General features: G+C 42.0%; 1 long non-coding RNA gene across 1 annotated transcript; it reads left to right on the forward strand.

Moving 5' to 3' along the window:
* Positions 1-21,454: 21,454 nt before the first annotated feature.
* Positions 21,455-96,493, forward strand: LOC112457784. Its single transcript, XR_003041150.1, has 3 exons — positions 21,455-23,588; positions 51,057-51,108; positions 96,456-96,493. It is a non-coding gene; the product is annotated as an uncharacterized LOC112457784 (long non-coding RNA).
* The last annotated feature ends 13,873 nt before the right edge of the window (positions 96,494-110,366 follow it).

Here is a 110,366-nt window from a genome sequence, read left to right on the forward strand (position 1 = left end):
ATGGCTTTTCTAGGATTTCCATGAAAGTTTCGGTTTCGATTTCGGTTGGACTCTAGTTATGAAATATTAAATAATTTTAAAAGATAAAAAAAAAATTTCAGCAAAAGTTCAATAGTTCAAAGAGCACTTTATAGGACAATGATAAAATAACAATTTTTTTATTTTAATTTTTTTGTTTTGTTTTGTCACATAAGCCAATGCCACATCTCATCAGCACATTTTATTCTCCTTGGTCAGTTTATGCAACATTTATTTTCCTTCTTTCTAAATATTTCCATTTCGCAAAAACCATTTCGCGAAATTTAAACTTTATGTAAGCAATATGAAATAGTTTTTTAGTTTCTTACGCTTGGTTTTTTTTTTATTTAATGATAATAATTCCTTTCTTGGATACATGGCGTTTTACAGGGACGTACCCAACTCTTTACATATACTCGTAACCCATTGTTTTTACGCTTGTTCTTTTTAAGTTTAATTAATTTTTGCACTACAATTTTCAAAACTTTTTAGTCTGTGGAAAATCAACTAGTAGTCTAGATTAATCATTTTAAATCCGTAAAATCCATTAACTTTTTTTAAGAAGTTCTGAGTCTATTGTATTAAATTTCATAAATCTTGATTCTGGGTGACAAAAGATGAACGTTAGATATGTTTAATATGCATAGGCCGTTCTGGGTGACAAAAGATGAACGTCAGATATATTTAATACGAATAGGCCATTCAAAAGATCTTTCCACCAAAAGAACCAAAAGATATCTTAAAATATCTTTTAATGCCGACTTTGCCTAATAGCATTTTTGTGCGAATCCGCAAGGTGAACGACTTAAATGAAATGACACATTTTAGGGGAACGAATCTTTTCTATCTTTCAAAAGAAAGGAAAACGGCAAAGAAAAAAGAAACAAAAGCATAACAAACAATGAAAGACGGAACAGAGAGGACAGACGAAGAGCAGACGGAGAACGGACAGAAGACGTTAAGAAAAAAAAAAACAATAAAATATTATTAAAATAATACTTTATCTAGTTATATATATTTTATGAATAGTTACGCACTTCTCAAATTTGAGTCTCCTAGAGCTCATGCTGAAATCAGTTTAACAATCAAAGTACAATATGAATAACACGGCGCATTCATATACATGATGACACAACAAACATTTGTCTTTAAAATGTCATATTTCTTAGACTTAATTCTAAGACTATTTTTCCTTTCCAAAATTATCTGATGCTTAGTTTTTGAATTATAAAAGAAAATGGTTTACTTATCATGGGTCAAGTGCAAGAGATAGGCAAGAGCAACGCGACTCGCCAAACGTAGATAATTACATGGGACATCTGACGATTAGCTGATGGCATAGTCGAGTCGTACCCCTATGTCTAAGTTAAGTTAGCATGCCAACGTGAGCACAATCACATGAAATGTACGGAAGATTTAGTGCTTCTCTTGCCTACCTCTTATGTATTTGGTTTATGATAAGGGAACTAATTATTTTTATAATTCAAAAACTAAGCTTTAAACAAAATTTTAGAAAAGGAAAAATTATTTTATAATTAAATACAAAATATGACATTTCAAGGACAAATATTTGTTCTAAATCATCTTGGTTTTTTGTTTTTGTTTGGGAATAAACGAATTCAAAGAATGTCTCTTGGCGACTAAAAAAGGGCAGAAAGGTTACATTTCGTTCTTCTTTGAATAGATCTTAATTGTACTTTACATTTTGTCACCACTGATGGTTAGAATATATGTACCTAAAAGGGTAATTGCGTCCTTCTTCACTCTCCTGTGCGTGAAAAATGTGCCCAAGCTGTGTGCAACTTACATTCTTTTTCCAGATATATATGTTTTAAAAGCTAATATGTTTTAAACGATTTTGAAAGCATCCTCTGATGCGCAACACTGCGTGTTGCCACATGGCTTTTCAGATCAGGGATCATTATTTCCAACATTCCAATATCTGTTAAACTCTAACCAACCGTTAACTTTTCAGAATATTTAAAAGAAGTTGAGAAATATTTACATTAAAGATGAAAAAACAATAACCAAAGAAACAAGAAATTAATTCTTGAATGTTAAATGAAACGTTAATTTTATAAGTTGAATTGATTTCTTTTTCTCCTCGTGTCTTTCACTTATTTTCTTTTTAAAAGTTATAGCAGTTTAGATACAGAGCCTAATCTTTCCCCTTTTCCCGAAATTATGTTGTCTCTTCAGTTTCTTTATAAATCTATTTTCTTTATTATATTCGTATTTTTACATAAACGTGGATTTGACGATTTATCTTATGAGAAAGCGAGAGAAAGGGAGAGAGAAAGAGTTAAAAATCTGGAAGTCAGTAAAAGATATTTAGAACCAAAGACATTTTCGAAACTTACACGTATGTGACAGAAAATATAGATGTATCCAAATCTGTCATCTTATTCAAGTTGCTAACTTTCTCTGGTATGGGACAAAGCGGTCTTTATAAAAACAGAATGCTCCCAAATTCATTAATTTCTTTCTTTTTGCCTACATTGTTCTTGTTTAGCCACAGGAACTTTTTTATATTTCTAGAAATGTCTGCGAAACATAATGTAAAATAGATACATTATATGTTAGTGATAGTTTTTCCTTAATTGTGTCTCTAAATGTGTTATAAAAATCTGTATATCTTTAAAAGTGTCTCTCCGTTAGCTCTTTTCTGTTTTGTCTGTACATTTCGAATTTTTATTATTCTTTTTACGACAGACTTTAGATTCTGAGGAGGATCCAGTGTATCGCGGTAACAACTATCTAACCGAGGTATCGTCACGCCGAATCGTAAAGCGTCACGGTCGCCTTTAAAGTCGACACGCTGCGGATCTTGGACGCTTCTACGATCGCACGATCTTCACCTGCGGATCTCGTATTGGAAAGATTTGTGACGTGTGAAATTTACAGGCTTCAATGGCATTGAGAGTAGAAGGGCGTAAAAAAGATAGTGAAGAGAGAGAGGGGGAGGGGAAGAAGGTAGTTCGCATTCATTGTTATAGCATACTACTACAGTTTGTGTGGTTAGAGATCGAGAAAGGAAACTGAAGGAAAAAACAAGGAAGGGAAAAAAAAGAACAATATTGTCGGCGTTGGTAGATCTCCCCGTAACGCAAGGGTGAAAACAATGTGAACTAGCAAAATTGCCGTCGTCATCGAGCCGACAAAAGAACGTTATTATGTCATTCCTCAGACTAGAGATAGGCAACGATTTGGACCTTATGTCGGAACACGCATCGCAATTCTATATTGTACTCGTCAAGACTATAACCCCGGGCAGTAAAAGTCACTATGGAGTTGGTCCATTTTCTATCGGTCGACATGAGTTTCTGCACTGAGAGAAAGGTTTTGTTACTATGTGAACAACCAATATTTTTTGCTGCAAAAGCTAATTAATTTTGCAATAATAGCAAAACCTTTTGTTGCAATAGTAAAGTTCAGCAAAACTTTTATTACAATAACAAAGTTCAGCAAAACTCTGCTATTGCAACAAAAGGTTTTACTATTATTGCAAAATTAATTAGCTCTCGTGGCAAAAAATGTTGGTTGTTTACATAGTAACAAAACCTTTCTCTGAGTGTTGCACGAGTATCTTTCTAGTTTGAGACTGGGTCAGTCTCGTTACGCACTCTTCCTGCGATAACATCGAATTTATCTATTATAAGAATTGCAACATAAAGTTGATCATTATGTATTGATTTTAAACACACGACAGGTATGCAATAAGAAATATCTCATTAAAAAAAAAACTCGGGGAAATAATCTATAGAAATTTAATATTGCAGAATTTGATCTATTGTAGAAACATTTTATTTATTTATAATTTGTATAATTAAAATTGGAATAAAATTTCTAAATTTTTATATGAATATAAATATATCATTTTGGCTACTATATATATTTAAATCAATAATAATACACAAAACTAGAACAAAAATGATTTTATTTTAATATAAAGGAAAGAAGCTAATTTATTTCGTGTACCTTGGTAATTAAACATGATTTCCGATGAACTAACTTACGCAAAAGATGGAAGATTTACAAAAAATCTCGGTTAATTTTTACAAATGTTTTACCTTTTTTTTGTTATTTCTTCTTCTTTTTCTATGTTTCTTCGCCTATAACCCGTACGTAATCCAGGCCGATTTCTGCTCTTTGCTCTTCTTCATGTTTCGCTTTCTTTCTCCCACATCTTTCCTGCAGTCCTTTACAGAAGGATTTTGAACGATAAATACGCGTGGCGTATAACTCAATATCGGGCCACGAAAAAGAAGGCGGTGGGCAGAAATGTTCGTGGTTCGACCTCGAGGGCAGACCGAGCGGGGCATTAAAAGGGAGAGGACATTAAGAACCGCCACAGATCTTGTGTATAAGGATCCGCAGTTGCGAGAAGAGGGTGGAGGAGACGCTGTTGGTAGAGAGAGAGATAAAAGAAGGCTGAGTGAGAGAGGAGAAGGGGAAGAGGACGGTGGTGAGGAGGCAGAGGCAAGGATGCTCACGTATGAGGCAGGACCTCATAACTCCTTATAATGTCCTCTTCTGCGGATGCCTAGCATACACCCCCGTTCCCGTATGCCGTCTCGGGAACACCGTGAACACACCAATGGCCCTCTTCCTCCTCCTCTTGTGTCTTCTCTCTCTCATTCTCTCTTTTCTATCTTTCGTCTCTCTCTCTCTTACGTTCGTCCCTCTCGCGCTCGTTCTCGTCGTTGTCGTCGTCCAAGTGTGGGTGGTTTGTGTGTACGTGCCATAAGGCCTGCTTGCAACCTCTACCTCCCGGCCGTTCCACCTCCCGTCCTCCCTCGGGAGCCTGTGTACTTCTATATGCCCTTCTATACGAAAGCCATACCTTCGCCAAGGGAATAAGAGAGTTAATCTTGATATAATGGCCGCGACTGTCGCGGCCCACAAGACAATAGTCCAAGATATATCGTTAGCTTCGCCCTTTCGTGTCTCGGCGCCATTATACCGGCACGCTCGATTCTCCTTCCTCTTCTTCCTCTTCTTCTCTTCCTTCTTCTTCTTCTTCTTCGTCGTCGTTGTCGTCGTCGTCGCGCTTGTCTTTTTATTCGCGTTCTTATTCGGCTTCACGGGGTGTTACGATGCACGTGGAGTTTCGGCGCAACGATAATGCGATTCGCGCTCGATACGCCACCGATGCGAGCTTCAAGTTCGAAGGCGGGAACACAGGCTCGGATATTTCAGTACCGAAGCTGGTAGGCCGATTGGAATCGCAGATTATAGTCCAGGCTTGGCTTTTATTTTTTGTCGCTATTATTTTCATTTGCGCATATCGTAAAATCGTGACCATGGTATTATTGCATCGCGACCGTTTCTAGAAATGTACATATGAATTAAGTGTAACATCCTTTAATACAATTTGTATGATTAACTTATTGTTGAATGCATTAAAAATGTATAATTATCACAAATATTAGTAATTATTACTTATTATACAGCTGCAGAAATGATATTTGTCTAAATAATTTTGTTAGAAGTGCTAGGGTAATACTATAAGATTTACATAATATTTGCCTTGAGAATATAAAAAACTAACAATTTACTTTATGTATCACAATATTCCGTACTTTGTATTATCGAAAAAGTATTAACCCGTTGTTTAATTTCGTTCTTACTGAGCGTGAAAAACGTGGAATATCGAGCGAGGTAGAATGCAAGGATGATTCGCCTGTTCGAAAAATCCGTTCTCTTCGGATGCCGCAAAATTCGACGAGTTACCACGATCCCTCTAATCACGAAGAAGGAGAGAAGTGGATGAGAGAGAACGGCGAGCCCTCGACATCGAAACTCTTAAAGACCTCCACCAGCTTCTCTCCATCTCGTCGGCCGACTCCCCCGCAAAATCATAATCTGATCTCGTATTAAGGATCCGTTCTTGCGCTCCGCTCGTCCCCTCCTGCTCCCGGTGCTCCCCTATTTTTATGCAGATCAGAAGCGAGCGCCCTGAGGTGGGAAGCTACGCTATAAACGCTTTATAATCTCGGTTTCGCTCGCTCACTGTACGTGCCGTCCGTTTCGAAGGGCCAACGGGTATACTTCCACGCGTTCGTGACGGAAATCGATTAATCTCGAAGAGAAACCGAATCACGGAGTCTCGATCGAGATAATTGACGAATAAAATTTATCAAATAAACATGTATGCGTGCGAGACATCTGCAAAATTGCACGGACGAACATTCAAATTTTTATTTATAAATTTACGAATTGCAAGTGTTTTTTTTTAATGACATTATGTTTCACTGTCAATGTAGCGTATCTTTTCGGTTAAAGATAATAGAGAATGCAATTTAAAGAGATTAACTTCAAATATTCAAAGTTACGGGATTTTTTCATATAGAAGGTAACAGTCGGTTAGGCTTGTTCTACAATACGTCGGAACGCAATCGATGTGCCAATGAGGAGAGAACTCGTTTCGGAAAAGAAATTCTCTGTCATTGGACCATCGACTGCGTTCCAGCAGCGACATACTGTGGAACAAGCCTTAGAGTTAACAAACGTTGGAAAAAGTGGCCCATAGTAGAAGAAGAATGGCATCACAGCTCTGGGTGGGTTAAACTGACTTTGTTATTATCACAATTTGTATAAGAAGGAATTATATAAATTCCTTGCCTTATTTGCACTATGGAGAACAGGGTTTATTTTTAATATTTAGTTATTGCTATTATTTTTTATTGAAATTTCTATTTTTCAAGAACTGTTCTGTTTTGTAGGGTGTTTCGAGGAATTCTTGGGAAATTTGGAATACAATTGGAGAATCTGCGGAAAGAACAATAATCTAGTGAAAAATAAGTTTATTGAAAACTGCTACCAAATGCAGTGAAATTAGAAAGCTATATTAATTTTTTCGTTACAGATTTTTTACGCAAATGCTACAATACAAATAGTGAGTATATTTTCCAAGTATATCTAAAATTGAAATTGTTACGGTAGTAACCACTATTATAATTACAATGTTTATCGTTTAATTTAATTATACTTTTACTAATTGATTATGTTTATTACGATTTCTTGTAGGATTATACTCGATCCCGACGAAGCAACGTTAGCTATTCTGCATTTTATTTTTACGCAAATATCGTCTGGTCTTTGAGGCGTCGGAACGGAAAGACGAGGCCTCTAACGATGTCCATGGGATCACATTAAACGCATTCGGACGTTACTTGACAATGTATTAAGCACCCCTGAGCCCTGAGCCGGTGCGACACGAGGGGTGACCGACAGGACATGCGAGGATTCGGTTGCTCCTTCTTTCGCACAATGGTTTCCGGACTCATGGCACTGCCTCCCGAGGGGAGAAATTACCCATGAAATATTGACGGACTTTGCGAGCATTAACCCTCCATCCAATTGCATCGTGTATGCCGCATAACCGACACTTATAACGTTCACGTTGCCCGTACAGGTGTGCTAATCTTCGTCTCATCCTCGAATTCTGCGTCTACTCCTCTATCATCAACCTCGGTCCGCGCTACTTTTATTAGTAATTCAACAACTGCTGAAGAAACATTTTTCCCAATCGGTTGGTTAAACTCTTTAGAGCGATACCGGCGAACCATTAATTTCTACAATTTTAGCAACTCGTGAGGTGTTTGCATTTTAAAAATTGATTATCGTCGATAAAGGTATCGATTTAGTACCATGCGTAATTATTACACAGCTCTAACGTAATGTTAGTTGTACGAATAGGTAGGTCGAATGTTATATGCGTGAATTCTAAATTGGCAACCGAATAATATCTGCTTTTTCATCTATTGTAATTATTGTTTACGTTGACGCTCATTAGGAATGTAACATCGGTACGTTATTCTTTCCTCAGTTTCGTAATGCGCGAACGTAGAATGTGTCTTTTCGTGGAAGAGTATTTCGTGTGCGAGCACAGAGCTATCCGCTGACGGATAATCAAGAAAATAACCGAATGTGCCGTTGTGACCATACACGCAGCACGACGTATCCTAGTTTTTTCCCGGTGAGCGCAGCACTTTAATCATCTCGTACTTGGCCGAGTACGTCATGCTCTCGTCTCGCTTCTACAACCGCTATTGTTTTTACCGGCGAGAGGAAGAACTTGCCGAGCGGAAAATCGGCCCGATAGATTCGGGGATGTTGCACCCCGCTCCCAGCAAGGTTGATAATGCCGGTGGATTAGTATGTGTGTGTGCAACTGTATACGTCTCTCTTTCTGTTTGTAGGTGTATGTATATATGTGTGATAGACCGAGGGGATGGAAACGTCGATCGCCGTACAGTGCCTGATGCCGATGCTTATAAGAATCTACTTCTCGAATGGAAACGTATCCAAAAGGGCATCTCGGAGGGGTAGTTGGCGCGGCCATTAATTCATCTGCTCGTTGATTGCCTGACGGCCCCGCGCATCCCCGCGGCCTGCCGGTCTCTCCCCGCACTTTTCTAATTAATTTCTAACTCGAGGTTAGTCCTATCGGTCGGCCAACCGGCGCGGCCTGCCCTCCTCCGACGATTTCCTCCTCGCGTGGTAAGAGGGAATGGAACGTTTCCGTCGTCACTTTTATAGGCTGGTGTAATCGATGCCGACGACGGCGGAGTGACTTCTGCATGGATAGTCTGGACAGACCTACGCGCCGACTTGTGACTAACTTAGGGAAGAGAGTTTTAGTCTAGATTGATCATAGTATAACAAAACATGTACACATGTATTTATTTGTAATATATGAAATATTATATATACGTAAGCTGCAAGCAAATTTAGTTAATATTATTAGTAATTTCTTAAATATCTTTCTCTTTATTTTTTGTCGTTGTTGTTTGTATTTATTGTTTTGATTTTGTTGCTGTTAAATAATAGATTTAGATTTTCGAATTATGAACGATTATAAATATAAATAAGTTATATTTAATTTATTGTTATAAGTTATGCATATCTTTAAGCGTGACACAATTCGTGAATTATCACTCGTTCATAATTCGTTCGAAATAAGCTCTTCTTAGCTATAAGTAACGAAATATTCGTTATTTAAATCAAGGTAGATTTTTGCTTTAAAGAGACAACTTTAATTTCGGTATTATTAGATCAGAAATATAAGTAGGTTGTTATTTAAGGATTAGTATGTTACTTGGAAAATTACAGGATTCGTTGAATCGATTTTCAATAAATGATACAAACGAGTGGTCGATGCTGCGCGTAATTCTTATCTTGTCTTCATTAGATACGCCGCTTTTGGTCGCGTGATATTGACTCGTCGTGTTCTCATTTGTCCGAATCGGATCAACCGCGCACGACTAATCGTGTTAAATCGCGCCACCGAAATAGAAGAAAATGCTCGCAAGAATATTTCTCGCATATACCGCCATATCAGCTTTATTTGTTATGTATGTAATAAGGTGTTGGTTCTATTAGCGATTTCGAATTAATCTCGTCAGTCTTGTAAAAATGATAAGTGTATTTGGTTTCTAATTCGTTCTAAATATGCGCCACAAAAATTAACATATAGTTAAACGACACCGAAACATCATTACTCTGTATTATTAATTATCTATTCGATTACAATTTCGATCATTGTTACCGATAAGTCTTCTGTATTATTATTTATAGAGACTTGACTGTTAAAATATCAAATGTTTTCTAAACATATTAGTATTTAGTCTTAAGATTTTGGTTATCAATAATTTGTAAAAGTAAATAATAATCTTTATCTCACTTTTATAGAATTTCGATATCTTTATAGAAACACGTCGCTCTTTAACATTGACATATCACGTGACTCTCGCCGTATTACCGATTTCTTGCGTTACGTTGGCGCAAAACACAAATCACGACGTTCCAATCGCGTGATTAGGTCTTATTGTTATCGTGGCTCGCGGACTTGTCATTATTTCCAGTATTTTTAAAATTATCTTCATATATCAAAGCGATCATTATCCCGATACATTTGCGCAAAAACAGAACGCAGCCTTGGTAATTAACCGCAACACATTCACTTACGTAATTATAAGAATTTCAGCCTGCTAGAATGATGGAGTCATTGACGCAATGCGGACACGCGTTGGATAATGCTCGGCGATCAGAATAACCATAGCGTGACCGGACGTGTAATTTCTGAAAAACTGCAGCCCGCGCGCGCATATACTCGCTCGTCATGAAATTCCAGGGCTGCGGATAATATAGAGCGAGTTTCGTAATCTTGTTGCAATGCCTAATTAAAGTTTTAGTCTAGATGGAGTATCTCAATAGTCTCGATAATTGTCAATCAATTTACTCGCAGTAATTGGAAAGTTCTATTGATGGCTTATTTGCTCATGTGTATTAGTTTCTCACTTTGATAATCAAATTATTTAAAATTTGGATAATCAAATTGTTATTTTACTTGTGACTAATCGAATTAATCAGGCAGATAATCAAAGTTGGTATAAGTATATATAATAGTGAAGAATAAATGTATGTCAATAAGGATACACACATGTTCTTATACTGATAAAATTTATAACCTAATCTCTTGACTAATCGATGAACATATCTTGAGTCAGAAATTATTCTCGGTATTTAATGAAGACATGTATAAAATAAGAGATATTTCTGGAGAGATAGATCATAAAAGAATCTTATATAATCTATTGGTAGAATATGTTTATTTTCATACGCGTCAAAACTTCTTGATAAGTTTATATCTGAAATCGAAATTTTCTTAAAAGCGTAAGAGACGGACTTATATTATGTGGAAATTATCGGATGTTAATGTTATGATGCTAATGATACTTGATAATCTTCATAACTTTGATTTGCATTGATATAATAAATTTTATTTATATTTATGTTAATTAGATTTAAAAAAAATTGTGATTTCCGAGATTATTGATTTCCGTAAGAAATTCTTGATGCTGTAAACAGCCAAATATTATCTGAAAATAATAGCACATAATAAATCGTCGATATATCGTGTACAATGTAATTTATCAAATTTTACAATTTGAGGTTAATTAAGCGTGGATATCTTTATGCATCGTAAAAAGAAAGTTCTTTAAGGGATGCAGTAGAAAAACCGAAATCATCTATGGCCATTGTTTACATTCTAATATGCCCTTCTGCGTATCTCGACATTCGACATATGCAGAATGTTTAAACAATGGCTATAGATATGCGGTATACTTGAAGTTTAATAATGTCCGGAGCTACCCCCCGTTTCCCTATATTTGTTTATCAAAATCGCTTTTTTGCGATTAACATGTGAAAGGGCTCACTGGCTCATTACTCAACTTCCCCCATTAAAAATAAATTTTTTCCTGTTAAATCGAAACGAGCGAAACTTTTTTTTTTTTTTTTATGAATTTCGAGATTGCATACATAAATATAGGCTATCTAGGTAGATGCCAGTGTATTGTCTGTGAAAAACTCTTTTTTCACGCATCTCCTTTTTTTCCAGTAAATAGCGCGCTCACTAGGTTTGATTTTGGCCAATCACGAAGCCAAAATCGCAGGTAGAAACGATAGAAACGGCAACTTCATGCATAACTGCATAATTAAAGATGGCGGAAAGTGATTAAGGCAAGTGTTGCGAGGAAGGACGTACGTACTGCTGTGATCAATGTAATTAGTGAACTCCCGCAATTAACAATTCGTAAGTGAATCGCGGTAACAGACGCTTCCATACTTGAAGCAAGAATCGTTAAAGAAGAGACATTACATCGTGTGTATGCGTGTTTCGATATTGCTGGCGCGGGCACGGGGGCGGAGGCGGGGGTGCGGGCGACGATCCGGACTATCGATCGTTCAGTGCTACTTAGATTTATCTCGCGTCGCGTTTTACATTTTTCATCGAATCAAACATATTTCGTCTATTATATTTCCGGATGGGATTATTTACGTGTAATACTTTGAGGTACGAGGAAGCTAGAATATTTATCTTATTTCCTGACTAGTACACATTTATTAATAAGCATTTTCGGGACGAGATGCCATATTGGAATTTGGCGTTCGATTCGCGATGTAGAAAGCGTACGTGCGCGCGATCACTGCGATCAACTTATTATTTACATTCGAACGCGAGACGCGAGCCGACAAACGTCGTCGTACGCTAGGTTTAAGGTTATGTACGCCGTACGCCACGTAGTAATCTTTCGAGACGCAATTCGCTAGGCTAGAGCTGAGCTAGGCTCGAGGCTCGAGCGTGCGAAGGTAAAATTATTTCCTACAGTTATCGATGATCAACTACGGTGATTAATTATCGCGTCGCAAACTATCGCGATTGACGGTTTGTAAACTTTGTATCGGAGCGACTACTTGTTACATGCGCGATTTATTCATTTAAATTAGGAGATAGTAATTCGAACAGATTATTATCGCGACGTAATTAGCCAACTCGATTTGTTGCTTCGCACGGTATTAGTTTGAAATCTTTAAGAGGTTATAACGCGAAAAAATATCGTATTCTAGCTTTCTGCAATCGTTTCTCGCATTACTCCTTTCTGTTGATACGGAAGAGTCTGTGTACAATTGACATTGGGAGTGCTATATAAAGTGCCGCGCGATAGTAATTAACCATATTTTCGCGAAGTGAGTGTTATACGAGTGCAATGATGAGATCTAAGGACGAGAGGAAGAGGTCTCAGGAGCATCGAGCATCGGATCAACCACAAGGTGAGTAAAATTTTAATTATTTATTATTTTATATTTGTTACTTTCAAGAATATTTAATATGTGTGCCCAACAGTTATTTGCATAAATAACATATATTTTGGGCGCTGCTGCAATTGGGGTATATATGTATTTTTATATAAACACGTTGTTTGCAATGTAGCTTACAACTCTGCTATTGCATATCGCGTATCGATGACATATTTTCTTTTATTTTAACCTTGGATAATATGATGGATACAAGATATTCATGAAAATGCATAGACATTATGTCCCAAGTAATTAAGATTAAGACTAAAGGAATAGACATAAACATTTATAGATCCATTACCTTGAAATGTGCTAAATTCAATTAATAATAAACCTCAGTTAATAATAATATTACAAACTCAAGAAATTAATAAGAATGTAATAAAAATGCGACTTTATCTGCGTTTCAACATGCAAGATTTCGTCTCGAATAAATCTTGCGTCTCTTTTGAAACGAGATTTAAGCAACGATGATAAATACCGTGGTCAATTACTAATCAATAATAGATGGAAATAACATATGTACGTAATAGAGTACGTAATTCCACAAGAGATATTTCTTATTACTTAACTTGTTGCGTGTATAATCTGCGTTCAGTCACTTCTTATAGTTGCCGGCAGTTTTATTTCGGATATTCTTAACTGTCGGATGTCTTGAATGTTATTTTTACGCACACCTGCTACCGACACTTGCTACCTGCTCCTGCTCTACGATACTATTTAAGCATGACGAAAACTATTCGAGGATTTCCGAGTCCTTTTCGCTTTTAAAAGGTAAACAAAGGATGCTATTCAATCTTTGATCCGCGCCGAGCACGATATTTAGAAGTGAAAATTATTTTCTACAGGTCAAACGGTTTCGACGGTTCTACAAAAATTCTAAGCTTTAGAATAAATTTTAAAAAGAGTTCCAACCGTTCACAATTTTTAACAATTAAGTCCAGCACGACATCCAATCGAAGCAAAACATTTTTTCAATTTTATTTTTTTAATATGAGGAACTCTTTTTAATTTTTATCAGCAATTGTAAAACCACGAAAAGTGTTATTAGAGAATTTCTAGTATTTTTTGAAAATTCGCAGAATGCCAACTTCACAAATGCCTTTCGAAAGCTGCAACATTTTTCCTCGCGCTCCCGCTTTTCTATCTCGTTCTCTTCACCTCTTTTTCTCTCTCGACTAAGTGCCATTATATCGGCATAGACTACGCCCTGTACACACGTGTAATAAAGCGAGGAGAAACGTGCAGATCGGGCGACAGAGAGAAAGAGAGAACAGAATCGAGCGGACCGTGGCCTGCGCGGTGGGTAGACTTCGGTATTGTGATGCAAATGTGTCTAATCGGTCGAGCCAGTCGACCATATGTCCGTTTGTGCACGAGGAGCCCCGACGTTGCGTTGTACCGAGAAGTACACGCTAAACCTAACCATTAATCATTATTGCGCACTAATGATGATCGTGGACACGCTTACTTAATCGTACATTTTGTTCTCAACAACTTGGAGCGTCTCGATTCTACAGGAGCTGTCGTTAACCACGCGCGCACCGTCGTTCCTGTCAGTCTTTAATCCCTCTGTCAATGAACGGGTACCTATTTTAATTTTTTTATTATTGTAACCAAATATAAATAGTTCAGTAATTATAACAACTTCTCGACCATTCCTCCATCTGTGTTAAAACTTAACAATAAAAAATTAATTAATGAAAAAAGTATTAAATACTTTTAATTGCATAAAATATGTTTGTTTACATTCGCTACTTACTCAAACACTGCAATGAGAGCGCGCGTAGGCCATACCTGTTGAAAATAGTTTTCTCCGCCCAAAATAAAACATAAAGACCCTTTTTAAGTCGGAAAATCTCTAAAATCGATGCCCAGCAACTGTTGTAAAGAAGTTACCACAATCAATGCAATGTCGAAAGCATACAGTGCATGATACCCGGATACTCGTACTTTGATGGAAATGTGAAAAAGTGGGTTTTGTATTGAATTTGTTGTGTTAGGTTGTTGCATTTATCTTCTTCATTCATACCTATTTATTTTGAATGCTGACAGGCAATTACAACAGACTATGAGCTTTCCCGAAAATTGACTTTCTCTCTAAAGTTACGGTAAGTTTGGAGGCATTGTATACCAAACTAAGTTTCACGCGTAATGACAAGCGGGCCCAAATACAAGGTGTCAGATTTTATTTGCGCACTAATGATAATCGTGGACACGCTTATGCTCAATCGTACACATTTCAACAACTCAATTATACATCTCGGAGCGTCAATGCGACAAGTGCTGTCGTTACTCACGTACGCAACGTCGGTCCTGTCATTCTTTAAAGAGGGTTTTGTTGCGGTAGGTTGTGAATAATTGTCTTCTCCATTTATACCTACTTCTTTTTGAATACTGACAGGGCAATCACAACAGATTATGACCATTTCTTTTCTTTTCCGAGAACTTACCTCTCTATTGTTAGTAATTCAAGAAACATACCTACTTATTTTGAATAGTGACAGGCAATCACGACAGATCATGACCATTTTCTGGTCTTTTCCGAAAATTTACTTTTTCTCTAGTATTACCCTAACTCTGAAGACATTGTTGTGTCTCACACCAAGTTTTACGCGTAATAACAGGTGAATCACATACAAAGTCCTCGACAAAGTCCGAGTTTTAATGCACTTGAATATCTCAAGAACTAAATGAGATATTGAGATCCGGTTTTTTTTTAAATTGTATGGTTTCGAAAGGAGGTACATTTTGATAAACAATTTTTTATTTTGGGTGGGGAATCAACATGAAATAAAAATCCAATTTTATTATTCTTATTTGCAACTAATTTTTTAAACACTTACATTTGTAGCCTCTTTCTTACGATAAATTCAGTGATCGCACACCTAAGATCATTGCAGGTAAAGAAAATAATAGAGGCAGAGCTTACTATTATCATCTTCGATAATGTTTAAATTGACGTCCCTGGCCGCGTATGCAGAAAGTAATACGATGTTAAAAGAATCGCGGTACATTTTAAGATCTTTTGCAGGATATTGTATACGTGCTGCTCGAGCAAGCTGTTTTTCAGGTTAAAAAGAATCTATAATTATAATTAAAAGTTTTCTTATATCAAATATCAATTTATTATTTAAAAATGCATACATATATAATAGAAATACCGAGAAATACATTTGTCGTCTTTCCCGATTGATTGAAAAAAAATGTTGAAAGATATTCTGATTAAATTTACTTTCGCGTTAATTAATTCAGATTACAGAGATTACACCGTATTTGAAGATGTGATTTAAAAAGAGTCAGGTGTCCCGACATCTGCCTTCCGTCTCGTAGCTTAATTTCGAGTCGATCGCGGCGACGGTAATTCGTAATGCGCGTTTGTAACCCGATACAATTCCATCCCGGTCGTCGCTTCGTCATCCGGTTATCCGGCCTAACCGTGGCATCTATATGCTAATGACGGCCGATTCATTACGCAAAACGCACACGGCGGACCATTATCTTCTTTTTTTTTCTACGAGAGGCGCGGCGCGGGAGCGACGCAACGTCGGGGAAAAGCGCGCGGAAACAGAAACGCAGGAAAGGATGAGGGGAAAAAAGGAACGAAAAAGGAGAGGAAACGGGCGATCACTCGGTAGTAGCCGATTTCCATACGCGTTAACGGTTCGCGGACGGCAGTTGGTGCTCGAGGAGGAAGGAGAAAGAAAGAGAGAAATAGGCTTCGCAAGCGCATTACCGCGAGCTCCGACGTATATTTAGGCCCCGATTATTTATGATTACGATTATCCCGGACGGCTTTCGAGCGCTTTATTGAATGTTTAGCATGTGCCGGCTACGCTAATTCTGAGCGGTACGTTTATAGCGTATGGGTGGAGAGAGAGAGAGAGAGAGAGAAAGAGAGAGACAGGGAGGAAGTGGAGGGAGAATCATCTTCTCTCTTCTCTTACATGCGCTCCTTAGACGAGTTTTCGCTCTGTCGCTAATTCGACCCGTTCGATCAAATTACTCGCCGGCGAAACAGCTTCAACCCCCACAGCCTTTTCGCCCTCTCCCCCTATCGTTTCTTTTTACCCTTCCGCCCTACTCTTCCGCCGACTAATGATCATCGTTAATCGTCCTTTTTAAACCTTCCGATCCATCCGTCACGGGAAATATCTTGCTCTCGCGATTCTATATGATAATCATTTCCGCCATGATATAAGCGCGACCCGAATTGACGTCGGCTAAAGTGGGGTTCGTCTCAAGATCGCCCGTGGATGTCGTTAACTAATTATAGTTGAACCCGCCAAATAGTCGCCTATGCCGCGAGTACTAATGAACACTTGAGTAAACACATTTTACCGTTTTCCCTTCGCGTCTTGGAGTTATCTTGGAGACGGCAAGACGTCTCTAGCGGGAACTCGAATGTGCTAATGACATTAGGTGGGGGGAAAGGAGAGAAGTGAGCTCGTGGAATATCGAAGCCCGAAGAGTCAGCTTTCAATACTTTTAGATTCGAGATATTCCAGGTATTCTCACAATCAGTAAGGTTGTGTGTCTGTCGCTTTTTATTTTCGTGATACTTTGAAATCTTAGGAAATTAACGAAATATTAATTGTAATTCGGATAATTGTTGTCTCAGATTCGTTGAAGTGTCTTTACGAAAGAATTTCTTCGTTAGTGGCAACGTGTCCTGCACGTCGTAGCGACCTTGCAGTCTAAGAAAAACAATGAGAAGTGTAGCGTGTACCGGGGCGATACGTGTGCGGGCGTGTGCTATTTCGGGTCACAAATGTTCCGCGCTTCGACTGCGGCGCGAGTTGCGCGGATCGTTGCGCCTGCTGGCGTAGGTGGTGCACAATTTATCCAAAATAATTACTGCGGCGATACCGGAACGTGCGCGCGCGCGTATTTAGGACGCGGGTGTTCGGGGCTCTCTATTTCGAGGCGCGGATGTTTCGACTTTAATTAATCGGCCGCTTTTGTAATGTAGGTGCCCGGCGCCGTACGTTTGAAATAACCGCGTAAGACACGTAAGGCGCCCAATAGCCCAACCGGTTCTGCGATAAATCACGCCGCGCCGTGTGATGCTAATTGACAAGAAGCGATTGTTAAACTTTCGAGCATTTGCCAGTGTCGGAGCTCACCTCCGGTTTAGCTGTAGTCCTGCTATGTTTGGAAGCGTTAGTACGCGGAACGATTTCTCGCGAGATCTTTTATGATTGAAGCATCGCGCGCTGTATTCATCGTGTTGCAACTCTTATTAAAGTTCTACGCGACTTTTATCGAATCTACGTTTTTTCGAAAAGTGTGTTTTAGAAAGGCAGTATCGATATTTCACTTCTAGAGACTAATTATTTCTTCTTAATTTATAATGTTTAATATTTTAATATTTTATTATTACTTGTATTCGTTATAAGCCCGTCATATCCTTTATTTCATGCATTCATACATCAAACTGCACGTGCGATCTTATTACTGTTCATTCTTTCATAAATTCTTTAATATTTTACCTCTCGCCAGTATTAAGAGACAATTTGAAATCACGTTTCGCTGCGGTTTTGTGATTGTTTCTGAAATTCAGCGCGTCTTGGAAGAAAACGTCAGCTATTTTCGGATGGCAACTGCCCGCGTGTGGAGAAGCCGGTAGATAATTTCCTGTCGTAGCATATGGTTCACCATGAATCGCGAACAGCGCTTTTCTAATCCCGTATCTCGTCCGTATCTCGGTCGATCCACTTTAATCCTGAACTTACCGGCCACTTGTCCCGCTGAGAATACCTCACTTATTTAAACGATTATCCGCCAATTAAGTACAGATTGCGGCAGGTAGGCGGGTAATCCGCAATAATTATCGCGTCGACTCGCGTGGACTGCAAGCTTTAGCGCCGCGGGCACCGGATATTTCGAGCCGCGCACACGTTCCGCCTTTAGACGTGAACTCATTGATAATACTTTCCGGTGAAAGCGCGTTGTACCTGCATCCGACATAACGCTATACGAAAACCACGCTTACGATATCCGTTACGTATTATTATTATATTTAACGCGGTGTCAGCTCGCCTGGACGTCGAGTATGCTTACGTCACGTTAACGTAAGCTCCTATAAATGTCGGTTTTATGTTAGTTTGGCTGCCAAATTTGACTCGTTAAATTCGTTGAACATATCGATTATTTCAGTTTGAAAAGATTCTTGATGGCGATCGAAGCCAAGAATAAATTATCTTTTAAGAATATTAAATTATTGCTTTTCTGGTATAAATATCTTTATAATTTAAATAGATAGCTTCATGTAAACACTTCGCATATTTAAATATTAACATGCGTGCACGATGCTTCCAACTGAAAAATACAACGCAAATAAATGTTACCGCTGTCACAGCATATGTCATCTCTCGCTATAAAAATCGCTATAAAAATAATCTCTTGCATAAAAGATATCCTTCTTGGTACAATCGATCCTGTTGCATAAAGCACACGCGGATCGCATCAACACAGATAATCGAATTTGATCCATAAAGAAAGTCGTCTACAAAAGCCGAGGTTTCAGGCTGTGAGTGCACTTCGCGCTTACAAACGGATAGTAAGATAAGTTCAACGAGCGTGTGTCATGTGGTATCCGCGTGGCGAAGTTCACAAATTTGAGTGGATAAAGAAAGTGTCGTGTCCGGCTGGCAAAATCACGTTTCCACTCGCCGATTCTTCTCCGCGGCTATACGCTTGACAATAATAATATTATCCCTAATCGTGACCGAGAGAGAAAGAGAGAGAGAGAGAGAGGGACACTCGTCGTTAACATCTACATTCACGCGCTCCGAGGTCTAACTCGTTTCGATCCGCGCCGGACGTCAGTGCGTTTATTGAAAATAAATACACGACGCCGCCGCGCCTCTCATTACAAAACCTGAAGACGAAACCCCGAGTCTTAAGTGCCGGGACCTTTCGCCCCGGTGATTACCGCCGACGATGGTATCGCGTGAAAGGTGTCTTTGCACTCACGGCGTTTTCCACTGGTCGAACTCACGTGCTGAAGGGAGACGGACAAGCACGCGGTTCGACGGCGGGAAGGAAAAGAATACAGTCGCAGCTTGTACACCTCATCTTTAAATAGCGGTGGACGTCGCGAGCGCGGCAAAATCCATTTCCAAGTAGCTACGGACGTTTTAGACGGACCACCCACGACGACGACATCCTCTTCTCGACTCGTTCCTCGACTCGCGCCGCGATCGGTCGCTCCCCTGACGTTCTTCCGCGAATTAAAATTGCACTTCCTATCGCTAATGTCGCCCGTGCGTTTCCATAAGCGACGTGTACCGAGTCTCTTACGCGTTAGCAGCGGCGAAATTATCCACGCATTTCTCATTTCTTTACGCAATTTCTTTCGGTTGTAAGATTCTTAAAAGGCATTTACAGTTATCTAGAGAATGTTAAGATGATATAAGATCTTTTTGATGCTACGTTAATTAATCCCAGCGTACACGATCGTGTGATTAATGAATAAATATTTCAAGTTTAGGTTCTTTTGAGAATTTAACGCATTTTAACGTATTAGAAGAGATACGGAAGAAGATCGCGGAAATCTTAACAAAACGTACTGACCGCAATAACTCCGTCAAGGGATGTTTACTGACTACTCTTAGATTTCAAATATTTCTGGGACTCTTTTCTTGCTTCGGAAATTCGATTAATGTTTCACAGCGCGATAAAGTTCTTCCGTTTAACGAAAGATTCTAGAAATTGTGCGAACTACTTTGTTCTTTTACAGACTTTTACGCTTGATCTCAAGACGCATAAGCAATCAATGACCTTTCCTTCCACTTTGCTGGTTCACAGATGATCAATAGCGACTGTTACAAAGTTCTACTGTGTAACTATGTCAATTAGATTGTTTGCCTGTGTGAATTATGTCATACGGAACGGGATTCTTGACGTCACCGAAACGTTTGTTTTATAAGTGCATACGATTGCTGACACGATTATCTAGAGATAACTTTTTGACAAAGACTGTACGCTAATAATCGTAAACAGATAAGTGCGAAAGAAAAACACTGAGATGTTCAATGACAGGAGGAAAAGAGAAAATTACATCTATATGAGCAACACTCGAATAACACCGAGATTCCTCTACTAATTGCAAACCAGCATTTCTTCGTAGTTCTGTTGGAAACACTATGTTAGAACGGTGCTATATCACGAGGTGCTTTAATTCGATGTAATTTTACCCAAGACGGATGACGTGCCAAAAATAATAATCATCGAAGAAGAAAATCGAGACGTGTATGTAATTTGAGCAAAGATAACTTGTGTTAATTTTTGCATTGTCGCATAAAGTGTCACTTTAGTAATTTCTATCAGTATATTTAATAATTGACAAAACAGGGAGGAAACGTGCCTTGGAACTATCGCGGTGAGTCCGTTTTATTGCGTACGAAAAGGTTTCTACCGTCCACCTTCATATTTTCCTGGCGCGGATTCGTTAAATTTTCAAACCTAAGCTTCAGCTATCTATTCATCAATCATGATCGCGCATGCTGGGGATCAATTACGCAGCGAGAGGCGCGAACGGACGCCGTTTCTCTTTCTCTCTCCCGCGGATTTCGATAGTATCATTGCTCCTGACGTCACCGCAGCGTTTAATGAGCGGCTACCAGAGAGTAGTTCTCTCCCCACATCCTCCCTACCCGCGCGGGTGATCGCAACCAGAGGGAGACGGAGCGAATGGTGGCGACGGTGGAGGGGGCGTAGGGAGAGCGAGAAAGACAGAGAGGAAGGGGAGAGAGGTAGTATCGTGTCGGACGCTGGACGAGGCGCACGCTCGATGCGAGACAGCGCGTGCTTTCATGCGTGCGGAGATCGGAGGAAGCGGCACCAGGACTACGGTCAGTCCTGGACGTCCACGTCGTCCTGGTCGTCGTAGGCGTCACCGCGATCTGTCCCCGCGGCTGCCCGAGACCAGTTCAGAAAGTGGTTACGGACGTTGTGGTGCTCAGCCACCGCCGCCGCGGCCGCTGCCGATGCCGCCGACCACGCGGCACACGCACGCACGTACACACGCGTGATAAGCGCGTGAGTGCGACAGAGACGAACGGCTACCGAGAGCGACCGACCGCGGACGAGGACCCACGATCGTAGCTCGAGGCGTCCTGGCGCGCAGCCGATTGGTCGACTATCCGAGGAAGTGGTCACCGCCGACAGGGTTCAGACCGGGTCGCCACGTGAGTCGAGTGCAGCATCGCGAGACAGAATAGCGCGCGCGAAATCTCGATCTTTTGGAGGACTCGCGAGAATTCCTTCCACTTTGGGACAAAAAGACTGAAGATCGACCTCGGCAGTTGATGTTTCAGTGATCGAAGAGGGACGTCACGGGTCGCGGGAATCAACCGTGATCCGAAAGTGTCCTGGTGTGCGGTACCAAACGCGCGCGAACTTGGAGAACGCGATGAGATCGCTCGAAGAGACTTTCAGATTAGGAATAACGCGTTTTACAATTCGGACGGAAGGTCACGCTATTTCGGAGCAGTGTGGGTCTTCTACTTCCGACGATGTTCGTTGTAGAAGAGAGAAATCGTATTAACGAAGATCTCGCAACGTTTCCATTAAAACGGAATTAACAGAAATTGTGTGATCAAGAGAGGAACTTATGAACATATCGTCAAACTCACGTGACTTCGATTACTTGCCGAGTCACGTTCGTGATAGAGAGGCGGAGTTGTGTCTTTAAAGACTTTGATACGCCAACTAATCCTGAGGATTATGAAAAGTCGTTTCGAGCATTTGCACGTTTCGAGAGATCGAATCAGACTGTTCTCGTATTCTTTCCTGCTTTGCAGTACTAAAACTTAGCATATTTATATATTATTCGTGTACAGATAGTTAACAGCAAACGACCGATTTATCAATCGGCGTTTTCCCGAAAGTTTCAAGTTAGAACGAGGAACGCAAATGTAACGCTGATTGACGCTCCGACTTCGCCATCGATTTACTTAATTTTTGACACGGTCCAAGGAGACCGACACGTTGACGTTGCCGCGCTCGCCACGTGAGTGATCGATCGCGACCTAGGGCAACGCTGCGCACGCCGTTCCCCTTGTCGAGTTTGACATTTCGAGCGAAGCTCGAAGAAGCGCGTACGGCATCGCTCTTTGATTCAACCGGAAGCGAACTCGCACTACGAGTTTCCGGCGAAGATGGAAGATCAATTCGGCGAGAGTAATCGAGGATCGAAGAACGAGACTCGGGTCGATACGGTACGCGCGCTGTCTTCGTGAATGAGCCATTTGCTTCGAGTTAATTTCTATTTCGTGATCGCCGATACTTGTCGAGAGACGATATAATCGCGCGGTGCTGAAATAAACGCGCGCAAGAAACTTACCGCGGATTTCGCGAAGTTGGGACGACGAAGAACCCGCACGCCTCGCGTAAAGGTTGCACGGTGAAACTCAAAATGCGACGAATGATTATATCGTTAACTTGGATTATCAACGCGCGGTGAGCGTAGAAACGATTTACCGGGGTGATTATTGTCCGAGCGCGCACGGAACGAACATTTTGCAAGGATCTCGCAAGTGTCGCGAGATGTTGACACGAGTTCCGGTCCGCATGACAGCCGAGATCGCGAATCTTGAGAACGTTAGCAACTTCTCTAACGGGGGAAAAACCGCGGGAATTGCATCGCCAAATACGCGTTGTCCGCGATTAATCGAGACGATGATACGTCAAGGACCGCAGTGACACGGTGAACTCGTCGGTGAGAATCAGAGGGTGGAGGAGGAAAGTAAAAAGGTGGTGCGTGCTTCGAGGAAGTAACGAGAAACTCCGACCGCGAGAGAGGTGTAGCGGGCATTTAAAGACTGTCGCAACTTGGATCAAGTTGGATTCGTGTCTCTAGCATGTCGCCCTTTCCTCTTGGGATTTCGATATTTTCGCGATACTCTCCTTCTGAGGTGAGCAATGGAAAGACAAATACGATGTATCTATAAGTCGCCGATTTTTGCGGAGCGTTTAATAATCTGAATAATTAATGCACAAATCAAATACACAGAGTACAATACAATACGAAGATACACCTATGTACATGACTTTTCTACTTTTAGAAATATAGGTGAAGAGAGAAAAACGAATCACACAAACCTCGAAGCAAATCAGTTGAACCAAATCTTGAATTCAATTTTAGTTTTAAATCTAATTCTAGTCATTTTTTCGAGATACATCTTAATTGAATGAAAATAATGAAGAAATAAAATGATCAAGATAGCACTGAATGTGTATTATACATTGAGGTCACTCCACATTTAACCAACTAATCTAAGGAACCAGTAAAAACTAACCACGAGAATGACCGAAAAACATATTTTGCTCGAAAAAGTGCCCGATACTTTTTATTGATCGCAACACTATAATTAGGACAATTCGCGCAATGCACCATTCCTCCCTCGAAACGGAGGAATAAACAATTTAAGACGCAGCGGAGTTTTGTCGACGGTAAACGCTGCTGAAATTGGCATTTACATCGACGGTTATTAATGACTCGCAAAATGATGGGTGCAGCACTCATAAACCCGGTGACTATACGATTGAAACGAAAATAAATCGTTAAATACAGAAAAGATGTAATGTTTCATATTTTCAGGCAGTAAAAGGGAACTTCTTCTGCAGGCTAAATAAAAGTGTTATCGTAAAACGTATCTCTGTCCTTTATCCTTTCCGCTAAAAAAAAAATGCAATTTTTCTGGCAAAATCGTGTAAACAATAACGTTACTCAGGCAATGTAGAGACGCTCTTTTTTTCTACTGTCGCTGATTCTGCTTATCATTCTCGCTCTGAATGAACAGCGCGAATGCATTCCGTGCCAACGCGGTGTTGGCATTAGTGTCACTCAGTGGCTGCCAGAAACGTCCATAGTGCATTAACTACTGTAAAGACCGTCTAGAATAATTTGTGCATAATGTAGAAATAAACAACGCATAAAGTACCGCGTTGTACAATGGCAAATGAAAAATTACGTTGCCACTTATTCTTCTGACACTTTTCACATTAAGCATATTGTGTTATTTTTCATGAAATACAAGATTTATTAAAATTTAACGAATTGTAAAAAAAAGTTATCTCGTTGGAACTGTTGAAAACGTAAAGGGACCGTGATCGATAAAAGCAGACCACTATATTTGCTATCCAAAAGTTTTGCATGCGCAGATGACTCTCCAAGTTTCCTTAAATAATAATATCTACTCAAAATATTCTTATTTAAAAAAAATCGAATCTGGCAACATTGCGTGTTCTCGCGCGAACGTCGCGCTCTAATCGTCGTCGGCCGGTAAGCGAGCGAATTAATGACAGACCGGAAGCGGCGTTTAATTAAAGTACGCACGTCCGGCAGAGACGTTTTCACGAGGCTCGGTTGCTTGCCCGGCCGTTGCGCAATTTCGAAGGGAAGAACAATAAATTATCGCGCGGTATGCACTAATAAATCTGAATTTTTTAATACGCGTCGTCACTTAGCGAGTTGAGTCCCGTGGAATCGACTGCGTCATCGAACTACCGTGGCATTGTTGTAATGATTATGTAATAGGTGCTAATAGTGCACTCACGCGTTCATTTGTACAATAGTATAATTGCCGCGGATGCTTCTCAAAGCAGGATATAATCGTTATATACTATTATGTATAATTCTATAAAGCTGAAAAATGATGTCCGTCTCGACAGCGATAAATGTAGGCGGTCAATATAAAAAATCAGTACTTTTTATTTATTTTATATATTTTATATGTTAATTTCAATTTGCGTGATATATTTACGAACAATAATTTTAAATTTTAAACATCTCTAAATAAAAGTTTTATAATATTTTGGATATATTTAAGAAACGAAGGAAGGCAAAGGCGTTCAAAGAAATTTTATACGTTAAATTGTTGCGTACCTAAAAAGTTTTCGTTTTATGCCGAATATATAAATGTACATGTCACATGAATATGTTCGGCCTTTATGATTCACCAATATTCACGCTCAGAAATAGCGCAAGTCAAAATTGCCGCTTCGCTGACGATCGCGTCTAAAAACGACACAAATTTACTACTGAAAAATTAATCGCCGGTACTGCCAACGCGCGACTCATTTTGATCGCGTCGCCGTGAATAACGGGACCAGACTTTTTCATGGAGTGAAACATGAGCGATTGCTCACAGTGTTAATGACTTCTACGAATGCCGGTCGTGCTTAAGTTATTAGCAATTAGTTCACGGTGAATTCTGAGGTTGAGATTTCTTCACAAATTTGGTTACTTCACAAATTTGACGGACATCAACGTCAAACATATCGCGCAAAAAATAATACATTGATAAGTACGATCAGAGTTTTTCTCGTAATTACAATAATTACATACGTGCATATCTTGGTATTTGACTTATTGATTATACAAGATATTTTAAATGTGGTTCACGCGAATATTTTCAAAATTTGTCTTTCCGCGTTAAACGGACGAAGAAGATTCGTATAATTAATTAATTTGACATCACTCATTAAAATACTCCTTATAACTAAGTTCCGATGAGATATTTCTGTAACAGTTCGAAGTTTTGAATAACACACATATACACATGCGTCCATTCATCTTTACCACGTAGTCCGATAGAAACCCCGAAATAGCGACCTCATTTCTTTGAGAGACTGTTTTTTCTAGTGGCACTCGCGGAAGATCTCGACGCGAGAGGCGTAAGATCGAACGATTGAAAGTCACGAGAGCGATCGTTGTTTTGAAGAAACGTGATGCCAGGTGATCCGGCAAAAACCGATGAACTCGGTACGGCCGAAAGTCACGGCGGTGGAGGAGAGAGAAAGCGATTTCTACGGATCATAATAAACGGACGAGCCGGGCCGGTCGGGTGCAAATGATTTTATTGCTAAGTGTGTTACAGCGGGAATTAACGACCCAGCAATTATTCCGTCGTTTGGCTTTTTATGCGCGAGCGATTCCTGTGGGAAAGCAGGCGCGAACGGCGCGCGCGGAAGTGCACCGCGCCTCGCGATCGTTACAATGTAACAGATTCGTAGAAATCGTTGTCCAATTAGTGTCGACGGATCGCCGGACGTCGCGGAAGGGCAGTTTCACCCTTTTCAATTACTGAATTTTGGAAATTTTGTAATTCGTTTCCTTCGTTTTGTTCGTCCCTTCGCGTAGCTCGTATATTGTCGAAGCTATATATATTTTGTAATACGTATAAATACGAAGAATTTTTATAACGTTTAAAGTAATAAAACATTTTCGTTAGAGGTAAACCTATAAATTGTTCCTCATAAAACTCGATTTCAATACGACTACATCTTATATGATGAAATCTAAAAATTGTATACCATAAATACACTTCTTAATTTTCGCGAAAGTTGATTGCATGTATTTCGCAGATTGGAACACGCGCTTTTTTAGAATGTTATCCAACATCCCGTTAATTATCTCGGCGCGCGGCCGCTTATTACAACAAAAACTGGCGCGTTTAGTTAATAAAGTAAGCCTATATATCAGATATATAAAATTTTACCTCGAAGACATACACATTTATCTATATACATTGTGGAAATCAATGGAAATCAATGCGTGCAACACGACATATCGTTTTGCATTCGACGCAAATGGTCTTTGTAACACGCAAAGCATTAATTACACTCTTACGGACTATTTTGTATCTCGTAAGAACTAATTATACTCTTGTGCCCAGGTTTGTGTTGGTCGGCCGGCGCGATTGATAAACAGTTCCCACGTTCTCATTATGTCTCTCATTAATGTTTTGCCGATGTTGAATTGCTAAATAACACTTTCAACGAATGTTCATACAGTTTTGTCATTACGCGGATCTACCCGCACGCTTGGTTTGATTTTGTATAAGAATTATACATATGTAGATCGGTGCAGGGTATCAGGATTTCCTTCAATTATACGATAACATAACCAATTAGGAATGATAAATTACATTTCTTTAATCTTTTCTTGATCTCTAGAGAGCCTTTCACGTACGTCGCTTAGAAGTTTTTAATTATACGCTAAAGAGGACCTTGATGAACTGCTCGCAAGTGTTGTTTAGGATTAATCGACCATTGCCAGTTCTAAGCCAGCTATGGATCATTTTTATCATAGTAAAACACAGTAAATTTCCAACTTGTTGGCAACAAGTGTCCCGGCGTGTTATACAGCACGCACGGCTTAAGTTTCAGCCGCGGACGTACCGAATTTCCGCCGCACCTGTTGCAAAACGTTTCGAATTTGCCAACGAGCAGTACTTTCCACGCGCGGTACCGCAGTTCGGTTTAATTTCGGGAATTATATCCCTCGTGTGCGCGCGCGCGTGTCGCGCCGCGTCTCGCAGCTTCGTCGTCTCTATTTTTAAATATTATCGCCGCATTCTCGGCACATCCTCTCCTACCCTTGCCTCCACCGCCGATCTCGTATTCCAGTCCTCGCGATTTGCCTTGTTTCTTTTTCTTCGCTGATCGAAATTAATCGCGGTCTATGGATCGACGCTTTGCGGTGACCGCGCCAACCTTCTATTTTTACCTCGCGATTCTCTTTCTCTCTCTCCCTTTCCTTTCTCTCTTTCTACTTCTCGTCGGCTGAAATAAAATTCACGCGCGAATAAAACGACCGAGAGGCTAACGCTTTAGAAGATGGACTATTCGTCCGTTCGTTGTTTTAATCATCTTACGATAACGTTTGATAATGGATTTCGATCACAATGACGATCGACCATCGCGACTTTTACGAGTAATCAGATACGTGAATTGTGGACACGCGGGAGCCTTAGCGTTAACGGAGAACATAAAAATGTTTAGGAGGACGAAGTTAAAAAAGACGACGCGCAACCTTGAACTCACGCTGTGATCGTTCGCAAGCTAGTTTACTCTGTTCTAGTTTCGAACGATTTTTATGATTTTCGTGTGGATTTACAGCGGCGAGAATCACGATTTTCCATTGCGCTTCTCCCAGCGCGATGACCGCCGTCCTTCGTGCGATGCAGCCCAATGACGCATAATTATGACTGACGAAGCGTCTTATTCGCGCTACATGCCGTAATCGTCTCCCCGTCAATTAACACCGCGCCAAACCCGTGCCCGACTTCATTACGCCACCTTTGAATAATGCGCGCATATGAGACAGAAAGAGGAGAGAAAGAGAGAGAAAGCAGAATATCATGTCGCATTCGTTTGAGTAATGTTTTTTCTGGAATCGCTCTCCCGTCTCGCAGCCTCGGCCTCGCTCCAGATAATCCAGATAGTCCTCAAAACGTTCGACAGTCTTTAATTCCCATCGGTCGCGGCAGCGCGATCGTTTTTTTTTTCCAGGAATACCAAGAGCTCGATCGTCGGCCGGGACAGGAAAGATAATCGATTCGTTCAGTATACCAGGAAATCAATTGCAAGACGTTTAATTACTGCACGGAGGTCGCGTAATTGCGGGATCCTGGTCTTTGCGTTTCACTAATTATACGTACGTGATGTCATTTGGAAAAAGAGCGCGTTATGTCTTTCCATATGTAACTGCGTTAGATTGTTAAAGATGATATCAACATGCTGAAACAAATTTAATATACAAATATCATATTTTTCTTTTCCTTGGTTTGGAGATTTTTAGCAGACATGTTTTTTTAACGCTAGATAATCGATTCGACGTCGCGACGATCCAGCACTCGTGGACGCGGATTTTACGAGCGATATCCTCGGCCTCGTTAACTCTCATCCAGTCAGCTGGCAGCGTCCCCGAGAGCAGAGAGTTCTGGCAAAATGAGTTCTAAGTAACTCCGTGCCTGCCGTTTATTAATCGAACGTTTTAAGATGTTCACGAGGTCAAAATATTATCGACAAGAGAGAAAGAGATATTGATATCGGTTCCCATTATATTTCATCGCGTATTTTTTATCGACATGCTCGTTGATATTAATCCCTAAGTGCCCCCGGTGGATTTTCTGAACTCTGCAGGTGTGCTTCGCTGTCGATAAACTCAATTTAAATTTGACAGGGTGCTATCCGTTCTCCAAGCGCTTGAAAAAAGATAAATAGAAAAATGTGATGCAAAATTTAATTCATTCTTGGACACATCGTCCTGTATACCTATACGTAACCGTTTAAATATCTGTGAATTATATATTTTCTGCAATATGTATTAACTAATATTCCTTAGATACCGAGTCGCCTGCGGTAAATATTAAAAGACTGGAGAATCTGTTATACGTTCTCATATATGTAGGTTTGGAATAGAATATACGTTGCACTTTACATAGATCATGAATTTAAAAACCATTTTAAGAGCAAATTTGTAGAATGCGGCTCGAAATAGAATCTAGAACTCGCTAAACACGAGTTGATAGCTCTCACAGAGCGACACTAGTGACAGACGTTTATTTAATAATTTATCCCGTTTAAATAATTTATATACATATAAATTATTGTGGTCCATTATGGTTAAATATTGATGACAGCACTGAAGATATTATAAAACGTTTATACCTTTTTTTCATGAGTGAAAATATATTTGTTTCACACTTACATCATCTTATTGCTCCTATAAAATTATGGCAATGCACATAAATACATGCAATCGACAGACGGAAGTAGGAAGTGTAACGGATCATAATCGGAGCGGTGACTAGAAATGTATCACGCGGTTTGTTAACGAAAAATTTGATTGTCAGTTACGAGATAGCTGAGCGATAGCGACGCCGAGGGTGCTTAGGAACTGGCGAGAACGATGGTCGATTTTATAACGCGAAACGGCGCGCCACATCGACTGCCCAAGCGAAAATTGAACGCTATTAATACTTCAAATAATAGTCCGAATGCATTACGCAACCGAATAGAGAGCTATTAAATGCGGAATGCGTGGCAAAACGAGATAATGGCGAAACTATCAATCCGTCGTTAAAGATGAAAAATGTGACTCCAGTTAGGAAATGGCGGTCACAAATAATAGGATCGTAATAGTGTCCACGCGAAAAAGTTCGCTGCGAATAGACGATCGTTTCATGTCGCTCAAACGCGAAACGAATACACTTCGATGACAATAAAAAATTTACGTTCCCATTATTTCGTTATTACATTGTGTCCCGCTAGTCGATGTTATTGAGTTATTCAAACATCTGACACGCGAACGAATATTATGCTACAATTTTCGACAAATGCAACCAACAAAAGCAAGGAAGAACAGATACTTATAATTGGAATTGGCAAACGAGGATATGTCACCGTTGACATAACTTGTACTTCTCATTGAAGTTACATGGATACGTTACGTGAGAATAGCAATCATATTAACGTAGACTGCGAATTTTATTTTTGTACCAACGGTGATGCGCGAAACATAATTTTTAAATATTACGTCAAGTTATATTCCCCAAGAGCTTTGATTGTTTTTTCAAATTTGATTTCATCATAAACGGTTGATTTTAGCTTTTACGGATAATTTTAGTCCAACAATAACTATATTCGCAATATGTAATTTGAACGAAAAATAGGTTGCCAACTTTGCACTTATAAACCACGAATCGATAAATCGCATAACAATTAAACATTCATCGAGTATTTCATACTTTGCAAATTCTTTTATTCTTTTTCGAGAAACTGAAAATATTTTGTATCGGGCTCACATTCATAAGGATGTATTTGCTCGTTTAAGTCGTCTCAGAAATTAAATGCTGAAATATCGCTATATTCCCACGAATCACCCGGTATAACCCGCACGAGCTTGGCTTAATTATCGGTTTGGAGAGCGCAACAACTCGCGCGACACTCGTGGCCGGACAATTAACGGGCCGAGTGTTTACAATCTAGCGCTTAGCGACGGCAAGTGGCAATCAAGCCGGCCAATTAATCGGCGGTCTGGCCCAGCGGACGTTCTGCTGCTTAAATTCCTTAATTTGCGACGATTATGCGCGAACGGGGTAATTAAACTCGTGGCGCGGCGCGTCCTTACGATGCCGAAGGTGTCCCTACGGCGAAATATAGATCGGGCGGTCTCCTTATGCGCCGCAAGCGCGAGGATATCGCGATCGCGAGATATCACGCCGGGCCGGGCCCTTCTAATTGATGGGGGGAAGGGAGCTTAATTCGACGTGAACCAAACGATCGCGATGTAAACGGCCCGTTTACCTGTCCGCCCTTCTTTTTTATAATAACGACATCAGCAGGCCCGAAGATGCGTATAATGCCGTTTCGCGAAACACCGGTTCGTATAATATTTATTTAATATTAGAGGAATCGCATCTCTAAATATGCAAATTCTCGCGTTAATTTGCTTTGGCCGCATTGCGAGTAGCAGTTTATATCACGCTCTTTTTTGTGATAGCAGTTGTTAATGAATGCGCAAAAAATATTTTTATGTGACTATTTAAATCACATTGTTAACTATGCCTTATTGACATTCGAAATAACTTTTTCTTTTGCACGTGCTCTTTCATCTTGCTAGTGTCATCTCGAAATTCTGAGTTGTAACTGTCTACAAATTGTTCCTTTAATTTTCTATAATGATAGAGAGAGGCCTCAACACGCCCTTAGCGAGCATTCTTACGAAGCATACGTATACGTTGAATAAGATGGCAATAGCCGCGATAAATTATTCCTTAGCGATAGCGCGTTATAGTATCACTTTCGAGATCGTTTCTGTGTAGGTCGGGTCGGCCCGCAGTTATATAGGTTTTTAATCTACACCGTGTCTCGAGCAAGTCATCAGCCGATCGCATTAACCTTCGAGAGCGGAGGAGTCAAACATTACCGGGCTAAGAACACGTTCTTATCCTCATTGTTCCAGCGCCGTGGCTCAGAGCAACGGGGCAAGAGTAATTGAACATCAGATTCAACTGGCAAGTGTACGTCATTAATTGGTCGTTTTTGATCCGGCCTCCTATTATTATGGTTACGGCCATCGTAGATCACGTGCGAAGGGGATACGGTATCGGTGTGCGGCGCGCGAAGGAATACGTGCACCGCAAATTACGGAGTGCTCTCTCGCGAGAAAGTTTATCAACTTAGATTAAACCCTTCTCAATCCTGAAATCCGAGATTCGAGATTCCTCAGCTTTACATTCCGTTTCGCGATCCCTCTTAGATCCGTAAGTTCGGGAAATTCCTATATTGAGGACTCGCCAGACCTTGAGCGCCGTTAATTTTTAATTTTAAACAGCGTAACGCAATTATTAACTGTTTCTTATATACGTAAAAACAATTTAACGATTTAAATCTTTTTATACAAAAATCCTGTTTATTTTATTAAAATTCTATGTACAGATATTTAATATTGTGCATTTGCCTTATAAATACGTTTATATTCTTCGAAAGTAAATATCGATTCTTTAGATTTTATTTAGATTTCAGACTCGTTAGATTTTAGAATCTTTAGTTCTTGTATTATATAACAAGACATTTAAGATATTATCAGATTGAAAATTCTAAATAGTACGAATCCCTGAGAATTGTCTGTCTGATGTCCAGAAAAGGATTAAGAAAAAGATTAGAACAATTTAGAATAAAAGACCATGCGTGCTGCATGTTAAAGGAGAGAAAGAGAGAACGAAGTGTCGCTCGAGACAGCCGGATGCACGCTGCTCGTCCGGGCAATTAATAATTAATAGCCCATGGCATCGAGGGGAGGGGACGGGAGGGACATTCCTTTAATTAATCGAGGCTACGTGGCTGCGCGCGAACGCTAATTACAATTTATAATTAAGCAGCTTAACTTTGCGAGGCTCCGAACGGCGGCTGGACCCAGCTACGTGCAATTAATATGATTAATCGTTCCGCGAATTGTCGGGGCCTGGGCCCCCGACACCGGCTCTCTCGCCTCGGCACACATAGCATTCGCATTTAAAATCGCCCGTTGCGATCTCCAACTTCCCTCGACCGTGCCATGATATCAACTTTCGAAACGTCGCGGAAAAAAAAATCGTGGCAGGCAGCCTCCGAAACATTGTCGAGTTTTAGGAGCCTTAAACCTTTTTTACTGTTTCAGGTTTGTAATCTTTTTGACTACGTGCGAATATTTATTTATTTTCCATTTTTGGATATTTTATCGAAATAAATATTTTTTCTATTATTATTTAAAGTGTTAATTTCGATACATTTCTCACGATTTTCCATTTCACGAGTCGTCCATTTTACGAACAGGCCAATAACACGGACGTTACGTCACGATTGATTTCGCTGCGTCTCCCTCTTTGATTTAATATCGCATTCTTCGAGGGCCGCGAGTGCTCGATTTTTTTTCGTCGGGATATACAGGCGTCTCTGATTTAGGGAACTTTCTCCTCCACTTGTGCAACGAGGTGGAGCACCGACGCGCGTTTTATGACGCGAACTGGCGCGCGAGATTTACGATGTTTCCAGATACTTTATTATTTACTTTGAGAGATTCATTTACAGATTGCATTGAGACGTTTCCTGCGACGCGAGTTCCTTCATGGCATAACATATCATGGCGCGCGCGCGCGCGCGCGTGTTTGTCCACGATGTCGTCGATATTTTATGAGACGATCGCGAATAATTCCCGTCATGGAATAGATAAGCGTGACTTTAGATTAATGTTAACTATTGATATCGGACGGCAATTAAATTCTCTAGGAGAATATAGGTACGGGAATTGCGAACGTCATTGATAAAATTGCCTCGCGCAGTGGGTAATATTTTTCAAATATGAAAATGATATTTTACTCAGATATGCATAGAAAGACATCTTACGCGATACGAAGGATATATTGGCCGATAACGGCAACGGGAGAAACATCAATTATAGCAATCTGATACGTGAAAAATATCTGATCTCCGTACCTGGTTAATTAATCGCGGCAGCCGAATGATAGTATTAATTTCTTATAACGCCACACACTTGCAACTTGGCCGAATTACTCGCAACGTGCAAAAAAGTATCTTTATGTGCGATCATATTATACCATCAATTATCGCCTCGCGATCCACATCCGGTTGTGTCTGCGCGGATTCAAGCAGTCATGAATCTCATCCCCACAGTTAAAACAACATTATTTCACGAAGAACATAAACTTCTTCTTCGGCACCGGTAAGCACGCGCATTATCATATGTTAAGAAACATAGAACCGAAAGAGATTAAGGATGTCTGGAACGTTACCGTAAGTCGCAACGTTTCGGTATGTCGTTTTTCTATCTCATTGTGCTGCAAAATTGCTGATCCAACCTCTCGACGAACTAAGCATCAAACGATGAATCTACGAGGTATCGTGGAAAATAAGAAGGGACATTAGTGTGTAAATGAGGGGTTATACGAGGGAGAGAGAAAAATCGGGGTGGAAGGGTGGTCGGCGAAAAACAACCTTCGCTCGATATTAATAAGAAATCGTTCGTTTCTGCTGTCTAATGAAGGTACGTAGAGCAGAGGATGCGCGTGTGCGTGCGTGCGTGCTTGCGAAATAACGCACACGTACGCCTGTACACGCAGCCACAATAGTCTGACGGGAGTGGGTCTATAGCGCCGGAGGAAGAGGGTTCGGGGCTGATTGTGTTTCTCCGAATCAATATCATTAATGTAATACAGCAGAGTGTGCTTGATGAAGGCGCGACTACGCCGCTCGGGAAAATCCACAGCACTTCCCTAATCGGAGCTACCATCGATCGGGCGCATAGCAGAGATCCGCGTTCCGCTTCCGGTGTTCCGCTTCTGCCACGGGTGTTCTGTTTTCCGCGAGTTGTCGGGAGAATTCTCGGCAGTGGCAGGCGAAAGACGTGGGCGACTCACGCGAAGCGGAAATATTTGACAAAAGAAAAACGTTGTGTTCACTGTACTTTTTTATACTTTTCGACAAACGTCTACAAGCTTTCTATTTTGAGGGGGATTTATGAATATTAATTACTTTTTTGCTATCTTTATCAATACACTGCATATTAAATTAATTTTATTTTAATGAAAATATAATTTATACTTCCGGGATTTTTTTTTACAAATTATAATTGCCCTTAACGCCAATTTTCAATTTTGAATCCAAAGTAAGGTGAATTGAGTAATTCTATAACAGATATATCTTTCTTTTCTATTCAGGCGAATAGATTGTCGTAACAGTGGAAAATCTATATTGCACAGTGAAGGTACTTTTTGATCTTATAATAGTTCACGGTATAATGTATTATAATTTATTCGTAACAGGCATATGATGTTTTAGGTGTACCAGTTATTAATTATAGATCTGTACGATTACTGCTCGCAGTAATTACCGTTCTATCGTTTTTAGTCCGGTTACAACACCTTATAAATGAATCGGCTTTGTGATTAAGCCGTGACTCAGTATTCATAATCACGTTCTGTGTCGAATGCTTGACACACCGATAAGCCGGTTGTCAATGGCCGACAAAAAAGTTCGATTTTAGATAACTACGCGCTTTGTTCATCACGGTCGTGATTAGAGTGTAGATTAGAAGCGAGCGTATGCTAGTGGCGGCTTAATGTTGATACTCATAACGTATGTAAAACACGACGGCACGATGACAGCTACGTTGTCAATGACCTATGCAAAAGTCTTCATTTCAAATGTTATTGTGCTTATAGGAAATAAATGTGCACGTAGAAAACGCGGTTAAATATGCTTCTCACTTCTTTTAATGATTATGACAATAGTGATGGCTAATTTTGTAAAATGTTCTACGATTCTCTTTAATGCCATGTATAGAAAAGAAAAATATAAAGAAACACACTCTCCTTACTTATGGAATAAGCATATAACTAAACAACTTGTTTAATAATATAGGGATTTAGATAAAATATAGAGTATTGTATATGTGATATATTAATTATCTTTTATTAGCGACAAATGATACAGATGCCACATTTTCATTTATGGCTTCATTCACCCCCGCTCGTGATTAGAGTGCAAACGCATATTAGCGCGGTCACTTGTATCTGGTGTTCTCGTCACGCTTTATCGTGACGGAGGCGCGAGGACGTTTCTTAGGTATGTAATTCATGAAAAGAATATTCAATGGAATTGCTCGGGCATTGGCAATGGATATGTCCGACGTGCACCACATTGCAATTTACGGCGATCTAATCGCGGCTAAAGTTCAGGGTCGTGCAGCCTCGGGCTCTCGCAGCACGGATCATGCATTGATCAATATCAGAAAAAACTAAATTTTTATCTTCGCATCTTCCGGCTGCGATTCAGTTTCTCGCGGTCTCTGCGAAGATCATCTGCATAATACAATGTGGCAATGCTCCATCCTCCAAGCAATCGAATAGCGTTTGTTATTTTTGAGACTGCATTTTGCGATGATATAAAGAAACTGTAAGAGAGAAAATATTTTATTTTTTTATAATTATCTTTTTTAATAGAAAAATGATAGCATATTCTCCACAAATTTTGTTAAATAGTATAGATAAAAATTGTTTACATAGTTTTTAATTAATTTAAAAATTGGAAGTCTTTCGTATTTTTTTCTTTTTTTGCTGAAGGAAGGTATTTGCCTTGTTACTTTACTTGCATGTCATAGTGTTTATATCATCGATATATTAAATTGTGGAAAATATAATATCATGTCATTTGGACCTAGTTACAAAGCTATCGGATTACTTTCAAAACCAGTTCACACGTCTGACTATTCAATTTTTATTTCCTGAATCAAATGTTCGTGTCTCGTATCCTCGTATCTCGTATTCCATCGTAGAGCGACCGTCATGATAGATTCCGCTAGGTATACATAGCACAGAACACGAGCACGCTCTTCAGAATTGGCCGATCGGTAGCTCGTGCGTCTTTGGGGAAGAAGCGGCGACATATAAAGAACGAAAGATAAAAAGAAGTATATATTATCGTTGAATATTCGCGAAAGAACGTGACATCGCGTTTAAGGTCTTTCCAAAAAATGTGTTTGAACAGCTCTGAGTGAATCATAAGTTCATCGTATACGGAGTAACTTAGAATTTTCAATTTTAACTTTAACAAGTTTATTAATGAAATTTGCATCGATTTTTTCTTGAGTAACACCTTAAAGAAATGTTTTATTTTTATCAAATTCTTTTAACATTTAGATAATGAATTTTGATATATTCTGCATAAATTTTACGTTTCACTTGAGGAAAATTTTTTCTGAACGAAGGGAAAAATTGGCACGTAGAACTGCAGAATCAAAAGTAGAACCAGAACGATCTTTAGTTAACATAACTACGTTCAATAGGTCAAATCTCCTTTGAGAAAGATTAACTTTTCTCCGCGATATTAACTTCCGTTGAAGCTGTCGGCGCTACAGTGAAATTTTCCAGGGGATTATTAGCGGGGCTCGCGCTGCATCGACCGTGCGTAGAACGTCGCGGGTGCGACCTTCGTGATACCTCCGTCTCCTTTCTACGAGGGACAGTGTGGCACCTTCGGCCAGGTCGGTGTGAGTTAATTAGAGGCCACTGTGTATACGTACGTCGCTCCCGTCTCTTTCGTCCCCCTGTCGTCCACCTTTTTCAGCGTGGTAGTCCTCGGCAGAGCGTAGTACGAGAACGGAGGAACCCTCGTAAGGGCCTCGCCCTGGTGGGGGTGTCGCGGTAATATCCAGTACGTGCTACAGGTCGACCGCTTATTAAAAACATCGAGCCTCGACTAAGCGCGTCCCTTTCTACCCTTAGGGCACGAACACAATACGCGCGAGCTCACGAACGATCGCGAGCGCGCGCAGACACAAGCGTATACAACACGTGGACGCAACACACACGTACACGCGCGGCAAGTGTACTGTAACCCGAAAGAATGTTGCCACCACTCGCCCTTGCACACGGGCTAAACTCGCAGCTTATTACGTCCCTGGCAGCCAGGCACGGGGATTATTAACTTTCGCAATTTTACGCACGGGCCCCCGATATTGTAGACCCGCAATCCTTGTCTATTTAAATTTGCACGATCCTCCCGCCCGACGTTGCACGGAGCGGTTTCTCCGCGGAATTGTTGCGTCCTAGTGCAATCTCGCAGCCGGGGCTAATATGGGTATGTACGACGCCTCACGTGACTCGCATTGCTGGTATTTACTGGAAGTTATGAGAGTGGAGTTAATCCGCGAGTTATGACTTTTATATTTAATCAACCTTTACACATTGACAATATATATATTTCACAAGGATATTTATCGTTATCTTAGTTTTTAAATCTAAACTTGAGAAAAATATTCAATTTACAGCGTTAAGCCCTTACCTTAAAGTTAAATCTAATATTTATTAATTCGAGAATTGGGAATAACGAATAAATTCCTCTTGAAAAGTGTATCTGGAATATTGCTATTTCTAGAATATTGTAAAATATTTATACTTCCTTGGGATATAAATACTCAATCTGTTATAGATATCAGATTCCTGTAATTTTCAATCGAACATGTTATAAATCAACCAGTTTAATATTTATGCACCTATCAGTATGGAAGAGATGAGAGAGGGGAACGCGATAAATCGCTATAATGATCGCTGGGTCGAGTTTGATGTGTCGCGCAGTTACCCTTCTATTGCGGTAAATACCTGTACTGCAGGAAATTGTTGCAGTGTAGCATGTCACGGTTGCAGGTGCAATTACTGTTATCTGCGTTTGTAATCGTACGTACGCCGCACCGGCGCTTTTCACAGAACAATAGAAACGCGGCCGCGGGACTTATTTATCACGCACCACGCTGTAAATTTGCGCCTACTGAGATCAATTTGTTCGACGAAACGAACCTCTAACCGATTGCCTCCCTCGCATCCATTTCGCAGATTACTTTTGCCCCTTTCTTCGTCCGCAACGACGTTTCTGCCTAGCGCAAACAATCGGCTTCTCGGTATTACGTGGTAGACGCAAAATTACAGCGGACCTGTAATTGTGCCATTCGAGTTGATAATTGTCCGGCTTCGTACCGATTTCAGCGCCGGCAACAGCCTAGGCTTGATAGTTACGGTCGAGTAATGTTCTCGAAATACATAGTTTATGATCTGCAATAAAAAAAGTACATTTGTCAGTAATGCATGGTAGAATGTGTGTATAACGCGATATAATCAAGTGAAATGCGAACTAAGGAAAGACAGCGAAACTTAATTTTTTTTTTGTTTTTTTAATAAACACGTACGAGTCTTGTATTTTATTATTCATAAGTTTACAGGAAAACAATTTTACTTTTTTTTTATATTGACAATCCTCGATCTTCCAAATATTATTATAGGTGAAAAGTTAAATAAATTAAAATTAGAAATATAATAGTAAAATGCACAGTCGCATTAATACTTACATATTGGTAAAATTCTCGAGAAACAAGATTTTATAGCTCGTGTGCGTCGTATAGGGTTCGCTTCGAAGAGTAAAGAGTCTTGTTGAGTTTCGAGGAGTTACGAGCTTGGCGACGTTCGTTTCTCTGTCGTGACAACGCCTTCGGTAATGTCGCGTCTCCGCAGGGGGTTGGTAGAGTTAACGAGACGTCATAAGGGCCGGAGCATAATTGCGTCAAAGACGTATAACGGGAGTAATCGCACGCCGGCGTAGTCGACTGCAACGAGTCTCACGAGGAGCAGAACGAAGGAGCACAGACGTTTCGTCAGTAACGGGAGGGAGGGAGAGACGTAGGCCGAGACAAGAGTGCGTCTCCTAGGGGCATGAAACAGAATTAAGGAGAGAAATAGTGCGACGGGGGAAACTGGGGGAAACTGGCCCGTCACGGGGGCTCGCCCCGACGACGGTTACACACACACACACACACAACCACGCGACACGCGAAGGGAGAGCCGTGGTACACGCGTTGATGACCGAGACTCGTCCCTAATTGCGCCTGATGACACCGTGTCCTCGGGGGTGGAACCGCAGAGCACCCTCCAGGCTTCTTTCCCCGACCGCCGCGCCGTCGACGCTGACCCGACGACGAACCCTCCGCCACGACACGACCGGGGAAAAGTCTGTGCTCGGCCGGGACATGTGTCGTGCTCAAGCATCCGGAAAAGCACACCGGGTTATCTAGGATCCGGACCAAAATACACGGCACACACCGAAGGGCTCCTCGCGCTTCTCTTTCGCTCATCTTCTTCTCTTTTTTTCCCCTTTTTCCTCGATAGATTCGCGAAGGCGATGATCTCGTCGTCTTTACCTATAAGAACTCTTCTATTACACAGACCACGAAATTAAATCTTTTTATACACAAGAATTTTTGATTACTGAGAATTTACTCATCTTATATCATTATTCATTAATAATAAAATTTGATGATTCGAATTTACATATTTTATCCGTGCGATATGGAAGCTGATTATTTGCGAGTAAATGTGACATTATTTAAATGCAGTACTAAGACACAAGAGTTGGCGACATTAGGTTGATAAATGCAGAGTGCCTAATAAAAGATTCTGTTTGACGAGAACACGTGCTATACCTAACGACTGGCAGGTATCATTATTCTCTTCAAAGAGAAATATTATTGAAGAAGAATATTCAACTATTCTTAACGCTGCTAGCTTTGAACAAAAGCGAGTAAAAGGCTTGTGACATAATGGAAAATAATCGTAATTGAGGATATTTGCCGCGAATGGAAGGAAAAAGATTTCTATTAGACATGTATCTTTGTGAATTTTGCTTCGATCGCGTTTTTCACTGTAACTCAGGTAGGTACTTTGCAAGTAGGTACTGGCATAACGTCTATTTTATTCCCTTCATTTTTGTGAGATACGAGGAAAATATGTTTTTAAACTGAAATGTTACTTACCGATACTTTTTTCGATATCTAAATGTTAAATTGTTCCAATTTTCCTCTGAATACGACTACGATACGTAATAATTCGGCATCGATCGATTAACTGGCGGTCAGTCTTGGCATTGAATCGGGAATGAGAGTCTCGCGGAGGAGCGATGCACCGAAACGGAGATAGAACGTCGACCGGGCACGTTATGAATATATTATATCTCCGGCTCCAAGGGATGCTGGCACATGCGCCGACTAGGTGGCTCCACCCTGTCCCCCGCCGGGACACTGTCTTCCTCTCGCTTCACCCTTGGCCTCCCGGAATCCTCCCGCTTCTGCTTGCACTAATTATACATGCGCTAACCAACCCACCTCCAATGAGGCCCGACCTGTCGCCCTCTCTGCCGAGAGGGTTGAACCACTCCTGTCCTCCCCGCCCGGAGGCTGGGTGGAGCGTGGACCTGCTCTCGGTGTCTACCATGAGCCTCACTTTGCTTAATTACACGGAGGCGTTAACTAACTTTCGCCCACCCATGCTTTGCAACCCTTTGCTTCCCCAGGAAAGGGAACCGCCGCTCGTTGATTGGCTCCTACGTTCCAGTAACGCCAATTACATCGGAGAAACGTCTGTCCTGAATGATTAATTGTGCAAATTACCATGGCACTTGTACTTGAGGTGATTTGAATATCGCGGTACGCTTATCTTCACATGTCTAATCGTGATAGCACAACGTAATATGCAGTTGTATAAAAATATATTTTATAGAGAGTACCGCTTTTTTATTACATAGCTTTTAACATATAAAAATATAAGATAATTTATTTTCAAACATTAACATCAATATTATTTGTAAGATTGGCATTTACTACTTTATAACTGTAATGATTAAAGTCTCATTAATTCTTAGAACCATCAGAAGTAATTGCGCAAATTAAGTTTTCGTGGATCTCTTAAGCGATAAAGTTTTACTATTACTATTATTAACATCTCTTGCCATATGTATGACACATCATCATCTAGTTTCTACTTGAAATCGCTATTGTACTCGAATATCTTGCATCTGAAATCCATCTGCCAATTGGCTGCCTTCTCGACTAATTTCACGAAGTCTGTCTGGAAAAAGCGGACGCCGCTCTTATTATAATTTTAACTACTAGTTTACATTATTCTCGTCACGTTTGTCTCGTCACACCGACCTAATTCTTGACCACGAATGAGTTCCCGCAATTTCTACGAATCCGAGAGAAACTCGTAGGTTAATACTCAGAACATATGTAATCGTACTCAATTCGAAATGGTTAAATGTGGTTTATAGTCGTGGAATGATTAAAAAAAGCCAAAAATATGTATATGTAGATACAGCATTTTTAACATTTATATAATAGAAACAGGAAAAAAGAAATTTATATCTTTATTGAAAAAATGAATATGCGAGAAAACATGATAGAAGTGGAAATGAATTGTAATACCTAAAGTATTAAGTCACCGTATCTATAGGTTTTTAACATATTTTCTATTATCAATATCTTTTTAAAAGAGTAATATTTGTGCTGTGCAATTGTGCATGCATTAATTACCCTCAATCGCTTATTTCACTCGTATCACTTTTCACCTTTATCTCAATACTTATATTCGCGGGACAGATATCCGTCTCCGGAAATATTTTTAATAGACATTGCGCAAGAAGTAACGATCACGCAACATCCAATTTACGACAGTACCACGCGCGGGCTGCCGAGATAGAACATTTCCCCGCTCCAGCTTGCCTCTCGTTTCCATGGTGGAAATGACCGAGACGTAGCTGCGCAACGTCGGGGCAACGGGATAAATAAAAAGCGGGTGAAGACGAGGAGAGCAAGCCGGCGTAAACACACGGCACGAGAAAGAAAGACAAAGGGAAACGCGATGACGGAGGAGGGGGGCGGGAAGACGGAGAACGTTGAAACGGAGGGTGACGGTAGAGCGGAGGGCGAGGGATCGAACCTCTTTTCCCTTCGCGGAAGAGGCCAGGAGAGTGCCGCGAAACGCGGATTCGACAAATCGAAGTGTGTGCCCCCTCGAAGTGTGCGCGGACGGGGAGGTAGCGAGGGGGATAGGCGACTAGCGGGGTAAAACGAGGGTTCGCGGGAGACACGACTGTGCGGGATGAAATAAGAGAGAGAAAGAGGGAGAGAAAGGGAGAGATAGCGTGGGTGGCGGTGTGTATGCCGCCTTCGACGCGCAGGCCCTATGCAAAATAGCGGGGCTGGTGGGGTGGCGGAGCCGTTGGAGACCCCCCGGAGCCGTGCGACGGGGCAAACAACCCCTTAGTTCTGCCGTAGTAGCGGTCGCAGACGCCCCCACCACGTGTGCGTGTCGCGCGAGACGCCTCTCGTCGTCGCCGTCGCCGTCGTCGTCGTCGCCGTCCTCGTTGTCGTCGTCGCCGCCGACCGTCGTCGACCGTCGTCGTATGTCGTCGTCGACGGTAGCGCCGCTTCCGACCAGAAGTCCGTTCGGACCCCCGATTTGTTTGCCTTTTTTTTTATGAGGAGATCCCCCCGCGTAGCGCCATTGGGCCTCATACCAGTCAATTATCGGAGCCCGCGGCTTTGAAATCTTAAGTGAAGACTAGTGTAAACGTGTGATACCGGAAGCGAGATCCCGCAATACGTGCGCGAACGAAGGGACATCCTTGACGAAGGATGTGCGGCGTTATGGGTAACCGGAGTCGCCGGCAGATTCGACTCTGAGCGAAAACGAGGTAAAATTAAAGTGAATTAAAAGAATTAAGCAAATCGCTGATCTTTCGATTCGAATTGGACATGAATTCAGTCTGCTCATGAATTCTCTCGCGGCTCGCTTGCTCGAGAATTGCGTTGGCGCGATTCAAGTTCATTGCAAGAATCAGATTGATCCGAAATCGATGATGTCGCGCCGAGTCGTCAAGTCAGTTCTTACCTTGCTTCGCGAAGCTAGAGAGTTATTTGTCGTGATGTGTTTCTGCGAATATTGCAACGTTTTGCACACATAAAGAGCTTCGAATTCGTGAGGAGTGTGAAGCGTTATACTGAGATTAGCGATAATCCAAACGACCGCTAGAGCGGCGATCTGAATTACTAGTTTGGTATCGCGGCGGTATCGCTGCAGGATTTCGCTAATCGAGCCAACGAGGAAAAATATCGTGAGGAACGCGCTTGATGCGCAACGCGAGCGAACTCAGGAGTCTTATAGCGCGTGCAATTTCCATTTTTTTTAATTGCTCGTAAACTGTGCGCACTCATGCATACTCACGCGATATACCCACGAAAGAAAAATAGAATCGCCGCGTCGTTCAGAACGGGCAATTAGCTACACGGCGTAATTAATACGCTCGACCGTGCTCATAAATTCTAATCGGAGACGTTATTATCGTCCTTCAATCCTTGAATCCTCGATGGTCTGTCCCGGGAGCCTCACAATTCGGCCTTATACAATTGGGCGACTGACGACAGCGAACTCGGAAACGAGTAGGTATCCGAGGCAGAGAGGATCCAAGGGACGAGAAGAAGCGAGTGAATGACGGGCACGCGCGGGAGGAGGATAAAAGTTTAAAAATAGGTAGAGACGTGGTTGATTAATCGCCGATCAATTAACAGCCCGCGAGGCTCGAAGGCGGCTGGCGTTACGTCATCCGACTCGCAGCTCGGCAAGGCTCTCTCATTAATTAGTTATTAACGGCGCGCCGCGGTAATTACAGATGCAAATTGGTCCCAGTCTACGATCTACGCCCGTTATTATTTCCACGGCGATTTCGCAATCCCGCCGCCGCGCCGCGCTATCCCGCCGCCCTCGCCCCGCCGCGCCACCCAACTCGGCGCGAGAACGCCGCCGCGCCGTAGCGTCGTGAAAAAGTGCACGAAGGTGGAAGGTCGAGGTAAAGACGAATCGTCTTGGGACGGATCGAACAAGTCGGAGTCGCGGATTCAAGCGCCGAGCGTCCCTTCGAGAGAAAGAGAGACAGCCGGTTTTCTCTCCCTCTCTCTCCATTTCTCCTTCTCTTTCTCTCTGACCATCTGGCGTAACGAGCGCGTGCGAACAATTCGGTGGACATTTCAGGAAATTATTTACGACGCGAGAATGTGCACGAGGTGAGACGTGCGTCGATAAAACCCGACGATCGTCTCTTTATCGCGCTTATGTAAACTATATACGGTAATACGCATATATCTTTCTCTCTTTCTCCCGGCATTTAATATTTTAGCGAAGTAAAGGAGAACCCTTCGATGTTTACTGCTGAATCTTCCACGAGGGACGGGGGAAGAAAGGTATAAATTAAATGGAAATTCCAGAATGGGAGAGAGACGAATCGCTTTCGCGCGACGACTTTGCCGTTTAACGCGAACTCGCGGCGAAGTCGCGCCTCGAAACGGTCGTTCGAGAAATTATTCGCTGCCCAGGATTATTTAAGACCCGCGCGCTTTCTTGAATAATGTGTAACTCGATGAGCCGAAACTGCGGCACGGTTCGAGGCGGGATCCATCTTACGCTTATTGGCGGAATGCCAAAAAACACGTGCGCGATGATGGGGTATACCGCGGTAAAAGATGTATCGCGTCCGCTCGTATCGAGGATCCACCGACGCGTTTATTTCGAGAGACGCGCCTTTTGTTCCCTCCGCGTAACACGCGCGATTGTTCGCATTTCGATAAAAACGACGGCCGGCCCTGCCTCCACTGGCCGACTGCCATGAAAAAATAATGGCGAATAGAAGGATTGAATTTAAGATGAATCGCCCCGGTGACAAACCGAGTGTTGACTTACGATTTAGCGCTTGACCTTTGGAAAACAAGATTCTCCCCTTAATGTCGTAATCACTTCTACAAACAACTCGTAGATTTATCTTGAGCTAACAGAGCTCTCTCTGTCTCTCTAGCTAATTATTTCTCTATTAATTACTTTAACGTATCGAAGATACCGATGCAGGCTTATATAATTCTATTTTAAACTTCACAAAAAATTAATGAGATTTAAACGAACGTTGTAATACATATTCTCACAACTTGTATACATTATTGTGCACAATTTGACATTTCTAAATCTGTCACGATACTCACGTTAGATCTTTACAGCAAACGCAGCAGGAATGTAAAGCTTACCCACTTCGCTTTCCATTCCTCCGTCGTTTCGTTCTCTCGATCGCGTTCGTCGATCATCTTCTTCACGATCTACGATCGGTCGCGGCGCCGCTGCCTGACGTGAACGAGTCGCGCGATAATTACGATAAAACCGACGACGGCGCTGATCGAAGTTAATTATTCAACGCCACGCGCGCGCGCGCCCACGTCGTGTCCCACAAAGGGAAATGCCTCGAGGCGATAGCCCTTCGACGGATGGAATTTCGATGAAATGCACGTCGACTAATAGAGAACGATGGTACACTAGCCGACGCGATCAGAGTTTCACGGAAAACGAGATCGATCTGGGTCGATATCGTCATCGTAGCTTTCGATGATCGAAAGAGAATTTGTTCTATAAATGGAAAGTTCAATCGCTATTCACTTAGTGCTAAAACCTTTCGTATTTCACCATAGTAGTATTGTTGCTTTTTTCTTTAAATTTAGTTTCACAGTGAGTCAGTATTTTTAATATGTCAAGGGTCACGATATTAAATTTGATAAATAACATATGCGTTGGCATTGCATTTACATTAATCTAGAATAATATTTTGTATTGTTATACATTAAAAAAATACGGTTCTTTTTTATTGACAAAAAATACAAGTTTTCTTCTTTTTATCAATACAACGTATTCAAAAAAGTCGACGATTTCTACTTTATTATGTGACAAGCCGTTCCGAAGTCAGTGAAAGAGAATTACTCCTCATACGCGATTTTAAAGGAAACTCGCGAAACTCTGGGCAGGCATACAGAGTTCGTTCCACTTTCCAAAAAATCGTTTGCGACTCAATAAAACCCACTCTCGACTCGCAGTTTTTTTATACCGCGCGCGGGAAAGAAATGTTCCCGCGTTTCCTGCCACGACCCGTCGCGGGTTTACGACGTTTTGCCAAAATCGAAGGACCATCACCGGGGCAAGAGATTGGTAACGATCATCGTCCTGTTGATTCGCGAGGGATTCAGGAGCCTCCGGCGGGGATCGCCGCGGGCGGTCCACCGATCGCTCGTGGATTCGAGGGTGGGCGCGGGGGGAGTGAAATCTCCCGTCGAGGAAAGGGGCAGGAAGCTGTCCTTTACCAACGGATCGACTACCAGCACGCTGAAATCAGCGGAACGGTCGGAGAAAGGGGCGGATGTAGGCGGTCATTCGTTGCTGTTTATTAATTCGAGGCGAGGCGAGATGCGTCCACTTTGTGCGGTTCGGTTGCTCGTTTCGCCCACGCGCTCGTCACTGTGTTTCCATCCGATATGCACACGCACGTGTGTGCGACGCTAATGCAGGACATCGCGAATAAAATACACCCCAGGAAGAAAGAGCTCTAGAGACAGAAAGAGAGAGGCAAGATCGAAATTGCCGAATGAAGATTTTTGAGAGGCGTCTAATAGCGTAGAGGGTGCACGAAACATGCGAAAGGGGTATCGTAAAGACGACGATAAAGGCGTCGCTACTAGACTGGCCGCTGCCACGACTTTTTCCTAAAGACGCGGGGCATCCACGTTACTTTATTGGCGACAGCCGTAATGAGGCATCTGTCCGCTAATCGTGCGACGGTTATGTCGGTTATTCCAGATCGTTAATAACAACGATTTTTCTGTGCGACGTAAATTATCGCTCATAAGAAAACACGATTAATGATGTTTGGTGGATGCATACATTATCCGGTGATATCATCCGTAAATGTAGGAAATTAATTTTGTCGAACGTATTACTGTGAAGGATAATATCTCGTCGGTATTCAGGCATTAAAAGTCACAAAGTTCGAAAGGCGCCAGGTTCGCATTAGCAAGTATTACGGTGACGCTAATTAAGAAACTCATTCTTTCTCGTGTACATAGAACGCATTAAATCCGACAAACATTGATCGCCGTACCTTAGGGGCCATAAATTTTTGCTAAGTTTATTCTACGTAGTCACGTAGATACAATTTGGGACGGCCAATAATTCGTTCATTATATCACTCGCAAAAATAGCAGACATGACAACTCCAGAGAGCTCTCGGTAGCATTTGTTAGGTGCCATACCTGACTTTTACAACGGCTGTAAAGCTATAATTACATTTGTGTCCCAAAATCGTGTTTTTAGACCTGTTAATGGATTCATGCCAGGACACCTACATGATGCTGATACAAAATTGTTCGAAGGATCAAGTATATAAAGAGATATATGTCACTCGTGTCTTATGACTCGAAGAACTATACTCTATTGATCTCTTTTACAAAACCGATAATGCGGATTGCTGCGGTTTTACAAATAAAAAAATTCATGCAATTTGTCTCGTTAGCATCTATAGCGGCTATGATGCATTTCTCTTCTCGGGCGCTATAGAGGACATTAAAAATAACTGTCTAAAGGCACTCGCGCGCTAAACCACCCACGACCCATCTCACGTTACGATCGCATATCTCTTTTAACAGAGCAAGAAATAACGAGGCCGATACTCGAACGTCGTTATACAAAGCTTTTTTTTCGGATTTCAAAAGCGTATCGTATCGTCGGAAATAGCCGCTCGCCTCGGTAACCGAAACAACTGGCAGCCGAGCAAATTCGCATTTATTACATGAAAAATAGATCACATTTCTTCGTCATCTAAAATTAAGACTGAGAGCTCCTAGCTTACAAATTACGTTGAGAATGTTTTTGCATAAGGTGTGTGCGTGTCATTTTTCTACTTTTTCTGGCTCTATGCCATACGTTCCTCTTATTGTCAATATAGTAGCGACATTAATTACTTTTTAAATTATTAGTCAGATCAGAGATCTGTTATTCTATAACATAATCGTAAAATAATAACGCTTTATGCAAAAAATTGTATACATATTGTAATTAATTTATTATAAAAAATTATGCAAATGGAGTACGATGGACAAAACTATATATTACATTCTAAAGAGTTTTAATAGCATGATCGGCGTAGTATTCTAGGAGAAAATTAATTCCATTCATAAATGATCAACCGGATGAATTCGCGACTAAAGTTTCCGCGTTGCTGAGACACCATTTATGAAATCTACACGTTGTTTCTCACGCTTAATTTATTTATTAAAAAAAATTGCGTGGAGAGTAAATAAGTTGCACACACATCTGGATTTTCACACAACTACGACTTTAAACCTCGACTCGGTAAACAAATCCCGGGGGGCTCGAGCGCGCACGTGGGCACCTGCATTATGGAAAGGGAGGTTCACGATTCTGTCCTAAAGGAGCGAGAATTACGGTCTGGGCCGTAAAGCTTAAAAAATATCTCGATCGAGACGCGCGGCGGATAACGAGGTCGGACCTCGGGGGCACCTTCCGCGCTCGGGGAGAGACATCGATGGTTATTATGGACAACACCATAGGGACCCGTGACATGGCCGTTGCGTTGCTGTAGGTCCGCAAACTCTGCTCTTTCTCCCTCTCTTTCTCTCCTTTTTCTCCATGCGTTCTCTTAACAGCTGTAAAAAATGATTCTCGCGGCGAAGGACATGTAAATTTATGAAGGCTTGGGGGCCTTACGGCCGGCCGCCATTCGCGCGCACATCCCCACGGCTGACCCGGCCGTATTGTTATGCTAACAATTAATTAATGTCGCTTTAATTGCGCCGAAAGCACGTCACGCTTCCTCTCTCCCTTCCGCGCTTGCGCTTCGTGCGTGTACTGTCTCTTCCTCTTGCAGCACCGGCAACGATATTCTCCTCTTCTTAACGCTTTCGGGAGACGGAAATTATGCTGATTAAGACGGGCCCATTGTTTCTGCTGCTCATTGTTGTATCTTCGGGTGTTTAAAGAACCGCTAAAGAGACTCAGCGCATTTTTCTTCCTGCGTGCATATAAGAGGACGATTAGAAACGGGGCTCGCTTCGCGTGTATTGTCTCGCGATGCGCATTGTGGATACTTCAAACGCGACGCCTTTGCGCAACGCAAAGCGCCCATTGTCGGTTTGATTAATTATTGTTTCATAATTAGACATTTTAGGATTTAGGACACACAAGCATACACATACAAATGCATACACATATTGAAATAGGTTTTAATGAAAATTTATCGAATCTATATTTCTTTTTCTTGCAATTTTATCTATTCTTAAATGCGCAACTTTTCGCGGTATTGTGATGATTTTTAAAATAAATAATGACTTCCAGGAAACCTAAAAAAATATTTAAAAAATTCTTTACTAATTTGAACCCTCCTGGGGAGGGGGGAGGCAGAAGGGTCTTCCTTCCCATTCAGAAGGGAAAAAGGGTCAGAAGGGTCAGAGAAAGCCCTTTACAGATGTGCAGAGCCGCGTGTTTTCAGTTCAATCTTCATAAGGAAGAATACACAAAGCATCGAAAGTCGCTGCATATGCAAAGCTGCGCATTTAAAGTTAGATTTAAGACCTTGAATAATAAAGACAATAATAAGAAATATAGATAAAAATAACAAGAAATAATGAAGATAACAACAAGAAATAATAAACCAATGTTCAAGGTACAACATCATTAGCCAAATGCGATAATTATCATATTGAATTGCGTATTGATAAACATTGATATGTATAATGTTGAGGTATGATTAATGCTGATGAACGTATTAGTCACTGTATATGTACTCATTGATATTTCTTCATTAAACTAATTTCACCCATCTTTTTTTTATTGCAGGGCGTAAGGAGGACCGAAGAAGTGTAGATGAGTTATACTATCGGCGTCCTCGGTAAGTTATAAAAGCGATGTGAATATAGAGATCGCGCTTCGCGTCGACAGAATCACGCGACATCGCGTAAAATGTGTCAGGCGCGAACGCAGGGGGTCCTTCTCGGTTCGCGTCCCCTTCTCACTTTTCTCTCGGGGGTCCGGCTAATTATACACGCAGCCCGTACTCGTAACTCCAGATACGACTACGCGATGCGTCACCGAAATGTTTAACAACTCGCCGCCCGCGCGAACGTTAACGACCGCGCCTTCAGATTCCGCACTACGGGCGTTTTATCGGTTTTGCATCCTTTGCTCCTCTAGGAGAACCGGTTCTATCTTTGGCAGCGTATACGCCATCGAGCGGAACGGATCTCGCGCTCTCGATGAAAGATTTAATTACAGTTGATTAAAAACACTGCAATCTAAAATCGCATAAATTATATTTATATTGTGATCGCGTTACGAACGTTTTAAATCAGAAGAAACAGACTTACGTAAACAATCATCTGTGTTTTTTACCTTCTAATGAAAATTCCTGTTATTAATTACATATATATTGTATATTATTGATTGTGTTCTATGATTTATTAATATTTAATATTATTATATATACTTGATATTTTTTAAAAAAAGTAAGGAGAAATAAAAAAATAGGTAGAGATCAGTAAAAACGATATTATGACTGAGCTGTATTTTCTTACTGCTGGGATGTAAAAATCACTCTAGGTGACTCCTGGGTTAAAAATTATGTTTTATCATTTTGATTGCAAATTAGTTTATCCGTTCTTACGAGAAGATTTTACTTCACCGTAAATATAATACACAATTACATATTCTTTACAATTAAAAAGGTATATTTGTATACTTTGTATACTTAACTGTAGAACTCTCGATCTTGATAATTAAATAAGTATATTTTTCCGAGATGACTCGTTATTCTTAGATAACGAGTCTATTTTGCATATTGACACAAGGGTAATCCGACACGTGGTCAAATGCAAAATGTTTTGCACTAATCTCAAAAAACTTGACGTTACAAAGCAACATGCGCATTTATTTGAAACTATCCCATGTCACCAGTTTCAAACAAACACATATAATTATTATGTAGCGTAAGACAGTCATATCGTCTTCGAGTCTTCGTAAATTACCGGTGCCCCGATTTAAATTTCCTGTTAATTATGCAAATATTAAAGTCGCTCTGAACTATGTATCTATAATCCGCTCAATGAATTTAAATTGACGAATTTATGACCCTCTGGCTCTCGTAAACTTCGGCGAGATCATAAAATTCCGACCGTACGATTACCGGTGGACTCGTTCACGCTTACCTTTTTTTCCTTCTCGCGCTATTAAGTCCGCATCTGCATTCGCGGTTCTAAAACTGAAACTGCATCACTATTCGCGTTCGCCTCGGCGTTCATGGAGAAAGTAGTACCAGATTGAGAAGTAATTAGCGATCAGGCAATCTGACGTATTCGTTTTGCGTGTCGACCCACTCGCACTCCGCTTTACGATATTATAACGACTAGCTGCCGCTAATATCAATCGATCGCGTGTGCGGCGCGCCGCGGCCGGCCCGATACCGATCGCGATTAAATGCAGATCGCACCGAGCAATGAGTTAATTGAACGACCGATCGTAACCCTCGCGCTTGAGTATCGACGCCGAACGAGGCTGGCGATTGACGCGTTGCGCAACTTGTGTTCGCGGAATTTGATTAATGAACCGCGCGCTGATTAATGAATGTAAATGGGCGCCCTAAGCGCGCCCTCGCGAGTGTATACGCGCGCAAAAATGTAAACCAGAGGTGTTTTTTCGTGCGACAAGCCCCCGAATCGATCAGTCGTTGAAGGCACGAGAGGGTCTGGCATGCAGCGCCGAGTCTTTTCGGACCTTTTCGATCGGTTCGCCAGTCGGTGGTTCCCCTTCGTTCTGCGCCACGATGAGAGCGTAGAGGTACGAGAGGCGGACGAAGAAGAAGGCGGAGAGGTAGGAAGGAGACTCGGCCGCGGCCGAGCCGGACTGCTGCCTCCTCTTCCCCATAAATACGGATTTAGTCGCGCGGTTTACGACCGAAAACGTGTCGAGCCTCGCGAGCAGAGCCGCGCCTAAATTATTAAAGTCGTAAACGATCGAAATCGTCGTTAAGCGCCGCGCGAAGAAACCCATCGGAGCTCGTTCCCTTCTCCGCGTACCTCCCCCGACAAGGATCGTTTTTCTCGAGATTTCATTGTTAGGCCGCGTTAGGCGGGATCCCGATAGCCCGAGCGGGCAGAGCGCGGGGGCCTCGACACGATCTGTCGTAGGCGACAGTAAACGGGCTGATCGCCGCGATATTCCGCGATGGACTTCTGCGAAGCGTCCGTGTAGATTAGGTTCGAAGACGCGGTAAGGAGACACTTACGATGGATAATCACACGGTGACTGCGCGTGCCGGTCGTGCTGGAAGATCGATCTTTTGCTAGTTTTATTTCAACGTGAAAAATGGTATTTTTCTTGTCTCTGTTACACACGTTCACACGTCGGACGCTCGTTGTAACAACTACTTGATCTTATACAGGAATTTAGGAAATATTACAGAAATTTAAGTGTGACAGAGTTTGTGTAACATTTTTTTGATATTTTTTTTATTATAGTTACAGTTTATATCATAATTATTATAAATATAATTAATCCACTTGTATGCTTTACAGTAGTCATTTATAAAAAGGATTGAAATACAAGAGACACATTTCCCGAATCTAGCTTGTAAAAATAGATTGCAATTGCAATAAATAATTGCAATAATTGCACGCCACGCAGTAGAAAAATAGTGTAATAATTAATGAATCAGAGATGAGTTGCGATAAATTTATGCGTTGTGATTTAAACGTTGCGTTAATGTCGGATATACGAACAAAGAAGTGCGAATATATAACATTAGCATATTTGCAATTATCCGGGTTTGCTCAAGGTGTTGATCGACCATAATCGTTACGAGATAATTACTAGACCGTCGTCATATTTATTTCTGTAGATGCGTCCGTTGTAAAAAGTCCGAAACAACGCGTCACGTTTCCTCGACGAAGTAGAGACGTTGTTGCGCGCGGCGCAAGAAGTGCGATTAAAATTTGTAATTAAAATCAGTTGTGGTGTATTACCTGCAGACAATGTAGCCGACGAATTGCAACGTGGTTAGCTTACGGCGGTGCGGGCAAAAGATTTAATTGCTACATAATTGCCCGTTATTATCCCGATGATTGACGCGACGTGTTTTATTGCCGTTGCATCGCCGCGATAAGCATTCAAATTGAAACGCGGTTACGTAACGCGGCCATATCGGCGGTGGTTCAGTAAGGAAACGCGCCGCTATGTCTTAAAATAAGGACTCGGCTCCGTTTAGCCACGGGATATAAAATATGAACCGCTAGCGCGCGCGCGATCGCTATAAATATCCTTCCCAAGATTTCCTTATAAATAGAATGGGGAATAATTTAGTTGCACCTTCGCGCACTGTTTTTCTCGCCAGGCGTTAAACGAGGTACACCCCGTAATGGCGCTTAAGGAGTCTTCCTTTGTCGGGCCTCGTTACTTTGTAATTTACTGCTTCCCTTTGAGCGTCGCATTAAGGATTTCCTCGCGGCACGGGCGAGAAAGAGAATGCGGGATCGCGTGTAACGATGATACATGCAAGCGTATCGCGTCGCCGTATCAAAACACGAGTGAAAAAAAAGGGCTAGAGGTCGCGAAAAGGGATACGTGTAAGTGTCGGAGGAACCGACCACCCGGTTTTTCGACGGCGATCCTGATTTCGCAGATATTCTTCGAGTCAGAGCACGTGTAACGAGTGCACTTTATTTCTAGTTTCCTTGTCTCCGTTTAGCAAACCGTTTCAAGCTATATTAATGGGAGCTACCTTGATATTGTAAAGCAGTACAAGGTTACTATCATAATTATGATTTATAATTAATAATTATAGTATCATTAATTAAATAGGTCGAAGTACTCATACTGATGAGGTTTGCAAATGTCGTTTTCTGCTGTGTCTTTATTTATAGATTATGTAGCAAATATAAAGCCAATTTTTCTTATTTTTAAGGGAAAATTCCATGCAGCCTTCTATTTTATAATTTTTTTGCACGTAACTTCTTTTTGTGACGTCTTTTTATAATTAAACAACCGTAAAATTCAAATTACTGGCTATTATGAAAATAGCAATTTTTATCGCCAACTGCAAATAATTTAACAAGAAGTTGCACAAATTTGCATGTTCGTTTGATACACGACAGATGTTAAATTATTTTTCCAATTTATTATGCAGTGGTGTATAAATCATTATTTAATGAACAAACAAGGTTATCTGCGAAAATACATTCGCATTGTATATGCAACAATGTATATGACAATCATTTATAATAATACTTTTTTATTAATCTTTTTTCTGTCAATATTTTATTAGAAGTATCTGCTTATAACGAGACAGACATCAAAGTAGGATCGAATAAATATGAACAAGCAAACCTGCTTAAACAAAGACATTATAAAGTGATGAGCCAGAATGAAAAACTTGATTAAAAAGAAAGAAGCAGACATGCAAAAAAATTATCTTTCCAAATTACGAATTATTTTTTCATCTTTCACACACACATTTTACTAGATCTATTAGTGTGAGAAAGAGAATCCCCTGCGGAGCATTCTTGTCTTCAAAGCGAAAAATTTCTTACATTGGATAATTACATTTTAACAGTAAACAGAGATTTACATCTTGATATTTCCTGAATTAATTAATTCTATGATTTTATGTAAATTTATGAGCCTCGCGTTTCTCAGATGCGAATATTAATCCCTCCGATGTGATTCGATGCAAAACCACGCGATGATCGATGATCTCTTCCCGCGTGCTCCTCGAGGATGAAATGTCGCCCGGATTCCCGGCACACCTGTCAGAACTCCGGCACGTTTGAGATTAGAACTAATTCCGGGAAGAGTGTTTGCGCCCAAGCTGCGGGCGGCGAGATGCATGTCGTGCTACCGCGTCACGTATCGGAGATAGGTGGTATACGCACTAGGTGGCTGACTACAAAGAAGCGAAATCAATTTGCAATTTAAATCCGTCGGCGTACGTGCCCGCGGGTCATCTGATTGCCGTGCCGCGTCCGCGGCGATGATTTCGCTGAACCTGGATAGGTTCGATAACAGCGAGCGGAGAGATCCGCGCGAGATCGAGAGTCGTTCGACTGCATTTCGTAAGCTCCTGACCCGAGAGCACTTCATAGACGACGGTATCCCCGCGGACGTGCCGCATCGAAGTGAGAATCTCTCGATCGATATCGCCGATTTTATCAATCAGCCATGTATATTCCCGCGTCGATTCTCGTTGCGTTGCGAGCGTGCCACACGCTCGGTTTGAATTGTTTCTTTTTTTGTAGAAAAGGCGATGTGGAATCTCGTGGCGAAGTATACGAAGATCTCTACACGTTAAAATAAACGCGAATTTTTCTATGTTTTAAAATAGATGATAGAATTTTAATAAGATCTTTTTTCACAATATCTTAGATTGATATTCCTTTAATAGCTTATTATCTGCGCCGCAGAAATATCACAAAAATGTTAAAAGTATTATTAGATACTTTTAACATTTAATAATACTTTTAACATTTTTGTAATATTTTTTTACGGCACAGATAATATGCTCTATTATTTTAATAACTGCAAGTAGAATAGCATTCGCGATAAATATATCGATCTATTCTTTATATTATATATCAAGAAAGATTACTTTTTATAAATAATGAAGATATAAAAATTAAAGTATTATTACTATGCTCTCATTAGTTTGTGTCTATAGATTTAAATTATGATTTACATCGAGCGTTTTGTCTTAGAAAGAAATTCGCGTAAAAACCGTACACAGCTTCTTATGGTGCTCTTGATCTTGACACGTTGAGCCTCGAATTAAGAGACTCTAGGGAATAGGTCTGAAGAAAGTTTGGCTTAAGATCTTTCAAGAACAGAATCTCTTTCTTTACCCTTGTCATTATCCTCTTGTTTCTTCAGTTTTTTTTGGTCAAGTCCAAGCTCGCATAATCGGTTTTTGTCATCAGATTGACTTCAATACTGTTGAAAACACTTCGGTTACGATAAACATCGAGTATTGTGAAGAAATGGTCCCACTACGGGTGTCCCGGTGACAAAAACTCGAGCGAAAACTTCTTTATCCGTATTGTTCATCGGGAAAACGATCGAGGTCAGTTACGCTTCGGTTTCACTTATTTCACCGCGCAATATGTCAAAGCTCGTTTATCTCTGGCATTAGACAAAAAGCTGCGAACAGTTTTAATTACGTGGTCCATTCGAGCAAGACAAATGCTCGCAACACACAAATTCGCACAGCTAAACTAACGCGCGACATTTTTCGTTTCTGTCCTCAGAAACGCAAGGAGCTTCCGTGCCGACGGAGACGGTTCAAACAAAGGAAGGGGCGGTCACCCCTCCAAGCTCGTCTTTTCTCGAGTAATGCCATCCCTTATGCATCCGTAACCCTCCTCCGACGCCCGTTGTCGCCGATGTCTTTCTTTACGCTGTCTCTCTCTTTTTTTCCCTCTTTGTGCTCCCTCGTATTCTTTATCTTTCTCAGGTGCCTTCTCCCTTGTCTGCCCCCCCTCCCTCTCGTCCTGCGTGTCTCTTCGCGACTCACCCCTATGTCGATATTTCCCTATCGATTGATCCGCAAGGAGGCATCCCTCCCGTCGCTCTGTACGGGCTTCTCCTTTATCTCTCTTTTCTTTCCATTCGATCCTTTCTTTATACGACGAGCCAACTCGCTTTCCCCTCTCCCCCGCTGCTCTACTCTTGCTGTTTCTCCACTTTCCATCCGAAGCCTCCAGCTCCTCTTGCTTATTCCATTTGATATAACCCGGCCCGTGCGGGTTATATATATATCGAAGCGTTCTATACCGTTTTTAAATCTGGATTAGGATTAGAGTGACTCACAGTTTGCTTTTTAGTTTTTAACCAATAACATATTAATGGAAATTTATGCAACTATGGGTGATTTTATATAAGAGATTATCTCCTTTTACCATGGTGAAATTTGGGTAATATACTCCAATAAATATATAAGTAGCATTATATAATGACATTTTTTGAACAAGTATTTATTCAATATAACAATACATATAAAGCATAATAATAAGTACAATAATTCACGCGTTAATTATTTTCTTATAATAAATAAGAAAAGATAAACATACATAGGATACGAGTATGCTATAAAGAAACAAAAATTTTAAAGTACATTAATGGACAAATAATCCTGTAAACGTTTAAACATGAATGATGCTTAAGTTGCGCGAACAATAATAGTACGATTAAATGTTCCTTCGTCAAATTTCTTCGCGTCCGTTGCCATTTCGAAGACAATTGCAGAAATCGGTTGGCAGGTGGCAACTGTTCGATTCATCCTAGATCCCTTGTCCCCGTTGAGGGGTAGGAATATCGAGTTCAGAAGGGTCCTTGGAAACGGTTCGATCGGTTCGATCAGGACCCCGGGCCCAGGGGCCTTGCCCCTTTACACAATGTTTCTCACGTCACACAGACAAAGAGACGCAAATTCCACGTGAAAATCTGCCCGATGCGTATTTCCGTATCGGCATGCGCGCGTTACAATGAGGCCCACATACTCATATGCATCACGTACTCTCGCGCACTCTCGCGCGTGCGTGCGTGTGTATTACGTGTGTACGTGCGTGCGAGAAGGCTGGCAGCCACGCCGTGAAATCAGTTACGAAATCACGGGGTCCCATTGCCGTAGCGGCCCCCTTGGCCCCCTTCGGCCTCCGCGGGGTCGATCATTAATTTGTAACGAACCGGCGCCGCCTGTTATTATCCTACGGTTACGCGATCACGTGATTACACGCGCACGCATCGGTGCCGTTGGTTCCTCTCGCGCCTGGTCCTACCCGAAACGCCAGATTTTCAAGATAGAACGCAGGATTTACGCAGTTTGTATAAGATTCTGGTGAGGTAAGCGTGCGCCCTGGCTTGAGGATAGCGCACTTCAAAAGCAGTGCGATAAATTAGCATTACAATAAATGTATGGTAAACCGTGATTTTAAAATCGAAACGTTTTGACAATAATTTAAACCCAGTGACGTATCTTATCTTTTCTTCGCAATGTCGACGAAGTCACTCGCTTTTCTTCTTTCCATTTCTATTTTAATACCTTGAGAAAGATGACGTCTTCAGTATTTAATAAATAATGATGCTTTCGTTATCATAACTATGATCTAGAGGCGCCGTTAAATCACTGCGCGTACTACTTCGTGCTATCTCGCAATTTTATTGGTTCGAAATCTACGCGGTTTCCTAAACAAACGACTTGAATTTGTGATCCATCGTTTTAATTGCGGTGATTATTTGGTCATAAATTTTCCCCGTTGATCAATTACCGTGGTTTCTCGGGAGAATCAATTAACTTCGAGAGGAGCCGGCTTGAGAACAGCCTGAGACAGGGAGGGAAGAAACTCTTGCCGGTGTATCCTCCTCGCGTAACGAGAAATGGTCAATGGAGAATGAGTCCGGGCGATTAGCGAATTCGATCGGCGTGCCCCAGGTCGAGCCGGGGAGAGACTATCGATCGGCTCTTCCCGGAAGGTAAGGGTCGCCATGTAATCCGTCGTCGTCCGCCCTGAAATGGAGTTATTTCGACTTGGGTTTCGATCGAAAAGTCTCTACTCGACACGGCATCGTCTCGCGTCGCGGCCTGCCCGCAATCGAAAAGTTAACCGTCGGAAACGCGCCCTAACGAAGACCTCAACCCCCGTCCTCCCGTCCCATCCCTTTTTCTTTTCCATCACAAAATTATGGCCTACTACGTCGATCTTGTTACTTGTGCGTCTCCGTTTTAGGGTTAAACGTGGAGCCGTTTGCTTGCAGGTGTCTTCGAAATGGTGCAGACTGCAGCGTAATGCGTGCTAAAAGATATCGCGAGAGATATTGCTAAGAGACTCGTATATTGGGTAATGGGCATACATTTTTCGTCCGACACCGCAAAATTTTGTATCGCGACAAGACGTCCATTTCAGCTATATAAATTGGAAATGAAATTATGATGGCAGAAATCGCTAAAAATGAAATAAACCTTTAAAAATTATGATCTTTAATGAATCTGGATTTATTTAAAATGTCTCAGATTTTATGTAGGTAGAAATTGCCATGGGTTGTTAGAAAATCAAAAGTTTCAGGGCGCATGCGTACGCATCAGTGTAATTAAGTGCTGACCCCTCGGTAATTTCATTATCGTTGCCATTGTACTCTGGCCGAGCCGCGGAAAATCCTATTAGTCGCGATCGACGCAACGTTACATTTTACGCCCATCGACGGCTAAAAACTCGGGTGAATTTGTAAGATTCGTGACGTTCATGTCCTCGCCGATCGATGATAAATACTTCGATAGCCTTTTGCTTCGATGCTTCCGGCTAATGATGAGATTCTTTTCGGAACTTCGTCTCTTTAAAGCCTCTCCTTCGGAGCAGTAATAATAAAAGTGGAGAATTTCAAACTTTTGAGAACCGATGTTTAAGAAATCTTTGCTATTTCTTTCGAAGTATTCTGCTGTAGGTCAAGATTTGAAAGAAAAAAGTTATTTAACTAACCAATTTCCTTTCTTAACGGGCACCTATCCTCCCGAACAAGGAGATTTTTTTTACGATCTGCTCACGATCATTTTTTACGAGTCTATCAACGTGGCTCCGTAGCATATACATCATCGTACGTAATCCTAACTATAGCGACGCTAGCCGAGCGCGCGTTAGTCAAGCAATGACGTGTATTAATAGAGTTTGGAAATCCTCGCGACACGTCGTCGGTCGTAAATTCCGCCTCGCGCGGCACCGATGTTATAATTAAAGCCTTCGATATCAATCAATACGCGCTCGGCCGTCGCAACGGGCGTGCGTCGGCGTGCTGGCATAAATTGCTGCACATCGAAACAACGGGGACGGCCGCGGCTCTCTCATGACGTATACATACATACATTTATATACACACATAAATATATGTGTACATATGCGCGCGCGCACCCCGAAAGTTTTATATTTATAGCGTACCATTAGCGGTGCGCGCAACGTGGCGAGAAAACGGCGTTTTCTTCCGCGCAAACAATGTGTACGTGGCAGTAAATTCGTTTCACGCGACAAACAGCGGGAACATTCCGGGAAACTAAGCCCGGCCGTAATAATTAACAGTCGGCGCGACGCGACGTTTAATTGCGGTAATTACGATAATTACTGGCGAGCGTAGCCCGCCGCGAGCATCGACGTCATTCGCCGCACGGAACGGCACGTTAACGGCAATTTGTTGCTAACATTTCGCTTCGTGTCATCGAGAGCGGCTCGCGTGATCGTCACGATCGATACTGGCTCAAGATAAGATCGTCGATCTCGCTTGCCGCGGCCGCGCGACGTTGGAGATTTCAATCGGCGTCGCACCTCGGAATTCGCTTATAAATCGCCCCCCTTTAATTAGCATTGGATTAACCAGGTTAATGATCGGAAATAAAAAAAGGCTCTTCGTGTCCCATTTTGCGCGTCAACCTTGTTCCAGGCGATAAAGTCACTTTTTAATTATCCAAGAAACGATGAAAGAGGCGTCTTTTCATGTAAATTAAAAAATTTTACGATCATGACGTGTTTTTATCGTTGGAACCATTTATACTATCTCTTGCTTACCATCTGAATTTTAGCAGTATGCAAATTTAGATCGCGGTGGACTCAAATGAGTGCATTCGCGCGCATAATTCTCCTCCGGAAGACGATAATAAATTATGTCACATCTGATTCTCAATTTTATACCCGGAAATCTCTCGTGTAGGATTCGGCGTCGATAAAGCGCGCACGTTTGCCTGCGCACGAGAAACGATTCTCCAAAAGGCGATGAAATGACAGGTTAACGCTGCGATTTGATTTCGGAAAAATCGCGGTCATCCGTCTCCTCTCACGACTAACGCGAAGTCGTGAAACGAGATGAGAAGGGCTCCGAGGGCCCGAGCGAGGAAAGGAAGGAACGGACCGGCATAAAACTCGCCCCACAGAATTTTTCGTTCGCACGGTTTCATTTCAATTAACGTTCCCTCGTCCCAGGAGGGTTGCCACCGCCGTCTGTATATATGTATGTATATATAGCCTATCTCGATGTCTCGCCGATAATTGCGCCTCGGTAACACGGCCGAGTTAGCGGCTCCTAAAGGGATGGATTTCCGAACCGGTTTTTGCGCATTATGCGCGATTCTCACCCCGAGGCACTCGTAAAACCTTAGGCAAGAATTCGCGCCGCGGGGGTGGGGCAGGGAGGGAGGGAGGGAGAGAAGTGGTTTTGAAGACCCTACGATCGATTCTCGGTGACTGTACGACTCTCGAATTCGCACCCGCGCCGCGATTCAATTTAGAAACCTCGTTGTGTCTCGTTGGGCTTTGTATTGCTTCTGTTTTCTTCGCGCCGCCGGTGTGAGTGGAATCTGTCTGCCGTATAAAAATAAGTTCCAGTTAAATAAATGCAGGATACGATAAATTAGCAGAATAGATTGAGATAAGCGTTTTGTATAAAATTAGATAATTTATTTTATTATCAGCAAGATGTTGTAAAACATTAGCTCTTATAAAGTAGTTATAAGTAGACATATTAAATTAAATTATGGAGAGTCGAGTGCTGAAGGAAATAACAAATATCTTGGAACGTAGCGAGAGAAAGACGGAGAGAATAGTTGCTACATGAATAAGAGTTAGATATGACAAAAATTTTGCTGCAACAATTCAGAGATCAAAACTATAAAGTCTTGTGAACCTACGCGAATCTATGCAATCTATCTGACAGATTGCAATTGTCTTGAGGCAAAACGTCGAAGAAGAACGCAATCGAGGAGTCGACACAATGGAATTTTAATGCAACAGAGGAGAGAGATGATCTTCCGATCGCGGAGCGGCAATCGAAGCTGCGAGTCTCTCTCGGCGGAAGTTACGATTTCGATTATTTGCACTGCACATCTGGCAACAAGTTGCAATCTATTCCTGCCCGGTACATCAACGTGGTAACCACGGCGATGCCTACCGACGCATGTGTTCACTCCCGCGCGTACATACACACACGCGGGCGCGCACGAAATCACGTACGTGGAGCGCCTGTAATATTCGGAATGATTTCTAATGTGTGAATCACATCAAACGAAGAGCGACTGGCACGGATTTAGATTTCGCGTTCATCAGGGGACTGTCTCTCCTTCCCGATAATGTGATTTATTCGCGCCGTTTTCATCCGCTGACCCGATTCCGCAACGCCGGATGTGACATACGTCTGCTGCACCGAGTCGACAACCTCCAACGCTCGTTTTTTACTTTTAACCAACACATTCCCGACCGCCATTCGATATGAAACTTGAATGTGATTCAGAGTTCCGGCGCGGCTATTACGCGATCCACCGCGCGAGTGTGATTGACTGTGCGCTCATTAGCGGAGTGACTAAAAACGAGAACTACTCAGATGTCCGTCGTTCATGATCTCGGATCAAGATGAATATTCTCTCTAAGATTTTAGCCTTTCCTTTATAAAGATATTTCGGAGCTCATTTTAATTATTAATCTTTTTTCAGAATTTGATCGTTTTAGACCTGTTTAATACCTGAAACGTGCTAAATATTACATTTAATAAAACGTTAAACTATTAACGTCGTTAATAGATTTTTTAAATAACGCTAGTCTGTTATTTATAAATATAATAGACATATTAAAATTAATCCAAACTTCAGAATTGAGAAATGCAACAAAAAGTCGTTGAAGAGTTTTGCTCAATTTTTATAACTAATTAATATAACTTACATTAATATATAACTTCATTTTTATAACTTTTATAAAGTATTTCTTTCTTCTCATAAATTCGATAAATATAGACTTAATACATAATGCGCAAAAATCTGTCCGATCTATTCTTGAATCAGCACCAAGTCAATAAAATGTTCTTTTATAAAGTGTATATTTTTTATGCTTAAACAGTAATTGACTAACTTTTTATTTTGCCTTTATTGATAGTCAGAACTTGATTTGAACGTTACGCTAGCTCGTTTATCGAACGAAACTGCGGTCGGCGGATCAAACTCGCGGTATTAGACCCATTAAAATCGACGCTGGGAAATAATTAAGTGACCTACCCCCTGACTTCACGGTACTCGCCCCTAGCGCGCATGGCGCCTTTTCTTGCCCTTTACCATCGGCCCCATTCCACCCGGCCTCTCTTCCTTGTTTATCTCCTTTCTTTTTTACTGCAGTGCACGTAGGCTAAGAAACACGACTTCGCCAGAGTCGCACGCGTTGCTCGGCGGTGTAATTATGCCGCGCAGTGATTGGCGTGGTTCGTGGAACAGAGGGTAGCGGCGTGGTCTAAGCACGAGGGTGGCGGTCGCGGCCGGGAGACGGGGCTAGGGGGGCACGGCGAGGGGAGGAGTGGTTTTTAGCTCGAATTCATTAGAAGTAAAAATCGATAGGCGACGCTCTCGCTGCCTCCGCCGGCGGCGTTTCGCTCGGTAAAAAGAATGCGAGAGCGCCTCGGCCGCCACGCCACGCCGCGCCGGAGAGGTTGCCTCTCTCATCCCTCCTTCCTTCTCTAACTTTCCTAGCCGCGCGAGCCGCGCGTCTTCCTCCGCTTCCTCAACTTTCCCCATCGCCACCATCCCGTTCCAGAAATCACCCCCCGACCCGGGCTATCCTTAGTCTCTCCGCGAGACGATATTCGGTGCTTGAGGAGGGATTCGCGGTTCAGGATTCAGCCGCCACTTCACTCGCTCGCTCTCTTTTTTTTTCTCCTGCGATGCTCCTATCATGCAGTTGTTGTCATATAAAAGTCTAAATTTTTTAACGAGCAAATGTCAGCGTCTTTGTTAATCCTGACATTGTGATTAGATCATTTATGTCGAAGCTACATAATAAAATCTAGTCAGAGGATTTTAATAGCTTTTCCAAAAATGTCCATATTTTTGCTGTATGTCTAGTATTAGATACGTAATCAGACGAATGATTTGATACATGATAACGCAAAATGCAATCTTCTATTGTTGGATAAACAAAACCTAGAATCGAGTAACCGAATCTATCTTTAGAGCCGCTATCTTTAAATTCACCTATCTGTAAGTGAATACGAGCTTTCGTTTTTCATCAGCGACGTGTCGAAACAGAAATGCAATGCATCCAAAGTATTGTTGAGATCGCATATTGTTAAGTCAATATACTTGTGTTTAAATATTCGTCCGCGAGACATCACGCCGCCAACAAGAGTCCTGTATCCGTATAAATAGCGCCGCAAGATGGATACAATCGCGTAATGGAAGCGACGTCTCGGAAGAAGAGAGAGATATCGTGGTTTTCTCGTTGGTGTCATATCTCGTTCTACAATATAGTCGCGCGAAGTGTAAATTCGTGACTACCCACTACGCGCTAGTCTCCACGTGCGAGCTGACTGGCTCGCCAATTGGATCTTCGATGATAATGCAGCCAACTAAGATGCTCGCGTATATAAATACACCGCTTCGGAAGCGAATGCCATTGGCCACCCTGGCACTCGCGTGTAAATTGCGGACGGACGGCCGTCCGGCTTTCCCATTGTGCTTTTCCCGTCGCGTATAAACTCGCTCGATATCGATTACATGGACGTATTTATGGCACGGGAGACAAGAATTAAGTTGTGCACGCGGTTTCTAGCGCGGCATAACACGGCAATAAAGTTCGTCCACCGACTAGAATGAAAGACCAAAACGCACTTTAAAACACTTTAAGCGCAGCGCGCTATGTTTATCAGGAACAGCGTATATTTCAAAATGTAAACATCTGTTCTCGGACATAACAGGACATAACGACAGGAAGCGTTCTATCTTTAGCAGGCTGTTAAAATTATGTGAATGACAGTGATGATAGAAAAGATATATTTTTTAAATATTAAATAATTACTATTGAACCAGTTGTAGTTTAAGTTTTAACATTTCTCATTAAAATAACAAATATAGATTTTTAAAAGATAATTAACATCGTTTTTATAGTATGTCATTTAACATTTATCGAAGTACTATTTATCTTTAATCCCTTTATAAAGTCATAAAGCTGCCAATCGATTCCTCCACAAGTTTATCGATTCTTCTTCGAAGATGATCGAGCTGGCGTTGTTTTTCTGGGTCACCTTATGAACACGATGAGGGGTCAGGGCGAGTGATGAAAGGAGAGAAGAGGAGGAGACGATAGGGAGACGATTGTACGGGGGAATGGTCGGGCTGGTCCAAATTAACGGTTACCACTTCGGCTCGGTCATTAGGGAAAAACTTCCTTTCCATTGGTGCCGACCAATCCCGTTTCCACAAGGATCTTGGGGACCCGAAAGAATTTTCAATCGAATCCTCGAAACGCTTTCGCCCTTGTTTTCGCGTAACGAGGAAGCCACTGTCATCCCTCTATTTCGTCTTCCTTCAGCAATCCCTCCGACCAAGCTGTCTCGTTTATTTCTTCCTGCATACGCGATTCCAATTCCGAATGAAATGCGAATGAGCCAAAAACGTATATCGAAGATATGAGAAACTACAACGAAATCTCTTTCTACATTAAGAGCGTGAAACTTTTTAATTAAATTAGACAAAGCATAGCGTGTAAATACATGTTGTATTCTTCAGTAATAATACGAATATATTGGTAAGGCCCTATTTGTTTATCTATTAAATTTTAGACGAGATTGGTAATTAACATATCTATATGTGCACAATTTATTTGTCTGACAGTATTCATGTTGAAATAATGTTGGACAATACATATTCAATTATGCTTATCTCGTGTTTTTTTTCTAAATTTATTATTGCTGTATGTCAGTGTATGTAAATCTCTGTTTTCATTTATCTAAAAAAAATTATGTGATTTTATAATCATAAATGAATATACGAAAACGCATACAGACCAGAATATTGATAACCAGAATTTTAATATAAATGTGTTTTACATAAGCATATGATCATCGATTAATAATTACTGCGCTAACAAATTATGATCCGTTCTCTCTCACATTTAGATTTTATAAAAATTTCATATTTTATGACATATCACTTCCAGCGGAATATTTGTAGAGATGTCTTATTATTTTTATTATTTTTAAAAAGAATCAATAACCCACTCTTAATTCTCGAAATTGCGATAAATGTGTGACAAATGTGTCGTAAAAAAAAAGTGGAGCAACGCGTCTGAACTCGGATACGATGCCCGTTAATAATCGACGTATCGTGGAGTGCATTGACCAGCCTGATTGTCACGCTGCCCACGTAGTTTTTATTTTTAATACGACATGACGTTTTGCTCGTGGCGCGACAAAAATATGAGTTTCTGCATAAATACGAATTCGTGCGATGAACCTTCAAAGTACGTACTCGATTATGAGTATCTTCATATCTGCACATGCGAATATTTCGGGACTATTCTACTTTACGTGTATGTACCACGATCGTGCCCCTTGTAAAAAAAACTCTTTCTTAATATCGTTCGTCCTTCGTATACGCACCATCTTTGCTCGGCACTTAATTACAACCCGGCGATGGCGAAAGAATGGCAAGGCTAGTGGCGGCTATTAACGTCCGGCGATCGAAGGTAAGAGCGTGCCGGAAAGGTAGAAAGGGAGAGAAAGAAAAAGACGGGAGAGACGGAAAAGAAGCGTAATAAAGTTGAAGCGAGAGGATGCTAGGTACTTTTATGTATTCTATACCCAACGTGTGTGGTTTCACCGATCGGTCGCGGCTACGACGCGGGAGTGTCCGAGGGGGGGGGGGGCGAAGAGGAGAGGAGGTGAGTGGGGAGGGTGCGGTGAAATCGACGAGGAGCTGGCGGGGATAATTAGGCGGCGAGAGCGAGAGGGAGACGTCGAGGAAAGCTGGAGGAAAAAGGAGGGAAAAAGGAGACTTCTGGGTAAAGCGGCGCCAGATAAGACTTAATATTTGATCGTGAGCCCACCCTTGGCTCGACCGCCGAGTCAACCCGCTTCCACTTGCCCACCTACCGCGTCTCTCTCTTTCTTTCTCTCTTCCTTCCTCTTCTCCCCTCACCCGATCGATCTCCGCTCCGTTACTTCCTCCGGACGAGGGACCTATCGGGGGCAAATCTGTTGACACTACTGTCCGGAACCTTGTTTCCGATTTCCGCGCAAACGTCCACGCGTGGGATCGACAAAACTGCTCGGTGTCGTCGTCTAATGTCTTTCTGACTTCACGCTCGATTGGCCGGCACGCGAGACGGGGGTCTTGTCTCGTCGGGAAAGTTTGATCAAACATTCTTTCTTTATCTACGACGGAAATATGCTTAACGTAAATGGTTTTCAAGAATTTTTAATTTTGTAACACCTTCAAATTATTGGCCAATAAACGGTTTATTATTTTATATTTTATTAACTTGAATTTTAAATAAGATTAGATTTTCTTTCGAATTAAATAATTATCCTGATTTTAACATTAAAAGACCATTCAGTAGAATAAATTATAGGCTGAATTAAGTTCGACAATATCCGATTTCAATTAATTGATTTGAACGCTGGAATATTTCAATTATATTATTATCAATTATTACAATATCTGTTCGAAGTTTGCGCTTTAATTGCGGACTATAATATTACTTGGAAAACGCGCTTGATGTCCATGGGGATTTCGTTGGTGTAACTTTAAGGGTTGCGCGCCGCCTTGTCTTCATTCCTTCGTGCTCCTGGCGAAGTCACGAAATTCGTTATGTACAATGTAAACGGCCTTCGTGACTTTAAAAGCGTTTGTTTCATTGCGCTTATTTTAATCGGGGACAGCGCGCCTCGTAAACCTCCGCAAAACTCGTAATGAGGTATTTAAAACCTGAGAATTCAAAGAAAGCGGATCGATTAACGCGGCGAAGCGCTAGTTTATTCTCGTAATCATAACGTTATTCTTGACAAAGAGACACTTTAAACATTTTTCGCTTGTTTTACTTGAGAAGTTTATTTCAAGGAATATCGGAAATTATTCAGCACACATTAGAGTATGCCATATCTTCAAAGATATTATTTTAAAAAAATGTGAAGAATATTACTCAATTTATTATATAGTTTATTATGTAATATAAATAAGATTTAATTTATTTTTACTTATATATTTTAATTTTTATCATATATTTCTGTTGAGGACAAAAAAGTGGTTTATTAATTATTAGAGGAGAATACCATGTAAACGTAATTTGTTATACATTTTTACACATGATCGTTTTACGGTATTTGCTTATAGTACAGATTATGGATATTATCCGAGGTTATACCTACGGTTAAGTGAGTTACTTGTATATATATTTCGCCTCGGGGATTAAAACTGGAAATACTTCGAGGCCGAAGGGAAAGATGATAAAATTGCGGGTATATGTTCAACATAGGGCGTTGTTAGCACGCAAATGAAGTTTAATTACGTCTTCCTGAAAACATCAGTGTGCCTCACTGGAGCCGTTTATATCGCCAACCTGTCAATTAACGGAACGGACCGGCTGATTGACATCCATCGCGCGAATACGAGATCACGAAATGTCCGGATGGAGCGTTAGGAGCGGCTAATCTGTACAAAACGAGTACGTCATCGTCGGATCATCGAACCTGCGGGTCGGTGGAGGTGGGGGCCGAGCGCGGGAACAAACGGACGAGGGGGTACATGGAAAGACGAGGTGAGGGACGTAGATGGGACGCGAGAGATGGTAGGTGTTGCAGAAGAAGGGTAGCCCTGCGGGCTCCTCGAAGAAATTTCCATGTCGAGGCGGCGAATCGATTAGACGCCGGTCAACTCCGACCCTGTCGAACCGCAGACTCGATAGTCCTCCATTCCTCTCGCCCTCTCTTCGTCTCGCTGTCTCTTTTTCTCTCTCTCTCTCTCTCTTTCTCTCTTTCTCTCTCTTTCTTTCCCCTCTTCCAAGACTCGGTTCGAGCGTATAATTATCGGAGGCACGCGAGCCCACGGACTCCTCAAGAGGGCCTCGACGAAGTCCTCTCTTCCTCCTCATCCCCGGCCTATTCTGCGCTTCTCCGACTGCCCTCCCGGGCCGACTCTCCTATTCTAGTCCCCCGGTTCGCTAATACTAGGAAGGAACCTAGACTTATGCCGTGGACTTACTGGTCTCCTACACCCGGGCTCGACCCCATGCTGGAGGAGCCACGCGGTTCCCCATTACCATACGATTTTCATGTTAGCGCCTCCGGGCCCCGAAAGCTGCACGACCGCGCATTATACTTCACCTAACCCAAGCTGCAACGCACGATGTACTCACACACGCGTGTATATGCATGCACAAGCGGGACGACCCGCGTAGCTACGTATATGCGTATGCACGTGTGTATCGCCCCTGCCAGGGCAAGTCGAGGCGTAGGTGTAGGTGTGGCAGGACCATGGAATCCCGGTCTAGGTAATTGTACAATACTGTAAACGTTTTACTTGAATCCAGCGGCGTAGGCGGTCGTGGACGCAGAATTCTTGAACTCTGTCGGAGACACAGAAAGTGGGAGAAGATCGACGAAAACGTAAAATAAATCCGAGAAGACCGTCACGTCCACACACATACATATGTCTAAGGAAATTTCTCCTCTCTTTCTCTCTCTTTTTCCTTGCTTCTCTCTCGAGGACAAGCGTCTCCACGCATCAATCAATACTTCCAAGCATTACATGCGATTGCCTGACGACGACGTGGGGACGACGCTTTTACTTGAGCAGGAAGAAAAAGGAAGCGATGGCGAGCGCGGCGTACGCTAATGCCGCCCGTTCCCACCGGGCGTACACATATCTGCTGCGCGAGAGTGGCGACCGCGCGTGATTATGCGTGGCTACAGAGTTATTTGCAACAGTCGCGGCTATGCACTGACAGGTAGCTTTATTTACCTAATTGCCGGATTTAACTGGGAAAAATGTGCGGCGAATGATAGGTCGGCCGACGCTCGGGTTAACTACATGCGCGCTACATGCGCGTTCCCTCGCATGCGTACGTGCGTGCTAAGTCGAGGAGAAGATTGAGGGCCTCCGCCGTTGTCGCCATTCCTTTCATCCACACCGCGCGAAACCTTCCCGTTTTGTCGGGATAACATCGCGCTCGTCGTCCCGCAATGACATAATAGAAACATACGTATAATTAGTTAGCAGATCGTTACGTCGCAAATTTGACACGAGACAGACACAAATTTAATTACCTCTCCTAGATGTACGTACGTACATGCAATTAAAAGTGGACAAAAAAAGGAAATGAAAAATCGATACGAAATACTCGGCAGAATGGATTGCGACTGCAACAAAAATATGGATGAAAGACCAAAATTTTTTTAACCGTTTAGCTCTTACGCCGATGTGACAAAACTTATCTCTGCCAGGCAGATAAATATCTCTGCGCCACGAGCAGTATCGCGGGAAACAACAAGAGATTCTCGTGTTTAGTATCCGTAAAGTTTCAAGAGGCCGTTCGCATGGTGCAAAACTGTAAACGGCGATCGCGGGAGTGGAGAGGCTTGCCGTTGTTAGACGATTACTTATTCCCCGAGAGAGTACCGACACCGACGCCGGCTACACGTCGCTCCCGCCGAAGTTTTAATTCACGAAACGCGAATGCTACGAGCCGGATTTCGCAATCGGGTCTGCGCCTTGGTGGTTATTTCGGATACGCCGTGAATCCAGATAGCGATCGCCCTGATGCAAATGCGACACGCTATGCGAGAGCAATGCGACGTAATCAGTCAACGTTGGTGTTGAACCGCGACTATCGCAAGAATATCTAAAGCCGATATGGAATCTTCAGATCGAGGTATCAATCAATCCTCTGACACACTTTCGAAATTAAAACGTTCTCGTTCGCGCAGCTTTTTTTATAGTATGCACTTTTCAAGATATTTGATCTATTTCGAAAACAAATTTTATATTTTATATAAATTCTGACATACGTACACACACATAAGTAACCTGGCGATTGAATCACACGGATTCAATTAATTATTTATTATTGTAAATTATTTTGCATAATAGATATTTTTGTAGGCCGCATATCGAGTTGCACATGCGGTGGGTAGAGAAGAACCTTCGTTGTCACAAATCGAAATAAATATGATCGTCACGACATAAAGCCTCGAAACAGAATTGGCAACGTAAAGCCTACGCTGTCTCTCGCTGCTCCGTTAAATAATACAACCGTAGGAAAAACGTCCGTCTCGCTCGGGCTTTGCGATCCGCCGCAACTTTTTCGCCAGGTGAACGTTTCGCGTTGTACTGCCGATTCCACGAGGCTTGATGCTACAAATGTTGCATTGTAGTCCGGCCAATAAAATCGCCTCGCTCGCCTACGCCGAGCCATCTTTCTCCCGTTCCCCTTAAAGTGGGGCGAGAGGACCTAGAAGTGCCTATCGTAGGTGCATGTTCCCATAAATGTATCCACTCTTCACAATATTTTTTCATTCCACTTAAGGTGCTTCGCGGCGAACGATAGCAAAATCGACTCCCGCGGTAACATCGACGAAACAAATTTATTAAAAATGAACCTATTAATAAATGCCGTTTTTCAATTATTAATTCCGATAACAGCATTTTAGGATTCGAAGGAATCGAAGATTTTTTAGGATTCCACGATAATCAATTTTATTTAAAAAAAAAAACTTGCACACTAATTTAATTACCATTACTTATATTTTATTGTGGACGATTATCTAAGTTTACATTTTATCAACTGCGGCATTTATACATATACGGTCTCCAAATATGACATGACTTCTAGCTTTATTAAAAAAGACTTGTAAAATGTAAATGAAAGTATTTCTGTAACGCGAAGCATTATACACAATATAAACGAATTTATACTATCGTAGGCAAAAAAATCAGCTTTTATCGCCATTTTAATATTCGCTCGTTTTAAAAAAGCGGGGATAGACAAAAATGGTTTTTTTTTATTGATTATATCGAGCTTCGCTGTGTGCTCGGTGATGGATATTTGATAAAACAGATTTACGGACTTATACGGACAGATATTTTCTAATAAATATTTATGAGGCGTGCCGCCGCGCACGATCGTAAACTAGAAACATAATTCGAAATTCGTCACGGACGCGCAGACCATTTGCATCGATTTCAACCGTCATCGTCGCCGTTCTCGTCGTCATCGTTGCCGTCGTTGATGTTGAAGGTCCACGTGTCGCCAAGTACATACGTGATATCTTTTCTTCCTATAGGGAGACCCCTGGATCGAAGATGTGAAAGCATTTCGTTTTTTATTAAGAAGATAATCGAACGATTCTCGATCGAGACACGGCGTCATTCCTAATTTTATTATCTCGCGCGACATAAAGCCCTCTGCCTTCCGCTTAAATCTGCGGCCGTCTTCAACGACACGCGACCATTCGGAATTTGAATATCGCTCGCGTTCTCTCGTGCCGGGTCGCGCCATGCCGATCGCATTTGCATCATTTTGATTTTTCACTCCCGGTCTGTTTTGCATGATCCTCTATGCTCGCGCCCTTCTGGCCGAGAGAGCCTATTTTCAAGCAGATGAAACCATAACAATCCATTATGCGCCGGCGTGGCGTGTCATGCAGATACAAACGTCGCGCGTCACGATTGTATACTTTTTTAAGGTGCTGCGGAACGCTAAACAAAAGTGCAACGCCACCGTTACGTTGAAATACATGTCAATCAAAAGTGTTAAATAATTTATTATAAATAATTAATTTTTGACACATTGCTTATTATATTTATACGCCTACATATACGACGAATTTTAAATTTCAATTATTTATTTACGTCTCCATGCAATGTGCGAATGCAAATAATATTATTTTATTGAGATAAAATAATGTTTATTTGCCTGAGATTTTTATATCCACCATTCGTAAATAAGGAGTCCTCATTCTTCCCGGAAGAAGATGACTGCGCATCACTGCTGCATATTCTCGTTTCTGTGCAACTGTCGTATTGTGTATAAAGTACAACGTGTCAGACGAGCGTCGCGGGTCGACACGCCTGTGTTGTAAAGCTAAAATCGTTATTGTCACCCACGAATCTCGCCGGGGCAGACGTACGGCCCTTTCTCAACAAAAATCGGCGAACGTAACCGGCGCGGCGGGCCCCTCAATAGCCGTTCAGCGACTCCATTCGGATGCAGGTACGGCCGTACAATTATTATCATTGTCACCCACAGGTTTCCATACTCGTCAGAAGACAGCCAGGTTGTGGTCCGGACCGCGCGCGGCCGTTAAGCGGATCTCGTGGAATATCGCGGAGGCGACCTCGAGGGGAACGCCGAACGGTCGATCGATCGGCCATACGTACGACAATTATTACTATCGTCATCCGGCGATCTTCTGTGCCGGTTGTAAAACGGCGCGGAAACTTCGTTAACGCGATAAAAATCGCCGCGCGGGAAAAAGATACGGGGAAAGAACGGGCTAGCCAAAGCGAGCAGGGGGACGGGCAGGGAAGCGAAATCGCGCGATCGATCGACAGTTATTGCTATCGATGAGTCTCCCGCGAAAAGGTGCGCTGCCCACAAAAGAGAGAAAGAGAAGGAGAGAGCGCGAAAGTCGAGATATTCACTGTTCGTAACTCGGCCCGTTGATCGCGTTAAATTTTTGTAGCGAGTGCTGTGGTGCCTCGCAAGCTGGCCGCGTTTTCTTTTTCTTCTTCTTTCCCATTCGCACGGAAATGAATTCCCGAGGGATGTCGACGGACGCGATTAAAATCGGAGGGAAGGGCCGAACATTTCGTTTACGACCTTCTACACTCTCTCGATAGTACGGGCGTGGATTTGAATCGAGACGTTTTACGACCTTATCGAGGTCCGCGGGAATATTCTAACGTGTTTTTTTTAATAAGATAGGTAATTAGCGATTTAATATTTTTGCTCGTTATATAAATAAATATATTTTAACCCATCCTTTGAATTACAGAAATATAGATAACATACAAACTTACATGGGTAATGATAGGTAAATTTATATGGAGGATTTATCGTCGAAGATCTGAAATGTCAACATACTTAAACGTAAATATAAAAAAGTGGTTTTTTTTTTAGGGAAGAGCACATTTTGGTTTTGATGTGGATCAATTAACAATTTCTCTAAATGGATATCTTCTTTCTTTGACGTTTTTTATCCCGTTCTTTGCATCAATACTCTCTTTCGACCCCTATATGTTATACAAATTTCCATTTTTTTTTCATGCTCGGGATGCAGGTACTTATGCAACATCCCTCCTGTATGCGCGGCAGATTCGAGATACGAATAGAAAGGACTCGTGCCTCTAAGAAGCGGGCAAATCATGCAAAGTAGCGCGCTGTATTCTAAGAGTGGAAATCAGAAACGATGCAAATCGCCGGTGGGCCCATGGCGGAATTCGAATGTGATTCAAATGCGGTCGCGTGTCCTCGGTTGTATCCTGGACGCGCGAGCGGGCGCGCGGCAGGACCGTGCCGCAGGATCGTGCGGCGTCAGGAGGAAGGAAGTATTCAAATCCGTCGCGCGCGGAGATTAGAATTAGAATCGACGTTTCGTCGGACACGTGTCTGCGCATCGAAAATCGCTACGCGAAGCGAGATGGAAGGTGCGCGACTCGCGTGGACGGAAAAAAAATATTCAAATTTCGACACGAGCCGGATATGACGAGAGCCGCCTTTGTCGTTTGAACGAATGATTTATTTACGGTGCACAGTGAATGCTTGAGCACTATAGATACGAGATGATTTAGACAAACATTTTACATAACTTACTTGTTTTACATGAGAAACACAATTTATCTAATTGCTTCCTAGATATTCGTTTCGTGACAATAGATTTCCAACAATTTATAAGTCAGAAATTATCGATGCCTCGACTTTTTAATGAAAAATCAAGAGACCAGTCGTTTTAAAAAATTTGCCATTCTTCAGAAATTATTTCAAATTTAGTGTATATTTTATGAAAGAAAATTATTTGCGGAATTAACCGCGGTTACTCAAGCAAAACGGCGATCTTTGAAGAATGCAGGAATCCTATCAAAGGTGCGAGCACACAAAAGTCACATCCTTCCTCGATCAGAATAACCGTCGTGCACGCGAGACAAAGCTCCTGCATCGGCGATCTAGGTCCTCGAGATTCAGCACACCGAAGCATGTTGCCGTTCACAAGGAGCGCTCCACTTCGTCATCCCCTTTCACGTGCTTGGCCGTATGCAAATTCCGAGATCCGTGACCGCACGCGACCGACCGCGATCGGGATTCAAATTCAAATTTCCCACTGCGAGGGTACCCGCGCCCAGGTCTTACCTTTCCGCGTCGCTCGCTAAGACCCGTACACTTGTCACCCCTTTCGGGCGGTGAGGATACCTGTTTTCCTTCGAGAGAGAGCGAGAGAGAGAGAGAGAGAGAGAGATACGAGAAAAAGCATAACAGACTATCCCGGGGCGGGAGGGAGCCCGTATCGAACCGCGGAAGCAGCCATCGGGAAATTCGAAATCGAAAATCAGACCGTGAAGGCCAACCGTCAACGAACCTATTGATTTCGCGAACCATGGGAAGATCACGATTCTCGCACGAGTTCTCCCACCCGTCCCTATTACTCGCATCCTCATTCCTGGTCCTTGTATTGCTCGAAATAACACAACCTGGTGGAAGTCTTTGCCGGCATTAACATGCATACCTGCGAGGATCAGACGCGCACACCACCTCTCTGTTTCATCCGCGATGTTCCCACACCCTTACACCACACGGACGCTCTTAATTCCGGGTATTGTTATACCCGGGGCCTGTCTAGCCCCAGACAGATATATCCCGCGGGAGCGAATTCTGTCACTTGGTGCCGTTCGGCGTAGTGGGGAGTGAATGCACTCGCGGATCGGTTCCTCTTCGCGATGCTGAATTAGGAGATGGGTAAGGGGGTCTCAGGAATCTACAGAGTAAGAAGGAGGGAAAAGGGGGGCGCCCCTTTTGAGACAATAATAGAAACAGTGCCCGCACCCCTCGCGACCCAAATACCTTAAAATACACGTGATACACGACGAGCCCCTCTCTCCCGTGAGCTCTCATCTCCGCTCTACCTTTTCGCCCCGCTGATACAATTAAAGTACGTTGCGGTCTTTAAAAGGTCGCACCGCACCTCCGTTTGTCCACCGATTTATGCACATGTGGCCCAAAAGGGTGAAAAGGAAAATCTGGGACAGTATCGTGAAGTTCTACCTGTTCCGGGATTCTACCTGGGTGCCCAATCGGATCGGATTCTCGCTTCCATCGCATAATAGCCAAATCTTCGGTGTACCCTCCTGCCCTCTTCCTCTCCAACCAATGAATCGAAAGGGCTTGGTCTGTGCATGGATTCTTTGATTTGTTGGATATAGAGGGGCCCCCGCTCGACAGTCTATGGGTTTTGTTATAGAAGGGACGCCCATCGGGCCCCGGAAGTCGCCTCTCTCACTCAAATAGCAACATTAGACGAGCCTCGTACTTTGCAGGCCATAAATTTCGACCGCCTGCGATAATGACGATTCAACCGTCAAAAATTAATATGGGATTTTTGTTCGTTTGCCTTTTTTTCATCAAAAGAAATCTATAATAAAAATAGGTATAAATATTCTAATAGAAAAAAGATATTTACGTATGAGAATAAACATATACCTAATGTTATATATTTAAATGTGAACAGAATTTATGCTATTAATTTATTTGTTCAACAGTCAAGAAGAATTTAAAAAGTTTTTAAATTAACAAAATGAAAAAAATTATATCATTAGTGTGCCGTTATTTTTCTGTTTTGTTCATATTGTATAATTATTACAATAATGTCGGTGAGAATTTTATATATTGCTTAACAAATAAAAAATGTAAACCATTTTTATTATATTGAAATATTTATTTCCGCAACGGAAAGATTGAAACTTGTACTTTACGCTATAAAAATATCGCAAGAGCTGCGGATTTTATTAACCAACGAAGTCACGTATTCCGCGCTATGCAACGACCATTTGGACGTTACATCCGGCGCAGATACAAGCAGTATTTTCAAATATTCGTTTATTTTATTGATAATCGAATATTGTTACGCCAATCCCCGTGCAGTTACCTCTGGGATAGATAATTGATGATAACTCTTTATTTTTACCGAGGCGTCGAGTTAGCCCGATCGAAGATCCGCGTACCATTTTCGTCACAAATAACAGAGCATACGATATTTACAGACGCGTTCGGCAGGGAGAGCCGGACCTAAAAGAAAGAAGATTGAGCGACTATTAACGAAAATTACATGCACACATGTCAGGAGTAGAAAGTTATTTTTTATTTAGGTGTCGATCGCGTAATCAACCGTGCTTACAACGTGCTAATTATGTTACGTAACGACAGGTATTAGGACGCTAATTGTGGACCGAGTTTTCTTGGAAAACCGATAGATTTTGTTGAAGTAACCGATAATAACGTTAGAAGTTACCAAAGACTGTTCACCTGTCGCATTAATCGCTGTCGTACTCTTACCAGAATACTCTCCTATTATCCCGCTATATCTCGTATATCGTGTCAACTGACGAACTATTCGCATGGCATTCATTACATTTTTACCCAGCAAATTAATTTACAGCAGTCGCTAATGCATCGAGTATTAGCAGTTTCCTGTCAGACATTCTTTTTTAAACCTTTTATTGCTGGAAAGTATTTTAAGCGTGCGTGATATTATCAAAGTGGGCATTGACTACTTTTTATTAATGACATTAAATTGTACGATTCTAAAAGAAATACGCTTGACAAATTCATACTATTAGAGAATTGTAACAATAAAAAATATTTTTATTAAAATGTCAATATCATCTCGTAAATTCTAATAGGTAAGCTCGCAGTGTTTTTTTATTGGACTTTTTTTATTTGTTCGTAAATGTATAGTTATATCGTTTATCGTCAACTTAGTACGATCGTCTAATTCGCTGGCTCGAATTTTTCCTTGAAATCTACGAATTCCCATGGTTTTCTCTTCGCCACCAAATAATTTCTCACTTCACGCAGCAATGAACGTTACAAGATTCAACTGCGTATACTGAAACACGGTTGAACGAACGCTTGTCTTACATTTTTATTTCTTTTAGTTTTTCGAAATTGCATGCCGATCGTTACGAAGCCACGACGGAAGTCGCCTCTCGACAGTGGCCGTGGGAAAGTGCGTGAGCAAATCGAGGCGCGGAGCATTTTTCGCCGCATTCCTCCATAATTCATCTTCGCCCTTCGCCGCTCGTTCGTTCCTTTTCTATTCCTCCCTCGACTTTTGCGCCCGTTTGTGCCGATCCGTGCTCATTCATTCGAATTCCAGGCGTCTCCTCGCGGGATCCGGAGACGCGCAACGCCGAGGACTTCGTCCCGTGCACGCATGGTATATTCGAGATTCGACATGTACTCCCATATCGAATCTAGACGCGTATCCGCGTCCGTGTGTTACAACGTACGCATACGTACGTATTCGCGCGTACGTCTCTACACCGTGCGCACCGACCAGTTGGCGAGCACCGAACGTGGGCGTGGCATTATCGCGAGTGTAATATTAAATTAAAATAACACATTGCCGCGTGGTATCGCCACTATCTTATCCCGCTTTAATTCACCATAATAATCATTAAACATATCGCGGAATTCTGCGCGCGGATCGCTCGCCTCGATCGCGTACAAATTCAAATAGAAATTTGCAACCGGGAGTAGATACTAACTCCCGATCCACATTTGTGCTATCAGCTGAATAGCGGATAAGTATACAAGGTGTACCCGCAAGAAGATACTTTTGGCTACCGCGATAATTAATGAAAGAGGCAAAGGGTACGCGATGTAATGAAATGTGTTTAAATTTTTACCTAAAAGTCGCAGAATATAAAAAAAAGCATGTAACATCTTTGACATTTTTGTCGAATGTACACCTTTCCTCACGATCTTCGATTTTTGCATTAAGTGGTATAATTCAAATTTGAAAATGACACCCTGTATAGCCGTTGTTACGTACATAGGCACGCATAGAACTATCTCCGGTGAACGACTAGATACGCATCGCTGCTTTTTTCCCATCGTGGCGATCATCGGCGCGATCGCCAATTCAAATTCGAGCCTACCACCGGAGGCTAGAGAGAGAAATAGAGAGACGGAGATAGAGACGGTTCTTTTACTCCGACCCATAACGCTTCCGTCAAGCCGCGCGAGAGAACGGCTGCGCGCACGTGGATTCTTCGAAATTAATGAGCCGCGAGATTCGAGGCTATTTGCGAAGAGGCGCATCCGAGCCCGAGCCCGCGGTAACTGCTAATTATCTGCCCGACTGAACTACGTGGCGGAAAATACGGACGCTCTATCCACGACGTCGAATAATTTCTCGATCGGCAGGAACGAGTGAGATAATGTCGCGATATTATTGTGTGCCAGGTATAAGTACGTATGCTCGTTACGCGGCCGTTTCGCGAACGCAGCGGACAAAAATGAAAATGCCATATTTGATGATCTCGAGTATTACGCGCTCTGCTTCATCAGCAGGATTACACGATTAGATCGGTAGAAATCCCTTTTAGCTTTTGCCTGTTACTTCATTATATTTTATATCGTATAGAATAATATAACGAAAGGACTATTATACGTATAAAAACAGTTAAATAATTAAGATATTTCGGACAAAGACGTTAAACAAAGATCATTTTAGCAGTGTTAAATGTATAGTGTCAAATTATACTCAATTTGAGTTATTTTTAACCATTCCTATAGGTCACCACTGCTTCTATTCAATATGTCGTTAATTTAACTAAGCCACTAAAGTTAAAACAAGACTTTTTTTGTGTTGAAATAATAAATTTCGACACACATGGTAATTAAAAATAACAAAATGTGATTTAACTCAAGGTATTGGTTTAAATTTCATCTTTTAATATTTAACAGTGCGAGATCGCAATTGGGAGAGTTTGATATTTCAAACCCTCTTTCGGCAATTTTCCAACACTTTTGTAATATCTTACATAAATCAAGAGCGAATAAGAATCAAATTTCTATTGAATAATGAGTAGCACGATTATTATGATTTTTATTATTAAATTGTTCAAGCACAGAGTCGCTGTAAATTAATTTATCAACTACCTCCAAAATAAAGGCCGCAGACGCACGGGTGCATGGCAGGTACATCCGTGCCGGGAGAATACCGCAAGTTCCCAATAAGTACAAACGAAACTTCGATTATTCAAACGGCTTCTCTCCGCGGGCGTGCATCTGCCGCCCGTCAGATCGGTATCGCGGTAGAGCGATCGTATAGGATGTGTCCGCTGCGGGCTTCTCGCGAGCGCATACACGCGTCAGATGGATTTTTCTAGGTGTAGCTTCCTGCCTGACGTCACAATTAGCCCGATTATAATTAGAAAGACGAACAGGCGACACGCGGTATGCGCCAGAGCGGGAAGTACAGAAAGAGAGAGAGAGAGGTAGAGACACGCAGTAACGGCGTAACGAACGGCAGTAAAGCTGACAAGCGGGATAATTAGACGGGACAGGACGTGCGCATTAATTAATTAGCCCAATCTAAGCCCACTTCGCTTATTGTGCGCCCGTGCGCGCACGAACTGGCCGCGACCTCAAAACCTATCCGCCGCGATTTCGAAAGCGATACCGTCCTCGCGGTCGCGCTAATGCGGCATTTTAACCGATCGTTGTATCACTGAAACCATTAATTTGGCGGGAGTGTTATCGAAGTTTGTGTGCCATCGGCAGATTGCAAATTCAAAATTCAGGATTATGTTAATTTGCTAAAACTTCTGCACGCAATATGATAATGTTGCGACGATGTTGTCATTACAACGATATTTATTACGACTCGATTTGTCTGAGAACTAATTTTTCTTTAGTTCACAAATACTTTGAATTTTACTGACAATTAGTAATTTAATGATCATTTTAATGCTGAGATATATTATGCGCAGTAATTTCCACGTGTTACAAAATCTCATTCTTCAGTTATCTCATCGGATTTGACTTCAATTGAAATTAATTCTTAATTATCAAAAGATATTTATAGCAGAATTTGTGATTGAAAAGGGAGCGTTGCCTTTTAATCGAACGTGTAATAAAAAGAATCTGTGCAGTCGACGGTTGCAAATATACGCTCCCCGGTTTTATTTAATGGGCCTTAACGTCCTAGCGGAGGACAATCAACCGTGAGGTCCGCAATGCGGTGTCTCGATTTCCGCGCGCGAGCAACAAGCCATCGAGTAACGAACGTTCGGGGATCGGAGGTCTTTAGCGAGGTCAGACCGCCCCTGGCTACGATCCCCTTCCCCCGCTGCGCGTCCGTCCCTGAAAAATAATTAATTTATGCTAACGAATGAGAAGCATAACGGCTGGCGCTCTTAAATTCGCGCCATTGAGCGGCCAAGTGTCCGTAAGTCCCTCCTGCGAGCGAGAGTGCGCTCTTTCTCTCCTCGCTCCTCCTCTCTTTCCGCTCTCTCCCTCTCGCTCGACTGGTTTCCGTCGAACTGTTCGAAACTGGTTGCAGCCCGAGGGACGCGGTCTCTCCCGAGACCGTGACATAGCGAAGCGGGAACGAGCGCGCAAGCGAGCGACGGATCGAAATCAGGCCGAGTCCTTCAGGGGGAAGTATTTCTCCATAATTAATTCTATTATCAGAAATTAAAGCGGTCGTGCAACTTACGACTTACGAGTCCTGTCCATTCCTTGAACAATGGCTTTCACGATTATTTGCTAGAATTGCAATGAAGTCGTAAAACCAAAGCTCGCCTCTCCAAAGTAGCTTGAGTAATTATATTATTCTTGCAATGAGACGTATTTTAAGAAAATTACAGTTTATCGTACAAGCGTTAAGACTTTTAAATCAATTAATATTTAGTAATAGTATAAATTGATTACGGCAAGCATTTTACTTTTACGCGGATTGTTTGGAATTCTACTTTTCTCGATAATTCCTCATAATTTCGAAACCAGGCATGTGAAAAGTTTTTCAAGTATCATTGAATGCATCGATGCGTTAGTTGTAGCAATAATGGCGAATATTTTAAGAGAGAGAGAAAGAGAAGTTTTCCAGGAGGATACGCTCGGCGTGCATTCGTCGCCGCGTCATTTTCGTTTAATCTCTTTTCTCAGGAAAATTAAGTCGAATTCAGACGCAGTCGCTCGAATATAATTCAGTAACAATACGTAATGGTGAGAACGGCCTAGTTGTCCTTTCCTCCTTTAGTTCCCCTCGGTTTTAAAACCACCCTCTCTGCCAAAGAGAAATCCGAGTCTATCCATTCTTCTTTAGCTGTGCTCATCGCTCGTCCTACCAACGAACTTTTTGAATACAACTCGCACAGCAAGGTGTATCCTTCTCGTTATGAATTTGACACGTGCATTGATTGAAATGTTGTTCCGTTATTATAAATAACAATTAAAAAATATTGTTATAAATATCGTGTTAATTTTTTATTACGATCGTCGGACTGTGATTGAAGCCACAACAATCGGAGTCTGGTAAGTAAAAATGAACTCGGAACCTCTCCGTTTTCTCTTGTCCCCGGATAAACCGGTACGACATTTAGAAAGTCTTTTCGCCAAATTAGATCGCGCAAAAAGGGAGCTTACGTCGTGGACGACGCGCACGTCTCGACGCTATTATGAACGCTACAGGGATTGAAGGGCGGCAGGCACGGCGAAACGTTCCTCCACCCTCGTGCTCCGCGAAATTTTGCAGGGCGCATCCGAGGGGAGGGAAACGGCGCGGCGCGACAGTGAGGGGGAGGTAGGTGGGGTACGCTCGATGGCAATTTTATAACGAATAAAATTTTAAGCGCCTTATAAAACCCGGCAAGTGTGCACTAGCAGTCTGTAATATGGGCCGTATATTCGTATATCCGGTGCACCGTCTCGTGTACATAAAGTCCGTCTCACTTCGTCTATCGTTCCCTCCTGATCTTCTCTTTTGCTGCTCGTTCCCTTGGCCTGCCGCCCCTTCCCTCCCCTCTAGCCCCCTACGGCACGTCCTCTTTGTGCGTTCTCTGGACGGCGATATTTATTATTTCGTACTCGCCTTCTTTATATTATTTCGCTGCGACGTCCTGCGACACGGCGCACCGTCTGCCCGCGCATGACGTTTTAACGAGCCGGCATTATGGTGGACATTCCTCGCGTATTCGCGAGATTTTAACAATAACACGTAATGATTCGTATGAAATAATAAACGTAGTAATAGCCAATATATCACGCGATGCAGATTACGGATATGAGCGGATGGTGGATGAGAACAGGTTTTATTATCAATTTCCATAATCTGACAATTTGACGGGATCAGAAGCTGACGTTTTCATAGTATTTATCGGCACCGAAACTTTTTTTTATAATTACGGTAAATAATAATACGGACCGATAGAACACGACCGATTTCAAGCCCAACTTTCCAACGCCACCTGGCAAGCAGTTAGAATCGAATTAAGAGCCTCGTGTGCAGCATACTTTTCATACACGAACGCTGCTGCTTTAATGATATTTCGGAATGTAAAAATGCCGAGCCTAGCTAGACTCTAATTGGCTGGCCAGCTATCTCTCTTCGAGGAGAACTTCGGTGGCGAGAGTAACCTGCGTACGTGTTATCCGTCTTTCCTTTAGGCTACGTTCCCAAGCAAATAAGGCCAGTACCCTTATTTACTCGCTATATCCTGCGTTTTGCCACGCATAGCTACGTATACTCACAATATACATCTATCGAGACGTGGAATAGCCAAAGGATATATAGTAATCTCTCGTACGACGAAGATGCAACATCGAGATAACGCGTTGCTTGTAATTATATCCGTATCAGCATCAACTTTTAATGTAGCAAAATTAGTTCGATGCAGCAGGAATGCGAGTATAATGTGGCAATTTTGATTTAAGGAACTTTATACATTATTATAAAATCCATAGCCATTATTATACCAATTGAGTAGAATATTTTGGTAACGTATTACGTGTTGCTTAGGAATTTTATTTCACTGTCATTATTGTTTGTGACTCATCGTGTATACATGTTTTTTTTTGCTATGTTGAAACTAAAGAGGAATTTATAATGCAAAGAAACCTTGCCTAATCGGCAAGTTTATTTTAGCCAGGTTTATTTATGATAAGAATCGATAAACAAATTTCGGTAAAAATCGATAACGATAAATATACTAATGTATAATTAATTATTGATCGTAACAGACACTTTTTTTAAATAAGATAAGAAAGACACTTACAAATGTTCTCATCAATTCTCAGAAAAACCTGATTTCTTCTTTCTCTCTCTCTCCTTTCCTGATATTTTTATTAGTTAGTTTTAATTTTCTTTTAATATTATATTCAAGACTTTTTAAGGTCTAATTAATTTTGTCCATTTCTTTGTTTAGTCAAGTTAGTTTCTTATTGCACTCAGAAACTTCATCGTTTGTCAAAAGCACATAGACTGAAAGAAAAGGCTCGGCATATTAAACGAGAGCGATAACAACTCTCAATGATCTATGGACTAGACATCTCTATGATTAATTATTATCTTATCATTTCCGTCATCCGGCTTCCTTCGATAACAAGTGCCAGCATATTAGATGTATACAGATCTCTAGATCTATTTCATCATTGAGACACGTGTGTCACACATTAATATTTAACAAAGTAAATTAAAGAAATATGCATATTGGTATATATATATATACAAAAATTTTATAACAAATTGCAACGAGATGTACCTATTCATAAAATGTTTTATTTATCGCGAAAGTGTTAATTCCTGGCGATAAAATTCGCGAGCGCGACGACATTATCTTGCGATCGGGAATCAGCGTGATACTTTTTAATGATTGGCGAAATAACGTGTCATTAATAAATTCCCTCGCATTCCTCTCTCGTGGGGCATACGTAGTAACCGGCACGCCGGCGCTAATGCGTCCGAAACGAGATAATAAATTTTTCCGCGGTGCGGATATAAAAATTGCGGCATACATAACGCACCTGCGTGAAAACACCTGCCGAGAAATAAGGCGCGATCTTCTATAAACGCTGTAAAATCTAGATGCTGCTTTGCGCACGGTACACAGGGCAAACGCACCGTGAAATATTTATCACTCGCCAGTAGATTACGTTTATTTACGATTTCCACCGTGTTCCATATGCTTAAAAGAAGATCATTCAAACGGATACAGCAATAAACCGCGTCCCTCTCTCGACCAACCGTTTTTATATTCGTCATTAAACGCGACGCGTTCGGGGTCTTCCGCGAAGAGAGAAAAGAGCTCCCCATGAATAGCCCCGACCAAAATCAGTTTCGAGAGAATCGCCCGATGCCGAGCGGGCAAGGTGGATCCACGGTCCCCCGAATCCGGTGTTATAAAATTCAGTTATGAAGCCTGCTCGATAAATTCCGATCGGCCTACCGGAATCTCGAATTCGGATCCCAGCGGCCACCGGGTGCGGGTGCCCCCCGCGGATGCGCGGGGCATTATGCCCCGCGAGTATAGCTCGTCTGTCATTAATTCTCGGAAAAACCGGACCGAATCTCTCCCCCCCCCTCCCTCTCCTCTACATTCACCGGGCAACGTGTATGAGTGGTTCTACGTATGGTAGCTAATGTATGGAAATGCATTCCGACCTGACCGGTGTCACCGGGGTCAGCAGCACCCCGAACCCCCGACTAGCGTCCCTTTTATTTCGTCGGACTAGTAAATTCGTTTCAACGTCTTACGAAAGATCATCTCCGACCCGTTTTGACGGCCCGATCTTTATTTTTCACCACCGCTACTGCCGTTCCTCCTTTCTTTCTGTATCTTGTACCATCAGCGCGGCCTTCCGAGGATACCTGGTCGAATCCATTCAAATGCTTTGGGGGACTTGCTTTCTTTCTTTTATACTGCCAACCGTCATTTTGTAACTGCGTGCTCGCCGCAGTCGTCGGCCGACGTTGTTCACCGATTATGTCATTTCGCGTTTGTAACGACGTCGCGGATCAAATACTGCGGATGCAAATACTACGATTGGGGCATCGCGCAAAATATTTAAAAAGGAATTATTCCGTATGAAGCTTAAAAATAGTAAGAGTAAATAACGATTATAATAAAATAATAAATATCGAAGGAGGTAAAACATTTGTGGGATTATTTTTATTAGTTCTACTTTCTTCTTTAATACTTATTATCAATGTTTTATATTTCCTAAGTATATTTATTATACAAATTTATGTATTTACGACGTGATATCAATTTTGATATTTATCGCATTCATATTCATGTCAATAATTGTTATATTTTGTAATTTGTTTATTATTTATAAATTTATACCTGGATTTATACATATGTGGATTTCTTTCAGTTCACGGGAACAAAAAAACGAGAAACTATTATGCTTCGACGATTCTTTCGCTATAATCTTACTCTCCATAGAGTCAAATCCCAAGGTACGAGGGTGACAATCTTCACCTGGCCGGTCCCTGTCAAAAAGAAGGTGACGCTTCTTGTTTACACACCTGGATGCTGTGTGTGAATGGCCCATCATAATGGCTAGTTTACACGTGCATGCACGCGTTACGGCCGCGGCGCGGCCGCTTTTATGTTGTGTTTCCTTGAGAAACAGTGCCGCGATCCTAAGAACGTGAAAAATAACCGATCGGTTTTCTTGCGCAGCTTGTCGATTATAAATCTAACATCTAAAGAACAGTCGTTATTTTATTTTGTAATTAACTAAGTATCTCCCTTTTCCTCGTGTCGTTCAATAGTTTAAACGAGCCTCGATATAACTCTCAGTTATTCTGTGTGCTTAGCAAACGCACGTGATTGTAATGCATTAAAGAGAAAGTTCGTATGCAACATTCGCGTAATTATTTTGAATCTTCCTGCGAGATTAGAAAATCGCTTCGCTTCTGCGAGGTGAACGGACGTATTGAAGTCAAATGTTAATGCGTTGCAGATGCGAAAATCAGGCCATTAAGCGATCACATCACTAATCGATTTCACGTCACACATTGTTGCGTGATAAACAATAATTAATCGCGTTATTCCGTGTATTATAATACATATCAAAGTGTATATAATGCACTATAGCACAATGTAAATACGAATTAACGAGACAATGACTCCTCAACTCACTTTTATCGATAAATACGCGCATTTAATTCTGAGATTCTATAGTATATGTAACATAAACTATATGCTAAATGCGCGCATCTATGATAAAAGTGAACTGAGAATACGGGCCATTGTCTACATTTTCAGATATTGCATTTTTTGTCTTAATTTTTTTTTTATTTGCTTCATCTATTTAAACACAAAAGACGTCAAACCGTATACCTACTAATTTGCTCGATTATTCTCATTTAAAATAAAAATTCTCCGTTGTGCGTCTCAATATCGTATCGCATTTCGACGGTACGAATGGAAATTCCTAACATTCCTGAACGGCGGTAGAAAGACGATGTCGCGGTTGCGACCACGGGCGGTGTACCGGCAGAAAGCCCTCTCGAGTTTCCTCCCTACGACATTATAGCCGATCGATCTGTCGATTACGAGGATCGACGTTCGATCCTGGTAGTGCGCCTGGTACGCTCCGGGGAATTGGTTTCAATCTGAAACGAGCCGCGGACACATGGCCTAATCACTACGGGGGATATTAGCTAATCTCGACCAATTAGACGTAATGGCTGGATTAAGACGGGTCGCACGCATGCTAAAATTGAATATTATATAATCCTCGGACGGAACCATGCCACGTTTCCCACGTACGTATATATCGCGGCTCGAGCACGGCCCCGAGTCATTAGCCGCCGACTTCTACCTACGATCGCCGTCGCGGCCGTCCTGTGTGGGACTCGAGGAAAACGAGACTAACGATCTCTTCTACGGGGGGCGATTTTCTACTCCGCAGAACGCCACGCGGAGGAAAGCCTTTGTCGCGTAGACACGCGCGAGTGTCCCACGAACCTGTTGCCGTTAATAGAAAGTAACGTGTGTTAGCAACAGTGTAGCGGTTTGAGAAACGAAAAATGCACAAATGGGTATAATCACAAGACGAATTAGTTGTGTGCTGTCGAAACTGATTGTAAGTCGTAAATAATCATGCTCCCACCGATTGCGGGATCTTCTCTTCAGCATTGATTGTCCTGCCATAAAAGTTTTTTACCCGCTTATTGTTGCTATCAAGGGTGAAAAAATTTCATACTTTGGATAAAATGTCTGTTTATCTAAAATTGTCATATAAATTGCGAATCATCCACACGTCAATCAATTTTATGTCGAACGAAAATGTCGCTCAAATATTGAGATACATATTCGTGAATTTGTTCTTGCTAAAACCTCCTTGAAGATATATTGTGAAAGATCGTTAACAGGTCAACCGTAAAGTAAAAAAAAATAGAAGAAAGAGATAATCGCTGGCAAAGGTAGTAGTAGTCGCGTGTAATAGGAGAAACATGTGGAACATTAATGCCTACAGAACGTTAATTACAGTTATAAAGATGACCGCTGCACAAGAGTTCAGCGTAAACAATTACCACGGGCAGCGTCGAACACGGTGAAATACAATTCGTAATAATAGGTTGTATCTCCCGCCGCGAGAGTTACAGATAATAGCTCCTAATAATTGATCACATTGACATCAAGAAAACGTTTCTTTGTCGCGTTTCTGTCGAGCTTGTGATGTGTATCTTCTCGTGCTATTATTGACTTCCAGAATCGTTACTAATTATTGGAAATTATTGCTACAGTTGAGTTTGGAGAACATAGGTAATCTGTATTTCGTGTCAGTTATAATTTCATCTCTTCCGAGAGAAGTTTTATTAGGTGTATCTGTTGCTACAGCGTTGAGTTTAAAAAGAAAAATAAATAGAAATACAAAATTTCGTATCTCTAATGTTCAATCAAGGTGGATGAACATTTCTTTAAGTCGATATGATATGATTATTTCCAAATATTACATTACTACTTATTTACTCTATTAGAATCTGTCAATTTGGAGTTACAAAGTGTAATCAATATTTATTATATAGATATATTTTGATCTCACAAATTTTGTTAGAATCTGAGAAACGAGAACGTAACTTTGTAGAATTATGTCACTTTAATGCTTTATGTAATAATCAAATTACCGTGTGAAAGACGTTCCGAAGATCGTAACGCTAACAAAGAGCCTACTCGGCAAACACATGTATTGTCTGTTTCCGGGGTCCGACATTTAGGGGATCTAGGGTTTCTTGGGGTCTATCGTTTACTCGATTATCATGCCAGTGCAGCAAGTTACGGTTCTACCTAAACAGATAAAGAAAATTTTCGTGTTTACCGCGCTGTATGTTTGCGTTTGCCATGGCACGTTTGTGCGTCCATCATAGACGTCCGCACTTGGGTGGAGCTGCAACGAATAAGCTCAAGACCGCCATTATCGATTGTTTACATTATTCTTACGATAACGATAATCTTTGGAAAATATCTATACGTCTTTTGAAAGGACCAGGCGGCGTCCCCATTCGTTTCGCGCGAACGCTGAAAAAGTTTCAATCGCGATCCGGCAACTCGCGAAGCGACTGTTTAAATAAGTAGCGTGTTTCGAGAACAGCGAAATAGGAAGGACGAAGGAGAGAAACCGTACCTCGCGTGTAGCGGCGCGTGTTTGTATATGAAACTCGTTCTTCATACTCTGAAAAAAAAAAATTATGGATGAAGAGGATGTTGCAGAAAGTAATTGAAAACTTAAATGATGGCTCGGATATAGCGCATGAATTAGAGTTACTAGGTATAAGTTCTCAACTACGACTAAACAAAGTAAGATATCGGTGCGTTAATCTCGACAAATAATCTCGACTTTGAGAAATTACCATAAAATATTGCTGTATTCTAGAGACGTTTGTGGAATTTTCCTTTGCTTTATAGTTGCCTCGGATCGGTCTTGCCATGTGTTCTACTTTGAATGTAAATTTTGTTGCGCAAAAACAAACACAGTTCTTATTGGACTCTACCTCTCATCGATACCGCGAAGGTAATTGGAACCAAAGTCGGGTAAAACGAATGTTTTTTTTTCTTTCTAGTGATTGCAACTGCCATGTTTTCGCAATTGCATATATTTTACGATCCAGGTTTATTGGAGACATTCCAAGTACTTGAAAAATCTCAGAGAGATCGAGATTTCTAAATGAAATTATTGAATAGATGCGAATATCAAGATACGTTGAAGGAATTGGCAAAGATTCCAAGTGAACAAATCCGAAAGAAGAAGTTTCAGAAAGACGAAGCTTCAGAGTCACGATGATCCATGGATCAAATCTCTCTGGAATCCAATTACTGTCTCGTCGATCTTAGAGACGCCGACCGGATCCAAAAATTGCGAGAGGTTTCCAAGTTCAAATAATCCCATCTTCCACGCTTAGAAGCTTTGCCTCGCACGCACGCGCGTAGTGTCGACAAGAAACGTGCGGACAAGAAAACGGAAAAACAAAAGGGGGAGATCGGCAATTCGCCCACCGGGGCAGAGAGAGAGAGAATCCTAATCCACCGCGCCGGAGAAAAGATCTCCGAGGAGAGCACGCTTTGGTCGCCGGGTGGTTTGTCGGCGGTCGAACGACAAGCGTTCCCCAAACACAGAGGGACAAGGCCAACCCTCGGGGGTGGCAGGCAACAAGTGACCACAGAACAGACATACACGAACAACAGCCGTGAGCGCTTTTACTCCCCTCTCTTTCTCTCTCTCGCTCTCTCGCCTTTCTCTTTCTCTCTTCCTCTTTCTTCTACCTTCGTGGCTGTGTCGACCAGCCGGTCGTTCAGCAACAATCGATATATCGACCGTCCACGGAAACCCGACGTTATGTCGAGCACACGTGAGAGTAGGAACGTACATACGTATGTCAGTGAGGGAGGGGGAGAAGGGAACCGAAGCGGATAGCGGATCCGTTGCCTTACGTGAGTTGCGGTAGGCCACGGACGTCCGTTCATCCGTCTTTCGTGCCCTTCGAAGGTTTACCATCGATAGCGAGCTCTTCTTATCCCGGAGAGCGAACTATGACTGCACGCGTCGAAGGTGAAATATCGTGCTACGCGTAGTACGGAATGCGCCGAGCTTTCAGTCGATCCTTGGCGCGCTTCCTTCATTTTGAAGATGCATATCATCATCTCGGTAAAAATTCAATCCTTGTAAATTCCTCTTCGGTAAGATTTTCACGTTTTAATACATGATATGTTAAGGACCTTTATCATAATACTGTAGAATATATGCGATGTATGTGCAAGCTTTAATAATTTAAATTAAATTTTAAAATATTACATCCGATATTAGAACTTTCAAAACTCTTGCATCTCTTTATTAATATTATATTTATATAATCTCTTTTATGATATAATATTACTCTACGAAAACAAATTTATTTATTAATGTAATTAACTAATTAAGATGATAAACTTATAAGCAAATTTTAATTGTATAAATAATATATGCATTTTTTTAAATATTGCTTTCATTGTATTATAGTGTGTAACACATTTATTTAATTCTATCGTTATATATTATTACTACTTTTACTATTAAAATAGCTTTACATTCTAATATCACGTACTTAAATAATAAAAGGATTAAATAGTTTTATTAAATCTTATATAATAAATAATTATTTTTCCAATTCGCAATTCCCATTGTGGTGATCTTCCCCCTATATCCCGGGAATCTTAAGCCCTTTAACCTAAAGATAAACAATCAACTCCCACCGGCCTAATTCCATTGAAGAAGCAACGCAGGAATCTCTCGCAAAATCTTCTTATTTCACGTCTAATGAAAGATCCACGTTGCGTAAATTTCGGATATCGACCAAACAAAGGTATAAACCAAGATAAAATAAAGCCGTCCACGAGCGTCGAACAGAAAGAAAGAAAGCGAAGCGGAGGAAGGGGTAAGAGGGAAGAGAGTCGGACGGTGAAAGGGTCGAAAACCGGAAGTTCGTTAGCCGCGCGAACGGAGGAGACGCGGTGGCCGCTGGCTAAGAGAAAACACCGCCCCCGCAATGGTATTTCTTTCGGGTTTTACACGGCGGCGTCTCGACGTGGCAATGTTTTAGCGTATTGATCCGTTGGGGGTTTAGTCGAGTCGGTAGTAAGAGAAGCAGCGCGGCTAGAGCACGGGGGGGTAGGAACAAGGGGGAAGAGCTGGTCGCCGCGGCGATGGTGGAGGAACGGTCAGCCGGAGTAGGGCTGCGAGGTGGCAGGGGAGTAAAAACTGGACGGCGGCACTTACTCGCTCATAATCACCCCCCGAGCCACTCCAACCACCCTCGACACCACCCTGGCGTTAGTGCTTCGCTGCACTCCCGTCGACACACGTAACGGGTTTCGCGTTCATGTGGATCTGTGTGTATACGTACACGCGCACGTGTATATACACGCGGGGGTAAACACACCGATGGCGCCGGCTACCCGACCCCCCAACGTACGTGCGACGATTAGGAGCCGTATGCGAGCATTAGCTCCGAATAGTTACGTGCGTTCGGTCGGTCGGGTTCGAGAGTCCGAGTTTATATCGGTCGATCCCGAAATATAAAAGCTGGGGTTGATATTTTTGTAGGACAGAAAAGATACGAAGATACGGCGTGATTTAAAAATATCGCGTGAGATTGCATGTCTTCGGTAACGATACAGAATTTATAGCCGTAATATATATACATATATATATATATTAAGATTCAACATCAATTTAATATTATATTAATAACATAGATATTAGATATATGTCCGAAGGTATGTATGCTCCTGACTTTTTGATGGTTACGTGAAAAATGATTGCATCAACATTTCTAGCAGACTAGAAAATGAAATGGAATGCTATTATAAGCGGAAGTTATGTCTTTATCTAAAATATATTATCTCATTCTCATTTTACACAAATAGCCTTTCAATCTTCGCCTATAAATATTCATACTTTAATTTCTTTTGTTAGACCGTACGAAGAGAATAATTTCAAGATTTTAGATAGATTCTTCCATTTCATCGTTGCATGTTTCTAATATGTCCACGCCTATTTAAATATGTAAATTTCTTTTGCATCCTCCGTAAAAATAAACATAGGACGCCTGAATTAAAATGAAAAGAAAAAATTACTTGTTTCCGAGCAAGGAAGAACACGGTTTTTACCTTAATAACTTAATAGCTTTTTCTTTTCTTGTAGTAAAATTTAATGCAAGAGACCCTTCATAATAACGGGGATATAGCAGTGATATGGGGAATCATAATTAACCCCTGGACTCAACCCAGCCATTATCATCCCCTTTCTCGATAATATTACTTGCTCGATAAAGCGTCACAGGGAGCTCAAAGTTACACCTTGCTAAAGCTAAAAACCTCGCGATTCTATATAAATAATCGTTAATTAAGCTTCTTTGTCGGTTTTATTTCTCCGTCTTCTTTCGGCAAGGTTCTTTGCAACGCTCTCGCTCTGATTTTCGCACAAATGTTCCTACACGCGATCTCGAATCTCGCGCTTCGATCTCGTCTCGGAATTGCATCGGCATCGCGAGCTGTGTTTGAATTTCTGGCATCGCGATTCACAAAATGGCGAGCGTTTCCCCGAGGCGAAGAGCAAACACTGGGCCGAGCGTCGTTTCGCGTCCGACGTGCATATCTATTACTTAAAGAAAGGTAGCAATTCTCGGAAGAAGTTACGAGTCCGCGGCTCCGCCGACATCGACGTGGCGATGGCGACGCGAATCGATAGAGGCCGCGCGTCCGGCACTCAGGCAGAACACGGGGCCCCACAACCGAGGGAAAGAAAGAAAGAAAGGAAGAGAGAGAGGGGAGAAAGAGAGAGAGAGAGAGCCACCCTCTTTACGTATGCACACCCTTAAATAATTGCGGCTCGTTCGCGCAAATTATCCCGGGGTTTCCGCGTCGACCAAAGTAAAATATAATAACACGGCTAGGGCGCGTCGCGTCGCGCGCGCGCGCGCACGCGTGCGTGCGTGCGTGCGTGCGTGCACGTAATGCGAGTGTCTTTCTCGCCTCGTCTGGGCGATTTTGCTCTCGCGCCCGCGCGCGTACGACGTCCCGTTCGTGCGCTTCCACGTAAGTGGAACGCTTAGGTGTCTCGGATACTAAAGCGGAACACAAAGTGCGAACGTGCATTCAAGTCCCCGAGCTATCGTAAAATTCCCGGGGGGTAGTAACGAGCCCCCACGTCGCGATAACTCGCGCTCTCACGCGCGAGTTAACCGGGAAAGATTAGGTAGTAGGGAAATTGACATAGGAAGCTTTAGACTACGGCTGTACCTCGAACATCAATCGCATGATATACTCTGCATAATCTGAACAGAATTTTTCATTGATTTCTATTTAGCGATATGATCCCACCGATTATCGTATAAAGCATTGAACTAAAGTAGCTTTTATTCAGTTATACTATGAAGCGTTGAGCATTTCCAATATTTTGGATTTTTTTCTTTTTTTATCACTATAAGCAGTTTGTATACTATCTAATAGTCCGGTCAAATTAGACATTCAAGGTTACAATAATTCCGATAGAGCTGAAAATTCGTACGAATGTTCGGAACACCATTCTAAATGAACTGTGAAAAGTCCCCATACATCCCGTGCCTGGAAAAAATTTTATTCAAGGTCAAAGGTGGCAAAAATGGGTTTTTTGTGTTTTTCAGCCGAATGGTAAATTTTATCATAAAAATAGCTTAGACAATAATTGTAGATCGTGCAATTATCTATAATAATTGTCTCTATACTTTTTTCTGTAAGAGTCACCGTTTACGAGATATAATTATTCAAAAAGTTGAAAAAACGGTGACTCTTACAGAAAAAAGTATAGAGACAATTATTATAGATAATTGCACGATCTCCAATTATTGTCTAAGCTATTTTTATGATAAAACTTACCATTCGGCTGAAAAACACAAAAAACCCATTTTTGCCACCTTTGACCTTGAATAAAATTTTTTCCAGGCACGGGATGTATGGGGACTTTTCACAGTTCATTTATAATGGTGTTCCAAACATTCGTACGAATTTTCAGCTCTATCGGAATTATTGTAACCTTACCCCTATTTTTTGGGCTAATTTGACCGGACTATAATTCTTTGATATGGCGTCGCGTGCAGGCAGCATGTTTCACGAAATCGTGTCGTGTTGAATTGTTTTTACCTCTTGGATCATTTCCCGGTGCCCTATCTCTGTTGGATCTAAATTTTGTAAAATGTAACATTGAATTTGTCACGACCATTGCGCCCTTGTTTGAGACCGCTTAAAAGGAGTTATTTGAATACAACAATTATCCACGTTTTACGATCTATTTACGCAAAAAAAAAAAGCGTTTACCTTGTAATGTGATGACAGTTATATTCACGAGAAGGTATTAAATTTTTATTTTTATGAATATTTTTTATCTGTTTCAGAACGAGTTTCCAGTTCTATGCTGGCGAATTTATTCGGTGAGTCAATTTTTCATGGTACTTGTTATATAAAATAGTGTTTATGTCCACTGATATTTGATACTATATATAGAAATCGTTCTATGTAATTATGGCATGTTACAAACTTAGCGTGAAATAATGGGTGAAATAATGGGCGAAATTCTGTCATAAAATTATATAATCTCTGCATAAACTTCACACAAATCTTGACAGAGAAATGCAAGAAAATATTTTTAATCCTGCAATCGGACATACGAATAGATAATCTTGCCCCAGACGAATTTATTAGATGCTTGATTCTATTTTTTTTTTTTTTTTAATATTACTGAAAAGCAACGTGCATTTCCTTTCCTTCTAAATTTAAAAGCTAAATCGGTAATGCCCTCGCTTCCCGCGGCGCGCCTCTGACTTTCCACCGAAGTTTCCTCTCGATCGCGAAAAGCCAGCATGGAAGCGGGGCGATTCCCCTGGTTTGCACGATGTAAACTCGGACGTATAACACACCCGAGGTGGTCGTTGGGACGCGCGCGATTACTTATTCCGCGCCGGCGAATTAACGACGAATCACCGATGGGAAAACCGGTTGCCGGTTCGAACGACGGGCACGCAGCCTAACGACTTCTCTCCTCGGCTTCAACGGGCATTCCAACGGCACGAGTTCGCCCCGCGACGCGAATTAATGGAAACACGCCGCGGCATGCCGCGCGCGCGCGTATATGCGCTGATAAAGCGAAACGCGCCTCCTCTACCCTGCCTCTCTATCCCACCGTCGTCGTCGTGACGTATTCCGTATTAAGCGATCCGCGGTGAAATTTTTCCCCTTTTGAAAAAATAATCCTTCCCCCCGCGCTAAAATAGAAAGTACGCGAGTCACAGAAGAAATCAGAAATGTATAAATTATACAGTCAGGATTAATCTCGTGTATAAAATATGATTGCCATTCCACGATCGGAATTTAAGTAATGTATGTAATTGCTATAACGGTTTCCGTTTAATTTCCATAGATGAAACATTTGACAACATTTGCGCATACTTATAGAATTATGAAAGTAAAGAAAAGAGTTAGGCAATCGGAAACATAGATCTGACGATTTTAAACGGCATCGATATTTGAAAAAATATTTTTGAAAATTTAGTATTTTTTTATATTAAGCGCAAGATAAATATATAATATTCGAGCTTCACAGATATCTTCATTAGCGTAATAACATCGCGTGTACTAGTTAATCTCGCTGTATTTCATCGACAGTGAATTTCCGGTCGAATTAACTGTTATAGCTCCACGTTGAAAGGGAACATGTGTTTCCGCGTGTTATTTATGCATCCCGCGGGTCGATATGCATAGTCCAGTTCGCCCGGGAAAAATTCCGGGGCGCAACATTCGGAAATGAATTCATTCCGGCGGTATAAAATATCCAGGTGAATTAATAGAATGCTCCGTCAGAAGCGATTATTACGCGCTGATGGAACAGACGAACGTCCCGTCTTGCGCGGCCCGCCATCCATCGCGATGTGTTTCAGTGCGTTTGAAATTAAGCGATTCCGCATTCACGCATGAGCGCGATCGCCGTGCATCGAGTTCGATCGCGGTTATTACACGAGGCAAGATGAAACGCGAGGGAGCACGATGTAATCGATCGTAACTGTCCTTTTTTTTACAGCTAAATATTCCTTCTTGAATCGAACAACCTTTCAGCATCCATAAATACTCTCGACGCGAGAGCTTTGTACACTCATTAATGAAATAAACTGACGCCTTCCCGTATAATGCATCCGCACATTAATCCGTTATACCAATAACTTCATATTAGAATAACCGATTCCTTAGCTACAAAGTAACAGGAAACAAATCGCATACATATTCAAATGCAGGACATCTGAAACTTACGGTAATTGGAAATCCTCTACCAATTGCCAATTAATTGATAAAGAATAATTTGTACATCGAGGAGTTGCAAGATAAGATTGCAAATGCGCGCACGGAGAAGTAAGTAAGAAAAATATTTATCACGCAAATAATCATAAATCGTAGACCCACGCGAACGAATATCTGGCTTTTGAGACCATCGCGTTTGCTTGATCGCGGCTTTAAGGATTTCCTCGCGATTTCGGGTAAAAATCAAGCCTCGCCGTCTTAAAGTGATGAGGGTTAATTGGATTTAGCTTATCAGATCCGAGCCGGGGGGACTTATTTACAGCCGATATTTCGCGAGTGGGCCGCTCGCGTATGTTCGTGACAATGTAGCAAATTAGGTTGCTCCGTCTTGCCTTTTATAACCCGACGACTCCGACGGGCATTCCAATGGCACGAGTTCGCCATGCAACGCGAATTAATGGAAACAAGCCGCGGCATGCCGGTACGCGCGCTGACAAACCGGAACGTTTGCCGATCCGCGTCTTCGTTCTCCCCAGTCCCCACATCCTTTCCGACGATTCCCGCGCGTTTGGATTAACCGATTTCGTGTTCTCACGCGTGGAAAAGTGTAAAGAGATAGAGACGTGACACCTAATGTCGCATTAACATTTGTAACGCGTCTCTTTCGCCGCGAATGCCAGGGATGTTTTAAGTAACCACGGCATTTCTGAAATGTTCCCTCGCGACATTCAACATTTCTTAACTATCTCAAGATTTTTCGAACCAAAAATAGCTAATAAACATTGCTTAACGTTTACTTTTTTAATTTTTATTGTTTTATTGTTGTGAGAATTTGGAACCAATTGCAATAATGGTAAATGTATAAAAATATATTTTTTAATTAATTTTTTCTGCAAAAATTCAGGTTGCTAAATATCCTATTTGTATGTAATTATTCATAAACTTGTTGAAGTTGAATGGAATCGTAAAAGAAAGAAACGTAACTATTTATCCATTTTTTAAATTGTATCGCTGCAATTACATTACACGGAATATAGGTTTCCAGCGAGACCTCGAAAAAATAACGTTGCGTCCGATTCGAACGGCTCTGGAATTAAAGCCGCTCTGTTATCGCGATGGCGGTTAATTCATTGAATTGAATGAGAATTCGTCGCCTGTGGACGATTACAGCAGCCGTGATTGCCTCGTCAGTCGTCGGTGATTCGTTCGGTGTAAATACCATGCCGTTTCTCGAATCAGGTTTAAAAATTCGCTCTCTCGTGCAATGGCAGTGACATCGTCGCGGTCTTGTAAAGAGTTAACTTTACCTCAAATTGCCTAACGACTTCGTCTCTCGGCTTCGATGAGCGTTCCAATGGCACGAGTTCACCCGGCGACAGAATAAATGGAAACACGACGGCACGCCGTATGCACTGATAAACCGGAACATCCGTTCAATGCACCGTTCTATTCACATGACTGCCTCAGCACATTCTGCACACATCAAACGATTTAATCCCGACGCTCAAACGAGTCGACGTTAAAAAACAAAGACTCATACTCTTCCTCACAAATTTGCGTATTGAAAAAGTTTTTTAAATTATTCATTTATATTATAATAGTTTAATAATAATTTTAATATAATAAGCTGTGTGTGGTATTAATTAATCGAATAACTTTACGTGTAATGGTGTATATGAATCGAAAATGACATATTGCAGACATCTTATAAAATTTAATTTTTTATTTCATATGCAAATAATCTATAAAAAAAGAACACAAAGTTTCAAAGTTCACTCTGCGCATATCGAGTTATTGAGCATTTTTATTTAAAGATTCTTTCTTTTATTATTTTTTGAAAGAATGCTGCGGCATTCCTTAACGAATTCCGTATTTTATCGAGGTTTATAAAAATACAGGCAGACTGTACAAAGTCTGTCTTCGCGTGAAGTGACGTAAAAAATTTTCTTTGCGTGTTGCCTTACATCGACTTAATTTGCTCGCGGAGGCCTTTAGCGCTTGTCGAAAAGCGTTTCCAGACCGTAAAACGGCACCTTGCCGAGCGTTTTTCGCGACTTAAATCAGTAAGATTGTAGTTGCTAACAAAACGCCAGGTACTCCCAACGTCATCGTGGACAGGCTAACGACTTCTCCGCTTGACTTTAATGGACATTCCACGGCACGATTTTACTCGGCGATTTGAATTAATGGAAACACGCTGGCATCCCATTTGCACTGATAAAGCGGAACGTCCTCACAGATCTTCCCTTTTCTCTCTCTCTTTCTCGCTTCTTTCTCACTCTTCGTCTCGCTCTCTCGCCACGTGCGTAGCTCTCTATCATCTTCCGTCGATTCCAAACGCGTTTCACATTCGCGCCACGATGCCAACGTATTAAGCGATTACAGCGTTAGCTTTAACGCAGGCTTAAGCTCGCGCGAGCGAGTGCGTGCGTATATTAATCGCGCGGATGGTCTCGCGCGAGCGCCCAAAGCGTATCCGCCGCGAATTCAGTTAAAGCGCGGAAATCGACGTGCGATTACAGCCGGGAAACAAACAATCACGGTGTAGAGTCCTGTGTAACGGTCGCGGTTAGCTTTAAGGTCGTCGTCGTCAACTTTCGAAGACATCTCGCGGCAGAGCGTTAATTTTTCAATTATTATGATTAGCCCCTTCCTATAATTATTTTTTATATTTGTCTAAATATTTGGGAAAAAATTGCGTTTAATATATCTTCTATAATCTATCTGCGGACGTCTACATACGGAAATGGATCTCTGGTATTCTATGTTAATTCAATTCATTCAATTCCTATACATTTTTAACAATGATATCGGATCATCTCTTATATTCACTGTTTAAATGTACCCACTCATATACTTTCTCTAAGGAGACAAAAGTATAGAAAGATTAGAATTATAGCGTTAGGCCCTGTCGACTAGGATGCGCGACATTATTTATAATACGCAGTCAGCAGATCGAGAATGGTAATTCGCGATATCCGGAATGCAGACGCGTCGAGCCGCTCGAGAGTCGTCCCGATAACGATCGTCATGACGATTAATCTGGTGCCCGTAGAAATCGCCAGAGGTGACGTGGCGACAAGGGCGGGCATAGCTCCGCCGGCGTTAAATTATTTCTGACGCAAATTAACCGGCGGAGAGAGAGAGAGAGAGAGAGAGAGAACGAGCGGATAAAGCAACGCGCCTGCGTGCGGGCGAAACGCAACGAGACAGAAGCGAGGAGGAAACGAAGCACCGGGAGCGAAGAAGCTGAAGCGAGATGGACAAGCGAGCGGTAATCCGACTCACGGTATTGTTTCACCGACGGAAGTCGCTCTTTTTATTATGAGACACTTCCGGCGCCGTGCGGGGAGCACGTTGACGTTCCTGTTTACAAAATATACGCACCACGTGCGTGAATACACGCTTCCATGAACTCCGTGTTCTCGATGATTTTCAGATCGACGCAAATTTTTTTTTACTTAATTTTTTTTACTTGACAATATACTTCAAGAGATAATTACTACATCTCATTTCTGGCGCGTAATCATTTGACTTAAGCGAACTTTTTTACTCCAACGTCACGTCATTTTATTACATCATTTGCGTGATATAATTATATAGAGTTCAGAATCGTCAAGAAATTCGTGGCTGAAAGATTGTTAAATTTGAGACTTCTTACGTAACGTATGTTCACGTCAGCAGCAATATCCTCCGAATACAGAGGGAACAGAATGCCTGACCGTTTCGGGACACTCGGAATGATCTTTCGATCGGGAATATAGCGTAACACGCAATCTTCCGCGTGGCCACGCTGTCCCCCCCTGTAATCAAGGTGACGTTAATTTTTACAACCGAGAAAGAAAAAGGATGATGGGGAAGTGGAAGAAAATCGACGCGCCGCGCCGCGCGCCGCGTCGCGAAGCGTGCACGAGTGCGTTTCTGTCGCTTCGCTGGCCTAATTGCGCCCCACGAATTCCGGTAATTATCATAATTGCCCGGCGGCCCCGTCACGCCCGAATCGAGAACTCGGTACGCTCTATAGGCACGGTCGTTTCGCGATGCGGTCGCACACAGCCGGCGGGACTCCGTTTCTCGTTTTGTCCCCTCGGCTCTGCGTCGCGTCGCATCGATGCCACGCCGCCGGTTTCGTGTGTCTTTTGCGCGCCCGGCAATTTCCGAAATGAGAACATAATCGCCCCACGATCGGCTCGCGTTGCCGGGGACGCGCAAAAACTGGTAGGTATTTGTACATGTTTTACCACGTCGATGATACGAATCGGGCCTTTCGGTTTCCTTAAGACTGTACGCTAGTCGCGATTAACGCGCAACGAGAGAACGATTCGAACGGATATATAAATATATAAATCTACCGAATTAATTTAAAGAACTGATCCATTGGTTTGTGTGTATCAATTTTATTTTATCATAAATATTGGAACGTACAATTGAATAATCGATATCCTAACACTTCGTTACAATTGTAACTATTCAATAATTTTGTTCTCTTTAATTTTATAGCGATGTTGATTAATATTTCAAATGCGAGCTACGACCGTATAGCATCGCCTGAAAAAGGTATTCTCCATACTTTATTATTTTTCTGTCTGGCGCAATCGCGCGCGATTTGTATAATTCATCCGGGCGCTCATGCCGGGCTAGGTAACGCGCATTCTCGGACGCCGGACGAAGTACGAGATTGACATTTGACCTGGGAACGAAAACGCTCGGGCATACGTGTTGGAATTAATTACTCGAGCGAGCGCTATTTGTATAGCGGAGAATCAAACGATTGATCAAACGTTGCTACGGAATCGATCAATCTATAATCCGTACACGCGTTTCGCCGGGAGTTATAAATTTACACCGGCTATTAAAGGGATCTACCGAACCTTATCGTTCATTTATAACTGTCTGCTAACGTCTCATTAACCTCCCGCTTCCCGGAACAAAATGCGAAGGAGATAGAGTCACTGATCTCGAAATATCCGCGAAAGCTAAACAGGCAGAGGGAAAGGGGGACAGGAAGACGAAGTAGAAATAGGGGAAGTAGTGGACGGACAACAGATTCGTTCTGGAGAAATCCGAAATGCTTTCGCGTAAGCGCGGACCGGACGTCGCGATAATTAATTAACTACGACGAAAAAAGAGGCAAGATCGCTGTGAGGGGAGGAGAAAAAATATTGGTCGAATCTGTCGAAAGACATCTGCAGATAGCTCGAGAATATCTCAAGAGATAAGTGGACCAGAGTATGAACGCCTTGATGCGCCAAGGATACATGTATGTGCAGCGCTGTTTATCTCTTTATTTTATTTTATTTTTATTTTTTAGCGCAGACCGAACAACCGTGGTTCGTGATCGATGATACCTCATTCTCGCCGAAGCAAAGCGTCAGCTTGCCAACGTTAATTATCCCGGAAATTAATTACCGGCGACAAATGCACTCGCGATATTGTGCCGGTCACCCTCGGAAACACGTCCGACGCCGGACACACCACATATCGAGCTGCTTTTCCGCAAAGACACATTATAAGTTTTTTCTCCGGGGTTAATTTCGCCGGCGATAGCGAAATCCTTTCCTTCCCTCCCCTCCGCCGCGTCCTCTCGCTCCCCATCCTCGGCTTCCCCGTCCTGCTCTGGCTTTTATTCCAGCACCCTCGTCCCACCCTCGGTCAGCACGAACTAAGAGCGGCTAAGAGTCGGTAGGAGCGTCTCTATGGTTAATTAAACGCATAGATCACCCCCTCTCTCGCAATCTCCGCTGACTCCCCCTCGCTCACCCTCCGGCCGCCCACACCAGACTTCTTCTCTTTCTTCAGCAACCCCACGTACACGCGCACACTTATTCCGCGTTATAAGCGCGCGTGTGCACGCTCCTTTGTAACGACGGTACCGTAAAGAAATTTCCCGACGAATTTTTCACCGGTTGCTGGATATACGATTATTTGCGAGTATGGTTACGTGTCGGTATGCGAGAGAAGATGCCTTTAATCATTCAAAGATCGTAACTTCGATAATGTGTCTTGCAAAATTTTTTAAGAAAATTTTCTTTGCTTGCACATTTAGTATAAGAATTTATTTAATTTTGGTGGATTTCGAAAAAAGATATCGTACAAATATAGTGTACGAGCATTTTAATTGTTAATTTTTACGCGATTAATCACGTTAACTGAACCTCGAACCGCGCTTCGCGTTCCGCGGTTTGTTTGCCGAACTGCGCGGTGAAGAGAGCACGTTTACGCTCGGGGCCCCTTTTTACGTGATTTCGCGAAGGAGATCGCACACTATGAACTTCCTTCTCCACGCCCACGTGATGTAAACGAAGAAGAAGAGGGAAAGCCCTCCGGTATATACCGGTTCCTCAAGAAGGCGTAACCTCGGCCTCAAACTACCGTCCACGCTCATTATCGTTTATGCCGGTATCTCAGTCGTCGATTCGTCGCCTCTTCGGCTGGATCGATCGATCGAATACCCCTCGTTACCCACTGATCGTATAAGTATGGCGTGCTTCACATATATATATGTATATACGCTGCAAGTCTCCGCTTATCACGCTTGACAACGCTTCAAGGTAAAAGAGAGTCGACTGAATACTCTGATCAATTCTCAATATATTTATGATCAAATTGTTAAAACCGATTTCAGGGTCATTTCGCGTTAAATATGACATTGCACGATAATTCAGATAATATTTAGCATGTAAAATTTAATTAGGAAGAATGATTTGAAGCTACAGAGTAAATAATCATCTTCAAATTGGAAGTATAGTGTGAAAGATGATAATTAAAATCAATTGAAGCTGGGCAAATAAATTATATTTTTATACTATTATTGCAATAAAATTCACGCGCCTTTTCTCAGAAAAAAAAATGTATTCTGTAAAGATCAAATTAATGGAAAAAAGGGACTGTCTTTCTAAACCATTAGTTGTCCCGTGTGCAGCCGTGACAATTTGCAAAAATTTAATAGACATCTTTCTTTTTCCTTAGCCGAAAAAAATATTCAAATCGTCGATAGAATAATAGAAGTCGAATAATACTGAAATAAGGATCGGTCGGTTACGTTCCTGTATCGAAGGGTTGCCGGTGGTGTTGGTAGCGGTACACATACATAGATACATACAAGAAAACCCGAAGGAAACGAAGGAGAAAAAGAAGGTGGCGGCGAAGGAGGGTGGCCGGCGGAGCAGAGGATATTCTTATGAATCGATGAAAGAACCGCGAGCATGCGCGCCGGAATCTTAATAACTCATGCGATACCATCCCCCGGCACCCGCCCGCCCGCTCACCCCCGCCGTTCTGTTATCCAGCCACCCCTATGTTATCAAGCGTCCCCCCGTCCGCCCTGTTGCCCGCGGCAGAATATGCTGTCGTAACATGCAGGGGTGGCGTAAACACGAGAGCCGGGCATTCCTTTCGTACTTGCGCGAATATTTCGTCACCGACCGCGGAAACGCGCCCCTCTCGCTCTATAGTCTTCGTCGCACGCACGAGACATCGTCAGAAATTTCCGAGTATTTCCTGAGGTGAAACTCGAAGAAGCATCTTGTCCAGGAAAGAGTTTTTTCACGAGAGCTAGATACATGATTGTAGACGAATAAAGAATACGACTTTTGATCTTTGCGTTAAATTAATAGATCCATTTTTTTTTCGAGTGACTGTGAAATCGAACAATGATGATGTATTAGTAAAATTATATTTCTATCTGAATATTATTATAAGATCGTAATTTAATTTTAATCACAATTGTGATCCATCTTTATGTACTCTGAAAACATACATTGTTAAATATGATAATACATTAATTTTATTTAAAAAAAATTATTTAACATTACGTAATTTTTCGTAATTATGTTACGTAATTTTACGTAACATAATTAACTTGACTATGAAATGAAGTCCATTATGAGATCGAGCGTAAAAAAAATTTATTTTTGATCTAAAGAAGCTTCTTCTCCCGGATGAAGGAACTGACCATAGCCTTGTGATACTCGGGATGTACATATACGGTATAAAGGGAGAGAATCCCGTGCTCGCGTCGCTCGGAGGAGACACGCCGGGCACCTCGCGCTCGTATATCCGACGGCTTGCGGCGCGGAGGGGCGCGAGGGGGAGCACGCGAACAAATTAGCCCTCTATCTGAAACAACTTCTCGGAATAGCCGTTACTCACACGGACGCGGAGGATCGGGTCCATATTGCCGGGCCGAAACGAAACGGCCGAGAGTGCGCCGTACGAGGAGTCGAAAGCTTGGTGGAGACGGAGGTGGCGCGGCGGAGTGAAGGAGGGCGAAGGCGAACGCGCCGAGGAAGGAAATAAAAGAGCCTCGGCGTACGAGGCATTTCGAATTTCCAGCCCGGGGTCCGCCGGGGGAGGGCCGCGGGAGCGGCGGGTCCTGTATCTGGTCAATCCGTGGATAAGCGGGTCGTTCGAACGGTGTTGAACAGGAGTGAATATTTATACGCGGAGTTCTACCTTCGCACCTTTTTTGCACTGTTGTCGTCGTCGTCGTCGTCGCCTGCCTCGCGTTTCCACCTTCAGACTTCGCCAGGCGGTATCTTCTTGATTACCCGGTCCTAATTAATTCCTCAGGCTTTATCTTTATTTTTACCACGCCACGTAGCCGCCAACCACGTTGGACAGACCGATCGTTCCTTCGAGCTAAGGTGGGAAGAGGGATGACGGTCGCGAATCAGGGGTGGGAGGGAATAAACGGGTATGGTCACCGACTCCATCAGGAACGTCCTGAAGGCGCGACGGGCCACTGCCATCATTTTACAAGCGGTTACGTGAAAAGCATTGAACGGTGTTGATACGATCGTTTATTGTAAATTCTCTTAGTCTTTTACGATTAACATAGCTGTATCGGTTTGTGTCAATCATCTACACAGCCTCAAAGCACTAAACTATATCAGCAAGTTTTTACATAATTTTTTATGATCTTTATAAAAAAGTCCTTTCGAATAACTAGAATCCTCTGATTTTTACTTAATTCATTAACGATGATGCTAAAATGAAGAAACATCCATTAACGTTAATTTGACCTGTAATTTTACTTCTTTGAAAGGTAAGGCATCAAATTGCAAGACGTTTTAATCAAACCGTGAAGGCGCACGTAATTGCAACCGGATTTTTCTCAATAATCTAAACACGCGCTCCTTCACTTTTTCCTTCAGCCTCTCAGACGTCGTCGATGACGTCATGAAGAGAGGTAGGTCACGGCCAAGCTTTCAACTTCGGCAAGCGGTTCGGTCCGCGCTATAGCTACAACTCGAACGCAACTCGAACATGCACGTGTCATAATGCGGGAACGCCACACACATGAATGCTTCGCGGCAATAATGGTTATTCTACTAACAGAAGTAATTCGCGAAATAACATGTGCCTTCATCAACCAACTGATCAATTGGCATTGAAGGTTCTTCAATCAATCGTTAATGGATAATGTATGGTCAATTTTCTCCGGACGCGATAAACGCAATATTTGCACCAGATAATAACTATTTCTATCTCGAACGAGATCAGCTCTTCTGCAATCGATTGAATGCACTGCGACCGAACCGTTTCGCAGCAGCGATTAAATGCCGATTTATGTCGTTCATATATCTTCTCGGGCAAAATTTGCCGATATCCTTATTACGAAGTACGAAGTAATGCCGTATGCCTGAAATATCCCCGATAAAGAAGTAGTCTTTAGCGGTTAACGAGGACGTTAATATTGACGGTACGATCTTCTTGATGAGCGTGGTAACGAGATGTAGCCGCGCGTCTCTACGCCGCGCCGGGGACGTATGTATCATTTTTAAGCGCCGGAAATGAGTTATTAGCGGTTGCGCGGCGTGTACTCAATTGTTCTGATTTGGAAACCTCTGATCCGGCCCTCCTCCCGACAGACAAATTTAAGTTTCACTGCGCTTCCGTGCCGCTGGTCATTACTGTCAGCAACCTTCCATAGCGAGGACAGTCCGATAAGGTAACATCATGTTCGATCGAATCACCGGCTGCACCGACAAGACTGTCTTTGCTTTAAAATTATTTCTCGCGTAATCGATTATCCGAAATCACTTCTTGTCAGGTGCTTTACGAGCTGTCACACGGAATAATAACTTCATAAGACTGCAGAAAAGGTTTTCAAAATTGATGTCCAAGAAAATAATTGAGAATTGTAATCTTGATATTTACGAGTTTATTTGTTAATAATTATTTTTGAGGCAGTTCTAAAGACACGTTTCTGATTTAATGTTATACTCTTGACAGTCTCATTCATCGCGCATCAATGTATATTTTACGCGTCCCACGATTATTTTATCGCTGAAATCCTGAAGCGGCCCTGCGATCTTCGAATTTATCGAAGCTCTCGGCTCTTAATTATCATAACGAGCGCGTAAATTAGCCGCCAACCTCTGCCAGCGGCGGTGCTTTAAATTAGATTTTAATTAATTTACACGGTTACGATCACGCGCTTTTATCAGATCCGCGCGGTACGACGACGCACTTGAAATTCCGAGGACGAGGGCACTTTACGGCGCCCTAACGAAGCCACCTGCCTAGCAGCTCTGTCCACTCTGTTAATTTTAATCAGGTGAGACGCTTTCTCGCGAATTAGAGGGGGGCAGAAAGAAAGAGAGAGGGAGAGAGAAAGAGAGAGGAAGAGAAGAAGAGAAGGTTCGTGGGATGGAAGGAAAGGCGAGAAAAGAGTTGCTCGTAAAAGACCTTCGTATCGAAGTCGCACTGGCGGAATCGCTTGGAAACGCCGAGCACGATCAAATGAATCAACAGAGACAATTAATAGCCCGGCAACGGCCTTGGAAAAGCGTCGGGACGCCGCCACCCCCGCCGGCGGATGTGCGAACAACAGATCTATCTGTGTGTATTGAGTACTCACTCCAAGGGTGTCGGAAAGGGTCGGCATCTTAATCGGCACGATTTAATCTGCATACGATAATGCACCGACTTTGCACTACAAATAACGTATATGCGAATTTAAGTGTAAGTTTAAAAAAGTTAAACTGCCCAACAAATAAAGATTCAACGTTAAAGAATTATTAAAAATCGTTTATAAAAACGCGTATATATAGTCACAGAATTAATTAAAATAATCTATCTCTATCGTGACAAAGCAACTCGACGGAACTTAACGTTAGCGATATCGTTGTCAAGACTTTTCGTCGTGAGAGAAAGCACTCGATACACAAATTCGCAAATCCGTGAGCGTCGACGGGCCACGGAAGGGAAAATCTCTGCTCATTTAACCAGCCCAAGGGTTCAACCCTTCCGACGTTTCCACCCTCCGACAATATTTAATGCATGTTTTAAGCGTAATTAAATGGCAGAGGGTTTACCGTCTGCGACCACGACCGCCCTCCCACGCAAATTATCGCATTTAACTCCCTCCTCGTCAACCAACCACCTCCCCCCCTTCCCCTTCGCCCTGGTCTCTCATCGGCGGCTGTCCGCCGCCACAGCGACGGCATTTCAGGGCGGCTTCGCCAGTCATAATGTACTTTTCATTAGCCTCGCACCCCTTTCGCGGCGCACATTCAACTCTGGAATATTCATCGCCTCTCACAACCCTTTCCTTCAGAAAGTTCAGCACGCGCGCACTTCGTAACTCCCACGAAGCACTCAACAGGTTTTAATTACCATCGACGCCTCATCGACAAACTGGCTACAAATGACTGTGTGCCGACTGTAAAATGTAATTTTTTTCAGACTGATGAAAGCGTTCCGCGATCGTAGATTAATTCTGAATATTTATGGACGAGGTCGAGAAACAAAAACTTTTATTATTTCTGACTTTTCAAGTTACATTTTTTTTTTATTTCTAACAGATTATAATTAAAGTGTCAAATTCGTTGAAACGTCAAATTAACACGTTGATTGCCATTTATAGTGGTCATCCGTGACCTGCACCTGACTTTTTAATGGCGTTCTGATGGTCTGTGTGATGACGTACGCTACAAAAATGTAAAACGCTTGTAAAAAATAAATATCATCTACTACAAAATTTTAGATGACACAGATAGCTAGATAACAAT

The sequence above is a fragment of the Temnothorax curvispinosus genome, unplaced genomic scaffold, assembly GCF_003070985.1.
Source record: "Temnothorax curvispinosus isolate PA1 unplaced genomic scaffold, ASM307098v1 QBEX01008257.1, whole genome shotgun sequence".
NCBI lineage: Eukaryota > Metazoa > Arthropoda > Insecta > Hymenoptera > Formicidae > Temnothorax > Temnothorax curvispinosus.